The following is a 124,553-nucleotide window of genomic DNA, read 5'->3' as shown; positions in this document are numbered from 1 at the left end:
GGCATACCATAAGGTGTCCCTTCCCCCCACCCCCACCCCCCCCCCAGGGAGTTGGCAACCCTAGCAACAAGACATCACCATTTTGAATAAGGTGCTTATAGAAGTTTTACAAATCAAATTAAAAAAATATGTAGATAATCAAAATTGTGAAATTAAAATGTGAAAGCCAATAATTACATTTTTCATAATGAACAAAGACTGCGATGGAGTTGCAACATGTCAAAGGTGTACCCTGCGTATCGCCTGTTGCTGGTGCAAAATGAGGAACAAATGAAATACTCCCACATCGCTTCAATACTGGAGTATTCCATATTTTATAGACAATTCCATATTTTATTTTAATAGGGCGGATGCCAACTCCAGGCTGCTTCAAGTTTCCTAATTAATATTTTCATTATTCCACTAGCACTAAGCTAACTTTGCCAGGAAAGTTACAGTTATATGAACCGACATCTGAACATCTACTTACCTTGACTTCTCTGCACTTGACGTCGAAAAAGTCTCCTTGTTGCAGAGAATAAATTCTCCGTATTTCTTAATTCATGTCGAGCACGAGTTGCAGCACTGAATATAGTGTTAAAAACACGAGCATTTGAGGCGGACTGACCTGACATTGCGGACCACTGAATAGCCGAATCAATTAGCTAGCATGACTAACACCTGTCCGCCAAACTGCTACGCAAATCTCAGACGTTTTTGATGTATGGCAAGATATCACTGATGTCATTGTGACTAGTCAGAATGTCAATTTAAGATATCTTTAATGGAAAAGCTGAATAATTCAAGATATCTTTAATTCATTTAGAGATATCTTAAAAGGAATTTCGAATAGTCGAAATTACAATTCAAGATATCTTTAAATTAGTTTTGTCTAGTCATTATTTGCTTTTAAGATATCTATAATTGAGTTTTCACTAGTCAAAACTGCATATCTCCTATCCTAAAATACATTTAAGATATCTTGAAATATGGTGGCATTTGAGATATCTTTAATTAGAATTATGACTAGTCAAAACTAAAATCGAGATATCTTCAATTTCCTTTATGACTAGTCGTAATTTAATTGTAGATATCTGAAATGTGTATTTCAGATAGTCAGTAATTAATTCTAGATATCTTAAATTGACGTCTCCATACAAGTTAATGGTAAATCTGACGTCATTTCGACTAGTCAGAATGTAATTAGAGATATCCCGAATAGGAATTTTGACTAGTCAAAATATATTTACAGATATCTTAAATCACTAAAACGTTTATTTAGCCTGACGTCATAAGAATAACGGAATGTAATTAGGGATAGGTATTTTGACTAGTCAAAATATAATTAGAGATGCCTCAAATCGCTAAAACGTCTAGTCAATTTGAGATCTATTGAACGTAAAGGCGGTACAACCAAATTTATGTTAATATGGCTTGCCATATCGGAGCAGACTTGTCCGTTCTTGAGATTGACAGCTGTCTCAGCATGCACTGCGTCAGCAGCAGCTTTCAAAGGAGCGCTCCATTGAAAGTTAAAAGTTGTCGTTTCTGTTGCTGTTGTTCAGTAAAAGTACGTTTTAAGATAATTTGAAGCGAGAATATTATACTTTAAAGCGTCACTATACGGCCCATTTAATGATTTAACGCGTTAAAAAAAAAAAAAGATTTCCGAAGTTGAAAGGACCGCGGGAACCAGCGGAGCTCCGAAACTAACGGCAGCCAGGGCCAACCGCAGGCCGTCCGCAGCAGCCCTCTCTCGGCATAGCCGTGTGTGAAGGACCGCTGGCTCTTCCTAGTCAAAAAGACATTCCTGCTAGTCAGAAATCTACATATAGATATCCTAAAATAAATTTTTGCTGTAAAAATTACATTTCAGGCTGCCAAAAATATAATTATAATAGTAAGAATAAACTTTCAGAAATCTTTACAAATTTTAAGTGGCCCTTTTGACATTAATTAGCTTGACTGAATATATATTTCAGATGTCTCAAATGCATTTCTTCCTAGTCAAAATGAGCATTTCAGATATCTAAAATAACATTCTTCACATCTAAAATAAACATTTCAGATATCTGAAATGTAATTCTTACTATCACAAATGACATCTCATTTCCCATTCATGTGTATTGGGCTTTTACTTCCAGATATCTAAAATAACATTCTTCCTATTTATAATAAATTCTGACGAGGAGAAATTATAATTTCAGATCTCCATAATAGAGTAACTGCTAGTCAAAATTACTATTTCAGATATCGAAAAATGAATGTAACAATATAGATATCCAGAAATCCAATTCTTGACATCTAGATTCTATTTCTACAAGTAGAAATATAATTACAGATATCAACTATTGATATATGACTAGTTAAATTTGAATTTCAGATATCTCCATTTTAATAATGCCTATCCAAAATGCAGTTTTAGAAACTTAAAAACATTATTTTGACTAATATTAAAAAAAGAAATGGGGCGCCATTTTAACAAAGTAGGCAGGCTGAATAGTCACGTTTCTATTATAGATAGCGCTAAAGCATTCTACCTAGTCACAATTACAATACTCCTAGTCAGAATTGTATTTTAGATATCATTAATTACATTTCTACCAGTAGAAATTAAATTTTAAGTACTCTGGAATCAAATTTGTACTATTAAGAACTACATTTCAGATATCTACAAATCTTTACTTATTTTAAGTGACTGTTTTATCATATATTTGTTTTTATTTTAAATATCTTTAATAGTATTCCTCCTATCTAAAATAAACATTTCAGATATCTGAAATGTTATTCTAACTAGGACAAATTACGTCACTTTTTCCCATTCATGTGTATTGGGCCGTTACTTTCAGATATCCGAAATGACATTACTCCTGAGCAGAGCATTAACAGCTCTGGTGAAATACACTAATGATGTTCCCATGGCCTCAGAAAATGGACTTGTATGTGTGCTTGTTCGGATTAGATCCAGTAAATTATAATATTCTTGACCTGTTTTTCAGTGTAGTCCTGTTTCTCTGACTGTGACTAACTGGATGTGCTCTTTTGCCTTTTGTATCTCTGCTTCTCTCTCCTTGAACTTCAGTCGGCCTCGGCAGATGGCCGCTCACACTGAGCCCGGTCCTGCTGGAAGTTTCTTCCTGCTAAAAGGGAGTATTCCTCTCCAATGTAGCTACAAGCATGCTTGGTGTGAAGAATTGCTGTCCAATTGATGCAATCAGCAGTTTTTTTTTTTAGATAGAAAACTTTGAATCAACCTGACTGTATGATCTGGTTGAATTGTCTCTGTAAATTGCCTTGAGATGATGTGTTGAGAATTGGCACTATATAAATAAACTGAGTTGAAATTGTAGTCCCTATCATTTGTTAACACATAATTTCTCAAATAAAGCTGGGGATGTAGATCTTAACAATTAAGAATATGAAACCTGCCGCTTATTGCTTCCCCTGCCTGAATATTATCCTACTGACATAAAACTCATACCTCTACCTCATAGAATAGGTATAAACATGTGTAGAAAATCTGCATCATTCTAAACACAAGCAGGGAATGCAATTTTTGGCTATGTTAATTTTTTGGCTGCTGAACCTTCAGTTTACCCTCTTCTGTAAGTTAGTTATTCAATGGTACAATAATTTATCTTTTTTGTTTTTTACAGTTTAATTTTGTCTAGTAAACATAATTTCTGATGTAAATAATTGAAACTATGTTTTACATCAGACACTATGCAATTGTTTTTTGTTTTACTATAAAAACTATGGTTAGAAAAAAGATGGAGGTTTCTGAACCCTGTATATGTGACTGTATCAAGGTCCTGCATTAAGGTGATCAGATTTCTGAAATGAAATCTGGGAACATTTTCTGCTCGTAGATTAAAAGAAAAAACAAAGAAAACTGGGACAGTAATGGTTTAATAAACCACGGATCACAAGTGATCTGAAGAAACTGCTCAACAAGAAAAAACAAGCCTTTAAGAAGGGAGACAGGGAATTGTTTATTGATCATTTATTTCGAACACTTAATAAAAAGCAAAGATAAGTAAATTAATAAAGTCATACAAAACAAAACAAAAAAGAAGAAAAAGAAAAAAAACATATGTACATCCCATCATGTTCGAAAAGGAGTAGGAAGAAGTAATAAAACTTATTAAATCCTACCCCTGTTCGATATTAACATCTACCTATGTTTAAGCATACATACATATCTATATACACACACACACACACATACATATATATATATACATACACATACTCATAGATACCTATACATATATATACACACATGCATACTTACACATACACCCGTATCTCAAACACATACACACATACATGCATATACATACACACCCCAATTACTGTAGACAGTATACACATATCTCTATCTACATATACGTACACATATATCCATACATATCCATAAACCAAAAACCCTTTTCTCTCACACTTTTTTTTTTTTCATCTCTCTTGACTTCTTATCAATTTTAATTCATAGTGGCAGAGCAAGTTCTATTCCCCCTCAAGCCCCCTCCTCCCTGTATCTTGTAAAAATCATTTGTTTATATTTGTTTTTAAACTGGTTGATGTTTGGACATTGCTTCAAATCCATGCTCAGTCTGTTCCATAGCCTCACTCCACTATTTGTTATACAAAATCTTTTCCTTGCAGTTCTGTATCTTTGAATCTTAAAATTAGTTATCTCCCTTAAATCATACCCCCCCTCTCTCTCATAAAACAAATTTGTCAAGTGACTTGGTAATAGCTTATTTCTAGCTTTAAATAGAAATTGTGCTGTTTGGAATTCTATCATATCATAAAGCTTCATGATTTTAGACATTATAAATAGTGTGTTGGTGTGTTCTCGATATCCAACTTTATGAATTATTCTCATGGCTCTTTTTTGCAATATGAACAGTGGCTCTAGTGAACTTTTATATGTGCTTCCCCATACCTCTATACAGTAAATTAAATGAGGTAAGACCAAAGAACAGAACAGAGCATGGAGTGATTTGTAATCTAAAAAATATCTTACTTTGGCTATTACAGAGATGCTTTTAGATATTTTAGTGCTGATGTATTTAATATGAGACTTCCAGCAAATCTTGTCATTTATTATCACCCCGAGAAATTTAGTTTCATATACTTTCTCTATATCAACCCCTCCGATCTGTACCCGTGCATGATGATTTATTTTTTTGTTACCAAATATCATATATTTTGTTTTACTCAAATTTAATGACAGTTTATTTTTATTTAGCCAGTATTTAATATTAATGAATTCTGAGTTGATAGTGTCCAAAAGTTGCTGTAAATTCTCACCTGATCCTATTATATTTGTGTCATCCGCAAATAAAATAAATTTGAGTTTTTGTGATATCTTACATATGTCATTAATGTACATGATGAATAATTTAGGACCCAAGACCGACCCCTGTGGTACACCACACACAATGTCCAAACATCTTGACTGATAAGCTCCCATCTTCACAAATTGCTTCCTGTTTTTTAAATAACTTCTTACCCACTCTAGTGCCAGTCCCCTGATCCCATATTGCTCTAATTTGTTAATTAATATATCATGATTTATAGTATCAAATGCGTTTTTTAGATCAATAAAAACCCCAACAGAATATTTCTTGCTATCTATTAATGAGGAGTATATAGAAGTAACTTAAGGTCAAGATGAGAGAAAGCAAGGATGCTTACAGGAAGAGGCTGGAAAACAAGCTCCAGCAGAGCAATATCAGAAATGTGTGGTCAGAGATGAAAAAGCTCATAGGCTTCAAGTAGAAGGATGATCAGACAGAAGTCTGGACAGAGCCAATGAACTGAATCAATTCTTCAACAGGTTCAGCTCAGGAACAAACTCAGCATCTTTCTCTCCTGCCCACAATCACATGGACATCCTTCTATGAGTTTGTCAGCCAGATATGATTTACCGGTAGATGCCTAAAAGTTTACTTAAGTACAGTAACAAAGTATTTGTACTACCGATACTACCGCCCCCTAAGGGGAGAGTGACATAAGGAAAAGAAAAAACAGAGAGGAAAGTACAAGCATTTAGCTTGTAGCATTTAGCTGAGATGGAGTTCCCCCACCTCTTCAAAAATAATGCAACAAATACTCATCGTGTTCACATTCAAATACCGATGAGAATTAGCTTTTTTTGCATTGCATCGATCAAAAACAAGTAGCGGTCAAAGCCTTTAGGTAAAGGATGATATTAGCTTATCACCAACATCTGACCACATCTGGGCGCTGTACACCTCAAACAAGCACATTATTTTTCTCACTAATGGACCATGTACACAGTCCTACCCAGCCAGCTCCTTTGTTTCTTTTCCTTCATTACTGGACAAGCTGATTAATACAGGCTAGGTATAGAGGTCCATTTCTTTCTTGCTCTCTTATGACTTCTGCCTGCTCTCTGCTTTACCCTCTCTCTCTTCTCTTCAACTGTTCTCTCCATCAGTGTTCCTATTTCCTCTGCTCTCATTCAATCCTCCTTCTATCAGTGTTCCAATCTTACACTATTCTAAACAGAGACATAATATAATCACGATCCCTTCAAGAAAATCTTTAGGAAATTGTAATGATTTATAGAAAGTAAACAATCTGGATACATGTTTTTTTTAGAATTTAATTTATTAGTCAAGTAATGCAGCATTATTTTGAAAATTAGGCTTTTCTATTTATCCATTTTAATTAGTGTGGGACATATTCCCTCCCATAGTTCTCTCCCACAAGCATGGACAACACTGGAAAGGGTGGATGGATGGATGGATGGATGGATGGATGGATGGATGGATGGATGGATGGATGGATGGATGGATGGATGGATGGATGGATGGATGGATGGATGGATGGACGGACGGAGGGACGGACGGACGGACGGACTGACGTACAGATGGATTTCCACCGAGTACAATGTATTCATTATGATAAATGTCCCGGCTTCAGATTATCTTCCATTCTTCTGAACATTCCTGTCAGTGAGAGCACCAAACAGACTTCCATGTGGACCAGAAAAGCTTTCAGAAGAAAAATCGTGATCCTTAGGAGGAGAAGGGGATAAGAGAACACACACACACTCAAATACAGGGGGTAGGGGGTTTTGTTTTCTCATCAACAACAGTTTGGATTTAACCCTAACCCCATGATTGTTCGTAGTGCTTGTCAATTTTCAATGAAGGCTACCATTCACAAAAACTCAGCTATTTAACTGCAGATGGTCAGATCTCTTGCGGAATCATGTGACACAGAAAGCGGCTAAACAGGTAACTGAGCTTCCCTTAAAAACAAGCTATTTAAAGTAAAAGGTTTTTGTAAGCCATTAATGAAACTTAACCGATTCAACATTGTTTTGGGCTCTCCGATGCAACGTTTGGGGCTGCTCAGTGGTGCAGTGAGTAGCACTGCTGCCTTGCAGCAAGACGGCTCAATTCCCTGCCCAGGATCTTTCTGCATGAAGTTTGCATGTTCTCCCTGAGCATGTGTGGGTTCTCTCCAGGTACTCCAGCTTCCTCCCACAGCCCAAAAACATGACTGTTAGCTTCTCTAAATTCTGAATGGTTGTTTGCCCTGTTTGTCTCTGTGTTGCCCTGCGATGGACTGGTGACCTGTCCAGGGTGTACATCGCCTCTCGCCCATAGACAGCTGGAGATAGGCACCAGCACCCCTCGTGACCTCGCTTGGGATAAGAGTGCCAGAAAATGAATGGATTGATGCAACTTTTAGCTATCATCCATTTAATTTGGTGACGGTAAAGCATCACCAATAGCCCACCAACAGCTAAACCTGTAACCTACAGGTCCTGTTCCCCCTGGTGCCTATATATTACAGTGTTGCTTTAATTGCAGTGTATAAATAAAGAGCATTGGGGGGGGGGAAATACCTGATTTTGTGGAGGAAAACTGTATTTTTATAACCAAATAAATACAAGTGAAGAAATTACACATAATTACCCCATGGGCTGATACAGTGATAAAAAAAAACAATGTCGAGTGATTGCGTAACTGGTGGCAGGTGCAAAACTGTTGGAGACACCCTATTTAAATGATGGTTTTGCGCGTTTTGTGGTTTGCGGCAAAGTAGTTTGTAGTTTATACAAACTAGTGCATTAAGAAATTTAAATCTTACAGTGACACCCCCACCCCCTCCAAAACAAAAAAAAAAATAAATAAATATATATATATATATATATATATATATATATATATATATATATATATATATATATATATATATATATATATATATATATATATATAATATATATATATATATATAAACTTTGGCAACCTTTATTCCCTAAGGTGGTATGTGGCTGAATTTCTACTTCACTGCAGTAAAAAAAAAAAAAAAAACAGGTGTTTTGCATTGGCCTGTAGAAAAATGCACATACCAAATGGCTCACAAGAAGTGACTGTGGATGAGATTACTGCACGTACGCTTCCCCGCAGCATTGGCATGTTGCTCCACAGGCGCATTGGCATGTTCTCCTCCCACAAGACGCACTTTTGCGTGTAAACGCCCCATACTGCATATTCATTGCAGAAAAAGTACTAATTGGATAAGAGGCGCTATTTAGCACGTTTTAAAGACCAAATCCTTTTAGCACGCTGTTGATAGATCAGTTTGTACATTTTTTAGCGTGCGCAGGGAAATAGTTCACATTTTTTAAACACGCAAACCTTTGATAGATCCGGCCCTTTGAAGCAAAATGCTAGGAAACTGGAGAGAAAATATCGCTCCACAGGCCTACGGGAATCCTACCTAGTCTGGAAAAATAGTTTACTACTGTATAGGAGGACCCTTTGTAAAGCAAGAGCAGCATATTTCTCCTCATTAATAGAGGAGAATAAGAATAATCCTACATTTCTTTTTAATACAGTTGCCAAACTCACCCAGAGCCATAGATTAGTTAAACCGTCCATTCCACCTACTCTTAGAAGTAGTGTTGCGCCGATGCCATTTTTTGGCCCCGATACCCGATACCTGGCTGTGCAGTATCGGCCGATACCGATACCATAATAATGTAGAATAATTGTCATCATGGCTTTGTCAAGCTGCTGCCCACCTTTGTGAAGCAGGAAAAAATCTAATACAAAGTGAATCCAGTACTTTTTAATAAAAAGTTCTACTGGATAATAAAAATAAAAAGTTTTGATTGCCTACCAGGAGTGGTTGACAATAGTTGAATAAACTTATGGCTCTCAAAATGGTATCTGTGCCCTATTTGTTGGTACTCGCCGATACCGATACCACCATTTTAGGGCAGTATCGGGGCCCCGTCCGATACTGGTATCGGTATCGGTGCAACACTACTTAGAAGTAATGATTTTATGGGATTCTTTATAAATAAGATTGATCTTATTAAAAATTGTCATGGTTTTGGTTATGTTGTGCTTTACCTTGCTCCTTGCTCCTTGTTTTCTAGTTTTATTGGTTTAATTCCTATTTTGTTGTAGTTTCTAGATTTATGTTAGTTCTCTGGTTTTTCTGTTTTCCTCTGTTGCCACTGTCATGGTTTTGGTTATGTTGTGCTTTACTTTGCTCCTTGTTTTCTAGTTTTATTGGTTTAATTCCTATTTTGTTGTAGTTTCTAGATTTATGTTAGTTCTCTGGTTTTTCTGTTTTCCTCTGTTGTCCTCTTGTGTGTGTTCCTTTCCCCTTGGCTCCCTTGTTGTCTCCTCACACCTGCTCCTTGGCAGCTCGTTAGCCCTGCCTTTGTCTGTCAGCTACATATACTCTTCCTCTGCAGTCACTCCTTGTTGGTTCCTTGTTGTTGCTGGTCCTGTCATCGCTGTTGTCGTCTCACCTCGTCTCTCCCTGGCTCTATGTACGTGTTTTCCCTTGATGTCTCCAAGGTTCTGGTCTGTTACATTTACTGTCATGGTTTTGGTTATGTTGTGCTTTACTTTGCTCCTTGTTTTCTAGTTTTATTGGTTTAATTCCTATTTTGTTGTAGTTTCTAGATTTATGTTAGTTCTCTGGTTTTTCTGTTTTCCTCTGTTGCCACTGTCATGGTTTTGGTTATGTTGTGCTTTACTTTGCTCCTTGTTTTCTAGTTTTATTGGTTTAATTCCTATTTTGCTCCTTGTTTTCTAGTTGTATTGGTTTAATTCCTATTTTGTTGTAGTTTCTAAAACTGCCATGGTTTTGGTTATGTTGTGCTTTACTTTGCTCCTTTTTTTCTAGTTTTATTGGTTTAATTCCTATTTTGCTTCTTGTTTTCTAGTTGTATTGGTTTAATTCCTATTTTGTTGTAGTTTCTAAAACTGCCATGGTTTTGGTTATGTTGTCCTTTACTTTGCTTTGCATGGAGACATCAAGGGAAAACACGTACATAGAGCCAGGGAGAGACGAGGTGAGAAGACAACAGCGATGACAGGACCAGCAACAACAAGGAACCAACAAGCAGTGACTACAGAGGAAGAGTATATGTAGCTGACAGACAATGGCAGGGCTAACAGTAAACAAAGTAAAGCACAACATAACCAAAACCATGATAAAAATAAGATAATTAGCACTCCTCTATCCGCGATTGTATCTGAGGTAGTCATGGAATCTGAACCGGGTTTAGACTTCTTTGATCCATTTGAATTTTCAGAGTTAGCAAAATTATTATCTTTATCTAAGCCTTCAACTTGTATGTTAGATCCAGTTCCAACCAGGTTATTTAAGGAGGTATTCCCTTTGATCTCCTCCATTTTAGATGTGATTAATCTATCTCTTTTGCAGGGATATGTACCAAAGGCTTTTAAGGTTGCTGTAATTAAACTTCTGCTTATGAAACCGTCTCTTGACCCAGATGACTAGGTCAATTATAGACCTATATCCAATCTTCCTTTCTTATCTAAAATTCTTGAGAAAGTAGTTGCCAAACAAGTGTGCCACACCTACACCATAATGAACTTTTTGAAGCGTTTTAGTCTGGCTTTAGAGCTCATCATAGCACTGAAATAGCTCTGATGAAAGTCACTAATGATATTCACATGGCCTCAGATAATGGACTTGTATCTGTGTTCTTCCTGTTGGATCTCAGTGCTGCATTTGATTCGGTTGACCATAATATTCTTTTAGAAAGACTGGAATATTTTGTTGGAATTAAAGGTACAGCACTAGACTGGTTTAAATCTTATCTATCTAGTCGAATTTAGTTTGTTCACGTTAATGACAGAGCTTCCACATGCTCAAAGGTTACCTGTGGATGACTCTTAACTTTCTCCTTCTGAATGCACACAAAACAGAAGTTATAGTCTTTGGACCAGAATCTTTGAAAAATAATCTGATTAGCCAGTCATTTCATTTGGATGGGATTAATTTCAGAGAATAAAGTAAAAAATCTTGGTGTTGTTTTTGATCAGGACCTGTCATTTAAATCCCATATCAATGATGTTTCTAGAATTTCCTTCTTTCATCTGAGGAATATTGCATAAATTAGAAATATCCTGTCCAGGATTGATGCTGAGAAACTAGTCCATGCATTTGTTACTTCAAGGCTGGACTATTGTAATTATTTACTATCAGGAAGTCCACAAACTGTAGTTAAAAGTCTTCAGCTGTTCCAAAACGCTGCAGCCAGAGTTCTGATGAAAATTAAAGAGAGATCATATCTCTCCTATCCTGGCTTGTCTTCCTTGGCTTCCTGTTAAATCCAGAATAGAATTTATAATCCTCCTTCCCACACATAAGGCTTTAAATGGCCAAGCTCCATCTTATATCAGAAATATGATTGTTCCTTATGTTCCTAACAGAGCACTTCGCTCTCAATATGCAGATTTATTAGTGGTTCCTAGAATTTCTAAAAGTAGAATGGGAGGCAGATCTTTTAGTTATCAGGCTCCTCTCATGTGGAACCAACTACCAGTTTTAGTCCGTGAGGCAGACACCCTGTCTACTTTTAAGGGTAAGGTTAAAACTTTCCTTTTTGATAAAGCTTAGTTAGAGTGGCTCAGGTTGTCCTGAGCTATCTATATAGTTATGCTGCTATAGGCTTAGCCTGCTGGAGGCCATAGGGATTTCATCATTCTGCTTCATTCTATCTCTATTCTCCCACTCTGTAGAATCTTTTAGTTCAATCTCTAACGTTCAACTCTTTCTACTTTGTTTCATAGTACCTTCATCTGGTCTGTTTCTGTTTGGCTTTGACTCCATCCTGGAGAGAAATATCAGCTGTGCTGCTGCCATCAACACCGTTGTTTATAGATGATCGAGATTGGCCTATTTTTCTGTCTGACAGTTTAACGGTGGTGAAAACCCCCCACAAATGGCCCTCAATGGAGGTTGAAATATATAATTGTTGATCTGTAATGTTTAACCTCTTCTGTATTTTTATTTATGTTTATGTATATAGGGGAGGAGGTCTGCCTTCCCTCTCTCTCAATTCACTATTATGCCATGTTCATTTGGCTTACATCATTTGGGATGGACATAGTGTACCTACTACCTGCCTACATAGCGATAGTATACAATGTCCCTTGTACATTGCTGAACAGCCAAGGCCTTGGTCTATTAAAATATACCTTCAGATTTTGCAATTTAAATAACTTTTTACTTTCAAAATAAAACCTGTTTTATCCAAATTCCCAAGAATCAGTGTTTTCAAATCTACAATTTCAACGTCTCTAATTTACATTAGGTCTTATTTGATTGCCTCGTTTTAGTCTGATTCAGTCTTACATTTTCTTACCCCCGTCCATACCCGCTACCCTCAATTGAACCTTTATCTGTCTGTTTTTGTCTTTCATTCTTTTCATTTTTCTAATTTTCCATGCACTCGGAAACCATACAGACAAGTATAGTCAGGGTTGCCCCAGTTGCTCTTTACCTGTAAGGTTATGTAGCGGAAGGAACCAGTTACATAATCAGGAAGCTTGAAGATCTGTAGTTGGTCTCCATCCTCATCATAGAGGAAAGTCCCCAAAAGACTCTCATCACTTTCTAGATCCTTCTTTCCATAGATGGAAAAGTCTTTTAGAGCGGAGGAGATTGTGCCATGAATGGATATCCGTTTAGGTATGTGATTCAGTGAAACATGGCTGATCAAGACGTTGTTAGGAAGAGAAATGGAAATGCGTCCCTTCGAACCTCCAAAGGGCCAGCACTTTCCTGGAAGGGGATGAGATACTCCTTGAATAACAATATCTGGGGAAATAGCTGGCGGTCTTATCAAAAATCCAAAGCAAGAGAATGTGTCTTTAGATTGATATGTGTCTGAGGTCATCGAATGTACAATTTTTGCCCCTAAAGACTTCAGAGCAAAGTTGGGCAACAAATCTGCTGGTGGTAGAAGATAGCCAATATTTTTCTCCAATATTAACAGCTTTTCCTGTAACTCCTTAAAACGAGGTTCCTGATCCTGACATTCTGGGATTAAAGTTTTTTCTGTACTTGTCAGTGTAACACGCAACTCTAAAAGTTGTGCATACCAGGCAGTAGCTCGGCACGAACATCCATAAAACAGGCAGAGGATACTGACTAGCAAAAAAACTGGTTTGAGTATTCTCTTTTTTTGGTAGCCATTGGTGCTCCTGTAGTCAAAGCATTCTTCGTACGGGTCGTACGAAGAATGCGGCATTTCTGGGTCTACTGGTCTCTGCGGCATTTCTGGGTCTACTGGTCTCTGCGGCATTTCTGGGTCTACTGGTCTCTTTTTTTGTCTGCGTCTTCGTTTCGCCCTGACTTTTGTCTCTTTGTATGAAATAGTCGGTAACCCATCAGGTCCGTAGTATCCATTCAATAGAAGACGAAGGCTTCTTCTGGTTGTGGTTGTGATAGACATAATTTCCTGTAGTTTGTGGTCCTATGGTTAAATAAAGTTAATCTACTTTCAGCTTTTCAAAGTGTGTCTGGTCTACAGCTGAACGCTTAGAATAGTGAGACCTTAAGGAGGCAGTTACAAAGGTCTGTGACGTCACAGCACTGCCTGACGTCAGCGTTCTATTCCGCCCATTCAAAACACGCCCCAAATCCAACGGCCGTTATTCTCGCCCCGCCCTCTTTATCGAAGATGCGCCAGTGCTATGGCAAGCCTTTTTAACATAAATTCGGTTTCGTCTTACCATCAATAATTACGTTCCAGATATCTTAAAATACATTATGACTCGACAAAACCACATTTTGACTATCCGGAATGGTAATTTAAGATATCTGTATTTACATTCTGATTAGGAAGAATAATAATTCAAGATATCTTAAATTATATTTTGACTAGTCAAAATTCCTGTCAACATATCTCAAATTACGACCCCGGATTTGTCATTTAAAGTGTCACACGCTGATTTAACTTTTCCTCCTTTCTTTTAAACTGACAGTAAGGAGTTTTGTAGGAATGATCCTCCTGGAAGCCCATTAAAAAGATCATTACACATTTTGACTAGACAGAATGTCAATTTAAGATATCTTTAATGGAAAAGCTGAATAATTCAAGATATCTTTAATTCATTTAGAGATATCTTAAAATGAATTTCAAATAGTCGAAATTACAATTCAAGATATCTTTAAATTTGTTTTGTCTAGTCATTATTTGCTTTTAAGATATCAATAATTGAGTTTTCACTAGTAAAAGCTGCATATCTCCTATCCTCAAATACATTTAAGATATCATGAATTATGGTGCCATTTGAGATATCTTTGATTAGAATTATGACTAGTGAAAACTAAAATCGAGATATCTTGAAATTACTTTATAACTAGTCATAATTTAATCGTAGATATCTGAAAGGTGTATTTCAGATAGTCGGTAATTCATTCTAGATATCTTAAATTGACATCTCCATACAAGTTAATGGTAAATCTGACGTCATAAGAATAACGGAATGTAATTAGGGATAGTTATTTTGACTAGTCAAAATATAATTAGAGATGCCTCAAATCGCTAAAACGTCTAGTCAATTTGAGATCTATTGAACGTAAAGGCGGTACAACCAAATTTATGTTAATATGGCTTGCCATACCGGAGCAGACTTGTCCGTTCTTGAGATTGACAGCTGTCTCAGCATGCACTGCGGCAGCAGCAGCTTTCAAAGGAGCGCTCCATTGAAAGTTAAAAGTTGTCATTTCTGTTGCTGTTGTTCAATAAAAGTACGTTTTAAGATAATTTGAAGCGAGAATATTATACTTTAAAGCGTCACTATACTGCCCATTTAATGATTTAACGCGTTAAAAAAAAAATAAAGATTTCCGAAGTTGAAAGGACCGCGGGAACCAGCGGAGCTCCGAAACTAACGGCAGCCAGGGCCAACCGCAGGCCGCCCGCAGCAGCCCTCTTTCGGCATAGCCGTGTGTGAAGGACCGCTGGCTCTTCCTAGTCAAAAAGACATTCCTGCTAGTCAGAAATCTACATATAGATATCCTAAAATAAATTTTTGCTGTAAAAATTACATTTCAGGCTGCCAAAAATATAATTATAATAGTAAGAATAAACTTTCAGAAATCTTTACAAATTTTAAGTGGCCCTTTTGACATTAATTAGCTTGACTGAATATATATTTCAGATGTCTCAAATGCATTTCTTCCTAGTCAAAATGAGCATTTCAGATATCTAAAATAAAATTCTTCACATCTAAAATAAACATTTCAGATATCTGAAATGTAATTCTTACTATCACAAATGACATCTCATTTCCCATTCATGTGTATTGGGCTTTTACTTCCAGATATCTAAAATAACACTCTTCCTATTTATAATAAATTCTGACGAGGAGAAATTATAATTTCAGATCTCCATAATAGAGTAACTGCTAGTCAAAATTACTATTTCAGATATCGAAAAATGAATGTAACAATATAGATATCCAGAAATCCAATTCTTGACATCTAGATTCTATTTCTACAAGTAGAAATATAATTACAGATATAGACTATTGATATATGACTAGTTAAATTTGAATTTCAGATATCTCCATTTTAATAATGCCTATCCAAAATGCAGTTTTAGAAACTTAAAAACATTATTTTGACTAATATTAAAAAAAGAAATGGGGCGCCATTTTAACATAAAGTAGGCAGGCTGAATAGTCACGTTTCTATTATAGATAGCGCTAAAGCATTCTACCTAGTCACAATTACAATACTCCTAGTCAGAATTGTATTTTAGATATCATTAATTACATTTCTACCAGTAGAAATTAAATTTTAAGTACTCTGGAATCAAATTTGTACTATTAAGAACTACATTTCAGATATCTACAAATCTTTACTTATTTTAAGTGACTGTTTTATCATATATTTGTTTGTATTTTAAATATCTTTAATAGTATTCCTCCTATCTAAAATAAACATTTCAGATATCTGAAATGTTATTCTAACTAGGACAAATTACGTCACTTTTTCCCATTCATGTGTATTGGGCCGTTACTTTCAGATATCCGAAATGACATTACTCCTGAGCAGAGCATTAACAGCTCTGGTGAAATACACTAATGATGTTCCCATGGCCTCAGAAAATGGACTTGTATGTGTGCTTGTTCGCATTAGATCCAGTAAATTATAATATTCTTGACCTGTTTTTCAGTGTAGTCCTGTTTCTCTGACTGTGACTAACTGGATGTGCTCTTTTGACAGTTGCCTTTTGTATCTCTGCTTCTCTCTCCTTGAACTTCAGTCGGCCTCGGCAGATGGCCGCTCACACTGAGCCCGGTCCTGCTGGAAGTTTCTTCCTGCTAAAAGGGAGTATTCCTCTCCAATGTAGCTACAAGCATGCTTGGTGTGAAGAATTGCTGTCCAATTGATGCGATCAGCAGTTTTTTTTTTAGATAGAAAACTTTGAATCAACCTGACTGTATGATCTGGTTGAATTGTCTCTGTAAATTGCCTTGAGATGATGTGTTGAGAATTGGCACTATATAAATAAACTGAATTGAAATTGTAGTCCCTATCATTTGTTAACACATAATTTCTCAAATAAAGCTGGGGATATAGATCTTAACAATTAAGAATATGAAACCTGCAGCTTATTGCTTCCCCTGCCTGAATATTATCCTACTGACATAAAACTCATACCTCTACCTCATAGAATAGGTATAAACATGTGTAGAAAATCTGCATCATTCTTAACACAAGCAGGGAATGCAATTTTTGGCTATGTTAATTTTTAGGCTGCTGAACCTTCAGTTTACCCTCTTCTGTAAGTTAGTTATTCAATGGTACAATAATTTATCTTTTTTTTTTTTTACAGTTTAATTTTGTCTAGTACACATAATTTCTGATGTAAATAATTGAAACTATGTTTTACATCAGACACTATGCAATTGTTTTTTGGTTTTACTATAAAAACTATGGTTAGAAAAAAGATGGAGGTTTCTGAACCCTGTATATGTGACTGTATCAACGTCCTGCATTAAGGTGATCAGATTTCTGAAATGAAATCTGGGAACATTTTCTGCTCGTAGATTAAAAGAAAAAACAAAGAAAACTGGGACAGTAATGGTTTAATAAATCATGGATCACAAGTGATCTGAAGAAACTGCTCAACAAGAAAAAACAAGCCTTTAAGAAGGGAGACAGGGAATTAATGAGGAGTATATAGAAGTAACCTAAGGTCAAGATGAGAGAAAGCAAGGATGCTTACAGGAAGAGGCTGGAAAACAAGCTCCAGCAGAGCAATATCAGAAATGTGTGGTCAGAGATGAAAAAGCTCATAGGCTTCAAGTAGAAGGATGATCAGACAGAAGTCTGGACAGAGCCAATGAACTGAATCAATTCTTCAACAGGTTCAGCTCAGGAACAAACTCAGCATCTTTCTCTCCTGCCCACAATCACATGGACATCCTTCTATGAGTTTGTCAGCCAGATATGATTTACCGGTAGATGCCTAAAAGTTTACTTAAGTACAGTAACAAAGTATTTGTACTACCGATACTACCGCCCCCTAAGGGGAGAGTGACATAAGGAAAAGAAAAAACAGAGAGGTAAGTACAAGCATTTAGCTTGTAGCATTTAGCTGAGATGGAGTTCCCCCACCTCTTCAAAAATAATGCAACAAATACTCATCGTGTTCACATTCAAATACCGATGAGAATTAGCTTTTTTTGCATTACATGGATCAAAAACAAGTAGCGGTCAAAGCCTTTAGGTAAAGGATGATATTAGCTTATCACCAACATCTGACCACATCTGGGCGCTGTACACCTCAAACAAGCACATTATTTTTCTCACTAATGGACCATGTACACAGTCCTACCCAGCCAGCTCCTTTGTTTCTTTTCCTTCATTACTGGACAAGCTGATTAATACAGGCTAGGTATAGAGGTCCATTTCTTTCTTGCTCTCTTATGACTTCTGCCTGCTCTCTGCTTTACCCTCTCTCTCTTCTCTTCAACTGTTCTCTCCATCAGTGTTCCTATTTCCTCTGCTCTCATTCAATCCTCCTTCTATCAGTGTTCCAATCTTACACTATTCTAAACAGAGACATAATATAATCACGATCCCTTCAAGAAAATCTTTAGGAAATTGTAGTGATTTATAGAAAGTAAACAATCTGGATACATGTTTTTTTTAGAATTTAATTTATTAGTCAAGTAATGAAGCATTATTTTGAAAATTAGGCTTTTCTATTTATCCATTTTAATTAGTGTGGGACATATTCCCTCCCATAGTTCTCTCCCACAAGCATGGACAACACTGGAAAGGGTGGATGGATGGATGGATGGATGGATGGATGGATGGATGGATGGATGGATGGATGGATGGATGGATGGATGGATGGATGGATGGATGGATGAATGGATGGATGGATGAATGGATGGATGGATGGATGGATGGATGGATGGATGGATGGATGGATGGATGGATGGATGGATGGATGGATGGATGGATGGATGGATGGATGGATGGATGGACGGACGGAGGGACGGACGGACGGACGGACTGACGTACAGATGGATTTCCACCGAGTACAATGTATTCATTATGATAAATGTCCCGGCTTCAGATTATCTTCCATTCTTCTGAACATTCCTGTCAGTGAGAGCACCAAACAGACTTCCATGTGGACCAGAAAAGCTTTCAGAAGAAAAATCATGATCCTTAGGAGGAGAAGGGGATAAGAGAACACACACACACACTCAAATACAGGGGGTAGGGGGTTTTGTTTTCTCATCAACAACAGTTTGGATTTAACCCTAACCCCATGATTGTTCGTAGTGCTTGTCAATTTTCAATGAAGGCTACCATTCACAAAAACTCAGCTATTTAACTGCAGATGGTCAGATCTCTTGCGGAATCATGTGACACAGAAAGCGGCTAAACAGATAACTGAGCTTCCCTTAAAAACAAACTACTTAAGGTAAAAGGTTTTTGTAAGCCATTAATGAAACTTAACCGATTCAACATTGTTTTGGGCTCTCCGATGCAACGTTTGGGGCTGCTCAGTGGTGCAGTGAGTAGCACTGCTGCCTTGCAGCAAGACGGCTCAATTCCCTGCCCAGGATCTTTCTGCATGAAGTTTGCATGTTCTCCCTGAGCATGTGTGGGTTCTCTCCAGGTACTCCAGCTTCCTCCCACAGCCCAAAAACATGACTGTTAGCTTCTCTAAATTCTGAATGGTTGTTTGCCCTGTTTGTCTCTGTGTTGCCCTGCGATGGACTGGTGACCTGTCCAGGGTGTACATCGCCTCTCGCCCATAGACAGCTGGAGATAGGCACCAGCACCCCTCGTGACCTCGCTTGGGATAAGAGTGCCAGAAAATGAATGGATTGATGCAACTTTTAGCTATCATCCATTTAATTTGACAGTAAAGCATCACCAATAGCCCACCAACAGCTAAACCTGTAACCTACAGGTCCCGTTCCCCCTGGTGCCTATATATTACAGTGTTGCTTTAATTGCAGTGTATAAATAAAGAGCATTGTGGGGGGGAAATACCTGATTTTGTGGAGGAAAATTTTATTTTTATAACCAAATATATACAAGGCAAGAAATGATAAATTATTTCCCCATTGGCTGATACAGTGATAAAAAAAAAAAAACAATGTCCCTCTTCTTCACAACCCTACGTTGGTAAATATGAGTTAAAGGCAGTTAAAGGCAATGCTGTAATTGTTTGGGGTTTTCGGAGAAGAACAAGGAAGAAAACAATAAGAACTGCTAAGATAACCCTTTTTTGCATTCCCTTTTAATCAGAAGAAATCTGCAAAAAAACAATAATTACAGGTTTGAATTTTTTTAGATATATGTTTTTAAGCATTTATGTGCAAGCTATGCAGAAAAAAGGTAGAAATGTTTTATGTGATGACTTATTTTCCTGGTATCTGATATAATTGCTCCTTTCTTTTTCTTCAGTTTTGTAATTGCACTAAATTATATATACTGACTCAAGGTTGCTGAGAGCAACCAAACATTTTAGATTACGAAAACTTTGCTTTTATTTGGCGAAAAATTCTACTAAAACATTTTAATGTTTGAAGTACCAAGACTTTTGCAGACTCCATTAGTCTTCTCTTCTTATAACTCTTATAACTCCCTAAACAAGTCAAGCCTCATTTGAAAGCAATCCCAACATTGTTACATTCAGTTCCCCCCTCAAGGCTTTGGTGATTTAGAAGCGTAGGAATTTCAAGGCTGTGTGTTTACTTGTGAGGCATGTTGGCAGTCGGCAGGGGCACGACCTTGCACTCTCTCCCTGAGAGCTGCCAGCTTTGTTGTCCTTTGGGAACTGTACGGCCTCAAGTAAACGTGCATAAACGCCACTTTCTGTTTTTCTGAACGTGGTCAGATCTTATCTTTTTTTCTATTGAGCACAACAAAATTAGTCATGTTTGCTTTAACATCCAAGGACAAAGTGAACAGTTTTTTTTAGAGAATCAAATGCAATTAAATCTTGGTTGATTGCTACTGGTAAAAATGTAAGATTAGGTTTTATCCAAGCAATTTTGCAGTGTGATTGTTAAGATTGAACAGAGTGGCTTGGTGACCCGTTCTAAAATAATGATTCAAGAATATAAAAGGAAAACGTGAATTTAGTAATGGCCTACTATAAACACAAGCTTATTCAGCAAATCTGCCTATAATGTTTACATGTGAGAGCGGAACATTTGTTTTCTCTGCCACTAAAGTGAGACTGGTTACACACTTTCCCACAATGAAACACAATCAGACATGGGAATTAGCTTTCATTCCCTTTATTTGGGATTGTGCCATCACCCGCCTGCATGAACACAATCGTCGCTAAGCGGAAGCAGGTGTTTTTACTGTTTTGCTTGGTGCACCAGCTCTCAGTGTTTGCCCCTTTTACAGTGACTGAGCAGGTGTGAATGTGTGATCACTGCAGCCATAAAACAAGACAACGCAGAAACAAGGCTTGTGTTCAGCGGTCAATCTCAACCATGCAAACTCTCTCGTAACATCTTCCCCAAATATAAGTGTGGCTTGAAAAGGTCTGGATTCAATCAGCCTGATTATACACATTTTGGTTTGCTTTCCATCACTCCATTTCCGACCACATTCTGCTCCAAGCAAAGAGTTACTGTAAGTGAGAGAGCTAGTGTCCGTTTATTTACAGCCTAAATGTCATAACTGTCCCATTTCTGATTGAAAAGTCAGTCTGGTCTGAAATAAGTGGCCATTCTGGCAACACACACTCTAGACAACAATAAATGGTGACTGCCTCGTGGAACAGGATTGGGTAACTAGGACCCGAAGCCAATTTCCTATAACCACAGGAACAGAAAAAAAGAACAGCCCAATAACACTGAGACGCCAGACTGCTGAAGCTTTTATACAACAGAGATGAGAAAGTGGTTATTTCTAAAGCCAAGTAGCCATTTTCGCAGTTAAATCCAACGCCTTAAAAAGCTGAATGATGTTAAAAAAATAAAAAAAAAACTATTGTTTGTGGAGTTTTTTTTAAAGAAACAAGCTTGCATGCATTTGTTCCATTAACAGATTTTAAATGGGATGGGCAAAATGTCATGCAGGGGGAACAGTTTGACCCTGTTAATTTGCCTAAAGGGGAATTTAAGCCTACTTAAGAGTAAAAGTAAAACTCACTCTGTCCTTGTAAAGGCTAACATCATCATCATCAGCTACTGTTACAATGAAAAACAGAAAACAAAAAATACAACTGAAATCAAATATCCATTTGTTAACCAAAAAAAAAAAAGTCATGTTTTCGGACTTTTAGTGGAAGCTGAAGTAAATGGAAAGAACCTAAAGTTGCACAAGGAGAACATAAAAAAAAAAAAAAAACATGCAGAAAGACCCCCAGGCTGGGGATTGAAGCCAAGACCTTCTTGCTGCAAGGCACATTCTAAAATCGCATGTAAAACATTGTACTACATGTAAAATAAACATATGTTCCACGCAAAGTTTGGTATTTCAAATTTTGTTTGTTACCTGAAAAAGCAAGTTTTTGAGAAAATTTTGAGCAGGATCATGTATGATACATATTTTTATTCAATTCAGTTTATTCATATGGTGCCATCTCAGAACGCATAACATCTCAAGGTACTTCAAAAATACAATTTAACCATATCGTACAGACAGATGCAAAGTTTTCTTAGGAAAACCAGCTGATTTGGTCAACTCATTAGCCCCATCTACAAACTAGCTAAGTGATGAGAGTTTTTAAAGAGTAATTTTCATTTGAATGTGCTTTACTGGAGGCATCCATGTGTATAACACACACACACACACACACACACACACACATATATATATATATATATACTGTATATGGCAAGTATATACAGTAAAATAAAACGACCTTCCCTTTTGGCATAAATGACGTGTTTTCGTTATACCTACCGTAACTTGTCATTTTCTGTCAGTGTGACAAAAATGTTGAAAACCAGCAGAACTTACATTTGAATTATCGATTGCTAATTTTATGTCTGACTGAAGAGATGCCTCTGTGACTTTAAAAAAGGAAAATGCATTTTTGTCAATGCATTTTTATTTTCAAATTTGACATTTTAAATTAATTTTGGTCAGTTTTTGCTGGGATAGTTTTACAAATTAAATGTAAAATGTTTTTTATCTTTTTATTTGTAATTTCAGTTTATTTAAAAATCACCAGTCTTGAAGAAGAACATATTAAAATGCAAATTGGATTTTTTATTTTCAATTATATTTATTAGTCAGGAAATTAAGCAATATGTTCTATTTCTATTAATCCAATTTAATTAGAAAATTGAGACACTTGATTCCTGCCTGGCTGTGTGTTTCCTGGACGGGGCCGCCTTTTACAGCTGCTTTCTGTATCTCTGCTTCTGTCTCCTTGAACCCCAGTCGGCCTCGGCAGATGGCCGCTCACACTGAGCCTGGTTCTGCTGAAGGTTTCCCCCTGTTAAAAGGGAGTTTTTCCTCTTCACTGTCACTACAAGCATGCTTAGTGTGAGGGATTGCCTTCAAGTCAATGAGTCGATGCAATCAACTGGTTTTCCTTAGATAGAAAACTTTGAGTCAATCTGACTGTATGATCTGGTGAACTGTAAAGTGTCTTGAAATGGCATGTGTTGTGATGCTATAGAAATAAACTTAATTAAATTAAATTTAATTGCTTCCATTAATATGTACACCTTTATTCAAATTGAATAAAATATACAATCTTTAATAATTAAAACAACTAGACAAATAGGTTTTTTATGCACTCAAGTGAAGAAAAATAAAGAGATTAAATGAAGTTTAGGAAAGTTAAGATATATAAGAACAAGAATATGAATCGAGATGATAACTGTGCACCATTAAATAAGTAAAAATATGAGCTCATAACTTCAACTGTTTTATTATTGACAGCAAAATCATCTCATTTGAGAAGAAATTAGGTCCACTATTCACAATCCTTATTGTTTTCCTTGTGCTTATGAAAATTGCTAAACAAAAAAATATTCTAAAAGCTTGCTAGGAATTATAATCTGCTGGATTTACACAGAAATTAAGCATTAACATTAAAATACATACGCATCTGTAAAATACATTAAGGTTAGGTCAAAGTTGCTTTCATGATCTTGAGAATCCAGACAGGGTTCTAAAACAAAACAAAATCATCTCCACCAGGATGTTTGCTCTGATATGCTATAATTGGATTGCTAAATCTGGCACTGTGCATTGAGGTCAAACATCTTCACTTTGATCCATCTGTCCTAAGGATATTGTTTCACGGTTGGAGTTGTTTGTTTGGTAGAAACTCTGAAAATCAAAGCCTTCCTTATGTGATTCTCAGACAGGAGAAACTCCACATCTCACAGCTCCTAAAGAAGAAGAACTTGGACAGTCTTTTTCTAATCCTGATAAGCCTTCAGCTGTGTGTTTCATTTCATCGTAAATTTCTGAAATCTGCATAGTCCGTAATGAAAGAAAAACCCACAAACGTAATAATAAATAGAAAGAATTCAAAATAAGCAAATGAAAGTCAGTTGTTTTTCAACCAGGCTTCAACAGAATGATTTAGAACATAAGGTCATAAAACAGGCCTGGACATAAATAATGGTACCCCTTGAAAAGACCAAAAGTCATGTGACCAAAGGGACACGATGAATCAAGGTATTTCCACTAATTAGGATCACATGTGTCTACAATTTTGTACTCCGTGTCAGTAGCCAGTGGGCCTTTATATAGGGCCACAAGTAGTCACTGTGCTGTCACTAGCCGCTATGCATCAGGAACTGGCCTCGACACACAGTTTATGGTTTAATTGATTGGGAAATTGTGTAGAAATCATGTTTTGCATAAAAAATGTTTTGTTTGCAAACTCTTCAAAGTCATTGAGCAGTTTCAGATAGTGTATCAAGATACAACCACAATCTTTAACAAATAGAACAATGGAAAGCATCGTAGAGTAGTGCAGAAAAATAATGACAACAATCTATTAGTTTTCACCATTTTACTAATAAATTGTGTCTTTCATCCACCTTTACTCTCATTCCCCTTATGATGCTGTCACACCTTGATGGTTTAGCAAGCATATGCCGATGTCCCAGAGTTACCTAAAACGCTGGCATACGCTGCATGTATTTTTTGTATTTTTTTGTATTTTTCAATTTTGGGTGTATACATAGAGTATTCATAACGATTCCAGAGCTTATATCCAACGACAGCATAACTTATGCATAACGCACCGCCGTGCAATGCCCATGGAATTTCACAAGCCCGTGTCCTGAGGGAGGAAGTGATGCACCCGGAGGCGGCCGCCCTGAATAAAAAGTTTTCTTTGATCGCAGTATTACCTGGCTGCTGCTTACCGCCCGTCAAAAAAAAAATATTAATTAAAAGAAAAAGGAATGAAAGAAAGAAAAAGGGCTGCAGTCACAGCAGAATCAGCATAATGTCTACTACCGTATTTTCACGACCATAAGGCGCACCGTACTAAAAGGCACAGGCTCAGTTATGTGTGCCATTTCTGTATTTAACACACACATAAGGCGCACCGGACTATAGGGCGCGTTTTTTATATACGGTACATGTCCTCTGCTACGTTTAAATACCTCTACTGCGTATTTAAAAATACAGCGGGAGCAAAACTGAGTATGACTGTGCTTTATTCATTTATTTATTACAAAGTATTAATCAAACCTGGGAGCTGGCCGTGAGACAGACACATCGCAGATGACAGAGCGCTGTGATCACTCCTAAATTAACTTAAAATCCTGAAACCTGCAGACGGAATATGTTCGCTTTTATTACCGGTATCCTGGTGCCTGCAGTTTAAATTGTTTAGATGAAAAACACCTGCCAGCCGCCGCGGTGAACCTGGAGGCGACCCGGCCCAGAGGCTGCTGATGAAGGGATTTCTACTGTCGGTGTACCGCTGGTATGTGGGGGTCTGAGCGCCTCCGACAGAAATAGTATAGGCAGGATGATAATCTGGATGAACTGACTGCAATTATTAAGTTTTCAGGTGGATTTTCTCACTTAAAAACATATTAAAACTACTTTATTCCCACTGATCACAGCAAATATAGCTGCAAGATTTAGATTATTTAGATGAAAAAACACCTGCCAGCCGCCGCGGTGAAGAGGAGGAGACCCGGCCCAGAGGCTGCTGTTGAATTAAGTTTCCAGGTAGAAAAATAGAGCGGAAGCAAAACTGAGTATGATTGTGCTTTATTCAAGTATTTATTACAAAGGATTAATCGAACCCATCAAAGTCATCATCCTCTGTTTCTGAATTAAACAGCTGCGCTAAATCAGAAATGCCAATTTCCCCTTCTTCGCTGTCAGAGTCCCTTTCCGTGCCGGGCGGCTCCTCGGAAATAATGCCGGCTTTTGCGAAAGCTTGAACAACAGAGCCAGCAGACACGTTAGTCCAAGCATATACAATCCATCCGCAAACGGTGGCGTAACTTGCCCGGTGCTGCCTTCCACTTTTCGTAAAAAACTGTGGTCTCAGTCTGTCATCCATCGCTCCCACGCCGCTCGCAGCCTTACTTTGAACGGCCGCTTCACACCGATGTCGAGCGGTTGAAGTTCCTTTGTCAGACCTCCCGGGATAACGGCGAGCACAACGTTCATTTGATTCACCATGTTTTTCACATCGGCTATGAGACGGGCACGCATTGAGTCACAGATTAACGGCGATGGTGATGCGTAAAAAAAACCACCTGGTCTCCTTACATACACCTCCCTCAGCCACGCTTTCATCATCTCCTCATCCATCCAGCCCTTTCATTTGCCTTAATATCATATGTCATCAGAGCGATGTGTCTGTCTCGCTGTCAGCTCCCAGATCAGCTTCTCTGATTGGTTGATGCGGCGCTTCCAGCAGCAAAACTTAAATTTTTCCATCTCGAGCAGCAGCAGCGCGTTGGCGGCGCGTCAGATGCTAACGCTCCCGACGCACTGCGGCTGCTGCTCAAAACGCGCTTATACGCGCGTCAACCATTGACTTTGCATGTAAACTCGCTGCTTCTGCTACACCTGCTGCGTCCGGTTCACACCGATGTCAAGCGGTTGAATAACAGCGAGCACAGCATTCATTTGTTTCACCATGTTTTTCACATCAGCTGTGAGATGGGCATGCATGGAGTCACAGATTAACAGCAATGGTGATGAGTGGAAAAATCCACCTGGTCTCCTTACATTCACCTCCCTCAGCCACTCTTTCATCATTTCCTCAATGAGGTGGTCTCAAAAGTCGCAGTTACAACACAGATAGGGCGCACCGCACCAAAGGGCGCACCGCACATTTTGAGGGGAAAAAAATACGTTTATGTGCGCCTTATAGTCGTGAAAATACGGTAGGTTGTTTGTGGGCTTTAGCTGTAGCCGTGAACGCAGGAAGGATCCATCACACTCACCTTCTCGTTCACCCTATGACGGCGATGATACAGGTTGGATAAGCTAGACACCACCACTTATGAGTAACTTACAATTAACGATCACATAACATGCCTGTAACTCTTGGCCCGCGTATAAGCCAACAACAACACCAAGTCAAATTCCTTGTAAGTACAAACCTACTTGGCAATAAACTTGATTCTGATTCTGATTCTGATAAGCTTATGCTGGGATACTTCAACAAATGTTACAACAGTGGCGTCGGATTTAGGAGTGTGCCCTGAAATCGAAGGATTGACAGTTCAAGGCCCGACTCCGACTTTCAGTGTTGTTGTGTCCTTGGGCAAGACACTTCACCTGCATTGTCTACTGATGGTGGCCAGAGGGCCCGGTGGTGCCTGTGTACGGCAGCCTCTCTTCTGTCAGTGAGCCCCAGGGCTTGCCACCATCACTGTGTGCATGAATGGGTGAATGACTGAATGTACTGTAAAGTGCTGTGGTCAAGTCTCCTGACTTGACCAAAGCGCTATATAAGTACAGGCCATTTACAAATTTCTTGACGTATGTACTGTATGTCAACTTGTGTCAGCATGCTTCAGGGTGCTTCAGCATACTTCAGCGTGCTCATAACTTATAGAGTTTCATTATGAAACTTACGCATTTTTGCAAATTCTTCATACGTCTGCATATGCTGGATAAAGCGTCAAGGTGTGACGGCGCATTTAACTGCAAACCATTGCATCTAGATGTCATGATAGATGTGGCCCTGGCCTGTGTGTAGTTTCAGAAAGTTGTAGCTTTTTACTATTTTAGAATAACCTGACAAACAAACACTAGACATTACCTTGAACATCTTAATACCAGTATGAGACATGGTGGTGGATGTACCTTGCTGGGGTGAGAAAGCTGGTCGTAGCTGCTGAAAAGATGAACAGAGATGAAAACAAGACAATCGGTGAAACACAGAGTAGTTCATCTGAGGAAGCGAATTTTATTTAGCAAAACTTACCAAAATGAAAAGAATGAAAAGTTTGAGGTATTTTACCATCTGTGTAGTAAATCTATATATGATTTTCACTTTTAAAGAGAGTGACAAGAAATATTGAATCTTTTCGAGACAAGAACAGCTCAATGCTTTGGAGCTTTACATGTTTTTTTTTTTTACATTTCTTGATGTAACTTTTAGTAAAGAGCACGTTCAGAACGTTGCTTCTACAGAGAGACTTTGAGACCACATGGGCTTAATTCAAGTAGCATTGCTTGAACCACCATCAGCTGCTTCTCAACTTCCAGAACAGAGAAAACATAAAATCTACAGATTAAATGTTTGAAAGAAGGGAGCTTAAAAGACATCTGTTGTTGATTACTGTCTCAGCTGGAGGTTAGCTGCCTCAGGCCTCCTTACAGGGACAAGATCTGACTCACTGGTAGAGCTATGGTCTGGGAACTGATGCTATCTTTGTTTCATCTGCAGCCTGTGCTGCTGAACAGCTTCTTAGCTGATCAGAGGAAAACTGCCTTATCTAGGAGATACTTCCAGATTAACTGATGCTTTCAGGGTTTCATAGCTATTTTAAGTTGCATGTTTCCTGGACCATCATGTTCTCTCCATGACGTTGGTTTTATTGTTACTAGACCACTCTAGAGGTGATTGCTGGTGTTTATGCATTGCCGCCTCTGAACAATAGCGCTACACAAATAGACTGTTCTGGTGGCCTGCTCCAGGTGTCCTGTGAGTCACCGACCTCAGGTGTGGGACGATAGTCCCAGGGGGGTCGCTGTGCATTAGTGGTAGGCAGCAGATGGCAAACCAAGATGACAGAGACAAGTCAGGAAACTATGATGAGAATGGAGACACAAGTTTAATCTCCTGTTTTTTGGGTTGTTTATTTTTTCCTTCGGGGGAGCACTAGAAGATCCTTGCTACTTTAGTTGGTTAGTTGGAGTAATGGCTCTTCTACTTATGACTCATAATATAACCAATCACTGTGCAGTATTTAAAAAATGTTTTTTGCTGAAATGGAACATGTTTTATATGTTTATTGAAAATGACAGAATTGTTTTTTTTTTCCATTTCCAGAAACAGGATACAGTGCTCTGCAGACTTTCCTACTCAATAAAAACAAAACTCTGTATGTTTTATTAGAAATGTATGCAAAAGACTTACACAAAGTAATGCATAATTGTGAAATGGTAGATAGATGACAGCTAACCTGTGGTAAACATGAATAACCAATGTGGGAACCCTGCAGAAAAAGGGCAGGCAGGAGGATCTTCCAGAACAATAATTAGTGATGTACTCAGCAATGCTGGCATTAATGATACACTGGGCTGACAGAAGGGATACAGAATCCCATATATACACTATATTGCCAAAAGTATTTGCTCACCCATCCAAATTATTGGAATCAGGTGTTCCAATCACTTCCATGGCCACAGGTGTATAAATTCAAGCACCTAGGCATGCAGACTGTTTTTACAAACATTTGTGAAAGAATGGGTCGCTCTCAGGAGCTCAGTGAATTCCAGCGTGGAACTGTGATAGGATGCCACCTGTGCAACAAATCCAGTCGTGAAATTTCCTCGCTCCTAAATATTCCACAGTCAACTGTCAGCTGTATTATAAGAAAATGGAAGTGTTTGGGAACGACAGCAACTCAGCCACGAAGTGGTAGGCCACGTAAACTGACGGAGCGGGGTCAGCGGATGCTGACGCGCATAGTGCGAAGAGGTCGCCAACTTTCTGCAGAGTCAATCACTACAGACCTCCAAACTTAATGTGGCCTTCAGATTAGCTCAAGAACAGTGCGCAGAGAGCTTCATGGAATGGGTTTCCATGGTCGAGCAGCTGCATCCAAGCCATACATCACCAAGTGCAATGCAAAGCGTCGGATGCGGTGGTGTAAAGCACGCCGCCACTGGACTCTAGAGCAGTGGAGACGCGTTCTCTGGAGTGACGAATCGCGCTTCTCCATCTGGCAATCTGATGGACGGGTCTGGGTTTGGCGGTTGCCAGGAGAACGGTACTTGTCTGACTGCATTGTGCCAAGTGTAAAGTTTGGTGGAGGGGGGATTATGGTGTGGGGTTGTTTTTCAGGAGCTGGGCTTGGCCCCTTAGTTCCAGTGAAAGGAACTCTGAATGCTTCAGCATACCAAGACATTTTGGACAATTCCATGCTCCCAACTTTGTGGGAACAGTTTGGAGCTGGCCCCTTCCTCTTCCAACATGACTGTGCACCAGTGCACAAAGCAAGGTCCATAAAGACATGGATGACAGAGTCTGGTGTGGATGAACTTGACTGGCCTGCACAGAGTCCTGACCTCAACCCGATAGAACACCTTTGGGATGAATTAGAGCGGAGACTGAGAGCCAGGCCTTCTCGTCCAACATCAGTGTGCAACCTCACAAATGCGCTTCTGGAAGAATGGTCAAAAATTCCCATAAACACACTCCTAAACCTTGTGGACAGCCTTCCCAGAAGAGTTGAAGCTGTTCTAGCTGCAAAGGGTGGACCGATGTCATATTGAACCCTATGGATTAGGAACGGGATGTCACTTAAGCTCATATGTGAGTCAAGGCAGGTGAGCAAATACTTTTGGCAATATAGTGTAGTTTGTATTAATTCATGTAGTGACAACGGAGACATGTCATACATGTAAAACAGTTTTCATCACTAAATAAAACAACTGCATAGAACCCTAAAAGCACAAAACCTGAAGAGAAACACAGTGGTGGCAGCATCATGCTCTGGGGATGAATTGTTTTTGAGGGTCTAAGGAAGCTGGTCAGAGATGAAAGGAAGCTAATTATGGCGTATGCTAGAAGAAAGTATTCTGAGCAGTGATGGAGGTAAGGGAGGAGCTGTATATTTAGAATATTTAGAATTTAACTTGGGACATGCAGATGTTTACTCGTAAGCTAAACACTTAGCTAGCTGACAGGACAGACATAAACATGCTCATTGGCCCAGGACCAGATGATGTAAGCTATTCTGGTGCTACATTCAACTGCAACAAAAACATACTATAATTAAAAACAATACTTTTTTTTTACCAGCATGTTCCTCTCAGCTCTGTCACCTATTGCTTTTATTTCAAATTCAGTTCTTTTTTGTATTTTGTATTTTTTTATTTTCATGATGTGTAGCGGTAGTGGAAACCTTGCTCTATTCTAAATAAAACCACAGGGTCTCAAAAATGGCCCCGACCAAACATTTCAAGGCCTAACAAATTTTAGATCAAATCTAAAGGTTGGTTTATACTCAGAAACCAGGTCATCTGCATGTGTTAAAGCAGATACAGTATGCAGCCGCCCCTTCTGCAGACACTCTGCTGCCCCTCTCCAGAATTGTACAGGTGCTGGTCATAAAATTAGAATATCATGAAAAAGTAGATTGATTTCAGTAATTCCATTTAAAAAGTGAAACTTGTATATTATATTCATACATTACATACAAACTCATATATTTCAGATGTTTATTTTGTTTAATTTTGATGATTACAAATGACAACAAATGAAAATCTCAAATTCATCATATCAGAAAATTAGAATATTGTGAAAAGGTTCAAAATTGATGGCCCCTGGTGCCACACTCTAATCAGCTAATTAACTCAAACCACCTGCAAAAGCCTTTAAATGGTCTTTCAGTCTAGTTCTATAGGCTACACAATCATGGGGAAGACTGCTGACTTGACAGTTGTCCAAAAGACGACCATCGACACCTTGCACAAGGAGGGCAAGACACAAAAGGTCATCGCTAAAGAGGCTGGCTGTTCACAGAGCTCAGTGTCCAAGCACATTAATAGAGAGGCGAAGGGAAGGAAAAGATGTGGTCGAAAAAAGTGTACAAGCAAGAGAGATAACCGCACCCTGGAGAGGATTGTGAAACAAAACCCATTCAAAAATGTGGGGGAGATTCACAAAGAGTGGACTGCAGCTGGAGTGAGTGCTTCAAGAACCACCACACACAGACGTATGAAAGACATGGGTTTCTGCTGTCGCATTCCTTGTGTCAAGCCACTCTTGAACCACAGACAGCGTCAGAAGCGTCTTGCCTGGGCTAAAGAGAAACAGGACTGGACTGCTGGTGAGTGGTCCAAAGTCATGTTCTCTGATGAAAGTAAATTTTGCATTTCCTTTGGAAATCAAGGTCCCAGAGTCTGGAGGAAAAGAAGAGAGGCACTTCATCCACGTTGCTTGAAGTCCAGTGTAAAGTTTCCATAGTCAGTGATGGTTTGGGGTGCCATGTCATCTGCTGGTGTTGGTCCATTGTGTTTTCTGAGGTCCAGGGTCAACGCAGCCACATACCAGGAAGTTTTAGAGCACTTCATGCTTCCTGCAGCTGACCAACTTTTTGGAGATGCAGATTTCATTTTCCAACAGGACTTGGCACCTGCACACAGTGCCAAAGCTACCAGTACCTGGTTGAAGGACCATGGTATCCCTGTTCTTAATTGGCCAGCAAACTCTCCTGACCTTAACCCCATAGAAAATCTATGGGGTATTGTGAAGAAGAAGATGCAATACACCAGACCCAACAATTCAGAAGAGCTAAAAGCCACTATTAGAGCAACCTGGGCTATCATAACACCTGAGCAGTGCCACAGACTGATCGACTCCATGCCACGCCGCATTGCTGCAGTAATACAGGCCAAAGGAGGCCCAACTAAATACTGAGTGCTGTACATGCTCATACTTTTCATGTTCATACTTTTCAGTTGGCCAACATTTCTATAAATCCTTTGTTTTTATTGGTCTTCAGTAATATTCTAATTTTCTGATATGATGAATTTGAGATTTTCATTTGTTGTCATTTGTAATCATCAAAATTAAACAAAATAAACATCTGAAATATATGAGTTTGTATGTAATGTATGAATATAATATACAAGTTTCACTTTTTAAATGGAATTACTGAAATCAATCTACTTTTTCATGATATTCTAATTTTATGACCAGCACCTGTATGTGACCACAGACCATGCTGCAGATAGGAGGCCTCTGATTGGTCAAATCTACATCCGCTCTACACTATGCATATTTCCTGTTTGGTACCTTACCAGCGTGTTTTGTTTGAAAGACCACCATTGTGGAAAACGACTCGTGAAGATGGACCATTTTTGGACCTGGATCCCCGCTCTTTTTCGCCCTCATGTCCCTCCGTTGTCACACAAACTTGGCTCCACTTCCTCACTGCCTCGGCTGTATTTGGATCCACAGCTAGTTCCTGATTGTGCCCCTTTCAAGTCAATTCGATACATTATTTATATAGCGCCAATTCACAACACATGTCATCTCAATGCACTTTACAGTTCAACCAGATCATCCAGTCAAATTGATTCAAAGTTTTCTATCAAAGGAAACCCAGTTGATTGCATTGACTCATTGACTCAAATGCAATCCCTCACACTAAGCATGCTTGTAGCAACAGTGGAGAGGAAAAACTCCCTTTTAACAGGAAGAATCCACCAGCAGAATCAGGTTCAGTGTGAGCGGCCATCTGCAGAGATACAAAAACCAACTGTAAAAGGCGGCCCTATCCAGGACACACACAGCCAGGCAGACAAGCTCCGAGCCAGCTCCCATGTCAGAGGATGAAGAGAGCACATCCAGCCAGTCACAGTCAGAGAAACAGGACTACACTGAAAAATAGGCCAATCTCGAACATCTATAAACAACTGTGTTGATGGCAGCAGCACAGCTGATATTTCTCTCCAGGATGGAGTCAAAGCCAAACAGGAACAGACCAGATGAAGCTATTATGAGAAAAAACAGAGAGAGCAGAACGTTAGAGATTGAACTAACAGATTCTGCAGAGTTAGAGAATAGAGATAGAATGAAGCAGAATGATGAAATCCATATGGCCTCCAGCAGTCAAAGCCTATAGCAGCATAACTATAGAGATAGCTCAGGATAACCTGAGCCACCCTAACTATAAGCTTTATCAAAAATGAAAGTTTTAAGCCTAGCCTTAAAAGTAGACAGGGTGTCTGCCTCACGGACTAAAACTGGTAGTTGGTTCCACAGGAGAGGAGCCTGATAACTAAAAGATCTGCCTCCCATTCTACTTTTAGAAATTCTAGGAACCACTAGTAAACCTGCAGATTGAGAGCGAAGTGCTCTGTTAGGAACATAAGGAACAATTAGATCTCTGATATAAGATGGAGCTTGGCCATTTAAGGCTTTATATGTGAGAAGGAGGATTTTAAATTCTATTCTGGATTTAACAGGAAGCCAATGAAGAGAAGCCAGGATAGGAGAGATATGATCTCTCTTTTTAATTTTCATCAGAACTCTGGCTGCAGCGTTTTGGATCAGCTGAAGGCTTTTAACTACAGTTTGCTTTGTGGCGTGGAATAACATAGCGCACACCACAGTGGGCATAAATCAAAAATATTTGTGACAAGCTCACTGTTTTGCAAAAGCAAATGGGCAAAAATATGAATCTACAGATGTGCAAAGCTGTTAAAGAGATACCCTGAAGGATATGGCTCTACTCGTCTGGACTCAGCAAGATCAAAATAAATGCATATAAATACATTTCATTTGTAAAAAATATTTGAAAACAATCAGCTTTGAGTTGGTTTATCGAGTACAATCCCAACAACATAAACTAAAATCCTCCTCTAAATACATTTAAAAAACCCAATCCCTTTGCAGGGTACTGTGTAAAGTATTTGTGTTCTGTCCAGAGCTGACCGCTAGTAAACCCCCACTCCCATGAACTTTCATTCAGGCAGTAGCTCAGCAATTTAACTAAATAGGCTTACTTGTGAGACTCATCTGCTTCTGCAGCTTAAGCTGCACTCCTGTGCTTGCTCACAAATATGCAAGCATTTAAGAAGCTTTGAGTTGTTGTCAATCTTCCTGGTCCTTGTGGTATGACTGCAAAACATTCAAAATAATATGTTGATGTCCTTAAAAGCTCGAAAGAACTCTAAATCAGGTTTTTTTTTTTTACTGTTTAGCTGTTTCTCTTTCCTGGAAAGGAAAGGAGCATTTTATTAAGGATTAAAAACTGACCGATAGAATCAACCTTTCTTTGATGAACTTTGCACTGTAAAAAAAACTTGTAAGAAAGAGAAATTTAGAATAATTCAGACACCTTTGTCAAATCTGGATTTGGATAACTGCCTCTTTGGCCCCATCAATAAAAGATAAGGAATTTGCCTCTCATCGAGCAGGAATGCGTGAGAATTCCATGAGAAAACACGTTCTTGTTGCTTCGCCTTGATAAGCCCATCCTGATCAGCGTCCGACTCCTGCAAAGCAGACCCCAGCTGACCTTATGGCTGTTTTCAAAGAGGGAAACAGTTCTCAGTTAGATGGCCCTTTCAAATATCAAGCTGAAGGTCCTCAATTCAGCTTACAGACCAAATTATAGAAGTCAATGTGGCAATCCCCAACAACTGCATTCAGTACGCAGAGACAGAAGTAAAAGGTGTTTTTATTTGGTGTCTTTTTTTTTCCTTATTTCCCTGTTTTTAATATTTTTAGTTTTTGTAATTTCATTTCTTGTGCATCAGTCTTTTAGTTGTCTATTGTGTTTATTCAGTAGATCTGATCAGTTCCTTTCAGGTTAATTAGCAATATATAATCTTTTTTTCATCTCACTTTTCCCCTCTGAATTCCCTTGTAAATACCATAATATGCATTCAAAGCTCCTGCCTGTGCCTGGATACAACTCTGCAGAAAAGAAAATCAGATTAGAATCAAATAAGAATAGGGATATGTACAGTAAGCAAGCATTTACAAGAGAAAAAAAAATTAATATAAAATTTTTTTCTAATACTGAAAAAAGTTCAAATAGGAGTAAAGTGGGCCATGCTTATGAAGGTGTATGGCAGGCAATGTTAACATATAGTCATACCAGACTCTTAGAATCATACACTGTATGATTTTTTTGCCATTTTCAGGCCGATTTTGCAGTTGTGCGAGAATTTTTTCGATCTGGCCGAGTTTCAGCCTGATCACGTGTTGTTTAGTATACATGAGGTAACGAGGAGTGATCAGCCTCTCACGACCACCTCAAGAATCAGATCAAGAATCTTAAGGTCGGGAGAAAATCAAACATGTTTGAAATTCAGTCAGCCGTCATAAGTTGGTCGTGGACAAATCCTGCTGTTGAAGCACTACAGTATGAGCCAATTTACCAGAACCTCACGCGCTGCGCATGTGCAAAAAAGGAAGTTCTTCCAGATTGACGAGTCCGACCAGCGGCATCTTTCGGCGCTAAGTCAGACGTGCAGATTTTGGTCATACAGTGTGAACAGGTAGATCACATCAGACCATTGGGCCGCACAGTGTGAGAACAAACATTGTGAGCTGTGAACCCTGTAGTTTCATTGTACACTTTGAGCTGTAGCTGAGTGAAACGATTTAAAATATCGCACAGTGTATGCCCGGCTTAACTAAATGTTTTGTCATGTCTACTGCAGTTCTTTATCGTGATATCCACATTTTCACTAAGCAGACTTAAAATATCAAAAATAACATTTAGGCAAAAACTATTTTATTAAACTAAAATTTTATCCTGAAAATTAATCACAGAAGTTGAGATACTCTAAAATTCTAAAACAATATCTTCTTATTGTAGAAAATTGTATTTTAAATCTACTTTTTTTTTTATAGAAAATTTTAGATATTCAGCAGAGATTGTTTTTTTTAAGCGTTATCCATGTTTCAGGAATGGTAATATCACTTTCTGTAGAGTTGATTAAATCATGTTTGGGCTCCAGATTGCCAAACAGATTTCAGATACTTAGATACTTAGATTCAACAAAAGAACATCGCTGATATGATATAGGTAAAACTGATTAATCCTCTCATTTGTTTTATATTTTTATAATTACTCTACTTTAGAGCTTTTCTCAAATAAATCCAATGTTTTTTACCATTTTTTTTACTCTGTAATACGGTGAATTTTGTTTTGATCCATGCATACATCAACACCTGGCAGGAAACAAACTTCCTGCATGGTTCGATCCTGTCCAGGAGGAACTGAATGCAGTAAAAAAAAAACTGTGGTGGCCTAAATAGGTTCTGGCTTGAGACACATTGAGAGTCACCTAAAACAAAAAATATGCAAACACTGTTGCAAAAATGAATACTGCCTTCGGTCATTTTGAACACTTTAAAAGTTTTCTTTAATATTCTGAGGTTCGCTGCTTGTTTATCATTTAAAATTTTCCTTAACAGAAAAACAAATAGTCTCATCATTGAGCATTTATTCACCAGTTGATAATGGGACGCTGTATGTGTGGGTTCTTTTTTGTTGTTTTGATTAGTTTTTCTCCATTTTATTCAGTTTTTATTTATTTATTTTAAGCTGATTTAACCCTTTCTTGGTTAACAAAGTAATTGACTCAAACTATTATTTGATTGTCCCATAAAGGCAGTGCAATCCATACAGCTAGAGATGCGTTATGCTGTGGTGCTGTATTTTCTTAAGTCCTACTGTATTATTTAGCAGTAGCCTCTTTCTGATTGTTCTTCCAAATAGGTTAAAACACAGAGCTAGGAATTAATGGCTAATAATAATCTATACCAACTGGATGTTTAAGTTATCACATGGTTGCTATAACTGAATGGGTCTGTGCTGTGCGCAGAAAAGATCCTTTTTATTGCTCAGCTGACAGTCGTCTCTGTGACATGGGAACGTTTCTGTGATCTGAATACTCAGAACAGATGTGAACAGCTGCTGTTAGGCTTGTCCACTCACAGTTTCATGAGCCATGTTTAAAAAGAAGCTAAAGAGCTGATAAAGAAGGTCCGTTCTGCTCTGAGATCCTCTAGAACCTCTGGGGATGATTTTACACTGAAGAATTCATCATTGAACGAAAAACATTAGGGACAACCCAAAACCTCCTCTTCGTGAGACAACATCAGGTTTTCCTTAGAGGCTTCTGCAGACCTTCTGTAAAACACACTGCTACAGGCATGGGCGGTTCTAGGGGGTTGACAGGAGCCAGTGCCCCTGCAGAACTGGACCCTGTACAGAAAACACACACAGCAAATATTTGAATATAATTAGGTCCACTTTTCCAGGAAGTAAATTTAAATTTTTCCTTATTTTAAGGAGGTAAGACAATTTGCAGATGGAATAAGATGATTTATGTTTGAATTGATTAAAAATAAATCCCCATTATCTCATTTCAAGTGCATAATATGTATTTATCTTATTTTAAGAGCAGACATACTCATTCTTTTAGCAAGTAATCACATGTATCTGTTCAGTTTAAGGGCAATTGCACTTATTTAAAAAAACAGTTTATGTTTTAAAAAAAAGTTTTAGATCTGATTTGGCAGGGTATCTCCAAATCAATTTCTTAAGAGACTGTCCCAGACAATTTACTTTAACAATTATTTACAACTTACCATCATCTTTAAGCTGAAGCTGTACTGAAATAGGACTACATTTTTTATCTGTTAGATCAGAAGAGCAACCTTGGCTTTGAGGCTTGCTTAATAAATCAAGCAATGCACTCTTGATCTTTTTTTCCCCTTGTGTGTGTTATTTTTTGTTAATTTAGGGGAGGATTTGCCATTAGGCAATACTAGGCAGTTGCCTAAGACCCCAAGTTCCTGGGGGCCCCATAAAACTCTAATTGCATGTATGCTTCATACAACTAGTCCTTATTTGTGCACATTAATTATGTTTTTGATTAAAATCCTTTCACTAAAATGCCATCAGAACGCTTCTTATATTAAGTGTGTCTCAGCCCATCTCTTCAATGTCCACCACATTGGATCAGTCCATTTGCTGCACATGTTCAGCAAAACATTTGAAAGCAAACGATACGAAGAGCAGTGTTGCCAACTTAGCACTTTTTTCTCTATATTTAGCGACTTTTCAGACCCCTCTAGCACTTTTATTTTTAAAAACCCACAAAATCTAGAAAATCTATCTACCACAAAAATCTATCTACCACAAAATCTATCTTCTACTTTAGACTTTGACGACAACATATAAATGCAGCGAACTCTGCTCTCCAGAGCAAGTAGATTGGTAATCCCGCCTCCTCCTCTCCTCCATCTTGTCTGCTGTCATGATTCATGCAGCTATTATTGCATCCGAATGAAATGTGGAGAACAGAGAAGCAGATCATGGCTTGTCTACAGTGAAAAGAAGAACGGTTATTTACTTTTTCCGTTGCCTTTTTAGAAATCAGCTAAGTGAGCTTAGTGCTTGGAAAAAATCTTTCATTCCTTTTGAGACACTTTTGAGTACAAAACATAGAGACTAAAACAACATGAAAAGGGACATGAAGAGAGGGACAAAACCAAGAACAAATAATGTATGTCTATTTTAATAAAATTTCTAGATCTGTATAATGGGTCTGCTTTATGTGTTTTCTTCACAATTCAGAGGGCCCCCTGCCTGTCTTTGCCTAGGGCCCCAAATTTCCTAAATCCGCCCCTGGATAAAACATGGGCCTCATCCTGGTCAATATGTCTATGCATACTATTAATATTATGAATTGAGTCTTCACATGTCGAGGTGCAACAAATGTATGCTAAAACGGTCTGCCTTATGGCCCCGCCCGCGCAGTGACGCCGGGCTGACAGAGGAAAGCTGCTCTAACTGGACGGCAGAGAGGAGAGCCAGCGATGTCTTCACTCAGGCAGGAGCACCGCTATGGGCTCTGCTGTGGAAAAACAACCAGAAGCAGCCCCAACATTTCTCTCTACCACGTCAAGCTGACGGATACAGCAATCAGAGCGCTGGAGGCTTACCAAAACATCAAGGTACTGTCTGTGTAAAAAAAAAAAATCTCCTTTACAGGGGGAGGTTTTATTTTGGAGCTTTTCTTTTTCTCACATCTTTAAAAGTTTGCATTTTTCCTGTAATACATTCACAGCTGCTGTATTTGTTACCCCCTTTGATGTCAGTGTAAATTTTAATTTTCTTTTAGTTGCATAAATGCTGGAGCCTGCTGTCAGTGCACAGCTGCTGCTGTTTTTACCCAGAACCATAAGTCACCACAGGAAAGTGGGACAGAACCCTGTGATTATCTTAGAAAACAAACTGTTGCTTTGAAAACTGGGCTATTTTCCTTCCTGCTGATGGTAATTGCAGAAGATCCCTGTATAGAAACATGGATTCTTATCTGATTTGAAAGGAAGGCTGTCTGAGAGGCTCTATTGATTGTGTAACATCAACTTTAAACAGATTGCTGCATAATTGTTTGCTGGATTAATTTGGGGAATTATACTTTGCATTAATTGCTCTTTCCTTACTTCCTCTTATCTCATACAGGGTGTTCTACAAAATCAGACCTCAATCGGTTTCAAAGGAAACCATGGGGTAAGTTTTATTTTTATTCTCATGTTTAGAGTTGTCTGGATACTGAAGTAATACTTTAATGCTTTGTAGTATGGAGCGTTTACTAAAGTTAAGCAGTCAAAAATTAGGAACAATATTTATGGTTATTTAGCTTGTTTCAAGAGAAAAATCAGGGGTTTATTACTCATTTATTCACTATGTCAATCATTCAGTTATAAAAATCTTATTTTGTTAAATAAATATTTAGATTGGGGTTAAATAGTTAGGTTGCAAATTTCATATATATATATATATTTATAAATATTTAGCTCCAAACAAAGTATTTAGTTTGCAGATTAAATATTTTGTCTTTTTTATATAAATATTTAGATTGCAAATTGAATATTTAGTTTTTTAAATAAATATCTATCTCCAAACTAAATATTTACTTTTTAAAATAAATATTTAGCTCCAAACTAAATATTTAGTTTGCAAATTAAATATTTAGTTTTTTAATGTATATCTTACTCCAAACTAAATATTTAGTTAGCTAATTACATTTTTTTAAAATAAATATTTAGTTTGCTAATTGAATATTTAGTTTTTTAAATAAATATCTAGCTCCAAACTAAATATTTAGCTTGCAAATTAAATATTTAGTTTTTTTTTAATTATAAATATTAAGCTCAAATACTAAATATTTAGTTTGCAAATTAGATATTTAATTTTTTTAATAAATATATGGCTCCAAACTAAATATTTAGTTGTTTTTTTTTAAATCAATATTTTGCTCCTAACTAATATTTAGTTTGGAGCTAAAATGTCCTAAATAACTATAAATATTGCTCCTAATTTTAACTGCTTAACTTTACAAACAGCGCCCCATATTGTCGGCTGCAGAGCCTGCAGCTCAACTCATTTGCCTAAATAGATGAGGCAGCATTACAAGCAGAGACATGATGTTCAAAGTGCTCTTATCTCCTCTTACCAATAAAAAGATCCAGTGGTTTCCTCTTTGGTCTTGATTCATCATGCTTGGCCGACGGCTCACTTTTCCCCTCCGCTGCCACCCTCTGAGCACCAGCAGGGGAGCTTATGGCTGCTCCTTGGCAGCAGATAGAAGCGTTGCAGGTTACTGGGTCAGGCTGGTGACTGTGCAGAGGATTTGTTTGGTCAGCAAGCAGGCCTGGGAAAAGGATGAAGGAGAGGAATAGGGAGAGAAGGGCAGACATTGTCGGAGCTGGGGTCTGTCTGAGAACTTGTTAATGCGTCACACAGAGGCAACAGATTAAGCTTAAATTCCTGTTCTTTTTTCTTAACTCAGTGAAATACTTTGAAAATCAACTTCAAGCCAATAGTGTTATTGGAATCCAGAACAAGACCTTATTACCTTTGTAACATTAAACAATATGGATATTTTAATGGAAAAAATGAATGTCAATGTAATAACAAGAAACACCAATTTAGAGAAAGGAACACATTTTTTTTGGTCCAACAGAACCTTAGAGGCTTTAATGCTGACACTGGCATTTACAGTCTTTAGTTTATAAATCTAAATATAACTGTTTTCTAGTCTTATTAACGTTGAACTTTACTTTTTAACTTTTAAATTAGCTTTGTACCCTTTTTTTTTTTTTTACTTTTTTGCTTTTTTAACTTAATTTACAGTAGGAAATGTATCATTCAAGGGCTCATCTAATTATGAGGGACGCGCAGGGACTCCATTTATAAGGGGTATTCAAGTGATCAAAAACAGTAACTAGCCCTATAAAATGTTGATATTATAGCTGTCAGGAGTTTGCGACGTCTCGTCACTTGACAAACTCGAGATTAAATATATTCAATCATGAGTTAATATGGTTGTTTTCAGACAGTGGATTTTTGAATGTTTTTTTTTTGACAGTCTGTTTTCAAATCGCCCCTTAAACTGACCTTTTTACCTTTGCTGTGAGATGTTGATCTCATCATTTGATGTCAAATTATTTTCTATTACAGACGTTTGTAGTTCCTATTTTAATTGTGTTGTACAGTATGTATTTTATGCTTTTGTTATTTTTGTTGAAATGAAGCCCTCTGTTATTTGTTATGGCTTGCTGTTGTTCTCTGCTCCGCACTTTGGCCTTTGGGAAACTTTAAAGTGCTTTATAAACAAAGTTGGATTGGACAGCATCAAGCTTAGTCAAATGAGTTATATAGTAGTTATATTTTTTTCCAAACATCCTCTATTGTATTTAGCTGTGGACTTTGACTGGGCCATCCTGTCACATGCAGGGATGGACAGGCCATTGGGAATCCAGGGCAGATGCCTGGATGTCATAATATTAAAAACATCTTTTATCATTAATTATTATTTTGTTTACCAAATGATAATCTAATCAAAGGATTTAAAATAAATGACATCCCTAAAAACATAATACATAAATTTGGTCGTTACACTGCCAGAATTTCCAAACAATGTCTTTTTAAACATTTCTTTTAAAATAACAAATCATAGGATAAGATAAGTCACTCAATATTTATCAGCCTTTTTAATAAACTTTTTTTTTTTTACACTTGAGTTTTTCCTTTCACTATGTATTTATTTTATAAATCCTCTGAACTTGCCTATATGTCATCTGGTATGCTGCATATCTCCCCACGACCACCAAAAACCGTAATTTTTTGGACCCAGTCCAGCCCTGGTTCATGAATTAAGCTTTAATCTAAAATAAGAATAGCCGATGATTGTGCAGTTTATTTAAACATCAAAATGTTTTTTATTGACCTGAAAGTATGATCTATTGCAACAACAAGACCATATTTGCTCACCCTTCAAATTAAAAGCATTTTTAGAATTCCTTTGCTCACCCTTCAAATTAAAAGCATTTTTACAATGCCTTTAGTTTTTCCAATTAAATATCAATCATAGCAGCAATACGTATTTATATAGTTAAAACAAAAATTAAATCACCCTCCTCATGGGTCATTAGCAGCCTCCAACTCTTCTTCTTGCAGGGTTTCTTTGTACTTAAATTTGTCTATCCTCCCATCATCTCTGACCCAATTCCCTTTCCTTACAGAATTAGTATTTAGTCACATGAACTTTTTTCAAACTAGGCTAAAATTTGTTTTACTTTTGTGCATTTTGCTGCTTCTCCTACACTCTAAACTGCAAACAGGGCCTTCTGCTATGACCAGTCACTTCCTCCTTACCACGCCTTCCTCACAGGTGTATTTTTTTAGATGATGTTTCTGTAAAAAGTGTACTCACTTTTGGATATTTTATTTTGAGAAAAAAAAACAGAAAGCAACTATGTTTTTTTTGCTTGCGCTTCATAAGTATGCACCTCATATTGTAATAGTTGATAATAATCCCCCCAAAAAGATTAGTTTGATGACAAAGTATGGAAAAGTATGAGTTCGAAACCCACTCCCACAGACTGCCACTCTGGGTCCCTGAGCAAAGACCCTTAAGCCAGGCTTCCGCTGTACGATTTTTTTCCCCTTTTCGTGCCAACTTTCCAGTCGTTCGAAAATTTTTTGATCGGGGTGACTTTCAGCCTGATCTATGCGTCTTGTGTACAGGGGGTAACGAGGGGCGATCAGCCTCTCAGGACCACCTCCCATGTTCCCCAATATATAATCTTTTTTCCTCTCACTTTTCCCCTCTGGATTCTCTTGTAAATACCATAATATGCATTCAACAACTCTGCAGAAAAGAAAATCAGAGTAGGGATACATATAGTAAGCAAGCATTTACAAGAGAAAAAGTTTCTAATACAAGTTAAAATAGGAGTAAAGTATGCCATGTTATTAAGGTGTATGGCAGGCAATGTTAACATATAGTCATACCAGACTCTTAAAGTACACTGTACGATTTTTTTTTTCCCTTTTGGGGCCGACTTTTCAGTCGTGCGAGAATTTTTCAATCAGGCCGACTTTCAGCCTGATCTATGCATCTTGTGTACAGGGGATAACCAGGGGCGATCAGCCTCTCACGACCACCTACTGATCAGGATCAGGAGAAAATCAAACGTTTAAACTTCAGGCGGTCATCGTGGGCTAATCGCTCAGTGCGCAAACAAGGATTCTTCTTCCTCTCAGACAAAAACACAGAAGCATGGCGGGGGTGCGGGTGAAATGGAGATCTTGCTGTAAAATTTACAGATCATAGAAGCCATGTTTGCTCAGTCATGTCTTTGTCCAAATACGTCGTCACCTTTTCTTTTTAGAGCTTTCAGCACAAAATTGCACAAATTGCCAAGGCAGCGTGTTTCACTCTAATGAACTCCATATTCCTCTTCTACTCATTTGGGCTTCCGCATGGAGGAGTCCCAGTAGCGCCATCTTACTGTGAAGCTGAGTCCGACGTGGTTTTTAGACGTACAGTGTGAGCAGGTAGATTGCACCAGAGCGTTGGGCTGTACAGTGCGACAGCAAGCATCGTGTGCTGTAGCTGCGTGCAACGTTCAAAAAATGCAAAGAGTTTATTTCGTTGTGATGGTGTAATGACAATAAAATGCTGGAGGGGGAAAAAAAAAGGTCAAGGGGCATTAAAATGTTTTGATGGCATTGTGGTTTAGTTTCAAGACATAATATCTCACCAACCTTACTTTGACTCCTGGGATATCGATGCTTGATCTGTGGTAAACAGCACGAACTGTGTGTGTTTTGACTTGAGCTGCGAGCAGCTGTGTCCTTGGGGAATACTTACTTTTCAGTCAATGCTAATTGCCCAGGCTGCTTCGAAAGAGTCACAGCCCCCTTCCTGTTGCAACAAAACAAACTGAGTTGTGAGTTTTCCGGGGGGGTGGGGGGTTTCAAGTCATCAGACTGGTTAAACCTGATTAGGTGCATGAGTGGAACATTTTTGGCTTCTGGATGGTTTGCATTAAAAAAAGAAAGAAAGAGTCTCTGTTTCTTGTCTTAGAGTGGAAGGTACACCCTTACAAGTAGTTTTTCTTGGTTTTTTTGGGGCCAAACTGAGATTATTGAAAAGGTGATTTAAGGTTTCCTGACAGGGTTGTTGTGTTATGCTCAGGGCTTTCAGGTTAGAGGTCAAAAGAGGGTCAGTCAGCTGTTTTTCTTTGGTTTAACTAAACCAAGCATTAATGTAGATATGACTGCTCACTTCAGTGTGTTCTATAGGGATATTTTGTTCTAGACTCACTCTAGGCAGCACCAAACAACAAAAAAAGGCAATCTAGAGTTTGCAATACATTTTGAACTTGAAATCCCAAAAGTGTGACATGCTTTGAGTATTTCTAGGGGTGTAAATCACATCCATCATGGCGATTCGATTCAGTATCGATTTCCTGACCCAACGATTCGATTATTTTCGATACTCAAGAATACACCACGATTCGATTCGATTAATCGAGTAATCGGTTAATTTTTTTTATTATTATTATAATTTTTTTTTTTACACCTTACAGGCTAAACAAAGTTTCAAGTTTGAAATAAATCAATGAAAGCTGTAGTATCATTATGCATTTTCTTTAGAAACAACAGCAAATAACAGAAGTAGAAAAGTTGCATCAAAAAATACTGCAAAAATACTGCACAATATCAGTGTAAAGAGTTCAATGCAATACCTCGGCTCCAGAGAAACTGTCCAACATATTTTTTTAGAATGTAATAAATATACTCAGGAAAGAGAGATGTTGCGTAGAGAGTTAGACAGGAATAAAAAACTAAAACTAATAAAAAAATAAAACTAGATATAAGGGAATTGTTTCAAATGTAATCTGGGGATGTAGTTTTTGGGAGTATTTTTAATTTTCTAAGAAGAACGGGTATTTTAGTTTGTCTGGTCCATACTCCATTCTGGAAGGTAGCGGTAATGCACCTATAAGTTGTTTGCCAACCGCCATTAAAAAAAAGAAGAAGAAGAAGGCTCCAGAGTGTCGACGTCACCGCCCCCTTGAGAGACGCTCCGCTGCACCTCTCCCAGATTGTATCTGACCGCAAACAGTGCACCAGACAGGAGGCTGGCTTGTTTTGTTTTTATGACCGAAATTGCGGAAAACAACGCGTGAAGTTTGACCCGCTAGAAGAGCGAGGTGCGCGAGAATGCTGGGACCCTTTTTCCAGCTGAATCTCTCTTTTAGGCCCTCATGTCCCTCCGTCGTCGGACTAAACTCGTCCCCACTTCCTCACCGCCGCGGCCGTATCTAGACCCACAGTGTGTAGCTCAAACCACGCTTCTATACTGAGCATGATTTAAAAATGTCTGTGTGAAGCTTGCTGCAACAAACTGCTGTAAGAGTATAACCAGGAAGCGCGGTAGGAGGGCAAATTAGGTTTAGCGGCAGCGCAGCACGGGAGGGAGAATTACGCCCAGGAGTAAATGGATAAAAATAGACCGGAGGAAAAAAAAAACATGAATCGATTCTCTTGCGGACGTGTCAATGCATCGGATCGTCGGCTTTTGGATCGATGCATCGATACAAAACGATTATTATTTACACCCCTAGTATTTAGCCTCCTTCGCTCCAGATCAATGCCTTCAGAAGCTACCTAAGTGCTTAATAAACTCCTCCTGCATGTGATCTAATCTTATTTTAAATAAAGATCTTCTGTGAAGGTTTGAGAGGAACATTAGAATTTATTAAAACCAAGAAACCCAGCAGACAGGTCGGGAGGAAGATGGAGAAGTTGATGTTGTTTTCCATCAGAGGGTTAGTCATCAGTGAAGTCCTGAGTGAGAGACTTTATTTTTTATTTTTAAAGGATTAGTGCAAATTTCACACCGCTCACGGCGTATATCTCAGCGGCCTAAGGTTAATATCCAAATGAATGTTTAGTAGTAATTATAGGAGCTGTAGCGCTCTTGATTACAGACTAGGGCATGGTGATTTGTGTTTGCATTAGCTTTCTCTGTCTGCTTGACTCAGACATCTACCAGTGTTTGTGTCTAGTCCAGGGCCACTTTATCAGCGGAATGGGTGATATGAACTCCCAGTACCTGGTTACACTTAAACCATCGTTGATGCTCTGCCTATTTTGCATAAGAGCCGATTCTCTCTGCAAACATCTTAAAGACACAGTTTATCCGCATTGTTGCTGAAAAGCAGTTTGAAGAAGCCGATACCTTCTGGTCAGTCAGGCTATCTGCTACCGCTGTCACTGTAGTCCTATGAAAACAACTTGATAATAGACGTAGGGAGTAGCTCTTTAGTTTAATTCAGCTCTATTGATGTTGCGTTGATGCTCAACCATTTTTTTTTATTGTTGGAAAATTGTGATGAAAACATTTTTTATCTGTTTATCTACGTCTTTCATTCGGGGTCTATAATAGCAGTAAGGTTTCTTGATGCCTAAACCCAGGGATATCTTGATACTCACCCTTGTCTTTCGTTTTTTGTTTTTTGGTCTTTTTATAAGCAATGACCAGGGTGTGGATGGTGGGTTGGTTGGTTGGTTTTGTGTCTGGTTGTTTGTGTTTTGTCCTGCGCAATCGTAAAGACATGATTTAATGGTGTCCCACCTCCTCCATCCTGTCTGCCCCACTTTGTGCCTATCAGACTGCAGATAAATGAGCATCCTCAGAAGACCCTGAGAAGAAGGTTTTGTGTGTTTCTGTGGTATGTAGATAAAATAGACATTTTTCTTAGCACTTGTTTAACTGTATGTGTACGCATTTTGAAAAGAAGGATTATTTTTCTGCCTGTCTGCGTTCATTCCTGGCTGTGCCGTGACCCTGACTCTGCCCTCTGATTGTGTGCTGTCGCCTCTGATTTGAATAACAATGAGCAGGGGAATGCTTGCTAGGCGCTGTCAGCCTGCCTGGATCTCCCAAAGCGAATCCACTTTTTCATCCTAATGCACTGCCGTCACTCCAGATGTGTGATGTTGTGGCCTCAGGGCTTGTTTGTGCCCAGCATGGTAGAAGAATCCCTGCTGTGGATCCAATGGTCTGGAAGCTAAAACTAAGCAACTCCAAATATACTATGAAGAAGATCTTAATTAAGTTTGTTTTTATCTTTACAACAGTGTTTATATTCCTGGGACCCTTTTTTTATATACATGTTTAGTCTTACATCGACAAATTTATGCTTTGTATGTTCAAAGAGAAGCAGAGTTTTGCAGAAATAAATTTCAGAACAGCATAGCATAATTTTGTTTTTAATAAAAGGAGGGACAATTGAGCTCAAATGTGTCACAATTTATATCTCTTAATTCCAGTGGATGCTGTATATTTCTAATATCAATATAATAGCCTCAAACTGCAAGAATACCCACAACAGATGCCTGTACAAAATAATTTTGTCGATGAAATCTTTCGAGTATAGTATTGAAAAAATATATATACATATTCTTACAAAAAGATAAGAGCTGCTAGCTCAGGAAGAGAGCTGAGGAGGACAGGGGCAGCTCAAAGATGCACTCTGGGAAACACCACTGATGGCCTGGAAGAGGGCACAGCTGGCCCAGGCTAACTAGCAGGTTGGATTGTTCCACCGGTCGGAAAGAGGAGTAAAGGTAGGGTAGAGTGGCTGCAGCCTCATGTAGGGAGGACAGTGTGACATCGAAGATGGGAGACTGAGCAGGTAGAGACGGCGGCAGGCCAAGGCTAGGCTCTTGAGGCTAACTGCTGGACATGAACAGAGGGCCGCTAAGGATCAGAGGAACCTGTGGATGGAGTTAGCGGTGGAGCGGGATCAGAGAAGCATCGGTTTGTCTGTGTCCATGCTGGAAGTAGGATACGAAATACCCTTTCTGCGAATGAATAAAAACAGCTTGATGCTGCGATCTGATGTAGGTAAAGCAATGGGGGCCATTTTGTATCACGACGGCCTGTATTGTTGGAGGGGAGAGGCATTGTGGGGCCGGCGGTTCATGATGCTGCAGTCTGCTGGAACAATTCATTAACATTTGATAATGATCCACATCATGTATGATTTTCAGCATAAGTCTCAATACGGGGCAAAATTAACTGCTTGGTGGATGTCTGCGCTCTCAGAGTGCTTTTCTAGTTAAATAAAGGAGTCAGCTGCACTTTGGAGCATTGATGCCGATGACGACTGTTATGGAAATAGAATTGTCAAAGGACTAAGACATTGTTTTAATGAATTAAGAGAAGATCAATCTGATCTTTGTAAGTTTGTTGGAGACGCAGCACTATTAAATAAGTGAAGAGTGGAAACTTATCACATCCTTTTATACAAAGCCCAGAATGGGGCAGAACACGATGTGGACAGGTAGAGAGGAAAACCTGTCCGTCTCCTCACAGGAACCGGACAGGAACAAAACCAGAAAAACAAGGCCACTGATATGGATTAGAAGAGGAAGCATGCGATTATAAACACATTTCCTTATTTCACTTAAAACTTTTATACTTTTATATTTTGTCTAAGGAGACGAACACATTTAATCCTGAAAGACTACGTGAGAAAAATCACTATAATAAAAATTAATTATATTACATTAATATCATATCGTATAACATCAATATCATATAAGAAATATAAATATAGAATATATCAATATAAGAAGTTAATCAATAAGAATTATTGTCCAACCCTACTTTTCAGTTTCAGCTGAAGTGCTTTGTAGATTCAGACCTTGTAGTCTAAAAGGCTGGTTATCCTCCCCAGCAGTGTGTCGCAGTGAGCTTATTCCACACCACAACGCGAGAGGGACTATCAGGAACTAGCTGTGGGTCTAGATACAGCCGAGGCGGTGAGAAAGTGGGGGAAAGTTTGTGCGACAACAGAGGAACTTGAGGGCGAAAAAGAGCAGGGATTTAAGTGGAAAAAGGGTCCCTGGACCTTGATTTTTAACCTTGCCTTAGTGGTGCTGTTGGAAGGTGAAGCTTTACTCCAGACTCGATTAACTATACAGGTTTTTGTTCTTGGATCACCCTGAACTCGGCTCTATCCAAGGTCACAATCAACACTGATGAGCTTTTCTTTTCTCATCAAAGACATTCTTAAAATATGGTACGGCCAAACCTTTGTGTCACTCTGTTGACGGTGTGTTCAATCCCAGTTTTCCATCACAAAATAGCTTGTAGCATCTCTTCTGACAAACCATAAACAATTCATGCAGTTGTTTTTTGCTAGATTTTATGTTTGCAAGAGTTTAGTAGGCTAAACAAGAGCACTTTTATTTTTAAATCTTCCACTAAACTTTTGCAGAAAGTGTAAAGTATCAATCAATATGTTTTATTTATTTTTGCAGAAGAATTGAACACAAGTTCTGTAGTTACACAGTAACACAGTATTCTATGTATGCCAGTAATCTCTTTATCCTGATGCATTTACTGTGTTTGTCACCTAATAAAAATACTGCAGGATTTACATAACTAGCACAGGGTGGCAACTAACGACAAAGTTGCTATGGGATTGTGATGTTTTTACCAGCCCTGGAATCTGGTGCTGCTTCTAAAAGACCAGAGATGAAAAATATCTTGCACTGAAAGGATTGCCTTTAGGCTTATTGAGACTCAGAGCACACAACAAAGACATGCTTCCCACTGAGAGCCGGCAGGGTGTCATGAAAAATGGGCTCCTGTGTTTAATTAAGATGCTTAAACATAAGGAGCATTTCTGGGCTCGCTGAAGAACGAGTCTTGTCTAATTGCCGTGTGTAAAAGATTACTATAAAACTTAATGAGACCCCAAACCGCTTCGTTCTCTGTATCGCAACACGTTGAGGGTCGTAATCCTCTGACTTTGTTGGCTGCTTCTAAATTTGAGTTTGTTAAAGTTGACAGTTTTACCCTAAGGCAACTGCCCCAGACGTATCGTTCCTGGCAGCGCAAAGGAAGAGCTTTAGGGGGATTCCTGTGGCCCGTCTACCCGACTGACCCTTTCTCTACCAGTTAAGCAGCTCCGACTGCAGCGATTCACCTCAAATGAAAAGGAATGGAAGGTGATTACAGGCTGGGAGTTGATTACATGCACTGTCTCCCACTCATGGCAGCCACATTAATCACCTCGTGTCGCCAGGAGGAACTCTGCGAGGGAGAAGACTCTCTGCAGCTCCAAGCCTCAGCAGACTGACGGAGAGACTGGTAAAAAGAATCGTACGTCTGCATTTGAGAAGCAAATGTCCGGCCTTCCTGCCCTGATCTTCAGGTCTCGTCGCTGCATCTAGAAACACAGACCCACATTGTATTGGGCATCTCTGTCCTCCATTGTAGCAGCATCTTCAGTGGCATGTGTCAACTTTCGGTCCTGGGAACAATTGGCCTCTTTTGTTTCCAGTGAGATGATGAGAAGTGATGTTTACTGAAGTGTGGCGAGGGTGTGTGTGTGTGCTTCTGTGGCAGGGGTGAGGATGTTTGCTCATGGTCCGACTTGGCCTCTCTGCCTGGTCTCTCTCATGAGTGGCAGTAATGCTGATCATGCCCTGCTGAGAGAAGCTGGAGCTGAGCCCTGCTTTGCTCATGCAGGATTAACACACTCTCACTCGCACGGTTTTGCATTAGCGGCCGGCCCTGAGTGACTCGTCTCCCCCGCTGATTAGAGACGGGGTTGGTGGCGGCAGGTTTTGCCCTCCCCCCTCCCTCCTGCTCCTCCTAGTCCTGCACGTCTTCCCTATCCTCCCGTCAACCACAAAGAGGGAGCGGTACCATGGCATCTCACTCCAAAGACAGGGAGGCGGGGACAAAAGACGGGCTGTTTTCAGTGGGCCATTACCCAGGCCACAGAGGATGTGGAAACAATGGCCTGCAGGAGATCTACACCCAGACCTCACATTCTACCAAAAGGCTGACAGGAAGCTGGAGCCCCATGCACCGATAGTAGTCTCTCACAGGTTTATGCTTTGATAAAACCAGGAAAAATTAGCCTTTTCCCTTCTGCACCTTCAGCATGTGGATATATTTCTGACCGTTGAGTAAAAACTGCAGCTCATTAAGCTCGTCACCATCATGGATGAGGTGTTCATACATTTTTCATAAATGTTTACCTGAGAAAGATCCCGAAGATTCATAGTAATTATTCTCAAATATACCAGAATAGAAAAAAGGCCAACCAGCTTTCCTTCAAAGCAGAAAAGTGTGAACCTTTTCTGCACATACACTATATTGCCAAAAGTATTTGCTCACCTGCCTTGACTCACATATGAGCTTAAGTGACATCCCGTTCCTAATCCATAGGGTTCAATATGACGTCGGTCCACCCTTTGCAGCTAGAACAGCTTCAACTCTTCTGGGAAGGCTGTCCACAAGGTTTAGGAGTGTGTTTATGGGAATTTTTGACCATTCTTCCAGAAGCGCATTTGTGAGGTCGCACACTGATGATGGACGAGAAGGCCTGGCTCTCAGTCTCCGCTCTAATTCATCCCAAAGGTGTTCTATCGGGTTGAGGTCAGGACTCTGTGCAGGCCAGTCAAGTTCATCCACACCAGACTCTGTCATCCATGTCTTTATGGACCTTGCTTTGTGCACTGGTGCACAGTCATGTTGGAAGAGGAAGGGGCCAGCTCCAAACTGTTCCCACAAAGTTGGGAGCATGGAATTGTCCAAAATGTCTTGGTATGCTGAAGCATTCAGAGTTCCTTTCACTGGAACTAAGGGGCCAAGCCCAGCTCCTGAAAAACAACCCCACACCATAATCCCCCCTCCACCAAACTTTACACTTGGCACAATGCAGTCAGACAAGTACCGTTCTCCTGGCAACCGCCAAACCCAGACCCGTCCATCAGATTGCCAGATGGAGAAGCGCGATTCGTCACTCCAGAGAACGCGTCTCCACTGCTCTAGAGTCCAGTGGCGGCGTGCTTTACACCACCGCATCCGACGCTTTGCATTGCACTTGGTGATGTATGGCTTGGATGCAGCTGCTCGACCATGGAAACCCATTCCATGAAGCTCTCTGCGCACTGTTCTTGAGCTAATCTGAAGGCCACATGAAGTTTGGAGGTCTGTAGTGATTGACTCTGCAGAAAGTTGGCGACCTCTTCGCACTATGCGCGTCAGCATCCGCTGACCCCGCTCCGTCAGTTTACGTGGCCTACCACTTCGTGGCTGAGTTGCTGTCGTTCCCAAACACTTCCATTTTCTTATAATACAGCTGACAGTTGACTGTGGAATATTTAGGAGCGAGGAAATTTCACGACTGGATTTGTTGCACAGGTGGCATCCTATCACAGTTCCACGCTGGAATTCACTGAGCTCCTGAGAGCGACCCATTCTTTCACAAATGTTTGTAAAAACAGTCTGCATGCCTAGGTGCTTGAATTTATACACCTGTGGCCATGGAAGTGATTGGAACACCTGATTCCAATAATTTGGATGGGTGAGCAAATACTTTTGGCAATATAGTGTATAATGCAACATGGCCATTAGTACAGTTATATTTATTGATTTTTATCTTTAATTTGCTTTTATTTTAATCTTGATGGGCTTTCTTATTGTGACAAAAGAACTACGGCATGCAAACAAAATAATACATTAATATATCAAACTTATATTACACCATTATAAGACACTCAAAGATGTATTACAACAATCTTAAAGAAACAAAACAAATATAATCTCATATTAGTAATGGAACATACTTTAAGATCTAGATATATATATATTTTTTTTTTTCAATCAGATCACTGCAGGCTTTGGATTTAATATTGGAAAAGAATATAGAATTTTGTCATGATGATGAATAATGATCAACATTGTCTGGTTAGTAATAGGGGAGGACATATTGTTTATCATTATTGTGATGCATTTCTAGTCATGATAATTTATGTCTAAACAGTAAATTCTTTTCAGTTTATTTCTGTAGCGCCAATTCACAACACATGTCATCTCAAGGCACTTTACAGTTCAACCAGATCATCCAGTCAGGTTGATTGTTTATATTTTTCCCCTTTTCTTTTGCATTGGTTCATTGTCAAATTGGCTTCTCTAAATTCTCCTTAGGTTTGAGTGTGTGCATGAATGGCTGTTTGTTCTGTTTGTCACTGTGTTGCCCTGTGATGGACTGGTTACCTGTCCAGGGTGGACCCCACCTCTCGTCCGTAGACAGCTGGAGACGGGCACCAGCACCCCTCGTGACCCCGCTTGGGATAAGCACGAAGGAAGATGGATGGATGGATGGATCATTGAAAAATACAAAGATTATGATTCATTGTGGGTACTACAGGATATTTCTGGGGCAATGATTGCCTGGCGTGCTTTAACAGCTACAGTTACTTAAGAACAACTTCAAACAATTAAATAAATCATATTTCATATGACAGTATTATCACAAAAATTTATTGCCCCTATATATTTCCCAAGCTCGGGTACGGGTACCCCTAGTGGTCACGTGTGCATTGCAAGGGGTACATGAAAAGATTTTTTTTTTTAGGTAGGAAAATAAGATATAGATGGGATCGGTTTTGCCTTGTGAGGACCCAATTGAAAAATTAAACAAGCCTTTATCAGCCATAAAGTATTTTTTTGAGTTCATCTTCAGCTTTGACACACATCCAACCCAAGCAGAGGAACAGCCTGGATGTAGAGACCAGCCTGGATGTAGAGACCAGCCTGAATGTAGAGAACAGCCTGGATGTAGAGAACAGCCTGGATGTAAAGAACAGCCTGGATGTAGAGAACAGCCTGGATGTAAAGAACAGCCTGGATGTAGAGAACAGCCTGGATGTAGAGAACAGCCTGGATGTAAAGAACAGCCTGGATGTAGAGAACAGCCTGGATGTAGAGACCAGCCTGGATGTAGAGGACAGCCTGGATGTAGAGAACAGCCTGGATGTAGAGACCAGCCTGGATGTAGAGACCAGCCTGGATGTAGAGGACAGCCTGGATGTAGAGACCAGCCTGGATGTAGAGAACAGCCTGGATGTAAAGAACAGCCTGGATGTAGAGAACAGCCTGGATGTAGAGAAGAGCCTGGATGTAAAGAACAGCCTGGATGTAAAGAACAGCCTGGATGTAAAGAACAGCCTGGATGTAGAGAAGAGCCTGGATGTAGAGACCAGCCTGGATGTAGAGAACAGCCTGGATGTAGAGAACAGCCTGGATGTAGAGGACAGCCTGGATGTAGAGACCAGCCTGGATGTAGAGAACAGCCTGGATGTAGAGAACAGCCTGGATGTAGAGAACAGCCTGGATGTAGAGGACAGCCTGGATGTAGAGACCAGCCTGGATGTAGAGGACAGCCTGGATGTAGAGAACAGCCTGGATGTAGAGACCAGCCTGGATGTAGAGACCAGCCTGGATGTAGAGAACAGCCTGGATGTAGAGAACAGCCTGGATGTAGAGGACAGCCTGGATGTATAGACCAGCCTGGATGTAGAGGACAGCCTGGATGTAGAGAACAGCCTGGATGTAGAGAACAGCCTGGATGTAAAGAACAGCCTGGATGTAGAGACCAGCCTGGATGTAGAGAACAGCCTGGATGTAAAGAACAGCCTGGATGTAGAGAACAGCCTGGATGTAGAGAACAGCCTGGATGTAAAGAACAGCCTGGATGTAGAGAACAGCCTGGATATAGAGAACAGCCTGGATGTAAAGAACAGCCTGGATGTAGAGAACAGCCTGGATGTAGAGACCAGCCTGGATGTAGAGAACAGCCTGGATGTAGAGACCAGCCTGGATGTAGAGACCAGCCTGGATGTAGAGAACAGCCTGGATGTAGAGACCAGCCTGGATGTAGAGAACAGCCTGGATGTAGAGAACAGCCTGGATGTAGAGAACAGCCTGGATGTAAAGAACAGCCTGGATGTAGAGAACAGCCTGGATGTAGAGACCAGCCTGGATGTAAAGAACAGCCTGGATGTAGAGACCAGCCTGGATGTAGAGACCAGCCTGGATGTAGAGGACAGCCTGGATGTAGAGACCAGCCTGGATGTAGAGGACAGCCTGGATGTAGAGACCAGCCTGGATGTAGAGACCAGCCTGGATGTAGAGAACAGCCTGGATGTAGAGAACAGCCTGGATGTAGAGGACAGCCTGGATGTAGAGACCAGCCTGGATGTAGAGACCAGCCTGGATGTAGAGAACAGCCTGGATGTAGAGACCAGCCTGGATGTAGAGGACAGCCTGGATGTAGAGACCAGCCTGGATGTAGAGACCAGCCTGGATGTAGAGAACAGCCTGGATGTAGAGAACAGCCTGGATGTAGAGAACAGCCTGGATGTAAAGAACAGCCTGGATGTAGAGAACAGCCTGGATGTAGAGACCAGCCTGGATGTAGAGGACAGCCTGGATGTAGAGATCAGCCTGGATGTAGAGACCAGCCTGGATGTAGAGACCAGCCTGGATGTAGAGAACAGCCTGGATGTAGAGAACAGCCTGGATGTAGAGAACAGCCTGGATGTAGAGACCAGCCTGGATGTAGAGGACAGCCTGGATGTAAAGAACAGCCTGGATGTAGAGACCAGCCTGGATGTAGAGACCAGCCTGGATGTAGAGGACAGCCTGGATGTAGAGACCAGCCTGGATGTAGAGACCAGCCTGGATGTAGAGACCAGCCTGGATGTAGAGAACAGCCTGGATGTAGAGAACAGCCTGGATGTAGAGACCAGCCTGGATGTAGAGGACAGCCTGGATGTAGAGACCAGCCTGGATGTAGAGAACAGCCTGGATGTAAAGAACAGCCTGGATGTAGAGAACAGCCTGGATGTAAAGAACAGCCTGGATGTAAAGAACAGCCTGGATGTAAAGAACAGCCTGGATGTAGAGAACAGCCTGGATGTAAAGAACAGCCTGGATGTAAAGAACAGCCTGGATGTAGAGAACAGCCTGGATGTAGAGAACAGCCTGGATGTAGAGAACAGCCTGGACGTAGAGAATAGCCTGGATGTAGAAAACAGCCTGGATGTAAAGAATAGCCTGGATGTAGAGAACACCCTGGATGTAAAGAACAGCCTGGATGTAGAGAACACCCTGGATGTAAAGAATAGCCTGGATGTAGAGAATAGCCTGGATGTAGAGAACAGCCTGGGATCTGCTGTTTTCCACACTGAGCTATCAGCAGTACTCGAGTTGAGGGGGGATGGATTCCCCCTTCTTAAAAAAATCTTAAAAATCACTTACAATCCCTTTCATTAATGACCATCCACCCATACCATCCCCTGTGACATTTCTCTCTGAATGTAAAATTTCTACTAGTAACAGTAATGACAATAATATCACCCTTTCAACGTTTGCAAAAGCTGTTGGCTTACAAGCCTGAGCAAAATAAATAAAATCAAAGAAGCGTCCTACCATGATTATGAAGCTGATCCCAGTGGGAAATGAGTCCCTAACTCTGTAGGGGCAGTGATAGCCATGCAGGGCAGGGACTGACTTGGTTAAGGTCAATAACCGGTGTATCTGACATGGAACAACCAGACCATGCATATTGCTTTAGGTTAATAGACTAAATTAATTAGGCCATTTATCCTTCCAAAAAAAGAAAAAAAAAGGGATCCACCATCCCCCTTCCTTTTTTTTTTTTTTTTTTTTTTTTACAACTAGACTACTGCATATCAGAGCTCATCAAAGCAGCTCAGGTGTTTTGATGAAAACAAAGTAAAACTAATTGAGTGAGTCTGACTATAATTTTTGTTCCAAATTCATCAAGTATAAATGTGATTATAGGGGAGTTACTCAGAGGAGCTCCAGATTTATAAATATAGATTTATAATAGTTTTTGATTATTATTATATTTTTTTAATTCCTTACTAACTTCCAGGCAACATATTTATGTTTTTTATTTACGATGTAAAAAATAAAATGCAGAATAATTAAATTCTCAAGTTAAAAAAATTAAGTAAATATTCTTTTATAATCAGTTATTGTATGTTCCACCTTTGGACAATTATCGGTACTTTTAACTTAGAGGGACTCATGGTAAGAAAAAAATGTTCAAAGGGTACACAAACTAAAAAAGTTGGGTAAACACTGCTGTAGAGGATTCTGAAGCTTACAGAGGGGCCTAGGTGATGGATTCCCCACCCTTGATTCTCCCGAGATTTTTTCTGACAAGCATGTGTAAAATGTGGAGGGCTTCTTTCAGTCTGGGAGTAGCCAATGTACAGCAACAAGTGGGGGAGGGGCTGCACTGCCTTGCTCTCTGCTCCACGCAGTAAAAGAAAACTCCATTTCCGAAACACTTTCTCTGGTTTCTGCTCATAAGAACTTTACAAGTGAAAACTGGAGGAACTTCTCTGGTCTCTAATTTTGATAGCATATGGGAACAAAAGTTTTACGTTAAATCTCAACTATGCAGGCGAAAAAATGGGAAGACAGTATGATGTCAAAATTAGACATAAATAAAAATTATAAAAATGTAACTAAATCCACAACAACACATTATGATACTTGTGGGATATAGGCTTTCTGATTAATTCTTGAACAGACTATTAAAAAGGAAAAGGTGAAGGAAGTGTGGATGTCTTTGGGAAAAAGATGAACAGATGCATTGTACACTGTAGGGAAGAATTGGAGGAATTTAGCTTTAAAAAATAAAGACACATCCTGGGACTGAATCCTGGGACGGGGAACACAACAATCCAGTGAACACTAAATGTGAATTATTGAAAATTGCTGCAGGAAACTCAACTCATTTACAAAGTGGCTGGTTTCTGACAACATACAATGTTGCAGGCAACAAATGAAACTGCTTAAGGGCAAAATGTAAAAAAAAAAATAATAACCGGACTGCATGATTGAAAGGTTTGAGTGTCTTTCAAATGTATTACAAACCGTTAAACTGTTTCTCACATTACGACTTTAATGCCTTTTAGCGTAGTAGACCAACACAAAGCATTGCATAGTTATGAGACAAATGTATTATTTCTAAAAAATAATTTCTTAAAGGCACACAGCTGACCTTTTCACCTAAAGAGTTGACCCATATAAGTTATTTTAAATGATTTCACTGGCCAATATACAGCCATTGACACAATCAATGCTAGAAACGGGGCTCCCCTCTTGAAATACCGAATAAGTTGGGAGAAGATGCACTATCGTTGGCCAGGTCAAGTGACCTGGAAGAACGTGTAGCTTTATGCCCACAGGCTCTTATATAGCCATGGAGCTAAAGCTTTAGCTCTACTATTTTTGCGCCGCTCGACTACTGGTCACAGCTGAGGCACGGAAAGAATTAAACCTTCTGAGGAGGCTAAAAGAGAAGACGTGAAAGTGATTGAGGAAAAACAAGAGTTGACTTGGAAAAAAGTTTATTCGTTGGCTCAGGCAGAAAGAAGAAGCCGGATGTAAAACCGATTCTCTTTTCTCAACTTTATTATTAGGCTGGTAAGTTACCACTTTGCTCCTAGTATGCAGTCAAAAAGCTTTGTTTTTGATGTTTTGTAGAAGCAAAATATGGGAAGTTTCAAGTCTAGCACCCCTAGTGGCTAAAAGTTACACGGTGTGCGTTTAAAGCTGTGCTGTATACGTGTTCAGTCCACCTCAGTCATTGCTTCATCTACGTTTTGATGATTTCTCTACCAGCTAATAGAGATGTAGCCTCGTGAGACCATCCTGATCTCACAAGCTTTCAAGATTTCACTCGCTAATCAGTCTGGAGACTCCGTTGACGAAAATTTGGAGCCGTTCACCAAACGAACGTCCAATCAGCATTGGCTTTGAGGCGGGTTGAGGTGTGACGCAACGAGAAGCGCGACAGTTCAGTCTAAAGAACATGGCGGCTTCAGCCGATGAAACTAGCATTAGCGGGGCTATCGAGCAAGTTTTATTGGAATTACAGAGTATTTCTTCACTGAAAGAAAAGCAAAACACTGCTCTGGAGGCTTTTCTCAGAGTAAAAGATGTTTTTGCTCTTCCCCGACTGGTTTCGGCAAGAGTTTGATCTATCAATTGGCTCCTCTTCGTCGTCACTCTGTTACGTCATATGCTTCGTTGATCTGATTGGTTTATTTGGCCCGTCTATCACCAACATAGGCCAATCAGCTAACCTGTATTTTTGCCCCTTCCCAAAGTTACTTCTACGGAAGGTTTCCAGATGGATATGCGGAGCTAATCCATCTGGCGGAGTCAGGTTAATAGAGATGTAGATAATAGTCCAAATGTTTACAATATGCTTAAACTCTTATTTAATACGCAAAATCCCCTCTCAATTCAATTTAGCTACACATTATCATCTAGATTTAGGTCTGATTTTGACTGGGCCATTCTAACTCATCACTATGCTTAAATATAAAGAACGGAAAGTTCCACTTCAGTCTTTCTGAAGCTGTGATGTATTTAACTTTACCAAACTTTCTATGAACTACGACATGCTTCCCTGCCCCTTCTGCACAGCATGACACTGCCACCACCACATTATGTGGTTGGTGTTAGGATGATGTTCAGTGTTGTTTTTTCGTTTTTCCGCCACTGTCATTGCCGACTAGAAAGCTTCTATCATGAGTATCTGTGTCTCTTACAGGGCTTGTCGCCGACCATAAATAAAAAGCCCGAAAATAGAAAATAGGCTTGTTAAAAACAAAATCTTTGTCAATAGAACCTCCCTCCTGAGCTGTAGATCTCTGCAGCTCCTCCAGAGTAACCCTCTTGGTTGCTTTTTATAACAGTACTAGTCAGTTAATTTGATGCCCATGTTTTTAATGATGGATCAATTATTGACCCAGATGTTCTCCAACAAAACTCTGAGGCCTTCGCAGAACAGTTGATAGAAAATTACACTACTGTGGATGAAGATTATGTATTTGGAGACTTTTGAGGGTGATTGGTTGCATCTAATTTTATTTTAGGGTATCAGAGTAAAGGCTTCTTAAAACCAATTCACACCTCACACATTTGCTTTTATTTTTGAGAATGTTTTGTCTAGGGCTGCAACTAACGATTATTTTAAAAATCGATGAATCGGACGATTATTTTTTCGATTAATCGATGAATCGGACAAAAAATATTTTTTATATTAACCTCTTTATTCCAAAATAAACATTTTAGACAGAACAAACAAGCACACAAGTACAGGTTGCTCATTAACTGTACTGGTGCAATATGAAAAATAAATGTTTGTGTTAAAACTACGCAAACTTACATGAGAAATGTAGCTGTACATCCACAAAATATAGGGTACTTTGTTTCATAAAGCGCAAAAAAAGACATTTTTGTTTTTAAAAGCCTCTAAGGGGTTCAAACAATAGGCCCCCCATTTCAACAAATGAGTTTTTTTTAGACTAGAAGAGTTCTGCCTTTTAAGACAGGAAAGTACAGCAGTTAAAGTTGCTACTTGAGAAAATACTGAACCATAGAGATAAAAATAGCCCTGTGATTCAAATTATAAATTGTATTTGGAATAAAAATGAGAGAACTAGGGGTGCTAAAAAACACATCCTCCAAAGACAGATATTTACATGGGAATGTGGCATATAATTAATTGACATATTACTGATCTTGCTGGATTTTATTCTGCTTTACTTCTATAAATTGCAGGATCATCTTTACTTTATCTTTGCCAGAAGATTTAAACTTTAAAAGTCTTGCCCTCATAATTTGCAAGTTAATTTATTTATAAAGTAAATATAAACGCTGCTTAAGCTAATTCAAATGAAATTAAAAGTAAAATAAGTAGCCAACCTTATCACTGTCTGTAACCTACTAACACGGTAAGGAAAGCATCAGATGAGCTACCTGAGAAACTAACGTTACGTTTCCCCTCTTTAAAACCAAACAAACATGGTGGTTCCGTGCCATGTTAATTTCTTTTGAAAAAAGTTGCATGTTATCACTTTTTTCGCTTTACAAAGCGCAGGCTATTTTAATTATTGTGATCAATTTGCGCCGTCAATCCCGGTGCATGCGCGCTTCATTTGCAGTCTGGACGCTGAGGCTCTGACTGAGAGGGACTCCTGCGGGAAAACGCGGTTGGGGTGGGGGAGGCGCCCCACGGCAGAGTAGGAACATGCATGCTTTCACGTAAGAGTCTCCAAAAGCCGCCAGTGACACCGAAAAAAGTCGCCAGATTTGTCGCTAGTCGCTTTTTTGAAAAATAGTCGCTGGAGGGGTCTGAAAAGTCGCGGAGTTGGCAACACTGCACCTGCGGCGCTGACTCGCTCTGCCGTATTTTTTTTTCTTCCTCTTTCAGTCAAGAGGCAGTGATGACGGCGCGGCGGATGACGCAATAATCGCGCGACACAACTAATCGATGATGAAATTCGTTGCCAACGCTTTTAAAAGTCGATTTTTATCGATTTTATTGATTCGTTGTTGCAGCCCTAGTTTTGTCACTTTCCTCTCAGGCTGCAGTCATTCTCTACTGTATATTGGCCTTTGCCTTGAAATCTTTCTAGAATATATTGAGAAGTAGGCAGTATGCTGAGCTGCACAGCAGCTACACTCAAAACGCTACAAGCACTGTGTTTCTCCAGTCTACAGTAGCATAAAAACAGAATTTCTATGTTTTAGCTTAATTTAAAAAGATAGAAAGAGATAAAAGACTTTCTTCTGCTGTCATCTGTCACCTTTTTTAATAGGCTAATCACTGAGAGGCTGTCCACAGATGAAGCCATTACACAAAGTGTTTTCTAAGGAACTAAGATCCACCTTAGCTGTGTGTAGTGTAAGAGCTCAGTCATTTATAGTTAGTAGAAATTCCTGCGGTGACAGCCTGCCTGTAAAGACATGTGCAGCAAGCTGATAAGAAAATTGGAGCCAACGTCTGAGTTGCTTTACTGCAGACTGGTGACAAAAGGCCAAAGGTGAACCCCAATAGGCTTCTGGTGCATAGAGGGCAGGTTGGGCACCAGAAATAAGTGCACTCATCTATACTGTTAAAATTCAATTTGGGTTCTTTTTCTTTCCAGCTTTGTGCTGTTGTTCTACTCATCCTTTATAAGATTATTTTATAAGCCTTTATAAGTTTTTAAATGATCAGTATCAATAAAACGGCAAAGAGTCGGGCGTGCTTCTGTGCTGCAGTTGTTGGTGCGCACGATGGAGGCCTTAGTCCTCAATGCGGCTGACCCGGGTTTGTATCCGACCTGTGGTCCTTTGCCGCATGTCTCTCCCTCTCTCTCATACCCTCTTTCCTGTCAGCCTACTGTCGAAAAAACGAGCCACTAGTGCCCTAAAAACTCCAAAAAAACTAAAATAATTATAATAATTTTTATTTTTAAAACCACCAACAATAGCAACAGAGCCTGTTGATAGTTTATTGTTGGGATAGACCAATCCATTGGTCAATATTAGCATTTCTATTTTCTTGTATCACGTTTTTCTCACAAAACCAAACATTCTTTTAATTTTGAATTCTGAAATTCTGCAGGACTTTGTGAAAACCCATTTTGTATCAGTAACTTAGATTTGCATTGCTGAAAGTAGCCAAACTGCAACAAAGACTACTCGGACTCTTATTGCTGTAATCAGCTAAATACAGGAGTTTGACTCCTGGAATCGTTTCAGTTTTTATTTGTTTTGTTTGTTTTGTTTTTTTGCAAATTTAAGTGTTTGTTCAGATTTGCGTTCATATGTTGGTCTGCAGTGACTCTTCCACTGCACTAATTAAAGCATGCTGGTCGGATCACGTTCTCAATTTGTGTGTAAATACTGTGTATACTTTTACTCTACTGTAAAGAAATATCTCCTACCAGATCTTGCACATTAAAACAGAATATGAGGTTTTCTCTAAGTGCTGTGGCTTTTACTATGGTTACTTTGTATTTAGTTTTTGTTTTGTGAGGTTCTAAGACCCGTCCCTGGTGTGCCCTACACCTCCACTGCAACACTTTTGACACGGGGGGGAAAACCCTTAATATTTGAACTTTAAAAACATTATATCCCAACTGAGATAAAGTAAGTCTCTATATCCATTTAATCCAATAAGGGGTTCAAGGCTTTTGTATCTATTAAGCAAAATTGAACACTGAAGACAAGGATAAGCCTTTTATTACATTAACTTTTATCTTCTTTGACTAGACTGGTATTTGCCTCTAGCAGTCAGTAAGATTTTTATGTGGATTGCAAAAACCTTAACTTGTACAGGCCCGTGTTTCTTGGATACAGTGCATTTGGCTGCACTCTGTGTAGAAAATAGCTTTTTCTTCTGCAATAAGATCCAGTTTGGAAAGGTAATAAAAGATGCATGAATAAATTGGAGTGAGTTGACAAGCTGTAGCTTGCTTTTCTATAAACTTTAGATTTTATCCCACATTTAGCCGATTTAAAGAGTATTATATACTGTGTCGTCAGTCAGTTGTATATTTGGTTTATACCTTTAATTTAGATCAATCTCTTTTTTTCCTCCTCGTAGTACATCAAGATCCCAGCTCCAACACCAGAGTTACCTTCAGCTCTGCGAATCTTCTCCTTCTACTTATCCAGTGACAGCAAAGACCAACCACAAGCCAGCTTCGACTGCGTCCATCAGTACATCTCAAGGTATGACAAAGGTCACAAGCCGTTATTTTTATTTTTACTGTCCTATACTGATTTTTAGTTTCTTTCAAGGTCCAGACTGCAGTTTCCAATCTCTATTGTTTTGTTGCTTTTTTCCCTCAGTACAATGCATAGATAGCAAAAAGAAAAAGAGATTCATGTAATTTTAACAATGCAGCAAGGAATTGAGGAACAAGATTTCATTTTTCAAAACGTTTGTTCTATACTTCGATTTATTACCAATAAAGTGCATCCTGGTGGTTAATGTGTTACTAAACAAAAAAATCTTTGTGTGTTGATGCATTTAATGAGCAAAGAAAAAAAGATTTCTCTCAGTATCCGACTAGTCGATCATAGATCAGAGCTAAACTAGTTTCTTATCTTCGGCTGTTTGATTGATGCATCTGTGATTTTCATTTCTTGTAAAAATGCAAATCAGCATAGACCTGTTTTCCCCACTGGGATATATTTGCAAATTAATCAATCTCATGGTTGTGATCTTGGGTGGAAACTGTTCACAGCTCATCAATTGCTCCATTTTTAAGATACTCTACTCCTTTTTTCTTTTTTTTTCTCTCTGTGCGTTTAAATCACATGAGAGGCCAAATTATTTATATTTGTTCTAGATGGATCCTTTTATTTCTCAAACTTTGGTAACATTTTTATCTGGAAGGCAGATTGTGGTATGATAATCATAATTAAAACGACCACATTTAGCACATTAAACTTGATCTCACTGCCTTTATTTAAAAAGTAACCGCTGATCCTTGATTGATTAAGTCCTTTTTGAAGCATTTGGCAGTTCTGTTAATTTTCTACCAGCTCTCAGAATAATAAAGAAGGATCAGTGCTCCTTTTGTTTTCACGACATGACCTCTAAGGGGTTATATCTGAAATTATTCCCATGCAGCAAATTTAATCGTGTTGAAAGCAATGTAAAAGTAGAAGAACAAACTTCATCCTACTGACAGGCAGTGCGTAGCTAGAAGACTGGGAGGGGATCAGCTCCATAGAGTCAGAAAACTCTGGTCACTTCTGTACTTTTTTTGGCTTCTCCTTGAATTGACTTTAACAGTTTGTTGCGGCTGTTTAAAAAAAAAAAACTGAAAGAAAGACATGCAGCCTCACTGTTTTCCTAACTTGGTTATCTTTGTGAGTCTCTGCTCCCTGACATGCACAAAAAAACACAAATCCCACCAAATAACATTTTAGATTAACCAGTTAACCTAACCTGGATATTTTTGGATGGTGCAAAGGGAGCCAGAGAGACCATAAAGAATCCGCTTTAGGAACGTCCCATTCCTGATTCAAACCCTCCTGCAGTGAGACAGGAAACTTTGATACTGTCGTACATTTTCTTTCCAGCTCTCGCCTTCAGGGGTTCATTTAGCAAACTCTTACCTCTGTCTAAGATGATCCCTGTTGTGCAAGTTTTGCTGTCTGAGCCAAAGTAATCCCAGTGGTTTTCCATCGGCTCTGCGCTGTCTTCAACCTGTCTAAATAAAGCCTGTGACATAACATACAGTTGTAGATTTGTCCAAGAGAAAGTCTTGCACGGAGCCATAAACACCAGGATTAAACTTTGCCTTTTTCTTTGTTTGGCAGCGACGGCCGCGAGCAGCTGGAGGGCCAGGGCAGCATCCAGGACAAGATCACCGTGTGCGCTACGGATGACTCCTACCAGATGACCCGAGAGAGGATGTCTCAGATGGAAAAGGACAGCTGGAGCCGCTCAGCCATCGAGATCAAACCTGGAGCCTCACATCCTAGTAAGATTAGACCAAAGAAAATGCACATGCACAACCCCGTACCCGATCCTGAGAGCATTTCTCCTTGTGCAAGCTCTGTTTAAAAGCTGCCCTTTGCATCGCTCATACAAGCTTACTTTCAGAAAGATTTGCAATTTTTCCACTATGTCAGACTCACCACCGGTAAGTAAAAATGGGGACAAGCATGTTGGAAGGCCTTACATAAACATATCACCAGAATGATTGACAGTTAGGAGGACGACTTATTTAGATGATCCACCCAGAAAAAGAAGATTATCCACTATACCTTTAAAGGAAAAGGCCGGTCAGCAAGGAATAATCAGTGGATCATTATTTATACCTAAAACTAATACGTTTGCAGTGATTTAATGAATTTAGCGTTAATCAGTAAAAAAAATATCTTTCGTCATGATCAGAGTCTGGGAGCGGCCATTTTTGCCCAAATATATCCAACCCAATCCAATCGACTTTATTTATATAGCACGAATTCAATAAACACAAGGTTTCCAAAGTGCTGCACAAAAAGATAAAATAAATAAAATAAAAGTAAATAAAATAAAAGCACTGCCCACACAGGATACAAAATATGCATGTGTATACATAAAATCTAAATCAAATATACTCCTGCCATCTTCCGGCAGTGACGTCACGGTGCGGTAAGCCTAGCGCCATTCTCCCCGCTTTACAAGCAAAATCAGTGGGAACTACTAGACACATCTGCAATCAACAACAATTATTGAAGATTTCCAGAGGACTTCACCATTGAAATTGACCAGACCTATAGTTGAACTGACAATGCCCACGTGCATGGCAGTTGGATGTTGGAATACATCGAGTAAAAGGTGGAAAAAAAAGAGTTATATCACCTTTCCGATTCCCGATCCTCCCTGGACGGGTTTGTCGTTGGATTGCCAACTTTAAGAGGGAGGATTTGCTATCAAACTTCTAGCCAGAGGAAAAAACACATCATATGTAGCCAACATTTGGAAGAAGAATGTTCTCAAGATGACTTGGATAATAGCGCGTTGTGACAAACACTAGATACAGCACTGGGACTTGATCAACAGCCAATACCGCACCGTGACGTCACAAACCAGTAGGTGGCAGTAGTGTTCATTGACAAAGATGGATGCCTCCAGTAAAGCACATTCAAATGAACGTTACCGTTACGGTAATTAAAACAGTATGTAATAATTTTATATTTAAAGTACTTTCAGAAGTTTGTATTCTGAATATGACCGGACTTCTACTTTAAAATGGGGAGAGAAGAGAAGGGCTGTGGATGCAACAGTTCAACATGAAATCAGAAAGGGAAAATGAACAGCACCAGTAAAAGCCTTTGGAATATTTGTGTAAGTTGAGCTACACTGCTCTGATCATTGCTTGAAGCTGAAAACCAGACATTTTCCCCTTGTGATGAGTAACGAAACCAGATGTGCAGGCTGGCCAGTCACTGGTGAAAGTCTTCTCTTTGATGTTTTTGTTGGACTCTGCTTTTCAGCCTCAGAGTGTCTATTTTATTCACAGATGGGTTTTGAATGCATTTGTCTGATTATCTGGTGGGTGTGTTCAGTACCACTTATCTCTGCTGAGAGCAGGCCATGGGGCACCAAGATATAGCTTAAAAAAACTAATTAATGCATATCTCCAAAATATACATACTGTTCTTACAGCAATGATAAATACATTTATGGCGAACTAGGAAATAGATGCACTTTATTGCAGCTCTTTAATCATAATAAATAGATAAAAATAAACTGGACAGCTTCCTTGCTACATTGTTTGCCTTAACTCCAGCCTTTTGCTGTGCTTTTGCAATCATTTTTCTTGGCCCATTTCTGGACCCCTATGTGGAGGCTGGAGCTCCAGGGGAGCTGAACCTCCAGCTGATATGGACCAAATTTAGACTCTAAATTGTGTAACATGAGCTTTTAAGCTCAAGCAAGTGTAAGTGTATGGCTAAAGTCATTCCGTAAAAATTCAAAAAATATCCACTGGACTTGGTTTTCAAGATTTGAAGAGGTTTCGCCACCTCTCCAGGAAGCTTTCTCAATTCAAATGTCTGGATCCGCAGTGAGTTTGAGTCACATATAGACAACGCCTTGTATCGCTTGGAAACATGCAATAGAAACCGATGAATGGGTCGTTAGTTCCATCGTTAGCCTGTAATATCTGAAACTGTCTATGATTCTAGGGGTCGTCGTTAAAGGGGGGATTGTCATTAAGGGGGGGATTGTCTCCTGTAATACCTGAAACCTGTCTATGATGTTACTTCACTTTTCACATGCATACCTATAACAGAGGCAGTGGAAACAGTCAGGACACGTCTTGAACAAGATAGTGATTTAAACAACAGGACTAATTTCACTCCGGACCAGATCTGCACACTACTGGGCCTTTGTCTTTCCACAACCTATTTCAAATTCAGAGGTAATTTTTACAGACAGAAACATGGCTGCGCAATGGGATCTCCAGTGTCACCAATTGTAGCAAATCTTTACATGGAAGAAATGGAAAAGAGAGCTTTAGACACTTTCAATGGAATACCACCAAGCCACTGGTTTAGATACGTGGATGACACTTTCGTCAAAATCCAGCTAGAGGAAGTGGAAGCTTTCACCAAACACATCAACGCTGTTGACCGCAACATCAAATTCACCAGAGAGGATGCCAAGGACAACAAACTACCCTTTCTGGACTGCCTGGTGAGCATGGAAGGAGATGGAAGCCTAAACATTGAAGTTTATAGGAAACCTACTCACACAGACCAGTATCTTCTTTTTGACTCACACCACCCACTGGAACACAAACTCTCAGTCATCAGAACCTTACAACACCGGGCAGAACATGTCCCCACTAAAACAGATGGGAAGCAAAAAGAACAGAAACACATCAAAGATGCTCTCCGAAACTGTGGATATCCAAACTGGGCTTTTATCAAATCAGCAAGGAAATCCAAAAGACACGCAACAGAAGACAGCGATGGGGAAATTAAACGCAAAAACATCACAATCCCTTATGTTGCTGGAGTGTCTGAAAAGCTCAAGAGGATTTTCTCCAAACACAAGATCCCAGTACATTTCAAGCCAAACCAAACCCTTAAACAGAGGCTAGTGCATCCTAAAGATAAAACCCCCAGACCGAATATGAGCGGAGTGGTATATGCTGTTCAGTGCAGTGAGGAATGCTCTGATCTTTATATTGGAGAAACCAAACAACCTCTCCACAGACGCATGGCCCAACACATAAGAGCGGCCACCTCTGGACAAGACTCCGCAGTACACCTACACCTTGTGGACAAAGGACATTCTTTTGAGGACCAGAATGTCCACATTCTGGATAAAGAAAATAGGTGGTTTGAGAGGGGCGTGAAGGAAGCCATCTATGTTAAGAGAGAAAAACCAACTTTAAACAGAGGTGGTGGACTCAGATTCCAGCTTCCAAAAACATACAATTCAATCATAGACATGATCCCTTCCAGATATCACCAAACCCCCCACGACAGGTTTCAGGTATTACAGGAGACAATCCCCCCCTTAATGACAATCCCCCCTTTAACGACCGACCCCTAGAATCATAGACAGTTTCAGATATTACAGGCTAACGATGGAACTAACGACCCATTCATCGGTTTCTATTGCATGTTTCCAAGCGATACAAGGCGTTGTCTATATGAGACTCAAACTCACTGCGGATCCAGACATTTGAATTGAGAAAGCTTCCTGGAGAGGTGGCGAAACGTCTTCAAATCTTGAAAACCAAGTCCAGTGGATATTTTTGAATTTTTACGGAATGACTATGACCTGGATGACTGAGAACCTTCATCAGCATGTATGGCTAAAGGGATCACTTCAAACTACTCTCTGAGCTCTACTTTGAATCCCAGCACATTTTCCCATCTGCAGAACTCATAAAACACCAAATCTGCATCCTCATCAAGTACCCTACATTGTTTGTTTAACCTTTGAGCATCTGCACATGCTGTTATCATAAGATTACCATTTCTTCATGTATTGGGATTTTACCTGATACAGCAACAGAAAACAGAAGTGGAAAGAAATTTTATTTTTCATTCAATTTGCTTCATTTTTGTTTTAAAAAAAACATAAACAACTAAACATAAAAACAAGGATTCGTAATTCCTGAATGAAAGGTAGCAGAAAGTTGAAGAATCTTATCCGGACCCTTTACCTAAAAGCAAAACATAAATAATGAACTAAATGCAAAAAAAACCCCAATACAATTAGAATTAAAATAGCTATACATGACGGAAGAAAAAAAATAATGAAATTAAATATATACGGCATCTAAAACTCGCATTTTACTTGAAGTTTATTTTCTTAGTAAAATGGGGTTGAGACCAGAAAATAAAAAATAAAACATGTTTTCAGCTTTCTTTAATCTTGGTCACCTAAATACAATTTAATGCATGATAGCTCACCTAATTATTAAGTAGTCCAGTTTTTAATCATTTTATATTAGTGGAAAAGCAGCAGTTCTGGGTTCTCTAGGTTGATTATAGAACACGAGCGAATGAAGAGCTTTGACTGATCCAGGGAGAAGGTTTGTCCACCTTTAGAGGAACAGATATAGGCTTGTGGTAACTGCAGAAATCTTCTGCTTAGGTGGAGGAATCTCCTGAGTTGTAGACTTAAATCAGACAAATAACAAAATGTGACAGCTAAATTATTTTTGAAATTAAGCCATTACATTTTTTTTTTTTTTTTTTTTACACAAGGCATATAGACGACATGGGAAACAGGTGGAGGTGATCTGGTCAGGTGATGATATTGTCCATTACCCTGAACAAAAGACCTCCCCTGTTAAACATGGTGGTGGCATAATCATGATGTGGGGATATGAGAGAAGATGGATGGATAAAATAATAGAGTAAATCTGGAAGATAAGCGAGTTAAGGAAACATAAAACTGGTAAAATAAATTCAGTCCACATATAGAGAAACACCAACTCTAAGATACCAGCAGAACTGCAAGAGGCTTTAAATCAGGGATGCCCATCCCAGTCCTCGAGAGCTACCATCATGTAAAATTTTAGAGGCATTTCTTCTCCAAACATCCGAATCAAATTAGTGGCACGTTATCAGTCCTAAGCTGAGCTGAATCAAACGCTAAGGGAAGTCGTCTGTTACCGTACATTCAGACCCGACGCAATCGAAGCAAAAAAAAGCTTCTGCTGCTTCATATATGTTGCTTGTACACATTAAGGTCAGAGCCGCCTCAGGAGCATCTTTAAAGTTCCTGAAGTGCCTCCAGTTAACTGTCTCCAGATGCGTCTGATGCTTCTGCTGCTCCTGTGTTCAATGGCAGAAAGCGGCTTTGCTCTATTTGCTGTGATCAGTGGGTAAAAAGTAGTTTTAATATATTTTTAAGTGAGAAAGTCCAGCTGAAAACATCATCTGTGCAGTCAGTTCATCAAGATTATGATCCTGCCTTCAAATATTATTTCGCTGTGGGACCAGCACAAAACCCCCATACACCAGCGGTGCTCTGGCACTGGAAAACCCCTTCATTTGCCTCTGGCCAAGTCGCCTTTGAGTTTTTCGCTATGTACGTAATCAATAAACTGTTTCAGAGGAGTGATCGTAGTGATCTGCATCAGCATTGCTGTGTCTGTCTCCCTGCCGGCTCCAAGATCAGCTTCTCTGATTGGTTGATGTGGCGCGTCGAGCAGCAAACAGTTACATTTTTCCTCATGAGGCGCTGCTCCTGCTGCTTGAAACGCGCTGCAGGACATTTTGCTGCACCTTATCAACCATTAGATGTAAACCAGCTGCTTCTGCAGCGTGCGGCCTGAAGGTAGCATTAGATCCTGGTGTTTTGGGGAAGAGATGCATCTAAAAGTTGCTTGATGGTAGCTCTTAAAAGGCTACCATCATGGACTAGGGTACTCCTGCTTTAGATCAATTAGAATATGTGGCAGGAGATGTGTACTTCCAGGGATACTCACTATCTTTTTCTATTCAAAGAAGAATTTGACAAGCATTAACCTTTGATTTTATGCAAAGCCAAAGTAGGCATATTCCACACCTGCTGCTGTGACTACATGGAAAGGTTTCTAAAGTCAATACAAGCGAAGGAAGTTGTTTGTGAAACCATACCCAGAGGTTACAAGCCCTAGTCCTGTTTTTATATATATATACAGTGGGGCAAAAAAGTATTTAGTCAGCCACCAATAGTGCAAGTTCTCCCAGTTAAAAAGATGAGAGAGGCCGGTAATTTTCATCATAGATATACCTCAACTATGACAAAATGAGAAAAAAAAATCCAGAAAATCACATTGTCTGATTTTTAAAGAATTTATTTGCAAAATATGGTGGAAAATAAGTATTTTGTCAATAACAAAAGTTCATCTCAATACTTTGTTATATACCCTTTGTTGGCAATGACAGAGATCAAACGTTTTCTGTAAGTCTTCACAAGGTTTTTACACACTGTTGCTGGTATTTTGGCCCATTCCTCCATGCAGATATCCTCTAGAGCAGTGATGTTCTGGGGCTGTCGCTGGGCAACACGGACTTTCAACTCCCTCCAAAGATTTTCTATAGGGTTGAGATCTGGAGACTGGCTAGGCAACTCCAGGACCTTGAAATGCTTCTTACGAAGCCACTCCTTCGTTACCCGGGCGGTGTGTTTGGGATCATTGTCATGCTGAAAGACCCAGCCACGTTTCATCTTCAATACATACGCTGATGGAAGGAGGTTTTCACTCAAAATTTTACGATACATGGCCCCATTCATTCTTTCCTTCGCACGGATCAGTCGTCCTGGTCCCTTAGCAGAAAAACAGCCCCAAAGCATGATGTTTCCACCCCCATGCTTCACTGTAGGTATGGTGTTCTTTGGATGCAACTCAGCATTCTCTCTCCTCCAAACACGACGAGTAGAGTTTTTACCAAAAAGTTATATTTTGGTTTCATCTGACCATATGATATTCTCCCAGTCATCGTCTGGATCATCCAAATGCTCTCTAGCAAACTTGAGACGGGCCTTGACATGTACTGGCTTAAGCAGGGGGACACGTCTGGCACTGCAGGATTTGAGTCCCTGGCGGCGTAGTGCGTTACTGATGGTAGCCTTTGTTACTTTGGTCCCAGCTCTCTGCAGGTCATTCACTAGGTCCCCCCGTGTGGTTCTGGGATTTTTACTCACCGTTCTTGTGATCATTTTGACCCCACGGGGTGAGATCTTGCGTGGAGCCCCAGATCGAGGAAGATTATCAGTGGTCTTGTATGTTTTCCATTTTCTAATAATTGATCCCACAGTTGATTTCTTCACACCAAGCTGTTTACCTATTGCAGATTCAGACTTCCCAGCCTGGTGCAGGTCTATAATTTTGTTTTGGGTGTCCTTTGACAGCTCTCTAGTTTTGGCCATGGTGGAGTTTAGAGTGTGACTGTTTGAGGTTGTGGACAGGTGTCTTTTATACTGATAATGGGTTCAAACAGGTGCCATTAATGAAGGTAACGAGTAGAGGACAGAGGAGCCTCTTACAGAAGAAGTTACAGGTCTGTGAGAGCCAGGAATCTTGCTTGTTTGTAACTGACCAAATACTTATTTTCCACCATATTTTGCAAATAAATTCTTTAAAAATCAGACAATGTGATTTTCTGGATTTTTTTTTCTCATTTTGTCTCTCATAGTTGAGGTATATCTATGATGAAAATTACCGGCCTCTCTCATCTTTTTGAGTGGGAGAACTTGCACTATTGGTGGCTGACTAAATACTTTTTTGCCCCACTGTATATATATATACTGTATATAACTCACTCCAAAATATGAGGCAGAAAAGTTTGGAAACATAATAACATGCAAAGTGTAATCAATATTCGTAAGCCGGCATTCAGTGGTTGAACAGAAACCTCTCTTTTCCTCAGCCTCCCCCCCGCTCTGACCTTTAAAGCTCAGATTAACCCACAGCAGGATTAGCAAAGAGAGAAGATAGCCTTCACGGCTCAAACGTTCTCAGTCTACTTGATGAAGTAAGGCAAGGAAAAATCTATTATATGTTTACGTCGTTAGAAAAAAAAAACCCCACCAAACATTTAATTGTATCTACGTTGATGTGTCCATTATCTTATCTCTATAGTCTCTATGTATAGAAATCGTAACACTTTCATAACTCCGTTTCACCATAAATGGTTTTTTCATAAAAATGTTTTCTCATTATCTGTTTGTTCAGGTAAAAGTTTCAAGTTCCAAAAGAAACCCGCTCCCCCAGCTGCTCCTGACAGTAGCTTCTACAAGCAGTCAGCCAACAGTCGGAGGAACAGCAGCATACCTGCCGCCATCCAGAAGCCCCTGAAGGAACGCATCATCCACCTGCTGGCCCTTAAGCCTTACAGGAAGCCAGAGCTTCTCCTGTGGCTGGAAAGGGAGCGAGCCGGAGCAAAGGACAAGGCTGAGCTTGGTGCTGTGCTTGAGGAGGTAAAAACACATCCTGTGAAAACTATTAATACCCCTTGAACATTTTCACTGGACTTTTTAGGTAATAAAACAAAACTGGCATACACATACAATCCTGTTTCCCTATCCTTGTGAGGACTTTTATTGACTTTCATTCATTTCTAACCCATTTCTGCATCCTAACTGTGACCGTTACCCTAAACCAAACCATTACAAGTTCATGCCTAACTCTGATCAAAACTAGATACCTACTCTGTCCTAACCCTAAAAGAGCAATGGTACCCATGGGTACCAGACACTGGTCCCCACAAGGAGCAGTCGGTCCCTGCAATGTCCTTTTTTTCCAGAAATTGTGACCCACAATGTAGCAAATGCACACAAAGATACACTCTTTGTTTTTAACTGCAATCATAACTGTTAATGTCTACTTCTACAATCTTTGAGGACCTCAAGACAAGTTTTTCTAAAGTCATAGGGAATTCATATTTAAATGTCATATCATTCTGGCTTAAACATTTATATAAATGTACTCTTTATCAGACGATATTATTCCAAAAGTTAAAAATGTCTATTTAAAGAAACAACTCCTGTCTTAAAATGAGCAGGGTTTTTTTTTTCTTCGTTATCTTATGCAGGGCAGTTAGTTAGCTTGTACACCTAAATTCGGCCAATCATTAATCAACGGCCATCTGTCAATCAAATTTTTTCGGTCAAAGCATCTTGATTCATATGTCGCAGCTAATATAGGCAACAATTGAAATAAGAATCATTATTTCCTTTCCCATTGAGTTCCGTCCCAGTGTTCACGGGGATGGACGTCTGTGTCTTCAGCAGGCGTAGAGCTAACAGAACAGGCAGCTTTGCGAGGCAAGGGCTCAAACATGTAAGGCTGTAAGCCTTCTACACCAAACCAAGCTTCTGCCACCCTGGCGTCCTCTTCCACAACATCTTCGTCCCCGCTTTCATCCTCTAAATAAAAAATGTATGACGTAGGAGACTCATCCATGACCTCCGACACAAAACTGTCCTCCTCTTGCATGTTTCCTCTATCCATAGCGTTACTTGACAGTGTCGTTGCTAAGTGCGACTTGGTCCTGATGTAATTTCCCATGGGGAACAAACTAGCACTAAGTTTAGCAAGATGCTTCCGACAATCCGGCTACAACCAAACTTACCTTCTGCCTCAATAATCCAGCCCCCTTGATAAATGACCAATCATATTTACTTTATTCACTGGTGTAAAGTCGGGCACCACTCTGGAGAATTTGGAGATGCAACGTTTGGAACAACGACTGCGACTTTAACAAGTCCCCTTTAAAATGTTCACACACATTTCCATTTGAATTAGGTGTGGGACTTTGACTAGGACAATCTAATGCAAATCATTTCCTTTAAAACATTCCATTATGGCTCTTACTGTCCAGGATTGGGGTCAGTCCGATCCCGGAAGAGCCCCCGAACAAGTCCCCAAACCTCAATGGGGGATGTGCAGTGTTAATTTTCTGCAACACTTGTTTCCATTCTTCTAAATGTTTTCAACGTCACCTTATGACAAAATGCGTGAACCAAATTTTCTATTGTTACCTTTAGGTAACTGCTTTCTTCTTGCCACTTTCCTATGAAGTCCAAATTTATAGAATCTATAATGAATGTAGGAACGTTCTACCATCCTCCAGAGATAACAGGCCCTTTTGGTTGCTTCTCATTGGTCTCTTGATTGGCTATTGCTCTCCTAAACAAGCCTGTTAATATATGGACAACCATGTGTAGTGTTTGCATTTGTGCTATTGTTTTTTTTATTACCTCTGACTGTTTTTAAACTATATGTGTAGGTGCTGTAGGAAATACCCGATTTTATGTATATACACAATTTCAAATTTTTTTTTCATTGTTATCAAAGCAGGAAGACGCTGTTTTAATAAAGTTGGAGACAGTTCACTACAGCCACAAGCAGAGTTATTACATCCTTTTAATCACATTACAAGACATGGCAGAAAATTGATGAGAAACAGATGTGGGGAGGTAAAAAGAAAACAACTTTGACAGTACTCTCCTTACAGGAACCAGGCAGGAAAAACAACAGCATGTATCTTATACGAAACAAGATAACAGTTGTGAAGGAATCCTTCATACAAGATACAAGGCCACAGATTAGAAGCTGAAGGTTCTTACGGGTTCCTACAGGTTCTTCTGCTCATTAAAAGGAATATATGGTTATGTACAAAATATCCCAACACAATTTGTTGCCATTTTAAAGACCCGTGATCTCTTTCTTTCAAGTCCAGTAAAATCAAGTCCAGTATAAGAGTTTGTGGTTGGAAAATAATCATAAATACTCCTGCAAGGCACTGTAGACTTATGTGACGTCCATGTTGCTAAAGAAAGCCTTCATTGAGGCTTGTCTGTACACTTATCCATTGTAAATGTAGTTTTGGACCTGTCCCTAACATGGAAACATAAATCTACCTTCATATTAATCTGTATCTTGATGTGAAAATAGTTTCTTGGCACCAAAGACAGCCTAAACATGGTGTACAAACCTTTAAAAAATTGCCTCTAACAGCATTCATTTAAAGCAATTAGGAATATTTCACACTTTCCATTTGAAACGCCACACTGACAACCTTCCTGGATGCTAAAATGCGTGTAACCATGGCGCTGCAAATTATAAACCAGCATCACATCTAGCAGACCTCTTTGTGTTTGTGGTTAATGTAGGTCATGTGTAATTTTTTTTTTTTTTTTTTTTACCGATCACAACTGTTTGTGTGTTCTTCTCAGCCTATCAATATGTGCACTCAAGGGGGTGGTTGTATAGGTTGTTGTGTCTAATTAGGTCAGTGCTGTAATTGCCTCTTCAGAGATGCTGTTTGCTGTTGGGCTGTCCGCCGTGTCAGCAGGCATTACAATGATGGATGTCCTCAGAGAAAAGCGGCCCGATAGGATGAGGCTATCACTGACAGGGAAAGTGTTCGGCTCTCAGGTGGCAACAAAAGCTTAGGATTAGTTTAGCTTTTTAGCAGATAAAAAATATGATAAATTAGAAAATATAAATAGATTATGAATCCTCAGTTCCTATTCGGCCTACATGGAGACTGTTTTGAATTTTTTTTTTTAAGTTATGCCGAATATCTAAGGTTTTTCATGCCGATAAATTTAGTTTTATAAATATACATCTGAAAAGTAGGAGTTTATATTTGCATTTGGAGCCAAAGGCAAGAGGCTCCTCTAAAAACAAAACCTTTATAAAAAAAAATGGTGTACACTGCTTCTTCTTTTCTAAATATAAGACTTGAGTTGCTGAAGAATAAGGTCTCTCTTATATGAAATGTGCTTGTGTCACTAAATCTTGCCTAATTTCTCACACAGCTGCTGTTACGGACACTATAAGGCATTTAGTTATATCCTCCAACATGAATACAGGATGTTTTCGTTTGATCCACTTTGCTCCTTTCATGGACGGAGGCTTCCCTTGTTTTAGGTAGCTAAGGTGAACCCTAAAGACAGCAGCTACTTCCTGAAGGAGGATTTCTACAAACATGTGCAGAGGGACTGGCCAGGCTATAGCGAGGAGGAGAAGCAGCTGATCTGCAGGCTTCTATCCAGGTGAGTAAGGCGTAGGGGCCTCGTACAAGCATTTCTAGTCGGACAGGATGCTCCATATTTTTAACTAATGGAATATATGCTTAATATAACTGCATTTATGGTGAATATCACCATTTTCTGCAGAAGTTTACGTTAAACTCTCTGCAGTTCTGTTGCATGTGTAGTGTTGCATTTTTCCATGGAATGACTTAATTTACAGTCAATGTTATGACACAGAGACTTTCAGCCTTAAGGGCTGGTTATACTCCTGCAGCAGTGTGTCGCAGTTAAGCCTGGTTTATACTCAGAAACCAGGTAGTCTGCATGAGTGTCGCAGTGAATCCAAATGTGCCCCCGCCCCTTCCGCTGACACTCTGCTGCACCTCTCCATATTGTAGGTGACTGCAGACAGTGCCGCAGACAGGAGGCCTCTGATTGGTCAAATCTACATCTGCTCTACACTATGAGTATTTCCTTGGTACCTTGCCGGCTTGTTTTGTTTGTATGAACGCCATTGTAGAAAACGACTCATGAAGTTGGACCAGCTAGGAGAGTGAGGTGTTCTAGAACGCTGGGACCCTATTTCTACCTGGATCCCCGCTCTTTTTGGTCCCCATGTCCCGCCGTTTTCACACAAACTTGCTCCCACTCCCTCACTGCCTCGGCCTATCTAGACCAACAGCTAGTTCTTGATTGACCCTTTTGCGTTGAGGCGTGGAATAACATAGTACAGACCACACTTCAATACTGAGCATAAATCAAAAATATCTGCAACAAGCTCACTGTGACCCACTGCTATGGGAGGATAACCAGCCCTTTAGCTTGTCGCAGGTATGACAAACTAGGTTGCAGGTGCTTTGTTATTCCATGCCACAACACAAGAGGGACGGTCACAAAATAGTTACGATTGTGGGTGTCTGTGTGTCGGTTTGACGAGCTTGTTCCCTGTCTACATCACCTCATCCAATGCCGGACGAAGCACAGTTCTCCCGTGAGTGTTCCTGAAAGACTGGCCATGGCGCTGCGTGTTTTGGTGTGCAAACCAACAGATTGTCACACAGAGCTTCAAACTAGCATCTTGTACGGTGACTGGGATTGTGTCTGAGGTGTGCCAGGCGTTGTGGCTGGCACTACAGCTGGAGTTTCTGCCATTAGGCACCAAACAGGGAATACTCAGAGAGTGGAGTGGATGTAGAATTGACCAATCAGAGGCCTCCTTTCCCTCCTACCTGCGACACTAAAGGTGGCACTGTGTGCGGTCACCTCAGTTTTGGGGAGGGGGGCATATCTGCGTTAACTGTGACACACACGCAGATAACCTGGTTTCTGAGCATAAACCAGGCTTTACTATGAGTGTTGGACTGGTACTAACCGTCTCCTTCTCTCAGCTTCACTCATTTTTATGCTGCCTAATCATCACTACATCGTCCACAGCTGTCCCACAGTCTGATTCATACTCTTCTCTAAATCCATGACCCCTTTGGGTATTCCCCTTTCAGTTTGGCATTTGTTTGTGTTCCACAGACTCTGGGTTTATTTATCCCGTCTCTCACTGTGTGTTTAACAGGAAACTTCAGCCTCACATCAGCAATAAATCAAGAAACATTCAAGCACACTTGTCAATACCTGCAACCCCTGAGGATCCAAGTGCAGCGAAAAACCCAGCTGTGGTAAGTTAAGGTTTTCTAAATAACCTTAACTGCAAAAAAGATCTAGAAATAAGTCAACATGTCTAAAATCAAGTGTATTTACCCTTAATCTGAGTAGGTAAATAAGATGATTTGCCAATGAAACAAGTATTTGTACTCTTAAAAAAAGAGATATTATGGGATTGAAATAACACAATGCACTTGTTTTTTCTTATTTTAAATGTAAATTATCTTGTTGCATTTGCAAAGTGTCTTATCTCCTTAATTCAAGAAAAAATGCATTTATTTTAAGAACAAATTACTTAGTGTTAGTAGGATTTAGAAATGTATATTTATTAGAGAAGTGTAGGTTAGTAAACTACTAGTGGTTGGAATGCATTTCTCTTTATAAGTTTAAAGACAAAAAGACATGTTCATAAATAGCTGTTCTCCAGTCAGGCGTGGATTTGATCCCATTCTACCCAATAGTCGACACCTGAGACAGGAGCTGCCTTTACAGTAGGAATTAGTAATTACCATTTTGGCCAACCTTAAAGCGATTGCTCATTGCATGCGAAGGAACTGATTCATTGTTTAGGATTATTTTTTGGTTTCACACCTGTTTTCCAAATGCAAACTTCACAAAGGTCTTTTCATACCCTCCCCCTGGGATGTTTTCCTGCTCTTTCTGTCATCATTCTTTCTGCTGTCTTTTAAAAACATGACTTCACAAGGGTAACAGTCAGGAGCTATTACACAATAAAAGCATGCTTATAGAGCTACAGTAATACATTTAAAACTGGTATTTCACTGTTCTTCTTTTCTTTTCTAATTGTTTGAAGCCGAAATAAAACAATAAATTTGGTTATCTGCAGTCTAACATGAAGCTTTCATAACTTCTTATCTGCACCAACTAGAGATCAACCCATACAGTTTTTTTTTTAAGGCCATTCCATATACTGGTTATTTTTGACATCAGTCTTAGCGATCCCTAATTTTTGCTGTAGTGTCATTTTCTGCAAATTCTTAAAATTGAAATGCTTTTTCTTCCTCCGTTCCTGTGGTTTAAAATGACTCAACAGTAACAACTGTTACACATGTCTCAGTTTAAGGAAAAAAACAAATGTATGCACGTATTGACCAATACAAGAAAAGACACAATTGGCACAGAATATCAAAATATCATTCTACCTCTAGCACCAAGAGTATTCAATACTATGGAGGTTTAGAAACCTCTGCATCTTCCATTTAGCATCCTAAATTCATTTTCAAGTACAAATATAAATAATCTTTATATTTTCTGCAGATAATCTCCTTAAAATTCAACAAAGTTCAACAAAGCTACATTCTCGCATAAGAATATCCAACATGCCTCCATTTCCTATGACTCATACTGGGTCAAAAATTGGTTAAGCTCGTTGAGTAAAGCTCAGATGACAGTGGCAAAAAATGATTACAAATACATATAATACACTTTCTATGACCCAAACTAAACTTTAAGGATGTTTCTAGGCAAGGTTTCTGTTTTTTAAACTCAAATATGGGCTCTGTTGGCAGAGATTTTATTTGATTTAAAAAAATAAAATCCTGAATGTTTTCCTGATACCTAAAACATGATAGGTATATTCCCTTGAGGATGTACTATAATGTACAAATTAAATGTTTCAGTCATCATATTAATGGAAATGTCAGTTTTATCAACACTAATGTTTCCTTTCTTTGTTATTATGTGGGGAAAAACCTTTAAATACATTTTGTACTTAGGACTGAGGAATTTCTCTGTTGCCTTCTTGTTTCTTTTCAGAAACGTTCCGTTCCTTTGGACTCACGGGACAGACTGGCAGCAAAGAGACAAAAACTTTCTGACCAAAGGTCACAACCCCAGTCCAACATAAAGGGAATCGTGAACATTAAGGAAGCACATGATAACGCAGCTGTGACCTTTGACCCCAATCTCAACTCCAGTGCTGAATCCCAGAGGACCGGTGGCCTTACTGGTGACCAGCGTGGCCTAAAAAATGTAGCCCATTGTGACTTTCCTTTCGTGCATACCATGTCTGACGGACATATTTCTGAGAGCAAAGATCAGGACCCCAGAGTCAGCCGGCTCCAAGCACCGCAGGCTAACTCTGACGGCACTCAGCAGCAACAGAACAGCAGCCAGCTCAGAAAGAAGAAATCTAAAAAGCACAAAGATAAGGAGCGGGAAAGGTTAAAAGATGACAAAGCACCTGAATGGCTGCAGCCGAGCCCCGACCTTAAGCAGAATCCACATAAACAAGACAGTAAGACCCAGTTTCTTCTTCTTTTAAATAAACACATTGTCACTACCTGATCCGTCCCAGAAGCACGATCCGATCCGATCCGTACCTTCAGCTCATTTGCGCAACCAGATATACATCCGGGTCCCCCTCTATTTTATTTTCTAAAAAAGTCCTAAATTATGTTTTTCCCTCCCCAAAAAAAAGTAAGCTTACTAAACTATAATGTGTTAAAGGTTAATAATGTATTTCCTGAGAAAATAAAAAATGCATTAAAATCCTGTTTGATCACTCGTCTGCGGCAGATCTGTTCTGGAAACGGGATCCTACGCTACTTCCTGGAGCTAACTTGTTCAGCTAGGGATCTAAACATAAATCTAGTCTTTTTGAGTTCTATGTTTTCCTTCCCTGTTAACATTATGGTATATAGTGTGTAATCTAAAGAAAGAAACAACTAAAATGCAGGTATATATAGTTTAATCAGATTTTGCCAGACTGCGCAGAACATGACCCATGATGATGTCAGAGAAGCAATTTAACCAATAAAATGTAAAAAGCATCAAAATTGTCTGAGAAGAATCATGAAAAATTTTTTAAAGATGTGATTAATTGATTTTATTGATCCCACAGTTGAGAAATGTACTTGTTAAATCGGCTTAAATATTCAAAAAAAAGAAGGTGCCAAAGGAAGAAAAGGTGCCTGGGATATATACAGTTTTGGCATAGTATATTAGCATTCTTTAGTGAGTTAAGAATAGAAATGGTACCATAATTACTTTATTTATGGAAACCTGGATGTATATCTGGTTGATGGCACGGATCGTGCTTCTGCTACGGGTCGGGTAGTGATACACATTCACCCCATTCCTCCCATTTTGGGTCCTTCATGGCTTCCATGTGGCTTTTTTTGTTTTTTATTGTGTCTTACCATCACACCTGTTGCCTCACATTCTTTAGCCGATGTGTATCTGAATCTGAGCTGTTGTTTTTCACCTCTTGCCACAATTAAAATGTTACTTTAACCACTAGGCTAAAAAAAGAGATGACCGAAGATGGCTTCCTGTTGCTCAGAGTTTATCTAACAGCACCACATGCGGTGCATTTGTTCAGTATTATCTCTTGAGCTTGGCAGTGTTTGCTCCCATGAGCCAGCCCTCTTGAGTCCCTGCAGTCTTCTGTGGCTGAGTGACTCAAAAACAGCTCCACAGGTCCCCTGGCACCCGGTGAGCTGTTAAACTGTCTGAACCGAGGCGGGCGGCACAAACACCCTCATGCTCCTGCGGTTCTTAGGGAAACAAAAACACTAAGCTTAGCGTTCGGACAACAGCTGAGCCTCATGTCTGTGCGACTCTGGCTCAACTCCGCTTAATTTAATTTTCTTAATCTCATGTGTTTGCTTCAGATCCTGACATCACAAGTGCTGCGGCCTCTGAGGAGAAGCCGGATTACGTGCTGTGAGTTCAAACAGGATGCAAAGTAACGGATATGTGTGCTGCTTCCTCTTCTAAATGTTGTTTTTGATTAAATGAACTAGACAAAAAACAGATCTTATTAACGGAGGGTTTTTCTGCAAAGAGTCATCAGTCTTATTTTAGTTTCTTTCATTAGCTTTTTGGTGCCATCTTGTGGCAAACTAATATCCTGCAAAAGAAGAATCATCATGTCTTAGATTAGAAATAGACTTTAGAAAGCAAAAGAAAAACAAACTTTTGCTCAGCCCTTCATGCAGTTTTGCTGACATATTAGCACTTTTAACTAGCATGTTTCTTACAACCTCTGTGTTTATGTGTCCTTGTAGAGCTTACGGCCCCATCACGAGTTTGGAGCAAAGGCAGAGATATCAGGAGGATTTCTGTACAGAGTATGATGAGTACAAAGACCTTCACTCCCGGATCGCTGCCATAACTCACATGTTTGTTCAGCTGGGGTCCAAGATCAAGACTCTCTCTCCTGGCACCCAGGAATATAAGGTACGTACGTATCTACAGCTCTTCAGGAAACGGAGCATGCAGCTGGGAAGCAAACATGATTTTTTTTGCAATCTAAATAAATTACAATAACTTGGTAAACCATTCTTTTTCCTCTTTAGAAGATGGAAGACCAAATACTGGAAAAGTACAGCAAGTTTCGCAAGGTAAAGGCGGCTCTTTTATGAGACTCTTCTTGCTCTAATTCTGTAACCACTTTCTTCCCACCAACACATCAACATTTTACAGAAAGATAAATGTCTTGTTAATTCATTGACAAAATACAATAAAATCACTAGATATTTAGAAGAAAAGCTCAATCCGATAACTTTAGTTATTTTGGTCTGTCTACGCAACTTTCAGCGAGAAAATAAACACATTGATTTTACCGTCTTAAGATCAAGCTTTCATTATAAAGGTCCATCCTGACCAGTGTCGTTTGTTTCCCTGTTAAAACAGTTGTATGGTTTAGTTACAGTTTTTCTTTCGTAGAGTTTTATGCTGCATCAAACAGGTTACAGCAAATATATCGAATGCACAATTTTATAGGGGGTTTATACCACAAAATGTATGTTGCCTACGGGGATATTGCCTATCACGATAAATTTGCAGTACTTAGTGTTGTCCCAAACCACACTGAGAAATGGCATTTGCCTGACTAGACTATAGCTTTGCGAAAAAATAGGAAAGGAACAAGATTGGACTATTCCTAAAAAATGCTTCAGTCAACATGACCTATTTTCAGATTTTCTCACATTTGGTCCACAAACATCAGTAAAGAGTTGATGTGATGGAACAATTACTGCATGACTAGAGCGTGTATGGAAAAACTGAAAAGTGTGGTGTGCATTGTAATTCAACCTCTGTTCTTTTTCCAATTCATAAGACCAAAAATAAAAACGCTTGTCCTCAGAAGGTTACGGTTCTAGTACTGTATATAAATGTTTTTTTGTTTTTTTTTTCATTTAAAATGTGATCTCGCTGTGGCTGGGGCACTGAACTATATTTATTCACTTGACTGCTGATTGCCCGTTAGTAGTACGGGGTTGCAGTGAACCCACCGTCCACCATATTGGTAATCCCTAGTTAGACCGGTCACAATATGAACAATACGTGCGCTACAGCATTGAACAACGATGATCTCATTTTCAGGGGGACTTAAGACGTTTAAAATAAAGTTACATTCATCCCTTTGACACACACTGACTGTTTCATAGCGTAATTAGATTACTTTAAAATAGGCACATCACATTGCATAGTCATTATGAAGTAAATGAAGTCTCTAAATCATGTAATATAACATATTATACAAATCCATCACAATAACATTAATGTGTTAATGGAGCATTATAATACAGATGAGCCAAAAGTGCTTTGATGGCATATATACTGTACTATAGGATAGGTCGGCGTATAGGTAGATTTTCTTGGTTAGTTCGTCCACTGACTTTAAAATTGCAGCTGTCAGGAGGGAAAGAAATATGGAGTTACAGAGGGCAATATCAGAAGATGGCACGTTCAAACAGACCAGAAAAATGCCTACAGCTAAAGAAAAGCTTATAAAGAGTAAAAGCCTCATGCAGGTTTTGAAGTGTTGAAAGATTTCAATTAAACATGTCATTACTGTGCTTTTTATGTTTTATTGTTTAATTGCACAGCTGTTTCAATGCAATGTTATTTCAGTTAAAGTCTTAGCACTGCAATATAAAATAGCTTCTTTAAACAAAATAAGTTTGGTTTATCAGTCTGTTAATTTTTTGTTGATCTTTTTGTTTCGTTCCTAAAAAAAACTGGTGCTGGTGAGAGGTCGTGTTAAATCAGGGCTGTCCTATAATCGGGTCAGTACGGTAAATGGTCTACTTGAGTGTAAATTCACCTCAGGATAAATTCAGCAGGTAAAATCAGTCAATCATTAAGGTGAGATTAAAAGAAAAAAAACTTTTTGAACAAAACAACTAAATATTGCCTACACCCCTGTCCTCCCCCCATGATGGAACACGGTGGTGGCAGTATTATGTTACCAGGATGCTTTATATTCGTTTTTCGAATTTCTATTTCTCCAAGCTTACAATTATATGTTGATCCTAAAGGGTATTAGCTGAGTTAGGTGGCTGCTCTAGATGCAAGAACACCTGAAGGTGTTCCATGAATGTTAAGGATGGTTTGTGAATTAATCCGCTGTCTTCTCTCTCTCTCTGCAGAAGTTTCCAGGCTACAGGGAAGAAAAGAAGCGCTGCGAGTACCTTCATGAAAAACTGTCATACATCAAACAACTCATCGTCGACTTCGATCTCTCTAAGGCCTCCTCATAGCATTTGCTAAAAACTGTCAACTAGACATACCCAGCTTTGTGTTGAGGTATTTTTTACAGCGATATAAAGAGTTTTGAAAGAGGACTTCAGCTTTTTCCACCACTTTTACTAAAACACCAGCTGATTCTGTGACCTCTCATTAGTAACTGATTGTGTTGGAGTCTCTCTGAACAAAGGGGAAAATATATGGAAGGTATTTGGTCGGGATTTTTTTAAGTAGTTCTGATCTTAATGATTCTGAATCTTGCAAAATCATTCCTTTAACACTTGTACAGTTTTCTTTTTTTTATATATGCTTTTTGTACTTTTAAATATGTCTATTTGCAGTGTACATGAGTAGCAAATGCTTTCAGAAATTGCCTTGTCTAGGATTAATAGGAGAAGCAGAGAGAACCACATGGGAACAAAAACAAATCGGCTCCATTTGTCGTCTCCTTTTGAATGTTTTAGACATTATGGCCAATTGCAACCACAAACTTTGAGATATGGTATTGGGATTCCATGCAACAGTGGAATGATTTATTAAATGGAAGGTCAAAGGTGAATGGTTGTATAAGGTAAGAAAAATCATAAGCATTCCCGCAGCATGACGTCACCATCATCGAGTTTTAAAGTGGGGTTTAGCTGATGTTCAGTGTTAGTTCTTATTTTTCTTTGAAGTTAGAAATTTTCCTTTTCTTGCTACTTTTTCCAGATTTTGATTCCTTAGAGATTTGGGAAAAAACCTTTGCATCCTTTTTCATTTACCATAAAACACTAAATTATCTTTCCTTGTTCTGAACCCCAGAAAAATATATAGAAGTTTGGTGTTGCGATCTCAAAAAATGGGAAAAGTTTTAATCATTTTTAAAACTCTCATAGCTAAAAAAAAGAAAACGTTGCATTAGAGCATATATGGGCAAAACTACATACATCAGAGCCGGATTTATTTTTTTTTAGTTACATTACAGAGTCTATATATTGTTTTTTTTGTTGTTTTTTTTTAATCTTCATTATAAAGGGACCAGAAAAGGCTGAATCGATTCACTGTAGCCGACCTGTGTGTCGTCTCCTTTATGCTCTCATGTTTTAAGTATTTATTTACCACATTCCCTGTTTTTTGAGCGTCTGGTAAATGGACCAAAAGTTTTGAACTAGCACATCTGCTGAAGTATTTTAACCAATAGAAGAAGAAGAAAAAAAGACTTGTGTATAAGCATTTTGCATTGAACTACTGATGTATTTATTTTGAACCTATTTATCTCTGTCCTGTGACAATAGGTCATCTGAGCTTTTAAATCAAAGTGTTTGGAGCCATGCAGGCGGGGAAATCGTGTGGAAAAGATTGAAAAGTATCATATATTTTCATCCTTAGCTTATCTTGCTTTTAGTTGCCTTTAAAAAATCAGATTATGATTATATTTAAAAACCAAATCAATGCCTGAGATGTGCTTCTTCAACAGCATTGCGCATTGATTTAAAAAAAAAAAGGGTTAAAGTCAGCAGGGAGATGCTGATTCTGAATCAGGCAAGTATTTTGGACTGAAATAAGTCACAAGTGTGCAGTTTTTTATTTGTTTGTTTTTTAATGAATTTCATTTAGTAATAATAAAGCCTTAAGGTGAAACTTTGCTATGTCAAAGTTTTCAGACAGCTAATATGAAGAATAACATTCAGAAAGCGACATCATACACAGATGTATCCATCTGCCTTATTGGATAAGAAACACTATGTTAGGGTTTTATTGGGTACTAACAAAATGTTTAGTTCACATCTTGTCTGAACGTAAGGAACTAATATCTGTAGCTTTGATTTCCAATTGGTACTATCAAATAAAGCAAATGATCCTATGTTAAACTAAGACAATCTGGATGTTTCCTTTTTTTTTTTGTTTGCTGAACAATGTCTCATAGATGTGTTTTTATCGACACTCAGTTTTTAGTGTTTTTCTCGTTGTTTTTGGTGGTTCACTTTTTTTATTTTCCAATCTGGATATGTGGAACATTTTCAGAGATTAGTGTTTCCTGCATAAATGCTACAAGCAGAGTCTGGGGAATCAGCAGATAGACTGGGAATCCTTTTTGACTTTATTTATTTAAACCAGAACATGATAAAGGAGCTAACTCTTATGAGGTTTATTGTATCTTATTACCCAAAGTGTCAAGTAACAAAACTACAAATACTACATTACCTTAAGTAAAGATTTTGGCTCTATATACTTTTCAGGAGTAATAATTTTTTTTATGCAGCTTTTTATTCTACTCAAGTTTTTGTTTTTTTTCAATTATCACTACTTTCTACTCCTTACATTTCAAAAATAGACTCGTTAGTTTGGTTTCATTTAACCACATTTTTGTAATGGCCTGGTGGTATTTAAAAATATATATATATATATCTTTCATCTAGACAATTAATTTCTTTGTGGTTGGACTCGGTGCTGCCCCAACTTGTTGTTCACCACATACCAAAATAAATAGTGTTTCAAGATGAAGCAAAAATAAAATTTGACACTCTTATTAATTACAAAACTAAGAAAATTAATTATGAAGAAATATGTTCCTTTAATAGTGTAGTATAATGATCAGTATTAAGTTTAACGTCCTTAACAAGTTTTCCCTGCATTTCTTTTACTTTGATTCTTTAAGTTTTACCTGAGTAAAACTCTAACTTCAACAAAAGTGTTTTAAACAGGATTAATAATTCTACTTAAGTAATAAACATTCATATATTTGACACCTCTTTATTACATCAAGGTGCAGATATTGTACCGTTTGGTCCGATCAGTTAATCAGGCCTGTTTTCTGAGAGCCACGTGACTTCTTGTCAGCGTTGTCATGACGACAGTCAGGCAGCGCTGTTCATTGTGGTTCCTTTTCCGGACAAAGGTAAGGCTGATATAGCAGACATAGCCCTGCTAAATGCGACTTTAGGGTTTTTTTTTTATAACATTTAACACAGGCTGTTGGTTTTTATCCCTGTTTAGGAGGAAATGAATGAAATGGCAGAAAATGGCAGAGCTGTGGAGCCCAAAGAAAAGCCCACTTTAGACCCCACTGATGTGGCGCAGGTGGGTCACTGTGGGATCCAACATCATCATTGGTTGGATACGACGCCACGATATATCAACTTTATTCTCGAAATGGCGAGTTTAAAGTCGACACGTCGAGATTAAACTCAACATGACATTTCAACTTTATTTTCGAAATGTTGAGTTTAATGTCGACATGTTGACTTTAAAGTCGACATGTCGGGTTTAATCTCGTCATGGCAAAAATATTTTTTTCTCTTAATGTGTGGCCCTAATACTCCGTCGTATAAATGTGATGTATGCGCCCAGGGCCGCTGGAAGGGATTTTGAACTGGGGGTGATATGAGCCTATAGGCCTCTTCAAAATATAATAGAAATAGATAAATAGATTGAGTTTTACTACTTTATTGTCATGCACACTTCAGTGCACACAACCAGGCTCTGTAACACACAGACATCAGTTCTCAGGTGAATATATGAGCTATTAACCATTTATAGTGCAAGTTATCATTTTGATCTCTTGGATACCCCTTAAAAAATGGAGTCGCCTCTTGTCCCTCAGTGAAGTCTAGAAAAACTAGATCTATATCCAGCCATTCATCAAAGATGCTGCTACATGGCTGTACATCTTATTTTGGCATTTCACCAATTAAATGAGCGAGCCCCTGAATGATAAATTACCTACTCGAAATTAAGTTGGGGAAAAAAAAAGGTAAAAAGCTAATTGAAAAGTTAAACGTTAATAAGCCTCGTTAACAATTATATTAAGGTTTATAAACTTAAAAAATGTAAGTTTCAGTATCAGCATTAATGCCTCTAAGGTTATGTTCGACCCAAAAAAAATTTGTTTCTTTCTCTCAGATTTTTTTTTTTTTATGAATTTCTTATAGGAGCACTTTTCTTATTTTTCTTATTATATTCAGGCAAGTAGGCGTTTCTTGTTATTACATTGACATACATTTTTGCCATCAAAATATCCATATTTTTTTTAATGTTATAAAGATAAGATTACTAAATTAGTTGACAATTGTTACAATAATCGATAATCACAAAGAAGAATTTGAGAACTTGTGTTGATTAGGCCTCAAAATAATGAAATGTCAATATCATTTCCCCAAATTTTCATAAAAATTATGCAAAGTATTTTTACATATTACTTGGATGCAAAGTTGTGCAAATGTGTCTTTTTCTATTTATCAGCTTCCAGAGAGCACAAACTGTCTGACATGCTCAGAGGATGGCAGATTCCTGGGTTTGGGTCACAGCCAGGGCCTGTCTGTGTGGTCTGCGTCTAATTTCACCTGCGTGGCAGAATGGCTTCAACCACAGCTGGAGATCACCTTTGTCCAAATGACCAGAGTAGCTGAGAATACCTATCTGCTGGGAACAGTGGATGATATGGGTAGAAGGCCAATAATCTAATCCTAAAAATGCATTCCTCATTTACACTGTGGTCATGATACTCATTGTATATATTTCCTCTTCTTTTATCGTTACCGTTACCGTTAGCGTCACCAACTGCTTTTAAAATTCATAAAATAGGTTAATCTGGGTAATTTAATTTTAATTTTAAAAAATCCAGTTTAATAAAGAGTTTAGATGTTTGTTAAAGAGAGACGGTGAATAAGCAGCATCATAAAGTCCAAGATGGACAGCAGACTGGTTAGGAGAAGGTTTTGGTTGAATTAAAGCAGGATTAGGTTCTGAAAAATATATATTCCCACACAACATTTTCAATTTAACTTCCCGAAAGGAAAAGAGGCACAGCTTCAAATCTTTTAAAAGACAGTCCTGCATAAATCCCAGGTAAGGCAGAAACATAGCTGAACTGGGAGAATCTGTTCATAGGATTTTTTTTCCCCCACTCCACAAGTGACAAGAATGAAGCCATACTATACTTGTTAGAGCTTCTAACTGTAATTATGCCACAAAGCATTTAAAGAATACAGCTAAAGTCAGATTACACCAAAAACGTTGAGTGTAGTATAGCCTGCACATCACTCTGAACATCCCTAACTCAGAGTGCGAACATAGTGGTGGCAGTATAATGCTCAGGTAATCCTCTACATCTGGGAGCATTTGTAAATCAACTTCATTCATCTTAAATCTGGCTTTTATTTGGAGAGCTCCTACAGTGACAGACTGCTGCACCCTAAATGCACCAGGGAGCGTTATCACAGATCCTTCCTCCCAGCAGCTCGAAGACTTTATAACCACCACTGTTTCCAATAACGTCAATAAGTTGTTAGATTCATGCTGATTTTCCACAGTTTCTAATTTAGTCAGTTGAATTAAAATGCTGCTGTCATTTTGCACATCTCTGATGTTGCTGCCCTTTTCAAATATCCATTACTGTAAAAATATCCATAGCTGGATATTGGTTATTTATTCTCCAGGTGCACGTTATTTATATTGTTAAAACATTTTACATTACAGTATTTTATTTTCACATTTTCTTCACTATTATGTTATCCTTAAACCTTTTTCTAAGGTCCGCACTTGTGTGACATTATTTTTATATAAACTTTTTGCTGCTGTAAACACCAGAATTTCCCCATAGTGTGACACTAAAGGGATTTTTTATTCTATTTCTGACTTAAAATGTTGATATTCTTAAAGTTAGATTTTTTTTTTTTTTGTATAAAGTTATTTCCTTCCAATAATTGTTCCAAGAATTAGATTACTTTTTAATCCAACCAGGAAAGTTATTCATAGTTTTTTTTTATTGTTGTTTTTGCATGATATCAGGTTTGTTAAAGACAAATGGGATTAGTAAGGATCATATTGTTTAAAATAAATCCCACCAAGTTGCCAAAGAGGAGCTGATTTTAAAGCTTTTAAGACTTACATGCCATTTTATGTTTCCACTAATGAATGGTAGATCTGCAAACAATAGATTTGTTGAACGACTTTGAAATTGCTCCTCACAGATTAGATTTCCTTAACTATAATAGGTCCCAGCTCTTCATCTCTAGATTAAAAGACAAATGCAACTAAAGGTGGTTCTAAAATCTATTTACTCAATGGGGTTGAATATAAATACAAGTCACACTATTAAGATTTTTTATTTTAAAATATATTATTTTCCTTCCACTGCAAAATTCATTTTGGTCTGCCACTTAAATCCACAGAAGTTGGTTTTAAAATGTGACAAAGTTAGAAACAAATTAAACCGCTATTAATAGTTTGCCAGCCATCAGATTTCCACACATTATTATTCCAAACATTTATTTTAAATAGATATGATCCACAAAAATATAACATCTGTGATGATTTAAGAACATCATGTTTTCTAAAAACCAGTTTTTAAAAGGCTAATCTTTTATATCTTAGGTGTTTCCAGAGTGTTTGGACTTTGCTTTGTTGTCATTCACCTTCTCAGCACCATCAACATCATGGTGGGTGATATTATTAATCTGAATTTTTGTTTGCTGCCTTTTTAAAGTGTAATCTTTATACCAATATTATTATATTACATATTTATACCAATATTATATATATTAATTTTATTCTATTTAAATAGGACTGAGTCAAACCAATGTAGTAAGAATGTCTCATTTGACAAAACAGGAAGATATCAATATAAGAAGCATTTTTAGGACATTTGAGTTTCATGAAGATGGGGAGTACGGAGCTGCATCAGTAAGCTGTAAGTTATTGGTTTTCATCATGTTCACAAATTCTGTTATATCTCTACATTTAAATGCTAAATCAGACATATTTGCAGACAGCGATGCAGTGTGGCTAGAGGTCTATCAGTTTCCTATAGAAGCGTGGCAGAGAGAGCTGCAGATGGAGCCAGCTCAACCAAAGGTAAACAAACCGCAATCTGCTCGCACCTGCATTACAATATGTTTCTTGCTGCTTCGATAAACATTTGAATCATTTTGCAGACTCTTCTATACATAATGCATTTTTTCCATCCTAATATAACCTGCAGTTATTAAATTAGATTCAGATCTAACCTTATAATACATTTCACTAATAAAATGCTGCAGCTTACATACAGAAATGGGATTTATATAGGGTTAAGAATCAGGTTTTGAGAGATCACAGCACTGACAGATTGTGGCTGATCCCTCGCACCCCAGCCACAAACCCCAGTCCCTTCCCTCTGGCAGGAGCCTGAGGTCCATCAGGACCAAAACCTCACATCACAAGAACAGTTTCTTCCCATCAGCTACCAGCCTTATCAACAGGGCCCAGAGACCCCCGTGATACTGTCACTGCCCCTCTCCCTCCCCATTCACGACCTAGAAGCTACACCAACGTAGCATCTCCAGACCTCCTGCTTTGTATTAACGTACAGCCTACTGTGCTTATAGTCCATAGCTACATATTATATATTGAATATAGTGTATTGTGTGTTTTATATTGTATATAGCTAGAGATTATGTACTCTGTCTATATATATCTAATTTGTCTGCACAATTAACACCAAGTCAAATTCTTTGTAAGTGCAAACCTGCAGAATCAGATTCTGATTCTGGCATGGTATTGGTCAAACTAATGATCTCTTTGTATTGCTGTGTTTCCGTGCTACTGTTGACAAAATCAAGGTTCAGTTACATCAAGGTTACATCCTTGTTGGATGTGTTTATATTTTCCTTTCAGTCCACACTATAGGGCATTTCTTTGGTGATCCCCTCCAGCTTGATATATCTCTGATATAGGCACAGATTGGGATGGTAGATTCAGTTACATAGTGGGTCATAATCAACCTTTTACTGTTTTCTAAAAAGTTGCTCTCTTTGCTAAGTCCTCCTTGAAAAATAACATCCTGGTTAAATAAACATTAAAAAGTGTTTGAATGGTTTAATATGTTTTTTTGATCAACTCCAGAAAACAAAAGGATGATATTCCACTGAGAGGACCAGATTGTAAGTGTTGTGTGTGTAAGACTTTAACTGCCTAAATAAATGTCTGAGGGTCAAATCATGTTGACTCCTCAAGCATATAAGCAGTTCTCCTGTAAACCAGAAGGTGGCAGCAATGATCCCAACATGTAGAATGTCTTATTTTGATATTTTTAAGTTGTTATATATGGTAGAGTTTGTCTCTGCAGTTATCTAGACGTCTAATTTGTAACTAAAGAGAGAGAACATCCGCTCAACTTCTTTAATTCAATTCAATTCTGTTTATTAATATAGCGCCAATTCACAACACGTCATCTCAAGGCACTTTACAGTTCACCAGATCATACAGTCAGATTGATTCAAAGTTTTCTATCCAAGGAAAACCAGTTGATTGCATTGATTCATCAACTCTAAAGGAATCTCTAACACTAAGCATTCTTGTAGCGACAGTGGAGAGGAAAAAGTCCCTTTAAACAGGAAGAAACCTCCAGCAGAACCAGGCTCAGTGTGAGCGGCCATCTGCTGAGGCTGACTGGGGTTCAAGGAGACAGAAGCAGAGATACAAAAGGCAACTGTAAAAGCGGCCCTGTCCAGGAAACACACAGCCAGGCAGACGAGCTCCGAGCCAGCTCCCATGTCAGAGGATGAAGTTAGTCACAGTCAGTTAGTCCCAGTCAGAGAAACAGGACTATGCTAAAAAAACAGGCCAAGCTCCAACATCTATATACAAAGGTGTTGATGGCAGCAGCACAGCTCATGTTTCTCTCCAGGATAGAGTCACCAACTGCTTTTAAAAAGACAAATATATGTTTATGAGGTTTATGATCAAGGGCCTCCTGAAAATCTGGTCTTTCCACAATCATTTATTTGGAAAATGTGGAAAATATTGCTCGCGTTCACTATCCTGTTGGTCTATTGTGATCAGCTTAGATTGGCCATGAAATGTTTCTGGTGCCTATTACTGGACGTTTTTACCAACCCTCGCTCTTGATTAACATTTTTTGAATCCACCGTCTTCCTCAGGACATCAGCTAGTTATGCAGTTTGATTTTTCGTGAGAAATGAAGAAACTGTTTTTATTCTTTAGAATCGACTGAAAATATTGTTCTTTACTGCAGCTTCACTATTAAGCTCCTGATTATTTTAGTATGATTATTAGTTAAAATTAGTTAAATTCCACCTTTGGATTATAAATCAGCATTTTAATGTTTCTGTCCTTATAAGTAATTAATATTTTACTTTTGTTTTTTAAACCAGATAGAAAGCTCTAGTTTTTTGACTGTATTGTTTGTTTAAAAAGCTTGGTAGAGGTTGAACTTTACAGACATTTGTTAATCCTCAGGATGAAAGCTTCTCTGAAGGATCGGATGTTAAATGGTCTCCAGTCACACTAATCCTAAAGATCTCTCCACCCACTGTTCCAACAGGTAAAACAAAATGTTTTTAATGTCCTACGGTTTGATTAGTATGGAAGCGTATTATGGAAGTGTAGAATTTGTTTCTTTGGTGAATGCAATATGCTTTCGTAGATTAGAATTTGGTTGGTAATAACAAAAAGCACCAACACGGCAAAACATATAAATCTAACTAAGTCCCTTTTTCTCAAAATAAGTGCATTTTTCTTCAACTGAGGGGGAAAGGAAGATACTTTGCCAATGGAACAAGAAAATTTACATTTAAATAAGAAAAATCTATTGCATTGTCTCAGTTCAAGTGCATATTATCAAATTATTTTATTTTAAGAGTAAGAATATTCCTTCCATTGGCAAATCTGCTTATTTACCTGTTCAAACTAAGGATAAATACATTTGATTTAAGACATTTTTAGTCATTTCTAGATAGTTTTTGCAGTGTAGATGCTGTATTAGCAGCACCACCAGTAATTTGTGTACTTATAAACTGTTACGTTTTCTCCCGATTTGCAGAAAACATGTGTGACTTTTTGACACAATGTTTGGCTCTGGATATGATCAGAGGAAGTGGCCATCAGAAGGAGCAATCTTCCTTCTGTTCAGAGGATGGAAAAACAAAGAAAGCGTGCAAAAGCCCAAGGTGAGATTTAGTTATTAGATTGAAGCAGGTTAGAATCTGATGGCTACTCTTAATCTAAAACTTAATCCTTATTTATCTTGATATACTGTATATATATTGTTTATTCTTAATGCACCTTTTTCCTCCTTGTTTGCACCTTTAATTACCATGCCAATATGTGACCAGTGAATTTCTCCGCTGTGAGATCAATAAAGCTCATCTAATCTAATCTAATCTAATCTGCTTTGCACCCAGTATATACAGCCCTTCCTTGTAATGCACATCCTTATGACAGTTGGCATATGGTGTCATTTTCTATTTCTTCAAACTGTAAAATCCTTGCAACAAACGAAATTATAATAAAACTAAAAAGCTTTCTTGAAACCAAACTTCAATGTTCCTTTTATATTTGGTGAATTTATATTTGAATATTTAGCAAAAATATGTTGCAGTGCATTATGGGGTTTTGCATCTACAGGCTGATGTTTTCTGTCTTATGTGCATTGCTGCCAGGTTGGGATGCTTCCCAATCTGGCCTAAGAGATCAATAGACTTTGGTTCAAATTGGGAAATTTTTCATATGTCCAGGTGGTTTATGAACATTTTTTGGGCTGGAAAACGTGAGTCGGTAACACCTGGCAACCCTGCTGATGTGGTTAGTGGGGACGTTCAATAAGTGGGCCGGTGTAGATGGAAAAATGCCAGGGCTGAAAGTCGTTTCCAGTCCCAGCCTGTTTGCACTGCTAATTTTAACTCAAAATGTATTAAACACAATTTTTACATCAGATGAAACAAAAGCTGTCTTTTATGCTCATGTTGTGTTATTGGGCTTTAGACCTTAGATTCTAACAATCCTCTTGTTTGCTTTTCTTTCAACAGTTGCACTCATCACTTTCTCCTGCCTTGTGATAAGTTGACTAGTGGCAGTGAAGCAGGGACAGGTAGGGAACGCTAACAGCATTTTGATGAATGTCTCTTATTCATACATAAAGTATTGATGGACTACTTAATGCCTTGCAGACACAGTAGAGTTCAATTGAAATAGTTTTCATTATTGCACCATTGAGGCCACTGCTCCCCAAGGGGATGGGTTAAAGGCAGAGGTATATTTCTCCAATGTGAGATCAATAAAGGTCAATTATTATTATTATTATATAGACTGAGTTTTTCAGTAAAAAAAGTCTACATATTTTTGAAAAGGGTTGAGGTTTGGACAACTCCGGAAGCCAAACGTTAACCGTTTTAATCCATCCTCAAACCCAGCTGTAAGGCCTGTTTGGGATCACATTGTGTGTGGAAAATTCCAAATATGTCCAAGTTCCCTGATTTTTGTTCCTGCGACATTTAAGAATGTGAAAGAAATCATAATTTCTTCATTAGCTGACCCAGGAAATAGAAAAAAATCCCTTATCATGGTGCTACCACGGATACAGTATATACTGTACTTAACAGATGCTTCAGCATTCATAGGTTTTAGCCTGTTGTTGAATTTATCAAACACATTTTGTGACATTTTTGCCAAGGGGCTCAAATTCGTCTTCTTTTAATACATTAATACATTAGCTTTTTTTTTTTTACAAAATATGTTATATTTTCTGTTTTCCTTTAGACCTAAGTTATTATCATATGAGAGGAACTGTACAACAAAACACTAGAAATTAAACATGCAATCTTCAAACGTCCCTTCTGAATTATGTCAGACGCTTAATGGCTACAAATAAGTGAGACTATTTTTTTAAAATTAAGTTAACATATCAATCAGTAAAAGCTCAAAATAAAAGTTCAATGTCAATAAAGACAGAATCCAAACCCCTGACCTGTTTATGGTTAAGAATAATGAAAGTTTTCAACAGAATCCTTGAAATGTGTCTCCCAGTGCTGCAGCTGTCATATCTGATAGCTGTCAGATATTTGAAAGGATAATGCCTGCATTTAAATAGCATATTAGAAAGAGAATAATCCTTTTCTCTGCAGGATTGCCTGTGGCTGTTGCTGTTTGGTGGAGCGGATCCTGTAATCTCCTCCAATATTCACTGCAAAATGTCCCAAAGGACAAACCAGGGAGGGCATTTATCTCATTGGTTCTAAATATTCCAAATCTTTAAGATTCTGTTCTTTGCACCCAACACAATAATTTTTAGATTTTTTATTTTGCTTTATTGTTATAACAGATGTGACACCTATGCCAGAAATGTTGTTGCCAAATGCAAAGGATATCCTCTGCTCAGCCGTCAGCCGATGCACATGTTACATAGCTCTGGGGTTTGAGGATGCTCTGGTGTCTATCTGGGACAGGCGATCTGGTGAGCACAATTTATGGATTATATTTTTATTTATTTTTACATCTGATATATTGTAGAAATGTATGATTTAATTTAGCTATTGTTACCTACATTTTGAAGAACAGCTGTTTTGAGTGACAGTGACGTGTCACAATGGATCCATTGACTAATCTAGCGCAGCTTCAGAGCTATTTCTTAACCGTGAGCTAAATGTAATTTTATTGGATATATTCTCTATCTGTGTGATGAAATGTGTGTTTTTTAAAGCCATATTTCTAAGTTTCAGAAAATAATTTGACAGTCAGTAAATGCTTCTAAAATCAGCCTTTGTATCCAAGTCATTTAGTTTTAATTACACTTTAATGGATGACTGATAGATAGTGACAAATAGATCACAAGTTATTTCCATAAAAAGCTAAGAATCGCCTTCTATAGAGGTAATTCCATGTGCTTATAAAATCTATCGTTAGAAAAAATATTGTTTTTCCTCTTTGCTAATGATCGTTCTATTTGTATGTAGATGTTTGCAGATGATACAGTGTTTTTTACATCGATACTATAACCCATTCTCAGGTAGTGAGTCAACAAAAACCAATACTATGGTTGAAGTGGTTGAAATGTTCAGTTTAGGAAACTGGATATGAGGTTATTCTAGAAGACGTTGCACCTGTAACAGTTATGGGCTAGGCAGCTAACTGATATATCAGAAAAGAGTTCGTTAAGGAGCCTGACGTGTCAATGAAAACACAAGGAAACTGTTTCTTGTTGGTGTTTCGTGCAAGTGTATTATTGTTTTTCCTTGCAGGAAAAAAAACAACAAACAAACAAAACAATTACAAATACACAAATAAATCAATTCAAGAGTCCTAGGGGTCTTGTCCTTTTTTAGCTCGCCATCAGTTGTTCAGGATCTGAGGATCTGATCCATCATATATAAAAAAAAACCCGACCTAAAAGGCCAGAAAACCCATTAAGTGTTTTAACAAACCCAAATGCAACAAATAAAGTCAACACAACTATCAAATATCTAATAATTAAACATTTCAATCAGGTTAAATGAACCATAATTTAAATAAACAAGAATAATCATTTCAAACTAATCAATTAAGGTTAAACTTGAAAAGTTGAAATCAAAGTAAAATTTCAAAATATCAAATAAAATAAATTAACTCAAATACTCAAGCAGTGTGAGGAAAAGAAATGAAATAAATATACTGCGCAATATCAATTTAAATGTAAATGTAGCTACATTATCCTATTTTAATACATTTCATTTCACAAAGTGCCCAAACACACACCATACCAGCAGTTTAGTTACCTTAAAGCAGGGAGTGGGGTGCACCCAACAGCGATCAGCTGTGACAGCCCAGGCACAACAGCAACTGTTCTAATAAAACAATGCTCCAATGAGCAATTAAGCAGCAATTGCATACCAATCTGATACTGCTATGCTAGGAACAAACTCACCAAGAGAGCAAATCAGTAGTTTCAGAGATTTGGATTATTTCCAGGGTGAAATGTTCAGCAGGACGCCAACAGCCAGCCACAATCACAGTGGAACAGTTGATGTAGTTTAACCTGGCTGGAGGCGGGACTTTAAATAAGTTGAGGAGTTTGGGCAGAACAGGAAGTGGGCCCGCAAAAATAAAAGTCTTGATTGATATACTAATTGCGGGTTACACACCTCTCATCCAAGAGGTCTCTTCAGTTCTAACTGATGATCGGGAGCATTTAGATTAATATACTGTAGCTTGAGCAAAGAATTGGGGAGAAAACCAAAGGGTTCTTGCAATGGAGGTCACCAGGGGGTTGCTAATGGTCGTTAGGGGGTTTGGATGGGCCGTTAACTCCCTCAGAGTGGTTTCAGCCACGTGCCTCATTGAAATGTGAGTCAGCTGAAAGGTTATGTCAAAGACCACCTCCTCTGTTGAGAGCAATGACTGTTGGGAAATGGTTGTTCCAGGTCAACAAAGATGGCTTCCTTAACCCCTCTCTCAAACCATCTGTCTTTCTTGGCCACATTATGGATGTTTTTGTCCTCAAATGAGTGTCGTTTAGCCTTCAGGTGTAGGTGATCTGCTAAGTCCTGTCCTGAGGAGTTGGCCTTGTTGTGTTGAGCCATGCGCTTGTGCAGCTGTACGCTTGGTTTCTTCAATGGTCTATGCACTGATGACGTAACCACGTACCGTTTAAACCACTAGGAAAATTCAACTCTACTGTTCAACTCTAAGATAGAAGCACCAAGAAGGTTTTAAAACAAAAACGTCAGAATGAAAGATTATACGTAAATGTTAATATTGCATAGGAATATTAAAAAAGCAGCCTGATGGGGTTTAGCTGCAAACATAAAGTTGATTTTAAGGTGAGTTACACTGTAATATTAGTGCGGCCTTTGTGTTTAGGGCATAGAGCTTGGAATCCAAAGGTTCTGAGTTCAAGCCCCATACCCACGGACTGACTCTCTGGGTCCCTGACCAAGACCCATAATCCCAAACTGCTCCCTAGGCGCCCTACAATGGCAGCCCAATGCTCTACAAGGGGATGTGTTGATTGCAGAGTTCATTTGGTTGCTCCGTACCTGTGACAGTGTTATACATATAAAAAGAAAAGTAAAGTTTTAGCTCAATGCTTCTAAAACAATGTCATGTTTTACTGAAAGTCTCACTGGTTTTCTGTAGAGCCAGTCATTTTCTGTCACCAGAGAGAGACTTAGTCCTTTCTATTAGAAGTATTTTGGAGTTAAGATTAATGAAATGCTTTTATTTAAACTTTAAGCGAACAAACATCTGAAACAAGGCCAAAAGAGTATAGACATACCTCCAAATACCTGCAGCTGTTAATGCATTTAAAGGTGGTTTTGCAAAAGACAAAGCAGAACAGGCTCAGGGATTAGGGTTTATAACATATTAAATTGTATTTTTGTTTTTATTCTTACCCTTAGGAGCGCCACTCTCCATCCTTGTGGTACCTGAAGAAACCAGCCCCATAACTAGGGTGCAGTTTTTGAAGAACTGCTCTGTAGCTGCTCAGGATTGTCAGATTGTAGCTGCTGATCCAGTCAGCCTGTTGTTGTTGTGTAAAAATGGAGCATTTTACACAGTGACTACAGGACCAGGCATTCACTCCTGCACCAAGCAGCTCATTGAAAGGTTACCTTCACTTTACACATGTCCAGCATTACCCATCTATAAGAACGTTCTCCTTTAAACAGGGTTTCCTTGATAAATATATATTCTATTCCATGCCATAGGCTGAAAGACAGCAGAGGTCTCCCGACTGTTACAACGATTGTGCCTTTCCTGCAGGGTGTGGTAGGAGCTCTTTATCATTTAATTCAGTATTTAAACACTGCAATGATAACTTAGACTAGTGTTTTGTTGGTTGTATTGTTCCAATTAGTCACTCGTTGTGCAGAGAAGTGGCAAAATGTCCCTGAAAGATGTCATCAACAGAGACACTGTGTGCAACCTGACTCTTCCAACATCCTTTCAAATCGCCTCTCCCTACAGTCCTGTTTACGTGCTGAATGTCAAACAGCAAGCACTGTTCATACGAGGTGAGGATTGGGATCATGGTATTCCCTCAAAAATAGTCCCTTTAACTAAAAGCTTTGATTTATCTCCCAGGTGACCCACAAACCAGCAGCAGTGATTTGTCTCAGAGGGGGAACCAGAGTCAGCTCTTTGTCTTCCGGTTCAATCAATCTGACATCGTTAAGCCTCTCATTGTTTCGCATCAAGACCCTCCCAGACAACAAACACTGGAGGAAATCTGCAACCTCTACCTTGAGCAAAGGTTAGCATCCCAGGCAGCAGTTTCTTTGTATCTTTCACCATTTGTCTAAATTATATAATTTCTGCTGTTTTTTTCATATACTCGTTTTTTACAATTTAGCTTTTTTTTTACTTTAAAAGATTTAATGTCAGCCCTTTCTTATTGTGAACATCTGCTGTTAAGGATCTTTGTTTGCCTTTATGACTCTTTTTGCTTTTCTTCTGTTTATTTTGCTGTAGTTGTAATAATGGCCAATCATAAACAGCCTTCATCAGATTTAATCCCAGGTTTTTCAATCTTCATGTTTTAAACCATCTAAAGGTGGACTTTCTGACATGGTTTGGGATCATTGACCTGCTTAGTGGGTTTCAGCTTAAAGAGGAACACCGTTTTTTTTACATTGGGCCCTTGATTTTACGTTATTACATCATGTTCTACTCACCCATATGAGTTTTGTGTCATTTGGAGCCGTTCTGAAGATATTCCATCCAAGTAACGTCTTCCTATGGGCAACGACTTGAAGGCACAAACTGAACTGTTCATAATGTATAATTAATGGTATGCCAGCATTTATAACATGTAGGTGAATCACTGTCCCCCAGACATCCACGGTTATATTTTTATATATCTTATATATCTTTTAAAAACAAAGTAGAGTGTATCTGACGTCATCTGCGTGCGCCGGCTACCATTCATTCATCCTGTCCGCTGAACTGCTGCTAGTTTTACTCACACGCCTGGAAGATGTCTAGTGCTACTACCACAGATGATCTCGCTCTCGAAATGGAATTGAACGATTCAGATTAGCTAGCCGAATGAATAGAAGGGGTAGAGCGTAGCCGCCTGTGGCCCGGGCTGCCTGTCACAACTCCAGTCTGGCAGGCAGATGATGTCATACAACCGGTGTTCCCCTTTAAGGTCACTAATGGGTAAACTTTCTAATTAGGGTTATCTGGCAAAAAGAAGACATTATAGTTCCGTGATTTATAACAAGTGTTACAGATTCTGAAAGATCCTGAAAGACTTTTCATCAATGCTTCTTCTTTTTTTATGGGCATTTTGAAGTATTGCACTACACACTGCAATAACAATCTAAAAATGAGAAACTGTCAGAAAACGGTGTTGGCTTGGAGGACCCAAATGCAGAAACAAGTAGGCAGCGGTGAATTTAAGTGGGTTTAATTAGGTTCACAGAAACTGAGGCAGGAATCAAAAAGTCCAACAAAATAACAAACGAACCAGAATCAAGGGGACATCGGGGGTAAACCAAAACTCAAGGAGCCAGGGAGAGACGAGGAAGGCAGACAGACGTTAGACGAGATGTAAGACGAGGATCCAGCAAACAGGAACTGAAGAGGGAGGGCTTTTAAAGGGGACGGAGACAGGGAGAGGGCTAATGAGGGAATTGAAAAAGGCTGAACAGAAAACAGAGCAAGAGAAAGAGGACACAAGAGGGCAGCAGAGGACAACAAATGGAAAACCTGGAAGACTGGAACTAATAAGAAAACATCAACAAAATAATAATAAAATAACTAGAATAAAGAAACATGGTGAAAAGAAAACTAAACACTAGAAATCAAGGACCAAAAGAAAAACATAACAGAAACAGAAACCTAAAAGAAACAATGTCTTAAATTAAGTATATTTACCATTAATTGAGTAGTTATATAAGATAATTTGCCAATGGAATGAGTATTTCTAGTCTTAAAATAGGATAATTAAATAATATGCACTTGAAATAAGAGCTTTATGGAAACTGCAAAATTGAAATCTGTTTACTAAATTTCACAAAAACCTTTTGACGCTCACTTTGCTTAAAGTTTAACTTTTTTCAAAAGAAGAGCAAATGCGCTAAAGAGCAGATGGAAACACATTAGTTGTATAAGTTCTGACATATCAAACATTTACCTCAGATGACTGATCAGATGTTTCTGCTGCTGTTGTCCACTGGCGTGTTTGACAGCATGTGTGAGACTTCAATATCTAGCAACTCTAGATCCATCTCTGTGTCCGTGATATCTTGCAGACACCATTGTTGTTTTGGAAAATAAACACTCCCGCCTGTGCCTCCGAAGTTCTCGTGACCATCCGCCGAAGTTCTCATGAGTTCTCAAATAGGCTCCCCCTTGCGCTTTGGTGGGAAACTGCTGTGCATCCCTAGAAATTCAGACTGACGGTGCAGAAGCATAGCAGCAACGCTGGTTCGCGACCAGACCCAAGCGACATTTGATGTGTGCGGTTGCAGAAGTCTAATCTGCCCTCTATTCCTCGACGTGAACGTATGATTGGTCAAATCTACATCCCCTCTACACTTTGCATATTTCCTGTTTGGTACCTTACCGGCTTGTTTTGTTTGTATGACCACCATTGTGGAAAGCGACTCGTGAAGATGGACCAGCTAGAAGAGCGAGCTGCGCGAGAACGCTGGGACCCTTTTCCCATCTGGATCCCCACTCTTTTTCAGCCTCATGTCCCTCAGTTTTCACACAAACTTACCCCCACTGCCTCGCCACCTCGGCCGTATCCAGACCCACAGCTAGTTGGTGATTGTCCCTCTTGTGTTTTGGCGTTGAATAACATAGCACAGACCACGCTTCAATATTGGGCATAAATCAAAAATATCTGTGTCATACCTGCGACAAGCTAACTGCAACACACTGCTGCAGCAGTATAACCAGCGCTTCACTTATACCCCCTTTCCTGTCAGCCCTCTATACAGAAAATGAGCCACTAGTGCCGTAAAAACCTTGGAAAAAGTCCGGGATCATAAAATTTTTCAATAAATTAACTTGAGCAAAGGCGGCAGATTTGTTTTATTGCTCTTTATGACCTCCTGCATGAATTTGTGGTGGCACTTGTAGAGTAATTTTAGCAGGCAAGCCTCCCTTAGGAAGATTTCCCACTGCTTCATGCTTTCTTGATCTGTAATCCTTACTTTCACACGACTTGGTGATGTGCTGTAGTCACCTTTTGCAGACTGCCAAATAGTGCTGTGTTGATACATAAGATCTCCCAGTCTGCTTCATGTTTACAGGCTTTATTTATGTGACCTTACACCAGTTGCGCTGGTTAGGCAGTTATTATGCCTTAAGGTCGCTAGTCAATTAGTGTTAAATCTTTTATTTCATAATTTACGGGTGGTGGGGTGGGGTTGTAATGATCCACGCAGTCAGACTTGTTTTAATACCTTTTTTGTATTTATTTAGCTTGTATTTTTCTCATTATTATTGTACATTTTCTTCAATCTAAAGCTTTAAAGTGTCACAAAAGATGTAAGGATGGAAACATTTTGTCAAAACACATCAGTTACAAATGTCAAGGATTTTACTCCCAGGATGAATCAGAACACATCAGACAAACTCACAGTTGGAACATTAATTTTTTGCTTTTTTTTCCTCTGAAGATCCCATTCAGCGGATGAAAGGAACAAAGCTCTGGCACAAACATGGGGAAAGCTGCAGGAAACTGCTGCAGCAATGGAGCAACAGAGATCTGAAGAATTTCATCCACTGAGCTACTAAAAGGATACAAATAATAATATGTGATACTTTTATTTCTTAAAACAAAATATTGTTTCTCTGTTTAAAATAAATACCAAGTAAGGGAGCCTTTCACACTCAATGCATTTCATTTACAGTTATTAACATGTTAGCATTTACAAAACAGATTTTATTATAACCTTCCCTGTAAGAATAAACCACTTGAATCTTCCTCTTATTCTGAATCTTTAAATGTTCCATCTACCCTTCATTATAAGCTGCTTTCAGGACTGGACTGTTGGATTTCACTGTCTATAATCAGAAAGCTGCTTTTCAGAGAGGATGCCTTGGCTTTCATATGACTGTCATTAGCTTTTCCTGACTCAGCCGCCTGAACTCTTTTCGTAATGACAAAGAATTGGCAGGAGAATATAAAGATCCACTTATAACGGTGGTGTTTTCCACATCCGCTGCGGAGGCAGCGTTGCCGTAATACCTTCGTAGCCCCTTCCTGAAGTGGATGGTGAACAGTCCGTAGATCACTGGGTCCAGGCAGGCGTTCACCAGCCCGAAGATAAACAGGATGTGGGCCAGAGAGTGGGACACCTTATCCTCCAGATCATCAGGACAGAACCAGTACCAGAGGCCCAGCAGGTAGTACGGAGTCCAGCAGATGATGAAGGACAAGACGATCACAACACTCATTTTTAAGGTTCTGATCCGGGCTCTGGGGATGTTGTTTTTAGAGCACCTCAGGCGTAGCTCATTGGTGGAGACTGGGAACAGCCAGAGAGAGAAAGCAGAAGAGTCAGTATAAGACTGGTGAACTGAGCTTAGAGCCGGTTAACAACATCCAGGATGGATTAATCCAGGGTTTTTATCTCAGGAGTGGTGTAGATTTTTTTTTTTTATGGTTCTACAAAGTCATGTTTGTTTTCTTTGTTAAGTTCTATATTTAAAAAAGTATGATAAATAAAATGTATTTGCATTTTTTTATTTTATCAATCAAACATTGGATATAAACATGTATCCATTTTTCTTTATGCATTGAAATGTTTTTTATGCTTGTTTTATTTGCATGTCTAGTGATGCTGTGTAAAAACTATTTGAAACAGATTTAATTTTTTTATATTTTTGGCTCCATCAGCATCCTCCTTACTGTGGATGGCTGCAACAAATACAGGTTCTTCACCAGCCTTGTTTGTTTCAGTTTCAGTGTTTTCAGCTTTTGTATTAATTGAACAGGGAAGTACTTATTGTGTAAATTTGGTTTTGAGTTCTGAAAATAAATGACCTCCCTCCCTTTAGAAACAACGTTTCCTCCTCCTTCCCAGTTCGGCTCACTAAAGAAAAATGTTGCTTCATCTTTAAACCTAAAACAATGTCATAGATTAGATATTAGATACTCACCAAAACTTGTTAGTTTAGTACATGATAAAGAAAATTACTGTTAAATCAGTATTTTTTCAAAACATATTCATGTATTCATGGATTCTCAGTCATCCAGGTCATAGTTATTCCAAAATAGTTAAAAAACAATCCACTGGACTTTGTTTCTAAGTTTAAAGACGTCTCGCTTCCCATCCAGGAAGCTTTTTCAACTTAAAATGTCAGAAACAGCGTTGAGTTCTAGGTTTTATACAGTAGCCCAACAAAGCCTTGTTTGGGCTTAGAAAACATTCAAATTGAACCGGATGAAAAGGAGGATTGAAAGGGGTGAAGAAAGCCATTTATGATGAGAGAGAAAAAACAACTTTAAACAAAGGGGGTGGACTCAGGTTTCAGCTCACAAAAACCTACAATGCAGCGATAGAGTTGATTCCTTCCCACTATCATAATCCTCACCCCCATGCAGGGGACCAAGACATCTCGCCTGGTCAGCCAGACCAACAATCCCCCTGAAGACCCCCTTTTCAGGGGCATAGACCAGTATCGGTTAGCAGGCTAACAAAGACCTCAACGACTCCCTATTACTAAGCGCTGGACCTGTTCCTCTGGCTCAATTTGCATGGTTCTAAGCCATAACAAGACTTTCTTTGGAAAACTTGGAAAACAAAGTCCAGTAAATATTTATTTTTTTTTCAGTTTTTTGGAAGTAAAAAAGAATGCAATGTCTAAAAACTCATTTTTGCCATAATGATTTGCTGAGATAGGTGTAGTTATGGGGGGTGTTGGGGAGTGGTGGCCAAGTGGTTCGGGCATAGGTCATGGAATCCTGAAGTTGTGAGTTTGAAACCCACTCTCACACACTGCCACTCTGGCTCTCTGAGCAAAGACCCTTAACCTCTTAATATCCACCTCATTTTGGGAAATTCTCGCCTGTTTTGCATACCAGAATGGAAAAGTAAATAACTTAGGAAACTCTAAGCCCAAATTACATGTTAATTATTTGAAAGCTAACACCTTCTAGTTTCTGAATATATAAATGAAAATTGGGTGAGTAAAAGACCCAAGTTGCATCAGTTCAAACAATACTTAATGTTTTGTTTTTTTTAATTCTCAAAAATAATAGGTATTTTTTGAACAGCAGTAACAAAGACATGCTTTCTTGTTTTGGCTGCTTTGTCATGCTACATTTTGAGATCCTTCTATATCTGTGTTAATTGTTCTTTGGTGCTGGAGTGTCCATAAAATAAACTTGGTGGTTGAATTGTGGAGAATCTAAGCTTTCCAACGATGTCTAACATGTCTATTTTGGTAAACATTTTACCAGTGTAATTTTCATGCATTCTGAGTTATTATTTGTAAACGCTTTGACCCCACACTGCTCCCCGGGCGCCACAAATGGCAGCCCACTGCTCCCCGAGGGGATGGGTTAAATGCAGAGAATTATTCTCGTTGCTGTACTTGTGACGGGGTAATTACAATAAAAATGTTTATCCAAAGCTAGATTAAAACTGCATTATATTTAATTCCTGAAAAAGAAAATAAATGTATCAAAGAGGAAGAAAAGCTTGAGCAGATTTATGGTTGGTAAAAATAAAATCATTTCTATCCAACTGTTATATCAATCTATTTGTAGCTCTATGCTGGAAGCAGGAGGTGTTGCTTTATAAGCTTTTTGTTGGAACTACAATGATCCACTGATCCAAGACTACAGACTTACAGTGGTCCTTCTTCAGCCGTTTTGAAATCTCATGGAAGATCCTGGCGTAACAGGTGATCATGATGACCAGCGGCAGCAGGAACAGGCAGGAAAAGGTGAACATGTTGTAGGCCGTCTCATGCCAGCGAGTGGCAAAGCTTCCCCATGTTGTGCACTGGGTGAAGTCCTCAGGGTGGATGATGGTCACCTTGTGAAAAAGGAAGATCTGAGGAGGGAGACTGAGATCATTTAAGTGATTCTAGACCAAAACCCCTAAATCGTTTAAACAACTCCAAGATAAATACGGTTTACATTCAAAAGACTTCTATAAGTACTTACTTCTTATCACACAAATAATGGCTTACTTTGAAGCAGAATACACCATCTTTGGAATTATTTCTGATAAAATGTGTAGAGGAAAATGATAAAAAGAATTTACAGAGACATTACTACACATTTTATCAGAAATAATTGTAAAATATAATAATTGTATCTCTGACAGCTCTACAGATACAAAGCAAAAGTGGGAACCAAAAAAGAACATCGTTATTGAAAATGAGGAATGGGAGGAGATTTCAGACAAAGGTTTTAAGATTACCCACAGCCCAGCATGGAAAGAATTCAACTGGAAATTAATTTTCTAAAATACCCTCTAGTATTTCAAATACAACAGAAATGCCTCAAACCTATGTTGGAGGAACTGGAATCAGATAGGGGACTACACTCACATCTTTTGGGACTGTCCAGTACTGATTCCATTTTGGCAAGGGATTCAGACAGAAATTAAACGAATACTTGATTTTACGTTACCATTGAACTCGTTTTACTATATATTGAGAAAATAATGAGAAGAGGAAAGCCCAGTTATGATATATTCTGCTAATAGTAGCAAAGAGAATGATAAGTCTTTCTTGGCTTAAGCCTTTCCCCCCAACGATTCAACAATGGCAAGAAAGATGGAAGAATGTGTATGTAATGGAGAGGATAACAGCAAATCTGCATGTGAAAATTGACATATTCTTGGGAGTGTGGGCCCCACCTATCGCCTGCTTTGGATCGCCACAGGGATAGAGAACGCAATAGGCTGAAAAGAAAAAAACATGTCAGCCCTCATTGTATGTATGTATTCCTGTATATTCTGTATAATCCCATATATTTATATTTATATTTATGCATAACTTTTTACAGTCCCTAACTATTAATTTTTGCTTGTACATACACCTGTAATAATATTTATATCCTGTATAGCACTTCTGGATAGATGCAAACCACATTTCGTTGCTTTGTACTCGTGAAAGTACAATGATAATAAAGTTAAATTCTATTAAATTCTATTCTATGTATCTCTCCACTTTTATGGTAGACACTGGACCAGTACACCTCCCGTCTATGTGAGCCCACAAGGACCCTGCTAAGAACGGTCAATTAGCAAAATAGAGCTGAATGTTTGCTGAACCACCCCCTTTTTATATATTTTTTCCTCTTCTTGGGTTTTACATTGTTTGTATATACATATACATATGGATATATGTTGGATTTATTATACTTTTAAATAAAGAATGTAAAAAAAAAAAAAAAAAAAAAGAACCAGTCCAGCATGTTTTTTTTTTTAAAGTCATAATAAATTGCTGCTGTGTTCACACGGTTTGGCTGAGCGAATGTGATCCAACTCAGCAGGAAGCTTAAAGAGTCACATAACCTGAACACGAGAACAGAAAGGTTACCAGCTTCCTGTGGTGTTTCATCATAGCAACAGGTAGGATCATAAATATTTATATAGTGTCAAATGGCTGCATATTTCACAATTAAAAACAATTTAAACTATGGCAGCTGTAGCTAATAAAGCAATCTGCTACCATGGACTGAGACCATTGCTCAGGTGTGACCTGACTTTGATCATCCTTTCACTTGGGTGTCTGTGAGAGATCGTTTTCCTCCTCTGTTACTCATGGAGTAGTGTTTTTTCTCAAGGCTTAAAGTCAACATGGTGTAACTTAAGGAATTAGACAAACGGTGGCTGGTGTGGGACCTCCAGGTGGGGAGGGGAAACCTGCATGGGAAAAGTAAGATCATCATTTTATGGAACAGTTAACCTAAAAAACTGGAAGCTAAAATCTTCTTATTTTATCTTTGGTATCTTTTACTATTATTTATACCTTTGGGGTTTTAGATTTTTTTCTGTCATTACAAAAAAAAATATGTTATTTACAGTAATATAATGTGATAGACCCACAAAAAAAAAAGGATTGCCCCTTATAAAATGAAAAGAACAAGATGGTTAGGTATGGCTTTTATCTTTTACAACCTAATTTTTCTTGGCTTGGAAAGCTTATGGAGATCAATCTCTTCCAGCTGTTTGCATCTAAACATACAATTCAACTCATGATTCTTGTAAAATAGTTTCAACTCAGTCAAATTCAGAAAGTTAAGCATTATTTCAACATATTTTTACTAAAGTGGAGGTAAAAAGTAGTCATGTACAAGATTACTCAAGTAAGAGTGGAAAAGCATTTAGTCAAAAGGCCTCTTAGTTAAAAGATGATAACATTTTGAATTTATTCATGAAAATACCATCATCAGATTGACAAAAATATTAGAGTACCCAAAAATTCTTGTATTTTAGAGGCAGAAAATCCAAAAAAATGACTAAAACTATTGACAGCATGACAAACTCAAAAAACTCAGACCGAAGAGAAATATTTGCAAAGATTATCACAACATAAAGCCTGTGAATCTAACACAGATAATATCTAGAGAATAGAATGGTCCAAAGTGACACAGAAGACTTAATTTATGTTCACTTGAACTCCAAAAGTCACAGCAAGTTCATTATTCAAACGAAAAGTATGGTTCACTTATTTTCCTAAAGGTTGCTAATATGTAAATGTATTAATCCTGTCATACTGGACAGCAGAATCCCCACATCATCATGCTGCCACCACTATGTGTTACCGTGGACTTGATCCACTCAAGGTGATATTTAGTGATAGCTTTCCTCAAGCTTTTCCTCCATGCCCTGTCTGGGTTTTTTCTTTCAACAACAGCTCTTTTCTTGTCATTCCCCATGGAGGTTGATCTGTTGTGTTCAAAATTCATATCCACAGATACACCCTGAGATGCAGCTCCCTGCAGCTCCTCCAGAGAATTCCTCCTGTTTGTTCACTGATGTCAGCCTTCACAGAGCAGCTGGGTTTAAATTGAGATGAAACACACAGATATACCTTTTTCGACTATCTGCACACCTGTTAGGAGCCTTTGTTTTATCAGAATGACAACATATAAGCTACACAAAGTTTTATTGTTGAAGGTTTTTACATAAAATTGCATTATTTTCCTTTGGCTGCACATTAATGAAATATTTTCTGTACGAGGTCCCAATAAGATGCATGGAATTGCATGATTACAATGTGTCCTTGTGTAAAGAAATAAAATAAAATAAATAAATCTGTTAATTCCTTGTATTTTATGTCTCCTAAGCATTTAGGGTTTGAGTGTTTGTTTCACCAATATGTGAAGTATGGAAAACCAGAGCAACCCATAAAGGTCTGATACATCACACCTAAACCAATTAAATAATCTGTCTTGACCCTTGTTTACTTTAAATGATATATATGAGTTTATATGCTGTTGAGATATTATGACCAAATATTTTTATTTTTCTGACATCTGCCCAAAGGAATGTTTTTTTTCTTAGACCCATCTTTGCAAAGCTTTAGGGTGTTTATTCTGTTATCTTGACATTTTGCATGTTAACTGGAGCAAGAGATGCTTGTTACTGGGGATCCTCTAGATATTTTTTAACACCTGGTCCAAGGTTGTTTTTTTTTTTTTTTTACTTCTTGATGCCTATAGGGATCTCATCCTCCTTAACTTTTCAGTTTTAAAAACAGAAATCTTCAGTTTTATTTAATTTAACTTTATTGTCAGATTTTAGTGCACGAAAAACACAAAAGCCAGAAGACAAGACAACATGATTTTACAAGCTTTTTATTTATTTATTTTTTTTTTGCAAAAAAAGATGTGAAAGATGTGGTTTAAATGTGTATTTACCCCTTTTAATCTGATAACTGATAGTCAGCTGCGGGGCAATTCGGCCTTCATTTAAAGAGTTCTTAGAGAAGCCCTAAGAAGTTCAGGTATGAAAGAGATGCAAAAAAACATTTAAACAAAGAAACTTCTTTGGAGCAAACTGAATTTTGAAAATATGAATTTTTTGGTATTTTCTGTCAAGGAAAATTACCTTGAAACACCATCCCTATAGTAAAATACAGTGGAGGTAGTATCATGCTGTGGGGTGGGACTTTCTTTGACAAACCTTGTTTAAACCAGAGTTTAGCTAAATACAGTGTTTGCCATGATCAGTAGGCATTATTATTTTGGTTTGGTTCAATCAGCCTCTTATTGTTTAGCATGTTCTACATGTTTGGTCATATTCTGTCATTTTTGACATTTTGAGTTTGCTTTATTTGTTCGTTATGCTCGCTTTGCAAGGTGTTTTCTAGTTTATTTTCTTGACCTTAGTAGTTAGTCTTGCCATTGCTTTCTCAGTTATTTCCTCTTTATCATTGGAGAGGTTCTGTTGTTTATTCTTTTATTTGTTTTTCCACCTGTCTTCCCATTTTATCATTGCTACTACAGGCAGAGCATTCAGCTAACTAGTATATTCCATTCACCTGTGTATTCTGATTTTAGACATTGCGTGCACCTGTTCCCCTCATCATTTAAGGCTTCAGTTTATTATTAGTTCTCATCTAGTTTTCTGTTTTATTTCGTGTCTGTATGCTTGTTTTGTTTTAGTAAATTATTAAACTCAACCTGCTGCTTCCTAACAACCATCTGAACTTTGATCCTGAGCACCAGATTAAGACAGTTTTGTGTTGAAAGAAACTGTGAGAGCCTTGAAAGGAGTGGCGAGGATATCCTCCCACTTTAGACATACAGCACATTTATTTGTTAGAATGGCCGGTGGTGGTTCTTGATAAAATTTAAAAGGGGGGCAGGGTGGGGTCAATATTTAGTCATGGGGCACAGAAGAAAAGAATAACAGACACAGACAAGACATGAAAAGATAGAATTTAGTATTTTAAGTGAGCCACAAAGCCTATAGGTCTGTACCAGGAAGCAGGATTACTGGGGTAGCGAGACAACCTCAGCTTTAACTCTGACATTCCTGTACCACAAAGCTGGATTCATTCTTTGTGAGGCTAGTCATCATGGTAACGTTCTCATAAAGACAAACCTGCTCCGGGTGACCATGGATAATACTAAGCTGCAGCTTCAGATATATACCACCCTGAATAATACTGTTTAATCACCATAGGTTTTGTGTTCCAGACACATGAATATCTAAGGGATACTCGCTGCTCTAGATGCTTTTTCTTATGTTTTCTTTGGTTGTCTGTTGTCTTCTTTTTGCTGTTGTTGTGTTCTCTGTTTTCTGTTCCCTTCATCTCATATGTATGTTTTATTTTCTCCTTTTTCATGCACTATTTCCTGCCTCTATCTCTTTCTCTTTCCACTTAGTTCTTTATCCTCTTTCTTTATCAACTCCCTTTTCCGTCTCAGATTTTACTAACTAAATTATTGTCAATACAGTTTTAGGCATATGTATCAAGCGGTACCTTATGGCAACAGCCATAATGGTCTGTTTGTAAAAGCAAAGCTGTTGAGCTATCAACTAGCTGTGGGACATTGATTCCCAGAGCTATAGGAAGAGAGAAATAAGTATATCTGTATTAATATCGGCTCAGGACCTTTGGTCAGGTTGTCCTCTGAGCATGACTGACCTTACCTGAGGGATTGAAAGCAAAGCACTCATGCTCCACGCCACGGCGAGCATGATCTTGTTTCTCATCCGGGCCTTGTTGATTGCCAAAGGGTTGAGGATGGCGGACTGCCTGTCCAGACTGATCACCACGGTGACAAAAGCGCAGGAGTACATCGCCAGCAGCTTCAGAAACATCAGCAGCCTGCACAGGAAGTCTTCAGCAAGCCACTGGACCGTGATGTTCCATGCAGCATCCACAGGCATCACTATGAAGGTCACCAGCAGGTCAGCTACGGTCAGGTTAACAATCAGAACCTTGACGTGGGATTTCCGTTTCCCGTCCCTGTGAGCCGCCCACAGCACAGCCAGGTTGCAGAAGGCTGATGTGCCGCAGAGGATGAAGGTGATGATGACTCTGACTTTGGCTGCTGTGGTGAAGGTGGGAAGCTGAGGGACGTCCTCCCCGGCCGTCCAGTTGGAAGGGGCCAAGGAGGAGTTGCAGGTGACATTAGCTTGGAGGTCATGCATGGTCACTGCAGACTGGAATGGAAAGATATTCATTTTCTGCAGCTTCTGGATGCATTTTGCCAATTTATCAGCTCTGGTAATAAAAAGCAAAAAACGCAAGTGATGATTGCAGAGTAAAAAGTCATGAAGTAGGCACAGATTTCTCACACAAATCTTCTAAGATCCCATAAATAACTATTAATGATGAGACCTGATGAGGAAGTTATATGAAATAAAAGACTATTCATCTGTAGTGAGCTAGAAGAACCAAAGTGGAACACTATGGGATAATCACATTCAGCACATTAGGGACCTAATTAACAACGATCATCAACGCTGACAGTTTTTATATACATTACTTAAGCATTGCTACTAAATGAATGGAAAGATTGTGCAGCCATGCTTATAAAATGGAAGGAACAGAGCATGAATAATAATTCAATGTTATAGTGCTGTAAGTAACTTGAAAGGCAAAAAAAAAATAAATCTATGCTGAGAGATGAAAAAAAGACTGTTACGTAGTTGCATTTAAAAGGGTTCCTGAAAAAGTCATAGAAAACACACATTCAAAAAAGAATCTGCTGGAGCAAAGTCTTAAAAGTGGTGCTACTCTGTTTGCATGTGGAACTTTTCACACTAAATAAATAAATAATTTATTAAATTCTGAAAAAGAAATGATCTGATTAAATTTAGACAGAAAAGATTAATTTTCCTTTATTCATTTGACAAATGCTTAAAAAAAAAAGAAAATTGGACCCCAAACCCTTTTGGTTGAAAAAACTTCAGTGACTAATTATTGTCCCACTCTCAGGGGCGGATTTAGATAATTTGGGGCCCTAGGCAAAAACAGGCAGGGGGCCCTCTGAACTGATAAGAGAACCCTAACCCATTATACAGATACAGAAATTTTAATAGAATAGACATCCAGTATTTATTCGAGTAGCAGAAAAAGTCACCAGGTGCTTTTTTGAAAGAAAAGCGCTATAGGGGTCTGAAAAGTCGCTAAATATAGAGAAAAAGCGCTAAGTTGGCGTCACTGCTCTTCGCATCGTTTGTTTACAAATGGTTTCCTGCTGTCTACTTGGACCTTTCTGAACATGTCCAGCAAATGGACTGATCCTAGGCAATTGCCTGGTATTGCTTATTGGTAAACCCCCCTGCCCACTCTTCACTCTCAGCTATGATATGCTGTACAACCCCTTTCAAGTCACATCCAGCATCTCAAAAGGATAATGGTGAATTGACCGGACTCTGCTGCAACTCCAAACTATGTCACTTCCACCTCTGTGCAACTCATTGCTAGTTTCTTTTCCTGGAGTGCTTTGCTCATTTAAAATGTTTAACTTCTGTACTCTCTTGGTGAAAGTGTTAGTTTTAGATCTACTGCAAATTAATCTGCCTCTAACTTTGTTTATACACTGTGCAGAGATTTGGAGAATTGCTTTTTTCTCAAATTGTGTTTTTTTTTTATGTAATAAACATATTTATATTGATGCATGCATGATTTCTGTTATTTATTGAATGATGCATGCAGCTGGGGAACAAATCGTACTAAGATTGCATGAAGCAAAACAGGCTTGGTTTAAAGGTTCACACTCTTAAGTGTTATTGGTACATTTGTGCACAAAGCATGAAGGGATCATTAGTGACGGCTTCACATACAAATATGTCTTCTTCAGAAGTCGACAAACTATATTATGCATGCCTTATGACAGCATAGCAAGTTTTATAGTCTGAGTATTGCACTTGAATTTTCTATTCCAAAGAGAAATATCAAATGGAGAATTTTACTTACCATTGAAGAAAGCTTTAAAGATCATGATGGTCAATGCCGAACCAAGGGGACTTCTTTCCTTTAAGAACCACTTTGAGGCTTAAAAGCAGGATATCGCTGTGAGCTTCTCTGCTGCAGCGCCTTTATCTGAGTATCCATCCATCATCACAGCTGCTTCACCTCTGGAGGAGTGGTCTGACCAAGCCAACTGACTAACATCCTCTCTCTCTCTCACACACACATTCTCAGGGCTGTATGTTGAGTTTCATTGATTTCTGTTGATTTTTAGTCATTTTCAATCCTTTTAAAGGCACACTATGCAACATTTTTCAGTTAATTAATGTGTTCCATAACGTTTTGGATGATTAAATGAGCCATTTCAGGTTGAACAAAGGTATTCTCGGCCGCCCTGGTGGTCTGTGGGGGAAATACCGCACTTGCAATTGCAGGAGCACCGACCCGCACCCACAGGCTCAGAAGTCTCGCGAGAGTCAGTCTTGCTTTACGGCGAGAACTGCTACACCCCCCAGTTAAAAGCATTCTCGTTGCTAACACAGTGGCGATCTTTGTGCAGTTATGCTACGTTCACGCAGCAAAAGCAGCAAAATCGCGTCTGCTGCTTCATTTTTGCTGCTTGTACCAGTTAGTTCTGACGGTGCAAAAGTGTGTCTGACGCGCGTCGGGCGGAGCTTCACTATCCTTTCTCTGCCTTGCAGCTATATTTGCTGTGATCAGTGGGAATAAAGTAGTTTTAATATGTGTTTAAGTGAGAAAATACACGTGAAAACGTAATCAGTGCAGTCAGTTCATTCAGATTATTATCCTGCCTTCAATATTTTTTCTGTCGGAGCCGCTCAGACCCCCACATACCAGCGGTGCGCCGACAGTAGGAATTCCTTCATCAGCAGCTTCTGGCCAGGTCGCCTCTTCGCGGTTCACCGCGGCAGCTGGTAGGTGTTTTTCATCTAAATAATCCAAACTGCATATTCTGCCGGCAGATTTCTGCATTTTAAGTTAATTTAGGCGTCAATAAACTGTTTAAGAGGAGTGATCATAGCCTCTGATCATCAGCGCTGTGTCTCTCTCCCTGCGTCAGATGATTAAACGCCCTGACGAGATGCTTCAGCTGCTCAGACGCGCTGCGCCTTCTGCTCAAAACCTTTTGCTGCGCCTTGACGCGCGTCAACCATTGACTTTGCATGTAAACTCGCTGCTTCTGTCGCGCCAGCTGCGGTGTGAACGCAGCATTAGTCATTCGTTGCGTTCGCCTGTCTGCTAAGCTCAAAACAACCGCGCCTGGCTTGACGGAGAAACCAGGAGAACAGCTGAGCATATTTACGACAGTGCACTTTTACTTTCGCCCTCTGGGGGGAGCCTCGCTGGAAAATCAAGACCGGTTGCATAGTGTACCTTTAATGCTGATTGTGATAATAATCCTAAACATAACCATTACCAGTGCATACCTGACCCTAACCTGAACCCAAACTCAGTTCACACCATAGTGCTGAAGTGTTAGAAAAAACAAACAGGCAAAAAACTACCAGCAAAATTTTCTCTTTTGGTAAAAACGGTGCTGAATTTCATGGTGAAATGGTAAAAGTTTGACCCTAAGCAGCAGTACACATAAAAAAAAATCTATTTAGTTTATTTCTATAACGCCAGTTCACAATACTTTTCACCTCAAGGCACTTTACAGATACAATAACACCAGATCATGCAGTCAGATTGGTTCAAAAAGCAAACCAATCATGATGAGAATAAGATCAACCAAAAGGAAAACAGGATAAATTTAAGTAAATAAAACAAATAGCTTCGTCATTCCTGGATTCTCATGTTGGGAAACCTGAAGTCTATAAAAACAAAAACCACTGATTCCACCATTTCATTATCTACAGTGGGGCAAAAAAGTATTTAGTCAGCCACCAATAGTGCAAATTCTCCCACTTAAAAAGATGAGAGAGGCCGGTAATTTTCATCATAGATATACCTCAACTATGAGAGACAAAATGAGAAAAAAAAATCCAGAAAATCACATTATCTGATTTTTAAAGAATTTATTTGCAAAATATGGTGGAAAATAAGTATTTGGTCAGTTACAAACAAGCAAGATTCCTGGCTCTCACAGACCTGTAACTTCTTCTGTAAGAGGCTCCTCTGTCCTCCACTCGTTACCTTCATTAATGGCACCTGTTTGAACCCGTTATCAGTATAAAAGACACCTGTCCACAACCTCAAACAGTCACACTCTAAACTCCACCATGGCCAAAACTAGAGAGCTGTCAAAGGACACCCGAAACAAAATTATAGACCTGCACCAGGCTGGGAAGTCTGAATCTGCAAGAGGTAAACAGCTTGGTGTGAAGAAATCAACTGTGGGATCAATTATTAGAAAATGGAAAACATACAAGACCACTGATAATCTTCCTCGATCTGAGGCTCTACGCAAGATCTCACCCCGTGGGGTCAAAATGATCACAAGAACGGTGAGTAAAAATCCCAGAACCACACGGGGGGACCTAGTGAATGACCTGCAGAGAGCTGGGACCAAAGTAACAAAGGCTACCATCAGTAACGCACTACGCCGCCAGGGACTCAAATCCTGCAGTGCCAGACGTGTCCCCCTGCTTAAGCCAGTACATGTCAAGGCCCGTCTCAAGTTTGCTAGAGAGCATTTGGATGATCCAGACGATGACTGGGAGAATATCATATGGTCAGATGAAACCAAAATATAACTTTTTGGTAAAAACTCTACTCGTCGTGTTTGGAGGAGAGAGAATGCTGAGTTGCATCCAAAGAACACCATACCTACAGTGAAGCATGGGGGTGGAAACATCATGCTTTGGGGCTGTTTTTCTGCTAAGGGACCAGGACGACTGATCCGTGTGAAGGAAAGAATGAATGGGGCCATGTATCGTCAAATTTTGAGTGAAAACCTCCTTCCATCAGCAAGGGCATTGAAGATGAAACGTGGCTGGGTCTTTCAGCATGACAATGATCCCAAACACACCGCCCGGGTAACGAAGGAGTGGCTTCGTAAGAAGCATTTCAAGGTCCTGGAGAGCCTAGCCAGTCTCCAGATCTCAACCTCATAGAAAATCTTTGGAGGGAGTTGAAAGTCCGTGTTGCCCAGCGACAGCCCCAGAACATCACTGCTCTAGAGGATATCTGCATGGAGGAATGGGCCAAAATACCAGCAACAGTGTGTGAAAACCTTGTGAAGACTTACAGAAAACGTTTGATCTCTGTCATTGCCAAAAAAAAGGGTATATAGCAAAGTATTGAGATGAACTTTTGTTATTGACCAAATACTTATTTTCCACCACATTTTGCAAATAAATTCTTTAAAAATCAGACAATGTGATTTTCTGGATTTTTTTTTTCTCATTTTGTCTCTCATAGTTGAGGTATATCTATGATGAAAATTACCGGCCTCTCTCATCTTTTTAATAGGGAGAACTTGCACTATTGGTGGCTGACTAAATACTTTTTTGCCCCACTGTATATCCAACAATAAGATGATCATAGTTAAAAAAACAAGACACTTGGCTCAATGATAAAGAACTTTAAAGATGCTCTGAAAAAGTAATTATTTAGTTATTTGTCATAAAACGTTTATTTTATCAAACTACTAGTCAAAAAAAGTAGGATTACAAAGGATAGTTTAAAATCCATCCATCCATAATCTGACACGCTTGTCCCAATTGGGGTCGCAAGGGGTGCTGGTGCCTATCTCCAGCAGTCAATGGGCAAGAGGCAGTGTACACCCTGGACAGGTCGCCAGTCCATCGCAGGGCAACACAGAGACAAACATGACATACAACCCTTCACACACACACACACCTAAGGAAAATCTAGAGACGCCAATTAACCTAACAGTCATGTTTTTGGACTGTGGGAGGAAGCCGGAGTACCCGGAGAGAACCCATGCATGCTCACGGAGAACATGCAACCTCCATGCAGAAAGACCCCGGGCCTGGAATCAAACCCAGAACCTTCTTGCTGCAAGGTAGCAGTGCTACCCACTGCTCCACTGAGCAGCCCAGATTAAATTCCCTTCAATTAAATGGTCATAAGAATTAAAACTGGTTTTGAATGTAGTTTTATTCATGGCCCTATTTTTTCATTCACCCTACTTGTTGTGCTTCAATATTTCACTGCAATAATTTGTCCTACAAAGCAGTTTTCGGTTCCTCACAAACAAGCATCAATGCTTCTTCAATAACTGTGTTTGAAACTTGTAGAGGCAGAATCCCCATCAGTGACTCAACAAAGAGCCAGCACCCAGGATGATACGTCGCGCTTTCCGAGAATGTTCTTTTGTTGCCATCTGATGCTTCCAAACTAACGCTTCCACCCTAATAGGTTAGGCTTGGATTGGTATTCTTGTTTGCATTTTCTATTGTTATCCTTCAAAGTTAATCAAGGGTCATCAAGGCTAAACACTTTGGCTATAGTTTTAACATATTTTACCCTAGGTACCTTGACAATTTTCATGTTCCATTAGAATTGATGGCTTCTTCCTCTCCGATTGGCCTCACAGTCAATGTCAGTGCAGGAGATAATTACACTATTTAATGGCGTCACAGTTATTTCCAAATGCCCCTCGAGCTAAATAAACATACTTGCATATATGTTAAACTACTTCTGCACATGGTTTATATGCCACCGCACAACAAAATCACACATTTTGTTGTGCGAGAAACTGCCACATTTCCACACGCGCTCGGTATCGTGCCTGTGCATGATTTTCTATCCAGGGGCCACGCTTGAGCAGTGCTGCGCTATCGAAAGCATCTCTGCCCTCGGACCGATTTTCTCCCTGCGCCAAACAAAATATGTGTTGACATATTTGGTGGAGACAAACCTCTTCTGTAAGCATTCTCCTGATTGGAGCTTGCAGACACAATCACATGGGAAGTAGTTTCTGGGAGCGTTTGACTGACAACTCGTCATCCATAAGTTAAGTTGATGGCTGGTGGTGCGACAGTGGCGGAGGCTTCTCCAATGTTTGCGTTACGTGGGGTAAGTGGTAACTGTTAGTCAAAGGCTTCAAGACACTACTTCCCGTGGTATCATGTCTGCAAGACCTGCATTTGTGTGTGGATGTTTGAGACTCCCCTGACGTGCCTAGATACACAAATGTATTTTTTTAAGCAGGGGATGGTTTGCCACCAATCACAAAGCTCCCTTGTATAAGTCAATCATAACAAAAATACTCCATGTGGGAGGACCTCCAGGTCCCCCCAGATCTTGTATGCTTGCGTCCATCATTCTGTGCATGTGTGGATCTTGTACTGTGTGGATTTTTTTGTGCTGGTGTGAATCGTTCTGTGCATGTCTGGTCCTTCTCATGTGCATGTATGAATCACATATGTATATTTGTGAGAATTGAGAACAGTCTAGCTCCATATTATGTGGTTTTGCTTTATGTTGTGTTATTATCAGTGATGTTCTTTGGATTTTTGACAACTTTAACAAGGTGGAGCTTTGAATCTTAATGCACAGGTTCTCTGCATGACAGCATCTATTATTAAACCAATTTTTACTAACCCCCAAAATGTATGGATAGGAGGATGTAAACAGACACAAACAGGAATTAATGATGCATGGCCAATTTTTTATTATGCTTCGTACGCAGTCTGATCCTGACAGCTTGATAAAAATCAAACCTCTCTGGTAAATTTCAGACTCTACATTTAAAGAAAGTAAAATCTCTTTCACGAAACTGTAAGAGCAATTCTGTTCGGGCAGGATGGATTTGTTTTCATCAAATGATTTCCACATCACTGGCCCAACAGGATGTTCTTTATGCTGTTTTGTTCTAGCTTTATTCATCAAAAGATAAGCACAATAAAATTCATAATTCATATCTGTACTCTACACTTGCATGCAAACTGTAAAACCAGCCTGATGAACAGCCCATCTTCTCCTTCCTATATCACCAGCTCTCCCAAGCTGCTACCCTTCATCTCCCTCTGGCTTATTACATCTCCAGTAATATAAGATCATGCTTTTAACATTTGTTCCACTGTGGCTAAGCCCCCTTATGGAGAATCTAGTTGGTATAGACCAATATAGTTGTACTACTGTTGTAAATTGGATTCAGTTGTACTGAACTGTTCTGTCAGAACAGTTTGGGGAGGTTGTTTGGGGAGTGGTGACCTAGGGCATAGGGCTTGGAATCTTGAGTGTCAGGATTTTTCTTTGATGAACCCACAATGCACACCCCACACACGGAGCTAGTCTTGAAGGTTTATTGAAAGTAATGAGTTGTGGATGAAGGTAACCAGAGGCTGTATCTGACTAGAACTGGAGATGTAGATGTGAGCATCAGCTAAAGTAATCCACAGGGATCAGTGAGAGTTCCTGGAGAAACAGAGTCTGTAATAAATCCACAGGAAAACAGAGAGCTGCTATTAAACTCCAGGTGCAGACGAGAGAGTTCAAGGGCAAAAGGCAAAGATCCAGCAGCACAGCAACGGAAGCACAGAACCTGATTGACGAGGTGTTGGGTTAGTAGTGACTGAATATGACCCGGCGGGGAAGAGCTAAATAAGGGAGGTTTTTTGTAGAGAGGCTGGCAGGTAGAGAGAGTATTGACTAACTGGTGCTTAACAGGTGTGAATAATTGCAGAGGGAGTGGAGGCTGAGCTGTGTGAGAGGATGAGGGGCTGGAAAATAAAAGGAGGCCAAAACTGAACCATGACACTGAGGTTGTGAGTTTGAAATCCACTCCCGCAGACACCCACTCTGGCTCTGAAGACCCTTAGCTACTGATTGCTCCTCGGGTGCCCCACGATGGCATCCCACTGCTCTCCAAGGGAATGGGTTAAATGCAGAGGTAAATTTCTCCAATGTGATCAATAAAGTTTGATTATTATTATGTCATTTAAACATCAGCTGATCCTTCAAACACCCTCGACCATCCCAGGTCCCAAAAAAACTCAGGATTGAATAACTACAGGTCTGTAGCCCTGACATCTGTAATCATGAAGTCCTTTAATAGACTAAAGTTGGTCTATGTTCTACCAGAACAACCCTGAGCTGAACACGCACAAAACTTTGCATCTTATCACCATACTCATCAGCCGGGTGTGGAAGCCCTCATGTTTCTACAGCAGACTGCAACATTCATTCAGCACTGCTTAAAAGATGCTTGTGGTAAACCTGTCCTCCATTAAGGAGTACCGGTATACAGCGCGGAGAAACTGGTTCTTCCCATAAGTTCTCGCTCTAATAATCAGCCGACTCTGACCCACAGTAGCAAGGAACAACTCTTATTCATAACCAAATAATTTTACTGCTTCCCGATTTCCGTTCATTT

The 124,553-nt window shown here is 39.0% G+C and overlaps 3 protein-coding genes across 3 annotated transcripts; 2 read left to right on the top strand and 1 right to left on the bottom strand.

Moving 5' to 3' along the window:
* The first annotated feature begins 39,766 nt into the window (after positions 1–39,766).
* LOC119771629 (RNA polymerase II elongation factor ELL-like) lies at positions 39,767–88,507 on the top strand. The gene is made up of 12 exons (XM_038267728.1): positions 39,767–39,943; positions 40,455–40,502; positions 64,598–64,725; positions 66,328–66,491; positions 74,691–74,935; positions 78,396–78,520; positions 80,067–80,169; positions 81,932–82,412; positions 83,791–83,842; positions 84,187–84,358; positions 84,478–84,522; positions 86,557–88,507. Exons 1-12 carry the CDS (start codon positions 39,806–39,808, stop codon positions 86,665–86,667), a joined length of 1,812 nt encoding a protein of 603 aa, XP_038123656.1. The 5' UTR covers positions 39,767–39,805; the 3' UTR covers positions 86,668–88,507.
* Positions 88,138–107,009, top strand: wdr93 (WD repeat domain 93). Its single transcript, XM_038267739.1, has 16 exons — positions 88,138–88,174; positions 89,400–89,531; positions 89,630–89,713; positions 90,875–91,076; positions 93,008–93,072; positions 93,245–93,487; positions 95,873–95,957; positions 96,456–96,582; positions 97,441–97,502; positions 98,536–98,622; positions 98,733–98,864; positions 101,785–101,992; positions 102,094–102,154; positions 102,243–102,399; positions 102,470–102,638; positions 106,021–107,009. Exons 2-16 carry the CDS (start codon positions 89,481–89,483, stop codon positions 106,136–106,138), a joined length of 1,851 nt encoding a protein of 616 aa, XP_038123667.1. The 5' UTR covers positions 88,138–88,174; positions 89,400–89,480; the 3' UTR covers positions 106,139–107,009.
* On the bottom strand, positions 105,996–117,414 carry LOC119771630 (putative gonadotropin-releasing hormone II receptor). Its single transcript, XM_038267729.1, is given in 5 exon segments — positions 105,996–106,468; positions 106,471–106,872; positions 109,203–109,407; positions 114,973–115,549; positions 117,251–117,414. Coding segments are annotated over 4 exon segments (1,245 nt in total). The 5' UTR covers positions 115,510–115,549; positions 117,251–117,414; the 3' UTR covers positions 105,996–106,367.
* Positions 117,415–124,553: the final 7,139 nt, after the last annotated feature.

The sequence above is a fragment of the Cyprinodon tularosa genome, unplaced genomic scaffold (assembly GCF_016077235.1).
Source record: "Cyprinodon tularosa strain WSP-4 unplaced genomic scaffold, ASM1607723v1 ctg682, whole genome shotgun sequence".
NCBI lineage: Eukaryota > Metazoa > Chordata > Actinopteri > Cyprinodontiformes > Cyprinodontidae > Cyprinodon > Cyprinodon tularosa.
This window is presented reverse-complemented; position numbering and strand designations above follow the sequence as displayed.

Excerpts from the sequence above, each read along its gene's own strand:
- LOC119771629 (XM_038267728.1), top strand. The coding sequence starts at position 39,806 with ATGTCTTCACTCAGGCAGGAGCACCGCTATGGGCTCTGCTGTGGAAAA. Across the intron at positions 82,413-83,790 it reads GAATCCACATAAACAAGACA|ATCCTGACATCACAAGTGCT; the intron begins GTAAGACCCAGT and ends TGTTTGCTTCAG. Across the intron at positions 83,843-84,186 it reads GAGAAGCCGGATTACGTGCT|AGCTTACGGCCCCATCACGA; the intron begins GTGAGTTCAAAC and ends GTGTCCTTGTAG.
- wdr93 (XM_038267739.1), top strand. The coding sequence starts at position 89,481 with ATGACGACAGTCAGGCAGCGCTGTTCATTGTGGTTCCTTTTCCGGACA. Across the intron at positions 95,958-96,455 it reads TCCACCCACTGTTCCAACAG|AAAACATGTGTGACTTTTTG; the intron begins GTAAAACAAAAT and ends CCCGATTTGCAG. Across the intron at positions 97,503-98,535 it reads TGGCAGTGAAGCAGGGACAG|GATTGCCTGTGGCTGTTGCT; the intron begins GTAGGGAACGCT and ends TTTTCTCTGCAG.